Source organism: Bos indicus, chromosome 3, assembly GCF_029378745.1.
Source record: "Bos indicus isolate NIAB-ARS_2022 breed Sahiwal x Tharparkar chromosome 3, NIAB-ARS_B.indTharparkar_mat_pri_1.0, whole genome shotgun sequence".
NCBI classification, from domain to species: Eukaryota; Metazoa; Chordata; class Mammalia; order Artiodactyla; family Bovidae; genus Bos; species Bos indicus.
In genome coordinates, this window is record NC_091762.1 from 92,566,015 (window position 1) to 92,710,193 (window position 144,179).

At 42.2% G+C, this 144,179-nt stretch overlaps 3 protein-coding genes and 1 non-coding gene across 12 annotated transcripts in view; 3 read left to right on the forward strand and 1 right to left on the reverse strand.

Annotated features, from left to right (window-relative positions):
• Positions 1-2,320: 2,320 nt before the first annotated feature.
• DIO1 (iodothyronine deiodinase 1) lies at positions 2,321-22,778 on the reverse strand. 2 transcript variants are annotated; one of them, XM_019957430.2, is made up of 4 exons: positions 22,353-22,758; positions 9,847-9,990; positions 5,590-5,789; positions 2,321-3,359 (listed from the first exon to the last, which is right to left on the reverse strand). In XM_019957430.2, exons 1-4 carry the CDS (start codon positions 22,687-22,689, stop codon positions 3,291-3,293), a joined length of 750 nt encoding a protein of 249 aa, XP_019812989.1. In that variant the 5' UTR covers positions 22,690-22,758; the 3' UTR covers positions 2,321-3,290. The 2 variants fall into 2 exon arrangements, with proteins under 2 accessions (XP_019812989.1, XP_070642611.1); XM_070786510.1 differs by lacking the exons at positions 2,321-3,359; positions 5,590-5,789; positions 9,847-9,990 and adding an exon at positions 17,828-18,245 and having other exon boundaries at positions 22,353-22,778.
• Positions 22,779-29,845: 7,067 nt separating this feature from the next.
• YIPF1 (Yip1 domain family member 1) lies at positions 29,846-74,123 on the forward strand. 7 transcript variants are annotated; one of them, XM_070786509.1, is made up of 10 exons: positions 29,846-29,957; positions 38,347-38,426; positions 44,043-44,206; positions 47,859-47,939; positions 48,209-48,296; positions 54,154-54,270; positions 57,583-57,749; positions 58,091-58,273; positions 62,542-62,672; positions 73,292-74,123. In XM_070786509.1, the coding sequence occupies exons 2-9, from the start codon at positions 38,396-38,398 to the stop codon at positions 62,629-62,631; spliced, it is 921 nt and encodes a 306-aa protein (XP_070642610.1). In that variant the 5' UTR covers positions 29,846-29,957; positions 38,347-38,395; the 3' UTR covers positions 62,632-62,672; positions 73,292-74,123. The 7 variants fall into 7 exon arrangements, with proteins under 7 accessions (XP_070642610.1, XP_070642608.1, XP_070642607.1 ...); XM_070786507.1 differs by lacking the exons at positions 29,846-29,957; positions 73,292-74,123 and adding exons at positions 37,015-37,170; positions 68,702-69,227; XM_070786506.1 differs by lacking the exons at positions 29,846-29,957; positions 73,292-74,123 and adding exons at positions 37,015-37,170; positions 66,522-68,152.
• On the forward strand, positions 69,081-69,152 carry TRNAE-UUC (transfer RNA glutamic acid (anticodon UUC)). Its single transcript has one exon. It is a non-coding gene; the product is annotated as a tRNA-Glu (tRNA).
• Positions 74,124-86,812: 12,689 nt separating the features above from the next.
• Positions 86,813-144,179, forward strand: part of NDC1 (NDC1 transmembrane nucleoporin) — a 60,012-nt gene continuing 2,645 nt past the window's right edge. The window contains exons 1-17 of one of the 2 annotated variants that reach the window (XM_070786515.1): positions 86,813-87,034; positions 91,290-91,410; positions 93,672-93,773; positions 97,416-97,590; positions 98,902-99,040; positions 103,674-103,782; positions 108,121-108,172; positions 110,208-110,343; positions 111,197-111,289; positions 112,791-112,872; positions 115,232-115,390; positions 119,643-119,888; positions 119,989-120,104; positions 123,040-123,090; positions 125,478-125,541; positions 126,262-126,362; positions 140,472-140,632. In XM_070786515.1, the coding sequence (XP_070642616.1) occupies positions 86,828-87,034; positions 91,290-91,410; positions 93,672-93,773; positions 97,416-97,590; positions 98,902-99,040; positions 103,674-103,782; positions 108,121-108,172; positions 110,208-110,343; positions 111,197-111,289; positions 112,791-112,872; positions 115,232-115,390; positions 119,643-119,888; positions 119,989-120,104; positions 123,040-123,090; positions 125,478-125,541; positions 126,262-126,362; positions 140,472-140,632 (2,114 nt within the window). In that variant the 5' untranslated portion in view covers positions 86,813-86,827. The other variant, XM_019957434.2, reaches the window with a different exon arrangement.

Sequence of the window (144,179 nt, forward strand, 5' to 3'; positions counted from 1 at the left end):
GGAAAAACTGTCTTCCATGAAACTGGTCTCCAGTGCCAAAAAGGCTGGGGACCGCTAGGGGGCTTAGAGAACAGTGGACTAAAGGTGAATCTTCCCCTTGAAAGCAGACAAATAGGTGGTTTTGAAAAATCTTCTTCAAATCTGTTGATATTCTGAATGCAACCTGTACTTGGAGTGAAACAGGATATACTAACAAGCTTCTTTTACTTTACTCGTACTTTCCAACGCTAGTCAAGCAGAGACAGTTCATTCTTGGTATCCAGACCCAGAGAGGTCACCTTCTAAGAGAAAAGACCTTTCTTCATCATAAATTAAAACTGAGCTCAAACCTTTTGCAGTCTCCTGGGCAGGTTTTTTCCCCACCTTTGCCCACATTGTTTTGTCCGCTTTAATGCTATTCTCCCTTCTCATGTTCTTTGGGCTCACATCCCAGATTATAGACTTCCTGGGCATCTTTGAAGACCAAGCTCAAAGGTCACCACTTCCACAAAGCTTTCCTAGAGGCACCCAGCTCAGACAGACTGCTTTCTCCTCTGTGCTCTCTGAGCTTTAGCCTTTCCCTCAGCTCTAACCTGGGCTTTCCTGGTAGCTGGTAAAGAATCTGCCTGCAATGCAGGAGATCCCGGTTCAATTCCTGAATTGGGAAGATCTGCTAGAGAAGGAATAGGCAACCCACTCCAGTATTCTTGGGTCCCTGGCAGCTCAGATGGTAAAGAATCTGCCTGCAATTCGGGAGGCCTGGGTTTGATCCCTGGGTTGGGAAATGCCCTGGAGGAGAGCATGGAAACCTGCTCCAGTATTCTAGCCTGGAGAATCCCCATGGACAGAGGGGTTGCAAAGAGTCGGACACGACTAAGCAACTAAGCACAACTCAGTACAACTCTAACCCGTCATATTTGACCTTGAATTATGGTTATTGCAGTGTATGTCCACCCCCGTCCCCCCTGCCCTCTTTGTCATCTTTGCATTGTCTCTCAGCACTCAGAGAAGAAATCAGGGCTCAATTAATGTCTGAAGCCTTATATCGAGGAAAATTTAATTGGATTGTTTGGGATCTATTTTAGCTTTCTGTAAACTCCTCTGTTCCAGCTACTATTATTTGTTTAAAACTGAGAGATTTCTAGGCGTTTATAGGTGTGAGTTGAAGGACCACCTGAAAAGTGATTCAGAGGAGCACAGCTTTATACTCTGCCTCTTTTTGTGGAATTTAGTGCTTAGGAAGGGCTTCCCTGATGGTTCAGCATTAACGAATCTGCCTGCAATGCAGGAGCCTTGGGTTTGATCCCTGGGTCAGGAAGATTCCCTGGAGGAGGAATGGCAACCCACTCCAGTATTCTTGCCTGGAAGAAAACCCCATGGACAGAGGAGGCTGGCAGGCTACAGTCCTTGGGGTCACACAGAATCAAATACCACTGAGAGACTAAGCAACACTGCTTACAAAAAAGGACAGTGCTCAGCTGTGCTTTATACCCACTGTTTCACAGCTACCTGTCCTCTGTATCCTCTTACAAACTCACACCAGTATCGGTCAGTTGCTTTGGCAGGAGGAAGAGTTTCATTCAGTGTCTCTACTATCCTGTATTTTTTTCCATCTCCCAGCACCTAAAAAGGGAGCCCAGGGAGGCAGTTGTAGAGCAGTAATGATGGTAACAATAGTAGCGAGTAGCCTGGCATTTTCTCCAAGCCAGGCACAGTTCTGAGTGCTTTACTCATGAGTCCTCTGTAGGGTAGTCACTGTTGATACCCTGTTTTGTAGTTCAAGATACCAAAGCAGCTTTAAACAAAATCACACAGCCAGCAGGGAGCAGAGCTGGGATTCTGGTTTGAAGTTAGAGATAAGGTTTGAATCTCAGCTTGTTGCTTACTGAATCTGAGGCCTTCCATAAATTACTTAATTCTGAGCCTTGGTTTCCTCATCTGTAAAATGGGTCTAATAATCTCCTCTTTGACCTGTATAGAGATTAAATAAGACTGCAAATCTGAAAGTGCCTGTGCCTGATAAATGATTAACAACTATTTTTAAAAGTTCCTTGGCAGGTAAGACAGAGACAAGAAAAATGTTTTCATGTTAGAAAAATGCCTCCCAAGTCTTTTCTATCATGTCATGTTGTGAAGATAATTTGATTTCAATGTGGACATTCTCTGGCAAGGAGTTTATGAGAAAGGTAACACATAGAGACTGAGTGTTCTTCCCACCAAAGGAGGGCCTTCCAGCATATGGTATTTTTTGGTCATCGGATTACATTCGTCTAGAATAAAAAATAGAACAAGCTGACACGCATTAGGAAAGACAATGTAAAGATCACACTGAAGCCATCCAGAAGAGCCTGATAGTTTTTAATCATTCTATGTTAGCTTGCTGCATCTTAAAACATTTTCTTTCAAATCAAGTCACAGCCGTGTGTACTTTAGGCTGTGGCCGTCATGAACAAATATGAAAAGAGGCAGAGTTAAAACAGTACCAATGGTTATCCATTAGTCTGAGGTAATCTAATGCAAATGACCTTTTAGGAGACTTGTGAAGAAATCAGAGAAACAGGATTTCAGATATGAGTTTCTGTATAACTGAATGACAGCTCTGCAGTATTCGTTGTCTAGTTTGGTCAAGGTCATAGTGGTTTTAGGAAGCCAGTCCTCCCACCAAGCAGCTTGTTATAATTGAAAATAAAAGAAGATTCCCAGGTACGGAGAGCAAGACGTCTATGAAATATATTCAAAGGTGGTGAAGTGAGCACCTCCTCTTCTACTGTAGAACTGAAAATATATTACTGTGAAAACTCACCCATCACTGCCACCATCCTTTGTTTTAAGTGTTTTGGCAAGAAAAGGATTACCGTCTGTACTGTCTGCTCCCATTCTCTTTGAATTCCTTTGAAAACCTGGAGTTATCCCCATGCTTAGTTCTAAAAGCCAATTTAGTGTCTTAAATGATCAATTCTTTAAATGGCAAATTTGGTACAGTGAACTTACTTCATTTAAAGAATGCCATATTAGAGTGGCTGAATACTCAGAAGGAAATGCAGCGTGTACCTGCTCTCATTCTTAGAATGCTGTGCAATGAACACAGTCTCCATGGTAGGAGCAGTACGGAATTATACCTTCTTTAATACTCAGCTTACTTGTGGCTTCATTTTCTCATTGCAACAATTGTTTGCTTGGATCAGAAAAATCCAGGCTAGTGATTCAACTGGGAACACAGGTCAAGAGGTAAATGTCAGCTGGGATGGGGGTCAAACCAAGCCTTAAGGGGCCCTCAGGTTGGGCACCTAGAACTGGGCAATCCGTCCAGATTAACTGTGGAGCTTTTCCAGAACAGCACGAACTTCCTCTGGATGGTAGTTCCAAGGACCAGGTTTACCCTGCAAGAGAAATGAGTCAGCATTTCCAGATTTCCAACTTGCGGGAATATGTAGGTCTGGAGCTGAGCTGAGCTGAGAGATTTGAGCTGGTGACACCTTTGTGGAAGTCGTCAGGATGGTGCAGTCAAGGGCAGATGTCCTTGAGATAGATGAGAGCACCCAGGGAAAGCATGTGGAATGGCACCAACATGTAATGGGAAGACTGGACAAAGAAGCAGGAGGAAAAGCAGAGCAGGTAAAGAAGATTTCAAAAGGAGAAAGGGATGTAGACAAATAAGCTTCTCTTCCACAACTGGACCTTCAGACCAGCCACCTCTCACATCAAGTTCTGCTCACTCTGCAGCAAACCACCTCTGCCTGTCTAACCCCACGGCCTCAGTTCAGCCCTCTTCACCTCCTGTTTAGGCAACTACGACCCCAGCTCCTTCAGTCCATTCTTTTTTTTTTTTAAGTTGGAGTATGTTTGCTTTACAATGTTGTGTTTGTTTCGTCCAGTCCGTTCTTCACCTAGTAGTCCATGATCTTTCTAAAGTAGAGGTCTGACTTGTGCTTCTCCCTGGCTCACAACTCTTCAGTGCCTCTTTGCTCTCATATGTAGGCTGAACTCCTTGGTCCAGAAAGAGCCTTTTATAATGGAAACGTCCCAACCCTCCACACCCTGCCCTAACATACCTCAGTGCTTCTGTCTCTCCTTCCTGTATTTGCAATGGTTTTTACTCACCATGTTCACGTGGCAGCCTCCTTATCCTAAGCAGGTGTCACCTCCTCTGAAAAGCCTGCCCTTCCTCAGGGTTCAGGAAATTTACTGTCTGAGAGCCAAATCTATCCTGATGTCTCACACCCTTTCCTTTACGTATTGTCTATGCCGGTTTTGTGCTACAATAGCAAAACTGAAGCGTTTCAGTGGGGATTATTTGGCCCCCACGGAGTCACATTTCCTATCTGGCCCTTTGCAGAACAGCTTTGATAAACCCTGCCCTGGAGCCTCACAGCACCCAGGAAGCTGTAACACTCTATTTATGCCTTCTTATTCCCTGCTCCTCCAGTTGTGAGTACTTCGAAGTAAGTTGTGTCTCCTTTTAAACTTGCGCTTGTGTTTCCAGTACTTGCTCAGAGCCTAACCCCAGGTAGGGACTCAGTACCCAGCTTGCCTCAACCAGGCCACCTCGGTACTGTGTCACAGGGGACGGGAAGGGAAGAAGGACTCGAACCCTCGTGCTGTGACCCTTAGCATTCTGAGAATTTATGTGAAGGTTGTTGCTTGTTTCGCCGGCATGAATAAGGCCCGCCTGACCCATGGGCAGAGAGGCACCCCAGAGCTGGGTTTCATGTGCTCCCCCAGGTTTGAATCCCTTCAGCAGATGTAAAACTAATTTCTATCCCCTCAGGGGAGGCTATCGATTCCCAGGTGGCACTAGTGGTAAAGAATCTGCCTGCCAACGCAGAAACCACAGGAGACACAGTTTCGATCCCTAGGTTGGGAAGATCCGCTGGAGAAGAAAATGGCAACCCACTCCAGTATTCTTGCTTGGAAAATCCCATGGACCGAGGAGCCTGGTGGGCTACACTCCATGGGGCTGCAGAGAGTCAGACAAGACTGATGACTGAGCACCGCACAACACACAACAGAGGAGGCTCACAGTGCCCCCAGGATCAGAAGCTGTGCTCCCTTCCTTCACCCTCACCAAGCTGGAAGCATTAAAGGGGTACATGGTCCCCAGAAAAGCAGACTGGGCTCAGCAGCATTTGCCGCTCCAAACTATAGAGGAGGTGTTCTTCTGGCCTCTATACCTGTTTCCAGGTTCAGGCCTGTCTCAGGGATTAGCAGCTTCAGACCCTCCCACTCCCATCCCATCCCAGACGATTTAGAATTGAAATAGGAGCCTTGAGCAACTTGGCCTTAGGCAAGTCCAGTTCCTCCTCTGAGCACTATTCCTGAAATGGAAACATTGTCTCTCAAAGCAAACCAGGGCTGGGCCAGTCTTCTGCATTCAGAAGGCTCCCGGGAAGCTGCAACACCAGTCCAAATGCTATGGCCTTTCTTGTGCATTATTTCATCCCCTGTGAGGTGGGGGTCCATGTTTCCATTTTAGAAAAGAAGAAACTGAAGCTCCAAGAGGGTAAAGGACTTGCCTGTGGTCACGTGGCTGGTAAATGACCAGGCAACGATTTGAAACGTGGTCCTCTCTATGCCCTTGCCCTGCCCTCCCTGGGTCCCACAAGTCCCCACCTTGTACAGGACCCTGCCCTCCTGGAGCACATAGAGCCGCTCTGGCAGTGCTGCGTAGCACGAGCTGCTCTGGTTCGTCATTGTGTCTACCACCACGGGGCACGGGGGGCTCCTGTCCAGCAGCAGGTGGGCTGCCCGCAGGCGGTCCTGGAGATTCCGGTGATTCTTGATGTCCACATTGTTCTTAAAAGCCCAGCCATCTGTAACAGAAAGACCTGTGGGTCAGATACTGCCCCCACTTTTAACTGAGGGTCCCAGATGGAGGACTTCTCAACTTTGGCACTACTTACAGTTTGGGCTAGATAATTCTTGTTGTGGGGGCTGTTTTGTGTGTTGTAAGCTGTTAAGCAGCGTCTTTGGCCACTACACACTAGATGTCAGTGGTGTCACCTTGCCTTCAGCTTGTGACAACCGAAAATGTCTCAGACATTGCCAAATGCCCTCTGCAGGACAAAAATTACCCTTGGTTGAGAACCACTGCTGTCACACCATCTCCTCCAGGAAGCCTTCCTTGATACACTCAGCTGTGTGATATTGGGCAGGCTCTTTAAATCTTTTTAAATTCTCAGTTTTCCCATCTGCTAAATGAATTAAAAGAACCCACATTTCAGTTAGCTGTAAGGCTTACCTGAGATAATTCTGTAGAATTCCCAGTATTCTACCTGGTTCATTGTAGCTGCTTAAAAACTATTGACTTATATTGCCTGACTGCCCCAAAATAGCAGACAAGTAGAGAAGAAGCCAGTTTTCATTCTTTTTTTTTTCTTTTCAGTTTTCATTCTCTACTACTGGTATTCTACTATTTTTCTCCGGAGATGCCCCACCCCCACCCCGAACCAACTCTATTTAAGCTTGCTTCACTTTAAATCAGTGGCCCCCAGCAATTTTGGCTCTAGGGACCGGTTTTGGGAAGACAGGTTTTCCATGGACTGGGTGGTGGGTGGGGGGATGATTTGGGGATGATTCAAGTGCGTAACATTAATTGTGCACTTTATTTCTATTATTATTATATCAGCTGCAACTCAGATCATCAGGCATTAGACCCTAGAGGTTGGGGACCCCTGCTTTAAAGGGAAGGGGATTTTCAATTGGCTTCATTGGCCGAGATGCCCATCTGCCAACCTAAAGGAGCTGGTCCTCATTAGTGAATGGGCCCACAGGTTGAAAAAATGTCCATAAATTTTTATGGACCTGGTACTGGCCTTGCCCTTCTACTTGCCCCATATCTGGGGAGATTGGAACCCAGATAAAGTGGTGTGGGTTCTTTCAGAAGCCATGGGGCCTGCATTTATAATAGTTGCCTCCCAGGGTAATGTAAGCAGCAGAACTGGCTCTTCCTTCTTGTGCTTCAAAGTCCTCTCAAAGTACTTCTCCCCTAGGAAAACCCAGGGTCAGAAGAAATTCACATCCAGTTAAAACAGCCTGGACTCAGTTTAAAGTATTTATTAACTGCCCCAAGACAGCTAAACCTTGTGGATGACAGTAACACCAACTTATACGTGTGTCATGTCTAGGCGGGCAGTCTTTTCCATCCATTAGCTCCCCGGCGCTTCACAGGATGTCCTTCTCATCCCCACCCTGCAGCTGGGAATGTGGAGGCCCAGAGAGCAACCTTTAACTGTGAGTTCTTTAGAGACAGGCGCTGCATGTACCTTTCATCTCCATGTATCCCTTGGCCCAGCACAGGGCTGGACACCTAGTAGGTATTCAGTAAATTCTGTTAAGTGGGTTATTCTGGGAGACATGTGTTTGCATGCTCAGTCATATCTGACTCTTTGCGAACCTATGGACCATAGGCTGCCAGGCTCCTCTGTCCATGGGATTCTCCAGGGAAGAATAATGGAGTAGGTTGCCATCCTCCAGGGGATCTTCCCAACCCAGGGATTGAACCCGTGTCTCTTATGTCTCCTGCATTGGCAGGTGGGTTCTTAACCGCTAGTGCCACGTGGGAAGACTTGTTCTGGAAGATAGGTGCTATTATTCAATTTTAGTGACACAAAAGTGGGCATGGAAGGTAAGCTGTCCAGGTCACGTGGCCAGCACATGATGCAGCTAGGGCGATCTTCCTACCACAATGCATGCCTTCCTGTAATTTACCTGGACAGACACGTGGTATGTGGGGGAAAAGGAAGTCAACTGATTGGCTTAGACCTCCTAGGATTGGTGGACACTGGCTCTGTGCATTTTAGTTCTGGGATTCAGGCCTTACCTACTTCTGACTGATGGAGTGAGTACCCTGGGGAAAGAGTTGGGGTGGAAGAAGAAATGCTTGAACTAGGAGTGGCACAGCACAGAGGGTACACAGCACAGCGGGTACACAGCACAGCCACCAGTGTGGGTCAGGGCTGGAAGAGGAAGCCTTTCCCTCAGTGGCTTGAGATGGACAGCCCTGGGTCCAGGAAAGGGTTAAACCTGCTCAGTCGGATTCCAGGAGAAAGCAGGGGAGGAGACAGGTATCAGGAAATTTCTGTGATGATCCAACTGCTCTTGTTGCACTTTGCAACTTGTTCTATTAGAGATTAAAGCTGGATTCTCTACAACCTTGTGACTCCAAGCATGGTCCCTGGACCAGCAGGCTCAACACTACCTGGGGGCATGGCTTAAAGTGCCAAGTCTCAGGCCCCCCCTCTGCTGCCCTGTGATCCAGAACCTGCATCTTAACAAGATTACCCGGTAACTCGAGCGCACTTTAAAGACTGAGCAGCGCTGCCCCCAGAGTTAAATCCGCTTTGGCAGAGCTTCCACCATCAACTGTGTGAACATCAAGGCATCGCCTCCTCTCAGCCATGGAGACCCTGACACCTGTAGGTGTCCAAGTTCTCTTTTCTTTCATTGATGGCTGCTGCTCTCCCAAAGGGTATTTAACAAAGAAACACATTGTTCTTGACTTTGCTCTACTGTTGCCTGTGCTGTTTGTTTTGAATTTTATTTTGGAAATGTTCAAATATACATAAAAGTAGAGAGAACAGCTTCATCAACCTCCATGTAACTGTTACCCTATGCTAATATTTTTAATTGCCCCAAAGTCTTCAATGAAGATAGAAGCTGCCAGTTAAATGAGCACAGTGTCAGGCTGAAAGCAGTTCTCCAACCTCTGGGTGCATATAAGTTAAGATGCAATGGGCCTAGGGTGGCCCTGGAACATGCATTTCAACAGGCAACCCACAGGGCTCAGACACGAGGGATCTAGGGACTACTCTGGGGAAAGGGCTGATGGAGCAGCTTTGCTGATAATTAATAACAATCTCTAAACACATGGATGAGCCAGCAAGGCTAATACTGGTCTAAACGCTCACTTACTCACCCAACTTTCACTGAGCTCTGACTATAACATGGACTCTGCCAGGTGCTGAGTGACAGATGACTGAAACAGCTTCTTGTGGGGTGATGGGGTGAATAAATAATCCTCGTTTTACTCAGCCACATGAGCCTTCTTGCCTTCTCCAACCTCTGAGTTTGAGGCTTGGGCTAAACTCTTGGGTTCCGTTCCCATAAAAATCAGGAAGACAGGGATGTGTCTGATTATCCTGTAAAGTTCAAGAAGCTTCGACCAAGCTGTAGAAGTTTCAGGGAGGGACATGTCTGCCCGTGGTACGGCAGGACTTTCTCACAGAGCTGTTCAGCAAAGGAACAAGATTTCCCATTAAATAATAAAGATGAGCCGTCACCTATTAGGAGCTGAAACAAGGATTGCAGCCTCAGGTAAAAGCTGGCCCAGAGCAGGGGTTCTCAAAGTGTGGTCCCCCAATCCACAGCTTCAGCATCACTCAGAGATGGTTAGAAATGTAAATTATTAGGCCCCACACCAGGTTTAACTCCAACTCTGGGGTGGGGTCCAGCAGTCTGCTTTCACAAGCCCTGGTGCTTCTGGTGCTCACGATGCTTGGGAACCATGGACGGAGATGAACCAGGGAGAAGCTCCCCTGGAGCTTGGAGAGCCTTAGGATGGATCTCACACATTGCTAGAGCCGCCGTTTCACTCGTGACCTTTCATGAGGTCTAAATTCCTTGTGATTGTGCTCAGATGAGCTCCTCCCCTTGATTCCCCGACTTACCCACTCAGAATGATATAAGCACTCCAGGTTTCTGCTCTGTGTGACTAGCGGAGAGCACAGACTATGGAGTTAGCGAGTAGGGGGTAGACCTAGCAGTGACTGAGTTAGGTCCTCAACAAACAGTGACTCTTTCCTTCTCTCTTCCTCTTCTTCCCACCCCAAACCATGAGCGAAGGGGAGAGGGAAGGATATCTTTTTTTACCTGATGCATGTGCTTCTTCGATGTAAATGATGAGAAAATCTGCTACGGAACCAAAATCTTCAATAAGTCTCTTGAACTGGTCAAATTTGAAAATAAATGAAGGTCAGGTGCAACTTCCAAAATTCAGCACCAAGGGTCTGTTGCCTAAAACAAATGGAACCATCATCAACCAGTAACTGACACATAGCATTTCTTTTGCGAGCACCGTCTTCACTCCTGCTTTCATTGTTACCTTTATTTCCTCTCTAAGATGGAGACGGGGCACAGTGCAGGGGCAAGGGGAGGGCAGAAGCTTAGAACACACGATTTAGCAGAGGCTAGAGCCAGTTGACTCCTCTCCAGAATGAAGGGATTCTATCAGGCAGTCTCAGTGGATCACCTGCACTCACTGGGAAGTAAATAATGACAAAAAGAGTCCCTTTCATGCAGTGATACGGCAGGCACCCATCTGTTCTCTCACTGATGTGATTAGTGTACTACAAGGTGGGTGATTTTTTACCCTCTGGCTTATAGGCTTATTCCATGTCACACAGCAGGTCAATGGTGGTGTTAAACCCAACATTCTGGCTTCTGGATTCTCAATCTGGTGCTCTTCCTATTCAAAGTACCTCAGTTCCCTCACTCACAAATGGACATAATAACAATATTTACCTGATAGGATTGTTCTAAGGATTAGGTAAATTAAAGCAGAAAAGGGCTTAGAATGGTGCCTACCCATAGTAGGTACCCAATAAGTGTAATATTGCTCAAACTACCACACAATTGTACTCATCTCACACACTAGTAAAATAATGCTCAAAATTCTCCAAGCCAGGCTTCAGCAATATGTGAACCGTGAACTTCCAGATGTTCAAACTGGTTTTAGAAAAGGCAGAGGAACCAGAGATCAAATTGCCAACATCTGCTGGATCATAGAAAAAGCAAGAGAGTTCCAGAAAAACATCTATTTCTGCTTTATTGACTATGCCAAAGCCTTTGACTGTGTGGATCACAATAAGCTGTGGAAAATTCTGAAAGAGATGGGAATACCAGACCACCTAACCTGCCTCTTGAGAAATTGGTATGCAGGTCAGAAAGCAACAGTTAGAAGTGGACATGGAACAACAGACTGGTTCCAAATAGGAAAAGGAGTACATCAAGGCTGTATATTGTCACCCTGCTTATTTAACTTACATGCAGAGTACATTATGAGGAACGCTGGGCTAGAGGAAGCACAAGCTGGAATCAAGATTTCCGGGAGAAATATCAATAACCTCAGATATGCAGGTGACACCACCCTTATGGCAGAAAGTGAAGAAGAACTAAAGAGCCTCTTGATGAAAGTAAAAGAGGAGAGTGAAAAAGTTGGCTTAAAGCTCAACATTCAGAAAACGAAGATCAAGGCATCTGGTCCCATCACTTCATGGCAAATAGATGGGGAAACAGTGGAAACAGTGTCAGACTATTTTTGGGGGCTCCAAAATCACTTTAGATGGTGATTGCAGCCATGAAACTAAAAGACGCTTACTCCTTAGAAGGAAAGTTATGACCAACCTAGATAGCGTATTCAAAAGCAGAGACATTACTTTGCCAACAAAGGTCCATCTAGTCCAGGCTATGGCTTTTCCAGTGGTCATGTATGGATGTGAGAGTTGGACTGTGAAGAAAGCTGAGCACCGAAGAATTGATGCTTTTGAGCTGTGGTGTTGGAGAAGACTCTTGAGAGTCCCTTGGACTGCAAGGAGATCCAACCAGTCCATTCTAAAGGAGATCAACCCTGAATATTCATTGAAAGGACTGATGCTGAAGCTGAAACTCCAATACTTTGGCCACCTGATGTGAAGAGCTGATTCATTTGAAAAGATCCTGATGCTGGGAAAGATTGAGGGCAGGAGGAGAAGGGGACGACAGAGGATGAGATGGTTGGATGGCATCACTGACTCGATAGACATGGGTTTGGGTGGTCTCTGGGAGTTGGTGCTAGACAGGGAGGCCTGGCGTGCTGCGGTTCATGGGGTCGCAAAGAATCAGACATGACTGAGTGACTGAACTGAACTGAACTGAGTAAGTGTAAGCTCTCATCTCTTCTCTGAGCTGTGAAGTGGGAACAGTGGAGAAGGCTCCAGAAAGAGTGAAATGTGGGGCTTGGTCACATAATTGGCTGGGCCAGGGCAAAATGAAAATTCAAGGCCTTTCATTCAAAAAGTAGGGGAAAGTGCCAATAAATACATTAAAATAGTTTTCTGGTTCAGTATCTCTCTTGCCCTGGCATGCTGCTTTTTAGTTGCTATTTAATATCAGGTTCCCTTGGGCACAGAGATATTCATAGGGTGAATGTAGACTCTCACAGTCACCCAGGAGCCCCCGGATTCTGCATACATGTCTGTATATTTGTGGCTGCTGGCAACCAGCTTTCCTTTCCCTCCAGCCACCAGACCAGTGTCCCATGCCCCGGCCAGGAGCGCAGAAACTGAGCCAGACATGTCATCTTCACACCTGCCATCTCCCACACCCACAGGGTATAGCAACTTCCATGCAGGGACATGCTCGGTACCTCGAGGAAAGGAGTGGCGGCAAAAGCCTTCTCCCATTAAGTCACCCGAGTCACTTGCCAAATGGATTCGTGGCACTGTCAGCTCAGGCTGGGGATGCCCACCTCCATGCCCTCCTGTGAGACGCTGCAGGATGCCCACACCTGACCCTAACCTTTCCTATTCCTGGGTCCAGACCCTCTCTGGGCCTGCAGGTGGCAGCAGCCACTGGGTGGGAGCAAGGAGGTTGGACGGGCTGGGGCCCTGGCAGTGGCGGGGTGGTCCTGGGAGAACTGTTAGGGGTGGGGGAGAGGGAGGGGGGAGGCTGTAGGAAACAGGAACCTGTGTGAGCCAAGGCTCCAAGTCCCTGAGGCATGTCCAATTGTCCAAAAAGTCTTCTCTCGCAAAATACAAATTAAGGATAAAACTATCAAGAATTTCAAGACAGTTCTAGCGGAGCGCTCAGTTCAGTCGCTCAGTCATGTCCGACTCTTTGTGACCCCAGGAATCGCAGAACACCAGGCCTCCCTGTCCATTACCAACTGTCGGAGTCCACCTAAACCCGTGTCCATTGAGTTGGTGATGCCATCCAACCAGCTCATCCTCTGTCGTCCTCTTCTTCTCCTGCCCTCAATCTTTCCCAGCATCAGGATCTTTTCAGATGAGTTAGCTGTTTGCATCAGGTGGCCAAAGTACTGGAGTTTCAGCTTCAGCATCAGTCCTTCCAAAGAGCGCTCAGCCCCTTCTGAATAAGCACCCTTCATGATTCACTGGTCCCATACCCAGGAAGACAGCCCTGGGTGAGAGCCTTCTGTAACTCCTCCAGTAGGTCCTGCACTGTGACATGGCCAGTTTAAGTGTCTGCATCCCACAGGCTACTCACTGTCCCTGAGGGCAGGGCCTATTCCTCATTCTTCCTCACATCCCCAACACTGAGTATACCCTCATCGCAATACAAGCATTCACAGTGCTAATAAGGTGCACAGTTCTCTACCACACACGGGATTCAGCACAGAGCAGAAGCAGCAGGTCTCTGCCTGTGTGCAATTAGAATGTGAAAATGTTAGTTGCTCAGAAGCGTCAGACTCTTTGCGACGCCATGGACTGTAGCCCACAAGGCTGCTCTGACCATGGAATTCTCCAGGCAAGAATACTGGAGTGGGCTGCCATTTCCTTCTCCAGGGGATCTTCTCGACCCAGGGATTGAACCTGGGTCTCCCGCATTGCAGCCAGATTCTTTACCATCTGAGCCACCAGGGAAGCCCCTGTGCAACTGAAGATCTGTTTAATGGGGAGACAGGCAGGAAACAAGAAAATCATAAAAGAAGTCATTTCAAGTTGTGATAAGTATCAGAAAAGAGACTATAAAGGAGTGACATGACATTGTGGGTCAGGGGAGGCCTCTAAGGAGATGCCGTTTACCCTGAGAAATAGGAAAGAGCCAACCATGGGCAAAGGGAGGGGGGTCATTCCAGGCAAAGGGGCGCCACATCCAAAGGCCCAAGAGGGACAGAGCTTGGTGTATTGAGAGACCTGCAAGGCCACTGTGACTGGAACCAGGCCAAGGGCAATGAGAGAGGTGACTGGAGAGGTAGGTAGGGCAAAAGCAGGCAGGCTCTCCTATGCCATGGCATAGAATGTGGATTTTCTTCCAGGTCCAGGGGGACATCATGGAGATAAAGCAAGGATGGTGGACATTTGCTGCAATTTTGGCTGCCCAGCCTGTAGCCCTCCTTCCTGCTTGGAATTCCCTATTTTTTGTACTATTGATAGGGGATTGTGCCCAGCCTTGCTCTGTGGAAGAGAGACGGGCCAGGTCCATTCTCCTTCCCAGCAGCCAGGGCACAGGCTGGGCTGGTTGGACCCTCCCATGTAGTTCTTTGATTCTGGAGTGATTGAGATGGTAGAACCCATCCACGCCCCAGTGGTAGAGCCCCAAGGGGATGGTGAAGTCCCTACAGTGGAGAGGGATTTCCCATGGCAACCACAGTGTCAGCAGCTTCCAGGCCCAACTGCTGAAACTAAAAGATTGTTCAGGCCCAGTGCTCCTGCTGTGATTGATTCTGGGGAGCCTGTAACATTTTTCTAACACACTTGGCATTTATACATGTGGAAATGGGTGTGACTAAGAAAACCCAAGTGAGTTTCTGTTGCTTACAAGCCAAAACTCTGATTGCTACTGTAGGCTATGAGATGAAAAATGATCAGTTGACCCTTTAAAATGGGCCTGGCTGCTCAGTGGAGAAAGGATTGAGAGTGAAAACAGAAGAGGGGCAGAAGCAGTTAGAGGTAGTTGGGGAAATCCACAATGGAGTTAATGGGAGTCTAGGCTAGTGTGCAGTACTCTTGCCTGGAAAATCCCATGGACGGAGGAGCCTGGTGCACTGCAGTCCATGGGGTCGCTAGGAGTCTGACACGACTAAGCGACTTCACTTTCACTTTTCACTTTCATGCATTGGAGAAGGAAATGGCAACCCACTCCAGTGTTCTTGCCTGGAGAATCCCAGGGACAGGGGAGCCTGGTGGGCTGCCGTCTATGGGGTCACACAGAGTCGGACACGACTTGATGAGACTTAGCAGCAGCAGCAGGCTAGTGTGTGTGTACAGGGGGAAGGGTCAAAGGTAGAACTGATGGGACTTGTTGATGGATGGGGAGTGGAGGACATTTTAACTTGCTTGTGGTTTCTTTGGTTAGTTATTTCTTTAACTTGTTCCACAAAGGATTTAAAGGAGCTTACACATATAATAAAATATGAAATAAAAGAATTTGAAAGCCATGGCCCTCCAGGAGGCTCAGATCTCATGCATTCGTTGTACTGCTGCTGCTGTGCTAAGTCGTGGCTGACTCTTCTCGACCCCATGGTCCGGCAGGCTCCTCTGTCCATGTGATTTCCCAGGCAAGAATACTTCAGTGGGTTGCTATTTCCTTCTCCAGGGAATCTTCCTGACCCAGGAACTGAACTAGAATCTCCTGCATTGGCAGATGAATTCTTTACCACTGAGCCACCTGGGGAGCCCACGCATTCATTATAACTGAGCTAATATTGACTCTGAGTTTCCAGATGGCCAAGGAAAAGGAGAAACATGATTGCTTATATATTCCTCATTTTTCAGTACTTGAGGAGAAAGCAAGCCTGTTCCACTGGAGATACAAAGTTCTTGTCATCCTTGCCTCGAAGATGATCTCACAGGAGGCCCTAGGGGGCACTGGGAGGGCCTCAGCTGGTTGCCTCCTCACCGCATGTGACAGGTTTGCTCAGGTCACAGCAGGGGAGGCTCAGAGGCCAGTCATAACTCAGTGGCTAGCTACTGGCCTCCAATGACCCCAGGGAGTCACCCTTCAGATAAGAACTGAGGAGATTTAAGGTCAGGACCAGAGCCAACTATGGGCTGTCTGGAAATTTGTTTTTAATGGGATAAAAAATTTCAACATCCACTGATTAGGACGTGAAGAAACACAGTCATTTGTTTAATTATTTATAGTGTGGCTGGGTGCAGTGATCAGTACTGAGGGCAAAGTTTCAGCTTAGATCCCTGCTTTTCTGGTAGCAGACAGAAAATGGATGGAGGCGAGGGGGTGGCCGGACTGGGGACTGGCCCCCTGCACATGTCCACAGGCCACACTGCAGAGGACACCAGTTCAGGAACATCAAGCAAGAACTGACTGTCAAGTCCAGCTTGTTTGTGTAAGTGGGGAAACGGCTCTGTGGTAGCACTAGACTCAAACCCATCATTGGTTAACTTACTGGTCAGCCCCCAAACCAGTAAATTAATCCCCACACCAGGCTCTCTTAGCAGAGAAAACCAGCCTGTTTATAGTCACTAGATGACCCCTTATAAGTATATTTGGAGAGATTTTAGAAGATTTTAAATGGGGGATGAAATAAATCTAGTTTCAGAGCAATGGCCAGGTTCCAGGACAAGCGGTCATCCAGATTTGCCTTCCACCCCAACACGCAGTCAGTGCTGCGTGGCCTGTGTGTGTCTCGCGTGTGCGGGTGCAGGTACCTGCAGAGGATAAGAGGCGGCTGAGTTTCTCTGAGCTTCTGTTTTTTTATCCAACATTAGAAAGCACACCAGCTGAGAGTCAGAAGTCTCAAGTTCTTGTTCGGACTCTACAAGAACTCTCTGTGTGACTCTGAGCAAGTCCTTTACCTCTGCATAGAAGTTAAATAAGCAGGGTGACAATATACAGCCTTGACGTACTCCTTTTCCTATTTGGAACCAGTCTGTTGTTCCATGCCCAGTTCTAACTGTTGCTTTCTGACCTGCATATAGGTTTCTCAAGAGGCAGATCAGGTGGTCTGGTATTCCCATCTCTTTCAGAATTTTCCACAGTTTATTGTGATCCACACAGTCAAAGGCTTTGGCATAGTCAATAAAGCAGAAGTAGATGTTTTTCTGGAACTGGGCCTTTGCATCTGAAAAAATGAAAGGGTTGCTTTATATGATCTGTAAAGAGTCTTCCCTGGAGAAGGCACTGGCGACCCATTCCAATACTCTTGCCTGGAAAATCCCGTGGATGGAGGAGCCTGGTGGGCTGCAGTCCATGGGGTCACTAGGAGTCGGATACGACTGAGCAGCTTCATTTTCACTTTTCACTTTCACGCATGGGAGAAGGAAATGGCAACCCACTCCAGTGTTCTTGCCTGGAGAGTCCCAGTGACAGCAGAGCCTGGTGGGCTGCCGTCTATGGGGTCGCACAGAGTCAGACACGACTGAAGCGACTTAGCAGCAGCAGCAGCAAAGAGTCTTCCCAAATCCCAAAGAAAGGCAATGCCAAAGAATGCTCAAACTACCACACAACTGCACTCATCTCACACGCTAGTAAAGTAATGCTCAAAATTCTCCAAGCCAGGCTTCCACAATACATGAACCATGAACTTCCAGGTGTTCAAGCTGGTTTTAGAAAAGGCAGAGGAACCAGAGATCAAATTGCCAACATCCACTGGATCATGGAAAAAGCAAGAGAGTTCCAGAAAAACATCTACTTCTGCTTTATTGACTATGCCAAAGCCTTTGACTGTGTGGATCACAATAAACTGTGGAAAATTCTGAAAGAGATGGGAATACCAGACCACCTGATCTGCCTCTTGAGAAACCTATATGCAGGTCAGAAAGCAACAGTTAGAACTGGACATGGAACAACAGACTGGTTCCAAATAGGAAAAGGAGTACGTCAAGGCTGTATATTGTCACCCTGCTTATTTAACTTCTATGCAGAGTACATCACGAGAAATGCTGGGCTGGAAGAAGCACAAGCTGGAATCAAGATTGCTGGGAGAAATATCAATAACCTCAAACATGCAGATGACACCACCCTTATGGCAGAAAGCGAAGAGGAACTAAAAAGCCTCTTGATGAAAGTGAAAGTGGAGAGTCAAAAAGTTGGCTTAAAGCTCAACATTCAAAAAACGAAGATCATGGCATCTGGTCCCATCACTTCATGGGAAATAGATGGAGAAACAGTGGAAACAGTGGCTGACTTTATTTTTCTGGGCTTCAAAATCACTGCAGATGGTGCTTGCAGCCATGAAATTAAAAGACGCTTACTTCTTGGAAGGAAAGGTTATGACCAACCTAGTTCAGTTCAGTTCAGTCGCTCAGTCATGTCCCACTCTTTGTGACCCCATGAATCGCAGCACGCCAGGCCTCTCTGTCCATCACCAACTCCGGGAGTTCACTCAGACTCACGTCCATCGAGTCAGTAATGCCATCCAGCCATCTTATCCTCTGTCGTCCCCTTCTCCTCCTGCCCCCAATCCCTCCCAGCATCAGAGTCTTTTCCAATGAGTCAACTCTTCACATGAGGTGGCCAAAGTACTGGAATTTCAGCTTTAGCATCATTCCTTCCAAAGAAATCCCAGGGCTGATATCCTTCAGACATACCTAGACAGCATATTAAAAAGCAGAGATATTACTTTGCCAGCAAAGGTCCATCTAGTCAAGGCTATGGTTTTTCCAGTGGTCATGTATGGATGTGAGAGTTGGACTGTGAAGAAAGCTGAGCGCCAAAGAATTGATGCTTTTGAACTGTGGTGTTGGAGAAGACTCTTGAGAGTCCCCCTGGACTGCAAGGAGATACAACCAGTCCATCCTAAAGGAGATCAGTCCTGGGTGTTCGTTGGAAGGACTAATGCTGAAGCTGAAATTCCAGTACTTTGGCCACCTCATGCAAAGAGTTGACTCATTGGAAAAGACCCTGATGGTGGGAGGGACTGGGGGCAGGAGGAGAAGGGGACGACAGAGGATGAGATGGCTGGATGGCATCACTGACTCGATGGACATGAGTTTGAGTGAACTCCGGGAGTTGTTGATGGACAGGGAGGCCTGGCGTGCTGCGATTCATGGGGTCGCAAAGAGTCGGACACGACTGAGCGACTGAACTGAACTGAACTGAAAAAGTCTTCCAGAACTTCCATCCTGGGGCTCCAAAATGAGTTTGGATTTATACTTAAAGCATACAGCAGAGCTCTTTAGTGGATTGATGGGTTTCCAAAGCTCTTACAGACTGTCTTTCTTATTTTTTTCCTTTTTAAAATTTTAATTTATTTTTTAATTGAAGGATAATTGTTTTACGAATTGTGTGGTTTCTGCCAAACATCAACACAGAATGTCTTTCTAATAAGCAGAACTGATCATGTTAACTCTGCTTGAAGATCCTTCTAAGAACTCACCAACACATTCAGAGTAAGGGCTCTTTGCTAAGACACAGAGGCCTTGGAAGCTCTGATCCCTGATGACACCTCCAGCCTCCTTCTTCACTCCTTCATGCCTCTCACACCCTGCTTCTACCAAACTGACTGATGCCCCTCCATGTATCAGACCTCTGCTGGCCCTCCCCTCCACCCTGCTCTGTTCACCACTCTCCTCTTCCTCACCCATCCCGAGGCTTCAGTCCTTACACCATCAGCTCACTGTTCTCTTCTCCAGGAAGCCCTCCCCTGACCATCTTCCCACCTGACCCTTCTCCTTCCTGAACTCCTTGGTTCCCTCTACCCCTCCATCATCTCCTTCCTTGAGTAATGAGATCTTCCAGTTGTGTTGATTTCTGTATCATCAGTACCTATTACTTCAGGGGACTCTGGACCAATGTGCTGAAATTCTATTTTATAAAAGTTTTTTTTCATTGCTCAGACTCCTCTCTCCATCATCAATTTCAGGTGCAGCAGCGGGGAGCAGAGACAAATAGAACAGTATCGAAAACGTACACTGAGGACTTCCCTGGTGATTCAGTGGCTAAGACTGCACTCCCAATGCAGGGGACCTGGGTTCGATCCCTAGTCAGGAAACTAGATTGCATGTGCCTCAACTAAGCATTCACATGCTGCAACAAAGACTGGTGAAGCCAAATAAATATTTTTAAAAATAAAATGTACACTGGCCCACTGGAAAGTAAGCAGTTAACATAAGCAAGTAAATGCTGTGAATTGGCCATGAGGCACGTTGGCTTTCATGGAGCTGATCACTAGATCATCAAAAGTCAGCAAATTGGCATGGTTCTGTCACAGGAGTTGGCATGAGGTAGACTCACAGTAAACATGAGCTGATTCTCATTGCTTTTATCATCAGTGGTCACTTAGTGAATGTTTGCTGAATAAACCAAGGTCATTTCTGCACTGCAGTTTAAGATCATGAACAAAAAAACTCTTACCCTTCCCTCTGATTGAAACACTCTTCCCTTTTCAAGCTACCAAAATCTTACTTATTTTTCAAGGCTTAACTCCAATGCCACCTCCTCCAGGAAACCTTCCAAGCCCTGCAGGTGAAGTTCATACCTTTTTAGTCTCCCCTCAGCCTCACGGAACTGTATGGACTTGTTATTACTTCTGTCTGTACCATGAAACCATAAATTCCTCAGACAAAAGAGCAAGCTCTTATCTAGCCCTGAGGAGCCCCTGGCGTCTAGCTGAGGATCTAGCTCAAGGGAAGTGCTCGTGAATGTCTGTTGAGGTACACTGGGAAAACAGGATGAAGAAGCCGGATCCTGGGTCTGACTTGGTCACTCCCTGGCTCCATCACCTTTGCTCTCAGTTTCCTCCACTTCCCTTTTAAAATGAGAGCACTGGATCAGGCCCACATCCCCCAGAGTGTGTTCTTTGGAACTAATATGACGATGATAGGCTATCCTTCCGGTGGACAATGGGAAGTTGTATGTGTGTGTTAGGAAAATTAGTCAGTGCTGTGTTAAAGTTTTTCAAGTTTTTTTTTTTTTTTTTTTTTAAGCTTCAGGGCCTCTCAGAGACTCTTATGTTCATGCACATGATGAATTTCCAGGGGGAGAGGATGTACTGTGCTTAGTCGCTCAGTCGTGTCTGACTCTTTGCTACCACATGGACTGTAGCCCGCCAAGCTCCTCTGTCCATGGCGGCTCTTCAGGCAAGAGTACTGGAGTAGGTTGCCATTTCCTTCTCCAGGGGATCTTCCCAACCCAGGGATCGAACCTGGGTCTCCCGCATTGCAGCCAGATTCTTTACCATCTGAGCCACCAGGGAAACCCAAGAATACTGGAGTGGGTAGCTTATCTCTTCTCCAGGGGATCTTTTGGGGCCAGGAATCAAACTGGGATCTCTTGCAGTGCAGGTGGATTCTTAACCAGATGAGCTACCAGGGAAGCCCAGAGGAGAGTATAGTATGCAGATTTCCCAAACTATTTTGACCAGGGAACATTATCTAGTAAAGCATATCTATGGGATTTGGTTCCCAAAGAACACACTTTGAAAAACAGTAGATTAGTCAATAACCTCAGGGACCTTCTCTCCTCTGTTTGCCGTGTTCATGCCCTGGGATTTCCACAGCCGTGTCCCAAGGTGCCCCCGCCTGGGCAGGAGGAAAACACTTGTGCTTGAGTAGCCAAGTGCTGGATAGGAAGGATCAGTGCCCAGGAGAGGTCCAGGCAGAGATCTAGGAGTTCAGAAGGGAGGGAGAGCAGGAGAGCTGTAGGGATCTGAGCTGGTGTCACAGGAGAGGCTTGAGAGCAGAGAGGAATGGTGGCGATGGAGGGGAAGGGCATCAGCACAGAGAAGGGAAAGCACAAAGGATGTACAAAAACCAGCAGTCCATCTGGAGGCAGTGTGCTGAGGGGAAGCCTGCAGGTGAAGTTGGGAAGAAAAGCTGGAGTCAGTCCACAGAGGACATGGAGAACAAGGCTGAGCCTGGGCTTCATCCCAGATGCAGACGGGGCTGCTGAAGGTTGGTGAGCTGGGGTACCAGTCAGCCAGGGATATGTTTGTGGAAGGGTCATCTGGTGACCATCCTCAAGTTAGGTGGGAAGAGAGGGCAAGATGGGGAGGAGGAAGACCTGGCAGGAAGAGCAGCTGTGAGGAAAAAAGAGAAACCTGACCAGAGAGGCCTTTAAGAGCCCAAACAGATAGAGCTGGTTTGTCTGGGAGAGGGAGAGAGAGAGATCTGCAACAAATATTTACTGGGCAACTGGCATGAGCCAGCAGCAGCCAGGGGGACCCAACAGTGGGTTAGAGCACAGCCTCCACTTGCATAGAGCTTGCAGGCTAGTGAAGAGGACAGACAATAATCAAACACCCACACATATTAACAATTACAAACCATGACAGGTGTGTAAAGAGAAATTTAGGGTATGAAGCATAGAAGAGGGGATTAAGTGAGATCAGGGGACTGGGATCAGGGGGTGCCACTGAGCAAGAGTCTGAAGGATGAGCCAGAGTGGACCAGATGGGGGCAGGGAGGTGGGGAGGGGATGGTGAAGACATCCCAGGCAGAGCAACTGTGCAATAAGAGCAGTGCTCAAGGAGCTGATGGCTAGTGTGACTGGTTTGCCATTTGATTGCCTGGGAAGGTGGTGATGTCACTCAGAAGAACAGAACCCAGGAGAAGTCCTTGTTTTCAGGAAGTGGGACGAGGACAGGAAGCCAGAAAAGGAGCAGCTGGAGCAGTGGCATTCAAGCTTCCATCCCACCCGCCCACCCCCCTCAAACACCCCCATCCAAGCACCTCTCGAGCTTGGACCAGCCGTCTGACCTTGCATGAAGTCCCAGATGCTGCACCTCTCTCCTGACAGGCGGACTACAGGACAGTTTGGGGCCAGACCCCCTTGTTCAGTCATGTCCTCCAGTCTCTGCCAACGGACCTTCAGGATAAACCAGAAATACTGGGTACTGAAGAAGGTAGGGATCCAGTTTTCATGGGAGAAGTGTGGGTTCCTGGTCATGCCAGTCTTCTCGCCCATGGCCAGGATGTTCTGCTTGACCCTCCTGGGAAACAGCGTCAGGAGCACTTTGCCTATGGCCACATGCAGGGCCACCTGAAAGAGGACCCAGAGCCTCTTCAGCCATAGCCCTGGCGAGGGCAGCCCCATCACAACACAGCCAGAGCTGGCTCTGAGGCCGGTGCACAGAGGAAACCTCCCGGCCACACAGGGCGGAGCTGGACAAAGGTGACGGATGGCGGCAGCCAACCCAGACAGAAGGAAGGTGCCAGGACAGAAGGGGTTTGCCTTCCGGTCAATAGAATGGAAAATTTCAAGCCAAGGGCTAAAGGTCTGTTGTAATGACCATTTCAGACTTTTTGCCTTACTTAACCTTTGAGAGACCCACTTCAGTGTTCTTGCCTGGAGAATCCCAGGGACGGGGAAGCCTGGTGGGCTGCTGTCTATGGGGTCGCACAGAGTCGGACACGACTGAAGCGACTTAGCAGCAGCAGCAAACTTTGAGAGATACCTGGATTGGAAGATTTCAGGTCCTAAATTCTCCCTCTGATAAAGTTAAAAAGCAAAAGCTTTAAACCGGCACGCTTAAAGGGACTCTGTGGTTCTTTAGAAAGGCTCTGTTGCAGTAAGTTCTACTGTTAATTATTTGTTTAATAATGTAAATTGTCCTTTTGCTGCTGAAGGATGTTTTCTCACTCACAGCTTCTAGCTAGTGGTTGTGAATTTCTGGAGGCCTAGCCCTCCCCAGAGCATTTGAGTCTGGAAGCTCTCCAGGTCGAGACTGAGCTGGGGACATCCCCAAGGAAACCTGGGCCTGCTCCTTCCCTCAGCACTCAGGGTAGAGTAATAAACACAATGCTGCTCTCAGCTGGGGGCGGTGTCCAGTGGGAAGGGTCAAGTGGACAGAAGAGTATCCTCCGTGTATTAAGTACAGCGAGGAAGGTTAAATGGGGCGCTGGGAGCATGGCGAGGGGGCAGCTAATTCAGTTTAGAGAGGTCAAGAGGAATTCCCCAAGCAAGCGAAGTCTATGCTGAAACCAGAAATACAGAACAGCAAGCAGTAAACCAGCCCAGTGGGGTCAGTGGTCCTGGTGGAAAGAACCACGCATCCAGAGAACTTCAAGCCAGAGAGTGCATGGCTTATGAGAGAGAGAAGAATCACAGAAGCTCAGAACTGTGACGTGTTTTAGAAAACGTCTGAAACCACTTTCTTTTTTAAGCAGGGAAACTGAGACCCAGGGAAGGGAAGTGGCCTCAGGTCCATTCTGCTGTTAGTAATCTCGAAGGAGTTAATTCACAAAGCTTAAGTTTACGCCTCCTGAGGCATTTATGTACCTGTGTGTTAGGATAGAAGGGAGAGCGACATGAAAGTGATTGTCACCTTCAAAAAGTGTCAACCTTGGCCAGCAGCCCATTAACTTTATTTAGAGAAAGAAAAACCAGCTCAAAAAGATGTTCTCTTTCTGAGCATGTCAGTGCAAATATCACATGCTGTGCCCACAAAGTGCAAACACTTGCCTCTTCAAGCCCTGATAACCCTCCTGTGTATGTAGCATTTTGCCAGGCACAAAGCAATCTTTATCCCTGGTGTCAGTTGTTTTTTCTTATTGTTGTTTGTTTTAAATGGGCTATTTTGGGAGCAGTATTAGATTCACAGTAAAATTAAACAGAAAGTACAGTGATTTCCCATATACCTCCTGCTCCCACACATTCACAGCCTTCTGCAATAGCCATATCCCACCAGAGTGGTACATCTGTTACATGGATGAACCTATATTAACAAATCCTTATCACCCAAAGTCCATGGCTTACATTAGAGTTCAATCTTGGTGCCGTACACTCTATGGGTTTTGACAAATATGTGATGTATGTATCCACCATTATGGTATCATAAAGAATAGTTTTGCTGTCCTAAAATCTTCTGTGCTCCACCTGTTCATTTCTCTCTCTCCACTGGCAACCATTCATCTTTTGAGTATTTCCATAATTTTGCCTTTTCTAGAACATCATATAGTTCTAGAATCATACAGTATGTAGTCTTTTCAGATGGATTTCTTTCACTTAGGAATATGCACATAAGAAACCTTCATGTCTTTTCGAGACTTGATAGCGCATTTCTTTTTAGCATTAGATAGTATTCCATCATCTGGATATATACCACAGTTTATTTATCTGTTCACCTAGTAAAGGACATCTTGGTTGCTTCCAAATTTTGGCAGTTATGAATAAATAACTGAATGTTTGTATCCCCACAAAGTTCATATGATGAAACCTAATCCCTAATGATGGTATTTGGAGGTGGTGTTGTTGTGAGGTGATTAGGTAATTATAATAGGGCCCTTTGGAAAATCAGATGACTATATTTGTGTGGATCTGTTTCTGGACTTTCTCTTCTTTTTATTGATCTATTTGTCTGTTCTTTTGTCAATATCATATTCTTTCGATTACTATGTCTCTATAAAATCTTGAAGTCCGATAGTATCAGTCCTTCAACTTTTTTCTCCTTCAATATTGGGCTGGCTATTCTGGGCCTTTTGCCTCTTTGTATAAACTTTGAAATCAGTTTGTCAACATCTACAAAATACCTTGCTGGGATTTCGGTTGATATTGTGTTGAATCTGCAGATTAAATTAGGAAGTATCGGCATCTTGACAACATTGAATTTTCCTATTCATGAACATGGAATATCTCTCTATTTAGCTCTTCCTTGATTTCTTTCCATCAGAGTTTTATAGGTTTCCTTGTATAAATCTTCCACATATTTTATTATTTTTATACCTATGTATTTCATTTTGGGGAGTGCTAATGTAAACGGTATTATGATTTTAATTTCAGATTTCAATTGTTCATTCATTGCTGGTATCAGTTCAGTTCAGTCACTCAGTTGTGTCTGACTCTTTGTGACCCCATGGACTGCAGCATGCCAGGCCTCCCTGTCCATCACCAACTCCCAGAGTTTACTCAAACTCATGCCCACTGAGTCAGTGAGGCCATCCAACCTTATCTCACCCTCTGTCGTCCCCTTCTCCTCCCGCCCTCAATCTTTCCCAGCATCAGAATCTTTTCAAATGAGTCAGCTCTTCACATCAGGTGGCCAAAGTATTGGAGTTTCAGCTTCAACATCAGTCCTTCTGATGAATATTCAGGACTGATTTCCTTTAGGATGGACTGGTTGGATCTCCTTGCAGTCCAAGGGACTCTCAAGAGTCTTCAACACCACAGTTCAAAAGCATCGATTCTTCAGTGCTCAGCTTTCTTTATAGTCCAACTCTCACATCCATACATGACTACTGGAAAAACCACAGCTTTGATTATAAGAACCTTTGTCAGCAAAGTAATGTCTCTGCTTTTAAATATGCTGTCTAGGTTGGTCATAACTTTTCTTCCAAGGAGCAAGTGTCTTTTAATTTCATGGCTGCAGTCACCATCTGCAGTGATTTTGGAGCCCCTCCCCTCCCACCAAATAAAGTCAGCCACTGTTCTCACTGTTTCCCCATCTATTTGCCATGAAGTAATGGGACCAGATGCCATGATCTTTGTTTTCTGAATGTTAAGCTTTAAGCCAACTTTTTCAATCTCTTTCACAAAAGTGAAAGACTTTTATCAAGAGGATTTCTCTTCACTTTCTGCCATAAGGGTGGTGTCATCTGCATATCCGAGGTTATTGATAGTCCTCCCGGCAATCTTGATTCCAGCTTGTGCTTCATCCAGCCCAGCGTTTCTCATGATGTACTCTGCGTATAAGTTAAATAAGCAGGGGGACAATATACAGCCTTGACGTACTCCTTTTCCTATTTGGAACCAGTCTGTTGTTCCATGTCCTGTTCTAACTGTTGCTTCCTGACCTGCATACAAATTTCTCAAGAGGCAGGTCAGGTGGTCTGGTATACCCATCTCTTTCAGAATTTTCCACAGTTTGTTGTGATCCACACAGTCAAAGGCTTTGGCATAGTCAATAAAGCAGAAGTAGATGTTTTTCTGGAACTCTCTTGCTTTTTCGATGATCCAGCAGATTTTGGCAATTGCTGGTATATAGGAAAGCAATTGATTTTTGTGTAGTAACCTTGTATCTTACAAACTTGCCATAATCATTTGTTAGTTCCAGTAGTTTTTTGGTCAGTTCATTCAGATCGTCTACATAAACAACTGTGTAACCTACAAACAAAGACAGCTCTATTTATTTTTCCCTATATGTATACACTTATTTCCTGTTCTTTTATTGCATTAGCCAGAACTTTTGGTATGATGTTGAAAGAGTGGTGAGAGGGGATATTGCAGAAGATCACTGAGAGGGCATGACTACTGGTTAACCTGTAAGCTGGACTTGGGCAATCAGATTTTTACTCACCTTCTCCCCTGTCCTTGGAGTCTGTGCTCTGCTTGCCTTCCCCATGCTAGAATCTACCCTAGTACGTAGCCTGAGATACTAATATGGTGTTGAGACCATCCAGATGGTCCCTACGTCACACAGCAAATTCCCACTGGCTATCTGTTTTACATATAGTAATGTTCATGTTTCAATGCTACTCTCTCAATTTGTCCCACCCTTCTCTTGAGTTTTCTTATTTAGCCTTGTGTTATTTAGAAGTGTTTTGTTTAACCTACAGGCAGCAGCAGCAGCAGCAGCCTGGAGTTTTCCAAGTATTTTTCTGTTTGATTCCACTGTGGTCTCAAAGCATATATGACTTTTTAAAATATTTTTTAATGTATGTTATATGACCCCAGATGTTGTCTATCTTGGTGAATATTCCATATAAGTTGACAAGAATATATATTCCACTGCTGTTAGGTAAAGTGGTCTACAGATGTCAATTACATCCAGTTGACCAATGGTGCTATTGAGTTCTCCTACGTCCTTCTGGTTTTCTGCCTGCGAGATCCATCCATTTCTGATAGTCTCCAACTATGAGAGTGGATTTATCTGTTTCTCCTTTCAGTTATATCAGTTTTTGCCTCATGTATGTTGATGTTCTATTGTTAGGCACATACACGTAAAGCCTTCTTGGAAATTGACCCTTTTATTGTTATGAAATGCCTTTATCCCTGGTAATTTTCCATACTCTGAGGTTTGCTCTATCTGAAATTAATATAGCCATTCCAGCTTTCTTTTGATTAATATTAGCGTAATATGTCTTTTTCCTATTCCTTTACTTTTTTTTTTTGGAAAGAGTTTTTATTTAAACAGTTAATAGAATTACATGATCTACATCTACAATCACTGGTCCTATTACTTTTTTCTTTTTTTATTGTAATAAATTACACAAAACAAAATTTACCATTATAACCATTTTAAGTGTATAATCCAGTGGCATTAATTTACCTTCACGTTGTTATCCTACCAGTCATTGGCATAACTCTTCATCTTGTGAAACTGAAACAATACTCATTAAACAATATCTCTCAATTCCCCTCTCTTGCTAGCTCCTAGCAACCACCATTACATTTTCCGTCTTTATGATTTTGACGTCTCTAAGTGCTTCATGTAAGTGTAACCATTATAGCATTTTTCTCTTTATGACTGTCTTATTTCACTTAGCATAGTCCTCAAGTTTCTTCCATGTTGTAGTGTGTTATGGGATTTCCTTCTTTTTTTGGATGAACAATATTCCATTGTATGTATATAACACATTTTGCTTATCCCTTCATCTGTTAATGCACACTCGGTTTCCTTCCACATTTTAGGTATTTTGAAAAACCCGCTTTCCTTTTGGGAATCCGAAATTTAGGTACATGCTAGACAACCTCCATTAGAAACCTTGGGCATTAATCTCTGACAGATGATATTTCACAAGTGTTGCTACAACTTGTTGCTGGGAGAGTTAAGTGTGTCCTGTGTGACTCCACTGGGAGAGGACCCTGGGAAGTTTTTCCTGTTTTTCTCTGGACTTTGACCTCATGTACCTTTTCCCTTTACTGATTTTGTCTTGTATACTTTCACTGTTATAGCACAGCTATATGAAGATGGCTATATGATAAGTTCTCTGAGACTTCCTACAAATCGCTGAACCTTGGGGTGGATCGCCAATACACCATATTACAGTGGCCTATAGAAGTTTCAAACCTTTAGCAATTCTGTTATTTTCAGTGGTATATTATATCAACCAACACTTTGGAAGCCAACAATCGTTTATACCTACAAAGTAGGTATGTGCTTAGTTACTCAGTCTTGTCCAACTCTTTGCCTGTAAGTCCAACCAACTTACATACATGGTATGTAGCCTGCCAGGCTGCTCTGTCCATGGGCTTCTCCAGGCAAGAATACTAGAATGGGTTGCCATGCCATCTTCCAGGGGATCTTCCCAACTCAAGGATCAAACCCAGGTCTCCCGCACTGCAGGTGGATTCTTTACCAGCTGAGCTACCAGGGAAGCCCAGAGGAGAGTATAGTATGCAGATTTCCTAAACTATTTTGACCAGGGAACACTATCTAGTAAAGCATATCTATGGGATTTGGTTCCCAAAGAACACACTTTGAAAAACAGTAGATTAGTCAATAACCTCAGGGACCTTCTCTCCTCTGTTTGCCGTGTTCATGCCCTGGGATTTCCACAGCCGTGTCCCAAGGTGCCCCCACCTGGACAGGAGGATAATACTTGTGCTTGGGCAGCCAAGTGCTGGGTAGGAAGGATCAGTGCCCAGGAGAGGTCCAGGCAGGGATCCAGGAGTTCAGAAGGGAGGGAGAGCAGGAGAGCTGTAGGGATCTGAGCTGGTGTCACAGGGGAGGCCTGAGAGCAGACCCTGCTGATGAGGAATGGTGGTGATGGAGGGGAAGGGCATCAGCACAGAGAAGGGAAAGCACAAGGGATGTACCAGAACCAGCAGTTCATCTGGAGGCAGATTATACTATACTAAAGATATAAATTTATACTAAAGGTATAAATATGTATAACTGAAATCTAGAAAGTGGTTAAGTATGTTTTGTCCTTCCTTTCCAATTGCAGATATGTGTTAGGAATTGGGATTCTTGGTGCTATAACATCAACACCAGAAGATAGAATCATAGGGAGGCCTGGTATGCTGTGATTCATGGGGTCGCAAAGAGTCGGACATGACTGAGCGACTGAACTGAACTGAACTGAATCCTTGTTTTAAATGAACAGCAATGAGTCTGATATATCTTCATTACTGATTGATCGCAAGTTGTTCCTTTATCCTCACTGGAAAACTTCCAGATATGTATTTGTATAAATCAATTCATTATTAATTTTATATCTTATTGTTTATTTCTTAAGTTTTAATAACTTTGATTTTCATTTTATTATCATAGTTACATTCTATTACTGGCAAGAGATCATGGTTTTCCATTCCATGGAGTCAATGAAAGTTTCTCTTCAAAACAAATGTGTTTAAGTTTTAAAAGTGACCTCACAAAATCATAAAAAGAAAGAAGAAAAGAGGGGATCAATGGAAAAATTGCAGTAAGTAAATATGGGTGATGGTATGTGGGATTTCATCATATTGTTCTTATTTTGTGTGGGCATACTTGGAATTTTGAATAATAGAAAAGTTAGTTGAGAATCTAATTTCTGGCAGCATGTCAGACTTTTGCTCACTAAATAATTAGCTATTCCATGAAATAACTATTTTAATGTACTGCTTTCATAAGAGTTGGGGCTTCCCTGGTGGCTCAAACGGTAAAGCGTCTGCCTGCAATGTGGGAGACCCAGGTTCAATTCCTGGGTTGGGAAGATCCCCGGAGAAGGAAATGGCAATCCACTCCAGTACTCTTGCCTGGAAAATCCCATGGATGGAGGAGCCTGATAGGCTACAGTCTATGGGGTCTGAAAGAGTCGGACACGACTGAGTGACTTCACTTCACTTTCATAAGAATTAGAGGAAAATCCCCAAGCATTTACACATATGTATATACATGCATATAATTAATATCACTGGGTAAAAGCAAAACAGGGAACTGGGTAAAACAGTCCTGGGCAAATAGTTTAACAAAAGTTAGAGAAGCCCTGAGGGGAAGCGCTATTGTAAACTCTGTGTTGGTAAATCTATGCTCTGAACCAGCTGTAGAATAGGGCAGCTGATTCTGAGATTCCTATTAAGATGGAGACTCCTAAAAGGATATCAAAGTGATCCCTTATCAGCAGTGACTCCGGAAGATTTTCTTGCTTCTGGAAGATGCAAGAGCAATGCATCTCTGAAGTATCCTCTGTATCTTGGTGTCAAAAATGGCCATGTACTTTTGATAAAAGAGCCAGAACTTCACTGGCAGTCCAGTGGTTAAGACTCCATGCTTCCAATGCAGAGGGCATAGTTCCATTCCTGGTTGGGGAACTAACATACCCTGAAGCACAGCCAAAAAAAGTATTTTAAAATAGAGTCAAGTGGAACTTTTTAGAAAAGACAACATATTTAGATGCTGAGAATTTACACAGATGAGGATGAAACTAATATGAGCTCACAAAAATTATCAACACACAAAAAAACCACGATGAGTGAGAATCAACAGAAACAGCAATATTTAGATCCTCAGGAATTTCAGACATTAAAATTATCAATAAAAACTATTTAAATAACTACAACTATGTATTAAAGGTAAAGCATTCATGGGCTTCCCTGGTGGCTCAGATGATAAAGAATCCACCTACAGTGCGGGAGACCTGGGTTTGATCCCTGGGTTGGGAAGATCCTCTGAAGAAGGAAATGCCAACCCACTCCAGTAATTCTGCCTGGATAATCCCCATGGACAGAGAAGCCTGTTGGGCTACAGTCCACTGGGTCTCAAAGAGTCAGACATGACTGAATAGCTAAGCACAGGCACCCTGGTATACCTTGACAGAAAAGATCAGCTTCCACTAGCAAGTTATTAAATCATTTGCCTTCCTGGATTAAAAAAAAAAAAAAGCATTAACAGGCTATCCAGAATGATTTTTTAAAGAGTCAAATAGAAGTTTTAGGAAACAAATACACAATTGTTGAATTAAAGACTGGGGGAATATGTAAAACAGCAGACCAGGAGCTACTTGTTCAATAGGGTGGTGTGTATATGTATAATAAGCTTAAAAAGCTGATAAGAAAAAATAAAATGAGTTAAAAGCAACAACCAAAATAAAATTAAATGAATGTATAACTTTGAACTAGCAAGAAAAAGTAGCTAGTGAAAGAACAGAAAGAAGATATAAAAGAGTCATGGAAGTAATTAAAATGAAAAAAGATGACTGAAGTGTCTACATATAAAAAAATAAATGCATTTAATATAAACGAGTTAGAAGCCCTTCTGAACTAGAAGAGTAAGAATCTCTGAAAATCCACTTCAAAAAGCATGAGAACACTGGCAGAAATTGTCAAACTCAACTTCTTTCAGTGTTCTGTAAATTAACCAAAGAAAGGTTTTTTGATAACCAGAGAAGTGTCTATTTAATAAGAACTGCTGAATCTTGGTAAGAACAGTGAGCTTTGTGGTGTTTTAATTTGCTCTAGTCTTATTCCCCTTTCCCAGCTCCAAGGCAGCCTTGAAAAATTTAGCTTTGCAACCATGGTTGTTGTGAAAATTAAGAATTTAGTAACCACTGGAAGGGGAAGAATAGGTTTGGAGCCCTTCACAAAGTCACAGTTCCAGAGAACTGTCATTATGTGACTAGTCTGATATCTCCTTTGGAAAGCTCCATTCTCAGGTCTTGGTTTTATTTGACCTGACTCAGCTCACTCTACAAAAACGGTGCATTTGCCAAAATAATGTGTGGCAATTCTGTAACATTGCATCATCCTGAGATAATAATGCAAGGGCCAGCAGCTTTTTCCCTGGGATGGATGTCACTCAGGGGTGTTGGAGGCACTTTCAGAGCATGGCTTAGTTGTGTGGTTGCCAGCTTTCCTCTTTGTGGAAAATCAGTGGACTCTGTCAGGAGGAGAAGGGGTCAACTGAGGATGAGATGGTTGGATGGATCACCAAATCTATGGACATGAATTTGAGCAAGTTTCCAGAGTTGGCACTCCACTCCAGTACTCTTGCCTGGAAAATCCCACGGATGGAGGAGCCTGGTAGGCTGCAGTCCATGGGGTCTCGAAGAGTTGGACATGACTGAGTGACTTCATTTTCACTTTCATGCATTGGAGAAGGAAATGGCAACCCACTCCAGTGTTCTTGCCTGGAGAATCCCAGGGACGGGGGAGCCTGGTGGGCTTCCGTCTATGGGGTCACACAGAGTCGGACACGACTGAAGCGACTTAGCAGCAGCAGCAGGGAAGGAAGTGCTGCAGTCCATGGGGTTGCAAAGAGTCGGACATGACTGAGCGACTGAACTGAACGGACTCTGTTGGGATCATGTGCAGCATCTAACAAGGCTCATACTTTTCAGACTGTCCCTCCACCCCAAACCCTGTCCATCAAAGCAAGGCTTTCTCCTCAGTTTCCCTTCTTCCCTCGTTCTTCCTCCATTCTATCTAGGTGATGGTGGGGTGGGTTCTGTCTCTCACTGGTTCATTCCCCGCTCAGAGCAGTGTGTACATCCATTGCTCAGTTGTGTTTGACTCTTTGCAACCCCATGGACTGTAGCCCACCAGTCTCCTCTGTCCGTGGGATTTCCCAGGCAAGAATACTGGAATGGGTTGCCATTTCCTTCTCCGGGGGATCTTCTCCGCCCAGGGATGAAACCCTAGTCTCTTGAGTCTCCTGCATTGGCAGGCAGGTTCTTTACCACTAGCGCCACCTAGGGAGCAGTAGCGGTCTAAATAGTATCCGATGGGCTCACCTTCCTTACCATATGTATTTGGACCAATGAGCTAAGGAAATATGAACATTTTGAGCTCAGATTTTTTCAACCTTGAGACCACTGACGTTTTGATAATTCTTTGCTGTGAGGGGCTATCCTGTGCACTGTAGGATGTTTAGAAGCACACTGGCCAGTAACACTCCACAAGTGGTGACAGTCGAAAATGTCTTCCTGGGACCTCCCTGGTAGTCCAGCGGCTAAGGCTCTGCACTGCCACCGCAGCGGGCACGGCTCCATCCCTGCTCAGGGAACTAAGATCTCACGTGTTGTGAGGTGTGGCCAAGTAACAATAAGAATAATAAAATAACTTTAAAAATTTTTTTCATAAGTCAGGCAGAGAACGACAAATATCGTATGACATCACTCACACAGAATCTTAAAAAAAATGATATAAATGAAGTTATTTACAAAACAGAAGCAGACTCATAGATTTTGAAAACAAATTTATGGTCACCAAAGGGGAAATGTGGTGAGGGGGATAAATTAGGAGCTTGGGATTAACATACACACACTGCTGCTGCTGCTGCTTCGGTCACTCCAGTCGTGTCCGACTCTGTGTACCCCATAGATGGCAGCCCACCAGGCTCCCCCGTCCCTGGGATTCTCCAGGCAAGAACACTGGAGTGGGTTGCCACTGCCTTCTCCAATGCATGAAAGTGAAAAGTGAAAGTGAAGTCACTCAGTCGTGTCCGATTCGTAGCGACCCCATGGACTGCAGCCTACCAGGCTCCTCCATCCGTGGGATTTTCCAGGCAATAGTACTGGAGTGGGGTGCCATTATACACACACTACTATATATAAAATAGGTAACCAACAAGGGTCTACTGTTTAGCACAGGGAACTCTACTCAGTATTCTGTAATAACCTATATGGGAAAAGAATCTGATAAAGAATGAGTATATGTATATGTATAACTGAATAACTTTGCTGTACACCTGAAACAAACACAACACTGTAAATCAACTGTACCTAATAAAATTATTTTTTAAATGTCTTCAGACATAGCCAAATACACCTAGGAGCAAAATACTCCCCAGTTGAGAATTGCTGTTTTAGTTAAACCAGTACAGTTACATTCGATGCTTGTTTCATTTTTAGCCAAAACTTACATATCATTATAATTAATATATCACTGCAACTTTTATTTCTATTTCCACGAGAAGAAATATATAGTCTATGTATTATCACCTCTTTCCAACATAGCTGTGGCGTTGTTGTTGCCATTTGACTGGTGAGCAGTCTGGTTCCAAAACTCTATCCTGAGGGCTGCTTTCTGGGACCACTCTTGGTACCGACAGGCCTCAGTGTGGGTTCCTTATCTCATGGGAGTACTTTGTTGGCAAGTGTGAGTCCAAGGACCAGGAGTGAAGGACGAGAGTTATAGAACAAGGTGGGAAGGAGAGCTATTGCATTATCAAACTGGCCACTGCCAAAGGCATTTGGTTGTTTGATTCTGCAAGCCAGTTTGAAAACTGTATGAAATACCTGAGGAGAGTCCATCTGAGAGGAAAAAGAGAAACATGTACTCAGTTACTGATTCCATTGGTCTGAGATTTGTCCCATGAGGTATAGACCGCTCCCCACTTATGCACTTCCAGGCTGCACTATCCCAGTGCTGAACCATTCCCACAGTCCCATGACCCCATGACACGAGCCTTGATGCTGGAAGTGACAAGCCTGTGATATGGACTTGAGGTGATGCCCACTTAGGTTATACCTGCTGAAGCTGGAATAAGGCCTGTGGTGGTGAAATTAGCAGCAGGTGCAGCCAAGAGGGTTGGACATGGGGCATAAGAGGTGTTTGAAACACTTGCACATATGAATTTGTGTGTCGTAATGCGTTCCTGGTACCTATTCAACCAAAGTAACCTACACATACATACATGACCTCAGTTTTCTCTTTAGAAAATGAGGATAGTCTCCTTGAGCTTGCTGGATTGTTCAGAGAATTAAAGAGCTGCATGTATAAAGCCTGATCACAAGGTTACTCCAGTAAATACACTGTGTGTGTGTGTGTGTGTATAATTATTTCATTAGTCAGAATCTTCCTGACCCAGGGATCGAACCTGTGTCTCTCAGGTCTCCTGCATTGGTAGGCATGTTCTTTACAACGAGTGACACCTGAGAAGCCCATTAGTCAGATGTAAGTCATTCTAATGGATTGTGAAGGCCCAGTGTAGTGAGGCCAAAGTCACAGCTTCCACCTTGTGTGGGCAGTGATGTTGGCTTATGCTGCTAAGACAGTCAGAACTCGATCACTCTACAATTAACCTTTGGTGAGCAAATATCGTGTCCCTGGTTTTGGGCTGCCCTGAGGACCCAGAGACCAGAATCATTCCTGATCCTTCCCTGCAAATCACTCACAGGCCAGCAAAGATGGGCAAATAATAGCAACTGCTGCGGTTTAGGCAAATACAGGGCACTATGACTGCAGCCATGAAATTAAAAGACGCTTACTCCTTGGAAGGAAAGTTATGACCAACCTAGATAGCATATTCAAAAGCAGAGACATTACTTTGCTAACAAAGGTCTGTCTAGTCAAGGCTATGGTTTTTCCTGTGGTCATGTATGGATGTGAGAGTTGGACTGTGCAGAAGGCTGAGCGCCGAAGAATTGATGCTTTTGAACTGTGGTGTTGGAGAAGACTCTTGAGAGTCCCTTGGACTGCAAGGAGATCCAACCAGTCCATTCTGAAGGAGATCTGCCCTGGGATTTCTTTGGAAGGAATGATGCTAAGGCTGAAACTCCAGTACTTTGGCCACCTGAAGCGAAGAGTTGACTCATTGGAAAAGACTCTGATGCTGGGAGGGATTGGGGGCACGAGGAGAAGGGGATGACAGAGGATGAGATGGCTGGATGGCATCACTGACTCTATGGACGTGAGTCTGGGTGAACTCCTGGAGTTGGTGATGGACAGGGAGGCCTGGCGTGCTGTGATTCATGGGGTCGCAAAGAGTCGGACACGACTGAGCGACTGATCTGATCTGATCTGATGAGAGCAAAATAAATCCTGGGAGGAGAAGGAGGGCTTTCCCTAGGAGGAACAAAGTGTACCCACATCTGAGGGACGTGTAGGTCTTAACCAAGCAAACACTGGCAGCAGGGGCAAAACGTTTCTCACCAGGGCACTCAGCGCAACTTCATTGCTTACTGGGCTCCTGTGGTAGTCAAGGCATTGATCAGATGCTGTGCGGGGGACACAGGGGTAACAGATGCCAATCCCTACCCACCTCTCACTGCCCAGAGACCATAAGACAGACCGTTGCAGGAGTGAAGAAACAAATTACACACATACGGAGGTGTCTTCATGAACAGACATCCTCCTGACGCAGATCATGGGCATTCAACCACTCAAAAAGCAATTGACTTGCATCTCCCTCCATGGTTAATTAGACTTTTAAAATAAGTAAATTAATAATTTTCTTTTAAAAATGGCCAAGAGTGGGAGGATTGATGGCATTTTTTTCCTTTTTACAGTTGTCTTTCCTTAAGCTGTTCCATATTTCAATAAGAAAAGAGATATAACCAAATATAAAGTAAACCCCACTCTAGAGAATTCTCTGCTTCCCGTACCCCTGACCCCGGGTAACGAGGTGAACCAAAGCAAACCCTCTCGGCATCCCCATCGTTCCGCCCCGGGCCACCTGCCTCTTTAAGAAACCGATCTTCGCCCTTAGATGGGTGGCGGAGGGAGTGAGCTGTGGATGGTGTTGCTTGTTGAGGTCTCGGGAAGTGATATCTCCGGGAGCTGCTGTCTCTTTAAGGGGGCGGAGCTCTGCCCGGAGGAGGTGGAGAAGTTTTGCCCCCCGGATCTCCGGTTTCCGGCAACTCGGTGGGACCAGAACTTGCGCGGAGAATCTGAGGCCCCAGGCTTACCCAGACAGGTTGGACTCCGAGCGCCCACGAGGTGAGGCAGCGGGGTCTGCGGGGCCGGCCCGGGACTGAAAGACCCTGGGATCTATCCACCTGTGTCGCTGCGGCCCAGCTCCTCCTCCAAAAACACTACCCGTACGTCTTGGGCAGCTCTTTCCCAAACCATCCTGGGCTCAGGGGGACCCAGGCTGCAGGGTTCCCATTACTCCAGCGCCTACTATTTCTTCGCTGTGCACTAAGCGCCTCACACTCACTTGTCTCAGTTAATGGCACCCAACATCGTGTGGGTTCAGTTCAGTTCAGTCGCTCAGTCGTGTCCGACTCTTTGCGACCCCATGAATCGCAGCACGCCAGGCCTCCCTGTCCATCACCATCTCCCAGAGTTCACTCAAACTCACGTCCATCGAGTCGGTGATGCCATCCAGCCATCTCATCCTCTGTCGTCCCCTTTTCTTCCTGCCCCCAATCCCTCCCAGCATCAGAGTCTTTTCCAGTGAGTCAACTCTTCACCTGAGGTGGCCAAAGTACTGGAGTTTCAGCCTTAGCATCATTCCTTCCAAAGAACTCCCAGGGCTGATCTCCTTCAGAATGGACTGGTTGGATCTCCTTGCAGTCCAAGGGACTCTCAAGAGTCTTCTCCAACACCACAGTTCAAAAGCATCAATTTTTCGGTGCTCAGCTTTCTTCACAGTCCAGCTCTCTCCTCCATACATGACCACTGGAAAAACCATAGCTGGTACAATTATAAACCCATTTTACAGATGAGGAAATAGGTGCTGAGGAGCCCATAGTCAAAATAGCCAGAAGCAGCAGAGTTGGGACTCAAACCCAAGTCCGTCCAACCCCAGAGCCTGTGCCCTTAACCATGGGCTAGGCTGACGGCCTTTGCTCTTCACTGCCCTCAGAGCCATTTCTATCAAATCCCTGCCTCCCCTTTCTCATCCTTCCATCTCCAGGCTGCACTCGGCCCTTAACCCCCACATTGTAAGTGAGATTGGATGGAACCAATGGGCCCCTGTTCGCCACCCCCTTAGTTTCTTTATAACATTTTTGATAGTATCTGATGCTAAATGGTTATCTTTGTATAAACCGGTCAAATCCCGCTAAAAAAGGACACAAGGGAAAGCAACACCATGTATAACCCTAAAATATTTGTTTGCAGATATTTTATTATGGTATCCTATGAAGTGTATTTATTTTTTCCTTTTAGACCTCTGCAAATTATCTTCCTAATAATTGGGAGACGACCCGCTGACTGAATGGCAACGGTAGATGACTTGCAGTTTGAAGGTACATCATTTGAGTGTCCATCTTTTATGATTAGCATTTCTGTAGTAAAACCAATGGATTTTGGTTGGTATACTGGCACATATATAAATAAGAAGATTATTTCAGACATCTTCATAAAAGAATGTTTGCCACAACAGGTTATTCCATTTGTCCATATTAGCTGTTCTTTTTTGCCAAATAGCCCTTTAGGTTGGAAATATCATAAATTTAGTGCAGATTACAGAAATTGTTTATAGAGTTCCTTCTGTAGTTAAACATGCATTTATTGAGCACCTGTTTGTGCTTAGAACTCTACTAGATACAGAAGATCAAAAGATAAAGGGGATTTTTTTTTTTACACTGATGAGTAGATGAAAGTATAAAATGATTATTATGATGAAACGTAATCAGGTCATTCATTCATTAAATAAATAAGTCTTTCATGAGTGTGACCGTTGTTCTCATTATCAGGGTAGAAGAGTGAATAGTCAGTGTCTTCCTTTATAAAGCCCTCAGTCTAGTGAGGGAGACATTCTTTTGTTAAATGATCTTTTAAGTACATATCTACAAACTATTAGGGCTTCCCTTGTGGCTCAGTTGGTAAAGACTCGGCCTGCAATGCAGGAGACCCTGGTTCAATTCCTGAGTCGGGAAGATCCCCTGGAGAAGGAAATGGCAACCCACTTCAGTACTCTTGCCTGGAATATCCCATGGACAGAGGAACCTGGCAGGCTACAGTCCATGGGGTTGCAAGGGTCGGACATGACTTAGCTACTAAACCACCAAACTATTAAAGTAGTGAAAGAAAAGTTCATAACTCAACCCAGAGCCTGACATAAGCTAGGGATTGATGAATGCTCATTTTGTCTTGTAATCACTTGCACGCACACGCGTGTGTGTGTGTGTGTGCACTCAGTTGTGTCTGACACTGTGTCCGCATGGACTGTAGCCCTCCAGGCGCCTCTGTCTATAGAATTCTCCAGGCAAGAATACTGGAGTGGGTTGCTCTTCCCTTCTCCAAGGAATCTTCCTGACACAGGGATTGAACTTGAATCTTCCACATCGCAGGTCTGAGCCTCCAGGGAAGCCCATAGTATTTCCTAAATGGCAGATACTGTTCTAAGTGCTTTACAAGTAAATCCTTTCATCCTTATGCAACTTTATGAAGTAGTTATTTTACTCTCCCAATTTTTCCAACAGGGAAATTAAGGTACAGAAAAATTAGGTCATTTGCCTAAAGGTTATAGTAAGTGGTAAAGAAGAATTTGAACCCAGGCATCACAACCTATGCTATTCCTACCTAAGGAAAAGAAAAGATGTTTGAAGCAAAATCCACTTTATCAGCTAATACTGTCAACACCGTCTTCAAAATACATCCAGCACCTGACCATTGCTTACCACCTCTACCATTCTCCTACCATGCTCAAGGTCACCATCACCTCATGTCTGGATTATAGCCCTTTCCTTCCTTCACATCTTCCCGTATCTTCCCTTACCTTTCTGCAGTCTGTGTTTTGCATCCAGAGTAGTCCTTTAAAACCAAGTCAGATCATGCCATTCCTCCAAAACCTTTCAGTGGCTCCATCTCACTGGGAGTGGAAGGCGGAGCCCTTTCTGTGCTTAGGAGGCCCTCATGATCCAGGCCTCCAATTTCATTTTGTACTACTCTAGCCCTTTCTTTCTGCCTCCCCACATGCGCCTCATCACTGTCCCTCCTAGACATCAGGTACACTTAGGGCTTTTGTGCCATCTTCCTGGTTAGGACATTCTTACCGGAGATAGCCATGTGACTCGTTCCCTTGCTCTGCTCAAATCTCACGTCATTCCAGAGGCCTTCCTTGATCATCCTATCTGGGAGTACAGGGCATGAAAGTTCAAGTCTAAAGAACAGCATGTGCAGAGTACTTGAGAAGAGTGGGAGTTTGTTTCATATTTTTCCCCAAGGAATTAAAAGAAGGCCAATGTACCAGAGCACAGATGGTGGGGGAGGCTGTCATAAGGTCAGATTTGAGGGGAGGCAGAAACTAAGTCACACAGGACTGAATTGCTGTTTGGAAGAGAACATAAGATGCTGTGGGGGTCATGGAAGGCTTCTCCGAGGAAGAATGGTGTTAAGTGAAAAAGTGGAGGTCAGGGTCCTGCAGGTGGGAGACGTATCAGGAAAGGAGCAGAGGCAAAACACAGCGGAAAACGTAGAAGCAGGTGGCGCTGGTGGCAGAAATGAGAAGCCACCTGTCTTGCCCTCAAGGGGCTGAGACGGACAAGAATGACTGCTACAGAGCAGAATGTGTGAACGGTCATCGTGTGCGAGGTACACACATCCTACGTTCAAATCGAGCTAGGCCGTCTGCTGTTCTTCACACACGGGACACGTTTTCCATCTTCTGAGTCTTGCTCATCCTGTACTCCTTGGCGTCAGGTGCTGTCCCCACCGCTCCTGGCCATCCTTCTCATAGGGCAGCTCGAGGAGTTATCTCCCTCCCCTGAACCTCTTTGGACTTGGTACCTCTAAAGTTACAGTCTCCATTCCTCCTTCTGGCATGTTGTTCCTCTGGTAAACTACTGCTTTTTAAATATGAGACTTAAATATATCTTCCTTGGTCTGATTCTCTCAGGCAAAGTTATAACCATTTTTTAAAATGTCAGTGCCCTGCCCAGTCAATAAATGATAGCTATGAAAATATTTATTGTTATCTCATATCATCCTCAAAATCTCTGTGAGATAAGTATTATCTACATTTTATAGTTGAAGAAACCGAGACTCAAGAGATATGGAGTAATTTGCCCAAGGTCATGGAGTGCTAGTTTATCTTACACAAAGGACCGTCTCACTTCAGAGCCTCATGCGGCCAAAACACTGGAGACCGAAACTCGAGTAATTGTTAGATATCAGCCACCTCATTAATTTCAGTCACTTTATTTCTCTCCACAAAACTATTTGCATAGCTGAAAGCCAATAAGATTGGGCTCAGTTATACAAGCACCCCATCCCACTGCCATGCTTGCAGTGTTGATACCCTGTTGATACCCTTCCTTTTATTGTTGTTGCTATTTAGTTGCTAAGGTTTATGACTCTTTTGCAACCTCACGGACTGTAGCCTGCCAGTCTCCTCTGTCCAAGGGATTTCTCAGGCAAGAATACTGGGATGGGTTGTCATTTCCTTCTCCAGGGGTCTTCCTGACTTTTCCTTCTCCAGGGGTCTTCCTGACTTCTCCTTAGACCTGTCAGATTCCACAGCTATCCTGAATTTTATCTGAGTGGCTAAATAAAGTTTGTTAGGATGCCCGGAGATAGGAAGTCATGATCATTGCTGGTGGACATGAATGGGCAAGGTTCTTTTGGAGAGCGGTTTAGCAATATGGCTCAAGAGCCTTAAAAATGATTTGTACCCTTTGACCTAGTGATCACGCCGATAATGTTCATTGTTGTTCTTCAGTCACTCAGTTGTGTCTGACTCTTTGCGACCCCACAGACTGCAGCACACCAGGCTTTCCTGTCCTTCATCATCTCCCGGAGCTTGCTCAAACTCATGACCATTGAATCGGTGATGCCATCCAACCATCTCATCCTCTGTTGTCCCCTTCTCCTCCTGCCTTCAGTCTTTGCCAGCATCTAGGTCTTTTCTAACGAGTCAGCCCTTCGCATCAGGTGGCCAAAGTATTGGAGCTGCAGGTTTAGCCTTCTAATGAATATACAGGATTAATTTCCTTTAGGATTGACTGGTTTGATCTCCTTGCAGTCCAAGGGACTCTCAAGAGTCTTCTCCAGGACCACAGTTCAAAAGCATCAAATCTGCGGCTTTCAACCTTCTTTATGGTCCAACTCTCACATCTGTACATGACTACTGGAAAAACCATGGCCTTGACTAGATGGACCTTTGTTAACAAAGTAATGTCCCTGCTTTTTAATATGCTGTCTAGGTTTGTCGTAGCTTTTCTTCCAAGGAGCAAGTGTCTTTTAATTTTGTGGCTGCAGTCACCATCTGCAGTGATTTTTGGAGCCCAGGAAAATAAAGTCTGTCACTGTTTCCATTGTTTCCCCATCTGTTTGCCACATGATGGGACCAGATGCCATGATCTTAGTTTTTTGAATGTTGAGTTTTAAGCCAGCTTTTTCACTCTCTTCTTTCACCTTCGTCAAGTGGCTCTTTAATTCCTCTTCACTTTCTGCCATAAGGGTGGTGTCATCAGCATATCTGAAATTATTGATATTTCTTCTGGAAATCTTGATTCCAGCTTGTGGTTCATCCAGCCCAGCATTTCTTGTGAATGTACTCTGCCTGTAAGTTAAATAAGCAGGGTGACAATATACAGCCTTGGCGTACTCCTTTCCCAATTTGGAACCAGTCTGTTGCTCCATGTCTGATTCTAACTGTTGCTTCTTGACCTGCATACAGGTTGCACAGGAGGCAGCGGAGGCAGGTAAGGTGGTTCGGTATTCCCATCTCTTTAAGATAGTGTTCATACTAAGGCAATAAGCCCTAAAACTTTGTCTGCACAGATACTCTTAACAGTGTTATTTGTTCTAATAAAAGTGGGAAGCAACCTAAACATCCAATAGCAGTGGAATAGTTGTATAACTTGTGGTGTCTCTCTCCTAATCTTCCCACCTCCAGCTCAATGACTACTATGTAGACACATACATGTTCATTGTAAAGACTGATATAACATGAAAAAGTCATTTTTGTATAATCCCCAGTAGACGGAGCAGCATACAAAATTGTTTACATAGTATGCTATCACATCCTAAGTCAGTACTTGGCAGTTGTAGGCATATAGTAAATATTTGCTGAATGAATGATCATCACTGGTACGAATCTACTGTACAGAGAAAAGGAAGTATACCAAAAGTTAATAGTGTTAGTTTTATATGGGTGGGACTAAGAGTGATTTTGGGGGGCTTCCTGGGTGGCTCAGTGGTAAAAAAAAAAAAAATCTGGCTGCAATGCAGAAGACACAGGAGTCGCCAGGAGTTTGATCCCTGGGTCAGGAAGATCCCCTGGAGGAAGGCATGGCAACCCACTCCAGTATTCTTGCCTTGGAGAACCCTGTGGACAGAGGAGCCTGGCAGGCTACAGTCCATAGCATTGCACAGAGGCGGGCACAGCTGAAGCGACAAAGCACGCACACGCAAGAGTGGTTTTTATTCTGTCGTTTCTACTTTCATTTTTATCTCCATGTTTCCTGTAGGGATCACATGGGATTTATTGGAAAAAAATAACTTCCATTAAATTTTTTTTGAATTTGAATCAAAGAAGAGAGGGTTAGGTTGGTTACTTGATATGGGCTAGGCAGTCTCCTGAGGACTTTACTTATGGTAATACTCCTAACTTTCCCCCAATTCCTTATATATTATTCTCCCTATGGAAGAGATGGGAACACTGAAGCTTATCAAGGTTAAGTTACTTACTCAGGCTTGAATACTTAGTAATTTAACCAGGACTACAATTCAGGTCTGACTTCAAATTCTGTTGTCTTTATAATCATTTTTCTGTGTCAGTTTGTTTTCTATGAGTTTTTTTCAGAGCCTTTTGCCATTTGTCTCAGCTAGGGTCTATAGCAAAGCTGAGGTTGTAACAGATCGACTTGAAGTTAATAGTAAGGTCTCTGATACCCTTGTGCTCTAATTGATTTCAGAATTTGGTGATACAACCACTTCCCTAGCAGCAAACCCAGATGCCACCACAATCAGCATCGAGGATCCTGGTGAAACCCCAAAGCATAAGCCAGGACCCCTAAGAGGCTTGGGGAGAGAAGAAGATGATGAGTTACTAGGAAACGATGACTCTGACAAAACTGAGGTTTGGACTTGTGTTTGAAATTTTTTTTTTCTTTGAAGTTTTAAAAACCTCATGCATGCATTTATTGCAGTTTCCTGTGTGCCAGGAACTTTTTGGCCAGCCGAGTAGTATTTCTAGTAATATTTTATAAATGGATCATGCTTGTGATTCACTAGAGGGGTACTCGATTTGTAGCAGTGTGTTCACAGGCTTGTGAAATAGTGGAGAGCTGGGTGTGCTTTGTGGAACTCCATGAAATATGAAAAGAAGTACCAAAGTTTATACCAAATTAAATACCAGTATATACTAGACATCACAGCAAGAGCTCAGACTTAGGAGCCTGAGTTTGAGTCCTGGTCTGGCCAGTAGTAATAGCTCTGTGGTCTTGGGTAAGATATTTTAATTTCCCTAAGCCTGGATTTCCTCATCTGAAAGTAATATATTGACTCTTCTCATCATTATAATCACAATAGCTGACATTTATTCAGTGTTTACAGAGAAGGCGATGGCAGCCCACTCCAGTGTTCTTGCCTGGAGAATCCCAGGGACAGGGGAGCCTGGTGGGCTGCCGTCTGTGGGGTCACACAGAGTCGGACATGACTGAAGTGATGCAGCAGCAGCAGCATTCAGTGTTTAATAGCTGCCAAATACCATTTAAAGTTCTTCACTTGGATCATCTCATGTAATCCTCAAAACAACCCAATATGCAAGGAACTGTTCTTATACTCATTTTATACTTGATCTTAGCCAAAAGGCCAGGAAGCAGTCATATGCTCATTTTACAAAAGAGAAACCGGAGGCAGAGTTTAAGTGACTTGCCCCAGGACATGCAACTGGCAGGTGCAGATGGAACTTTAAACTGAGGCCATCTGAGTCCTTCTGTACTAGAGTTGTTTAGCTGCTAAGTCATGTCTAACTCTTTGTGACTCCATGGACTGTAGCCTGCCAGGCTCCTCTGTCTATGGGATTTCCCACTCAAGAGTACCAGCGTGGGTTGCCCTTTCCTCCTCCAGGGGATCTTCCCAACCCAGGGATCAAATTTACATTTTCTGCATTGGCAGGTGGATTCTTTACCAACTGAGCCACTGGGGAAGCCCCAATAATTAATCTAATCCTCCCTGTAACCCTATAAGGCAGATCTGTTAGCTATACTTTTTAGATTAGGAAGACTGAGATGAGTCTAGTGATTTGATGAAGCTGCCCCCTAGTGGAGGGACCAGGATTTAAAACCTTTTAATAAGCAAACACCCTCTTTCAACAACACAAGAGAAGACTCTACACATGGACATCACCAGATGGTCAACACCGAAATCAGATTGATTGTATTCTTTGCAGCCAAAGATGGAGAAGCTCTATACAGTCAGCAAAAACAAGACCAGGAGCTGACTGTGGCTCAGATCATGAGCTCCTTATTGCCAAATTCAGACTTAAAGAAAGTAGGGAAAACCACTAGACCATTCAGGTATGACCTAAATCAAATCCCTAGTGATTATACAGTGGAAGTGAGAAATAGATTTAAGGGACTAGATCTGATAGATAGAGTGCCTGATGAACTGTGGACTGAGGTTTGTGACACTGTACGGGAGACAGGGATCAAGACCATCCCCATAGAAAAGAAATGCAAAAAAGCAAAATGGCTGTCTGAGGAGGCCTTACAAATAGCTGTGAAAAGAAGAGAAGAGAAAAGCAAAGGAGAAAAGGAAAGATATAAGCATCTGAATGCAGAGTTCCAAAGAATAGCAAGAGGAGATAAGAAAGCCTTCCTCAGTGATCAATGCAAAGAAATAGAGGAAAACAACAGAATATGAAAGACTAGAGATCTCTTCAAGAAAATTAGAGATACCAAGGGAACATTTCATGCAAAGATGGGCTCAATAAAGGATAGAAATGGTATGGACCTAACAGAAGCAGAAGATATTAAAAGAGATGGCAAGAATACACAGAAGAACTGTACAAAAAAGATCTTCATGACCAAGATAATCATGATGGTATGATCACTCACCTAGAGCCAGACATCCTAGAATGTGAAGTCAAGTGGGCCTTAGAAAGCATCACTACAAACAAAGCTAGTGGAGGTGATGGAATTCCAATTGAGCTATTTCAAATCCTGAAAGATGATGCTGTGAAAGTGCTGTACTCTATATGCCAGCAAATTTGGAAAACTCAGCAGTGGCCACAGGACTGGAGAAGGTCCGTTTTCATTCCAATCCCAAAGAAAGGCAATGCCAAAGAATGCTCAAACTACCGCACAGTTGCACTCATCTCACGCACTAGTAAAGTAATGCTCAAAATTCTCCAAGCCAGGCTTCAGCAATACGTGAACTGTGAACTTCCAGATGTTCAAGCTGGTTTTAGAAAAGGCAGAGGAACCAGAGATCAAAGTGCCAACATCCACTGGATCATCAAAAAAGCAAGAGAGTTCCAGAAAAACATCTATTTCTGCTTTATTGACTATGCCAAAGCCTTTGACTGTGTGGATCACAATAAACTGTGGAAAATTCTCAAAGAGATGGGAATACCAGACCACCTGATCTGCCTCTTGAGAAGCCTGTATGCAGGTCAGGAAGCAACAGTTAGAACTGGACATAGAACAACACACTGGTTCCAAATAGGAAAAGGAGTACTTCAAGGCTGTATATCGTCACCCTGCTTATTTAACTTATATGCAGAGTACATCATGAGAAACGCTGGGCTGGAGGAAGCACAAGCTGGAATCAAGATTGCCAGGAGAAATATCAGTAACCTCAGATATGCAGATGACACCACCCTTATGGCAGAAAGTGAAGAGGAACTAAAAAGCCTCTTGATGAGAGTGAAAGTGGAGAGTGAAAAAGTTGGCTTAAAGCTCAACATTCAGAAAACGAAGATCAAGGCATCTGGTCCCATCACTTCATGAGAAATAGATGGGGAAACAGTGAAAACAGTGTCAGACTTTATTTTTCTGGGCTCCAAAATCACTGCAGATGGTGACTGTAGCCATGAAATTAATAGACGCTTACTCCTTGGAAGGAAAGTTATGACCAACCTAGATAGCATATTCAAAAGCAGAGACATTACTTTGCCAACAAAGGTCCATCTAGTCAAGGCTATGGTTTTTCCTGTGGTCATGTATGGATGTGAGAGTTGGACTGTGAAGAAAGCTGAGCACCGAAGAATTGATGCTTTTGAACTCTGGTGTTGGAGAAGACTCTTGAGAGTCCCTTGGACTGCAAGGAGATCCAACCAGTCCATTCTGAAGGAGATCAGCCCTGGGATTTCTTTGGAAGGAATGATGCTAAAGCTGAAACTCCAGTACTTTGGCCACCTCATGCGAAGAGTTGACTCATTGGAAAAGACTGATGCTGGGAGGGATTGGGGGCAGGAGGAGAAGGGGACGACAGAGGATGAGATGGCTGGATGGCATCACCGACTTGATGGACGTGAGTCTGAGTGAACTCCGGGAGTTGGTGATGGACAGGGAGGCCTGGCGTGCTGTGATTCATGGGGTTGCAAAGAATCGGACACGACTGAGCAACTGAACTGAACTGAACTGATGGTAAAAGTGATAGATGAATATAGAAGAGTTTGGTCTTTTGTATTTCTTGAGTTTCTCTTCGATCCTCTGTCTTTCTCTGTCTGGGTAGCTAGAATAAGGAAATTCTGTGTTCATTATGTTTTATTTTACCTCTGACAGTTACTTGCTGGACAGAAGAAAAGCTCCCCCTTCTGGACATTTGAATACTATCAGACGTTCTTTGATGTAGACACTCACCAGGTCTGTAAACCAGTTTCACCTTTCTTTTGATGTATAATGCAGACTTATTTCTTCTGCTGTTAAACAGTCAAGTAATGTGACAGGTATTGCATACTGGATATGGTCTGCAAAAGGAAAGGGTTATTGGCACTTGAAAATACTAAATGAAATAATAAAACAATAATAAATAATAAAAGCCCTAATAACCGTTTCAATTTTGCAGTAGTTAAACTTTACTAAACTTTAAGAAAGAAAATCATCTGTAGACTTACTGCTATGCTGTTTTGCAGGTCTTTGACAGAATAAAGGGGTCTCTTTTGCCAATACCAGGAAAAAACTTTGTAAGATTGTATATCCGCAGCAATCCAGATCTCTATGGTACGTGTAGCGCCGTTTTGGTTCTTTTTCATGTACCGGCTAAATGCAGATGAGGGTGTGGGTTGCCTCGAAAGCTGGCGAAGCACACTGTTGGGGCACGAGCGTTATGTGTCTCTTCTGAGCTTCAGTAGCAGCTCTTGCAAAGAATTTTGGAGAAAAGGCAGTTACGTGTTTGATTAATGCCATGATGACGACAATAGTGTGTCCTTTGAAAGTCTTTAAATGACATCACAAACTTGAGACCAATTAAGTCACTTCATATAGAGGAGATTATTGATGTTAATTTTAGAGGATTTGGTGGTTGGGGTGAGTGTGGAGGAGGCTCTCTTACACTTACTCATTGATATGCTGAGTTCCAGCTCTGCCCCTCAGGCAGGCTGGCTTCCCCGTGGGAGTTTGTAAGGGGATGAGCCTGGGGATTGGTGTCATCCCAACCTCCCTGCTGTCTGAGGAGGGGCCAGAGGTCCATCCAGTGCCTCTGAGGGAAAGGGTTCCAGCACTGTTGACCTCTGTGTTTGAGGGGAGAAGAGAGCCAGAGACTCTGAGTGCTTCTGTGTGCAGATGCTGTACGCAAGACGTGGTGTACCTGGGCATAGCTAATTCTTTCAACGACCTTTGAGGCAGGTGCTATTATCCCCATTTCTCTAATGAAGGACCTGATGCTCAGTGTTCAATAATTTATATGTTCAACCCTAAACAGTAAGTATTAGAGCAGTTATACATGTTGATTATAAGAGGAAAAGGAATTCATGCGAATCTGTTGTGTACCAATCAGTACATACACTCTTTAATCCTTTCAAGAGGGCAACGTATTAAGTGCTATTATCTCTGTTTTCCATGTGAGAAAACTAAGGTTAGAAGTTGTCAAACCAAGAACTCCCATTCTTATGGGACAACATTATGGATGAACTGGGAGGGTATTATACTTTAGTTCAATAAGTCAGACAGAAAAAGACATCTGTGTGATTTCACTTATATGTGGAATATGAGAACTAAAACTGGTGAATCTAACAGAAAAGAAACAAAGGCACAGACACAGAGAACAAGCTAGTAGTTACCAGAGGGGAGAGGGGAGGGAGGAGGGGCAGGATAGGGTAGAGGGTTAGGAGGTACAAACTGCTTATGTATAGAATAAATAAGCTAGAAGGATGCAGCACAGGAAATATAGCTAACATTTTATAATAACTAAAAATGGAATATAATTTTTAAACATTTGACTCCCTATGTACACTTGAAATATGTAATATTATATAATCAATCGACTATTTATTATAAATAGTTGACGTAGAACTGGCCCCTGGTTTGGGCTTCCTAAGTGGTGCCAGTGCAGGAGACATAAGAGATGTGGGTTTGATCCCTGGGTAAGGACAATCCCCCGGAGGAGGACTTGGTGACCCACTCCAGTATTCTTGCCTGGAGAATTCCTTGGACAGAAGAGCCTCGTGGGCTAGAGTCCACGAGGTCTCAAGGAGTCGGACAGAACTGAAGCGACTACACACTCTCAGCACCCGGTTTAGTGTTAATATAAAGCCCCTACTTATTCTGTAAAACTGGTGTTTTTAAGCTCCAGAAACTTTTCATCAAATGTTATGGATGTTGTCCAATATTTAGAACCAGTTAAAGTGGAACTGCTCTAATGGACGCTGAGGAAAGTCTCCTTTCCACTCACCTTTGATCCTGAAACATTCTTCTTTACACAGCACTGTTAACCTCATGAGTTCATGTTGTTGTTCTAGTTTCTGAGTCTTGTCTGACACCTTGCGACCCTACAGACTGTAGCTCAGCAGGCTCATCTCTCCACAGGATTCTCCAGGCGAGAATACTGGAGTGGGTTGTCATTTCCTTCTCCAGGGGATCTTCTGGACCCAGGAATCGAACCTGCATCTCCTGCATTGTCAGGCAGGTTCTTTACCACCTGAGCCACTGGGGAAGCCCTCATGAGCTCATAGACATGCTTAAAAAAAGAAAGTACAGGATTTCTCTGGCAGTCCAGTGGTTAAAACTCTGCACTCCCAATGCAGGCGACATAGGTTTGATCCCTGATCAGGGAAGACCCCCCCATGCCACATAGTGCAACCAAAAAAAAAAAAAGTACAACTAGAAAAAATAAAATTTTTTAGTAGAGAGGGCTGACCTTGTGGGGTGGGTTGGAGGAAGGTGGTCAGGACAAGATAACAGAAGAGCCAGTCTGCGGGATCTAAGGGAAAGATGAACGAATTTGACTACATTTACACCAAAATTTAAAATTTCTACACCACAAAATAAACCATAAACAAGGTAAAATAAATAAATAAACCACAGACCAAAGATAATATTTCAGAGCACATAACCCACAAAAGATAAAAACAAGAATACATGTAGAGTGCCTACTGATTATAAGAGTAAAACCAATTATAAGTTCTAGCAAAAAATAAGCAATTCACAGAAAAGGAAACCCAAATGGCCAATAAATACATGAAAAAATGCTTATCCACACCTGTAATAGGGCTTCCCAGGTGGCACTAGTGGTAAAGAACCCACCTGTGAGTGCAGGAGACCTAAGACATGCCGATTCGATCCCTGGGTTGTGAAGGTCTGCAGGAGGGCATGGCAACTCAAGTATTCTTGCCTGGAGAATCCCACGGACAGAGGAGCCTGGCGGGCGACAGCCCATAGGGTCGCAAAGAGTCAGACACCATTGAGGTGACTTAGCACATGCCTGTAATCAGGGAAATAAAAACTAAAACGGGATATCATATATGTGTGTCAATTTAGCCATCATACAACTTGGCTTGTCTTCATTTATTCATTCAGTTAACAAATATGAAGCACTTACTATTCTAGGCACTGGAGGTACAGCAGTAATAAAAAGACGAAAGTCCCTGCCCAGAGGCAGTTTATAATCTAAGTTTAACAATAGACAAAGAAAATAGGTGAAACAGTGTGCTAGTGATAAATGCTAAGGTAAAAATTTAAAAGCGGAGAAGAGAGACAGTAGAAATTTATGTAGGTGGGTGGATTCTGAGTAAACACCGGAAGGAATTGGGAGCAATACAAGTAAGTATCTCAGAGAAGAGCATTTGAAAAAGAGAGTTCTGGGACCTCTCTGATGGTCCAGTGGCCAAGACTTTGTCCTCCCAATGCAGGGGCCCCACTTTGATCCCTGTTCAGTGAATTAGATCCCACGTCCGTAACTATGACCCAGCACAGCCAAGTAAATACATAATATGGAAGAGAGAGCTCAGCATGTACAAAGGCCTTGAGGCAGGAACTTGCCTCGTGTGCTCAAAGAGCAGTGAAGACACTAGTGTGCCCGGGCTGGAGTGAACAGGGCCTCTAGGAGATGAGCTCAGAGGGCCAGTGTGGAGGGACACATCCTGTAGGATCTTGGAAGCAAGTAACGACTTTGGCTTTAGCTTGAATGAGATGCCATTGAAGGGTCTAAACAGAGAGGAGCGATAACTCTGAAGTCAGCTTTTCATAAACATTGGTATCAAGTGTTGCCAAGGATATGGAGCCATGGGACCTTGTGTAAAATGTGGGTGGCTATGTAACTGGTGCCACAAATTGGAGCAGTCTGAAGATGCTCCTGCCCTACAACTTAGCAGTTCTCCTCCTAGATGAATAAGAAGACATATAGAAGAGTATTATTCTTCATTGCCTCCTCATTGCTTGTAATTAGCAAATATTTTGAAATGACCAAAGTAAATATGATGTGTTCATATACAGAATTATGTAGGTTTTAGAAATGGATTTGATCTATAAGCATCAACAAGGACACATCTCAGAACAGTAGCCGATGAAAAGAAGCATGTTGGAGAAGGATATGAGTAGTACTGCAGCATTAGAAAGATTTGAAAACTAAGCATGATGAGTGCACCAGTGTTTATCATTCTTTGGGCTTTTCTTTCTGTTAGAAATATTTGATAATATAAAAATGCACAATGCAAACGAAGTTAACGCTTCCTCCCACCCCACCCCACAATTGGAGTAGGACTTTGGCAGGCATGAGCAAGAGAGCAGGCAGCGTGAAGCCTGGGGGCAGGCCTGGGAGGAGCAGGTGGTGTGTGTCTCTGGAGGCCACGCCTCCTGGGTGCCTGAGCGCAGCACACAGTGCCTGTGTCTGTCACACATCGCTGTGTCCCCAGCACCAGGGCCCAGAGCAAAGGAGGGAGGTAGTAAATGACAGTGGACGGGATAGTCTCTGCTTCCTAGTTATGGTACTAGAATATTTTGATCGCTTGTGGTCGCCTGCTTCGATGGTCTCGGCCCATCAGTAACACATGGTTAGTTTTGTTCATTTGTTCAATAAAGCTTTGGGGGATTTTTAAATTACTGTTACTGGTTGTAAGGGTTTTTTGTTTTTTTTTTTTGGTTGTTGTTACACTGTTTATGTGCTAGGCATGCAGAATACTGCAGTGAACAGGATCTGATCCTTGGCTGTAACAGAGTGCCCGCAGGCTAGTGAGTCAGCGACGCTGCTTGGGAAGCTGATGTTGGTGACTCTTTGGAGCTCCCCAGTCAAGTGCTTGTTGTGTATCCTTTCCCACCTTCAGGAACCAACTTGGCCTCAAAAAGTGCTCATCCATTTCTGCCAATCATCTCCCCCAGCGCAGTAATTTTCTTAATTTTGTGATATGTCAAGGTGCCTACAGTTATCCAAAAGAAAAAACCCTACAGAATATTACTGAAATTGAAAAATGAAATTCTTAAAATCTATTAAAATCTCTAGATTTATAAATTGTATTTGTTCATATAGTCCTTTTTCTAGATGGGGAGAAACAAGAGTGGTCATGAAATCAAGAGAAATGATGAAAGGGACTTCTAAAGCATGGTGTACTCATTCACTTAGTGGAATATTTTGTAATCATTAAAAAGAATAAGCTGAATTTTATGGGCTTCCCAGGTGGCGCTAGCAGTGAAGAATCTGCCTGCCAATGCAGAAGACATAAGAGACATCGGTTCAGTCCCTGGGTTGGGAAGGGCCCCTGGAGGAGGGCATGGCAACCCACCCCAGTATTCTTGCCTGGAGAATTCCATGGACAGAGGAGCCTGGTGGGCTACAGTCGATAGGGTCGCAGAGAGACAGACACAACTGAAGTGACTTATAAATAGCTATAGTAGAATCTCCAGGACATGATAAGGTGGAAGTACATATGCATGTTAGCATTTCTTTAAAGCACACACACAAATATGCATCTGCTTTTATGTGTATAGAAATCTCTGGCAGGGTTCACCAGAAACTGGTTATGGTGGTGAGTTCTGTGGAAGAGAATGAATAGCTAGGGAGCAGAGAGAAAGAAGGTTAATTTTCTCTGTATCCCCTTTTGAACAATGCACTGTGTGTGTGTATTACTTTTTCATTAAAAAAACACAGGAAAAAAGCAAGCCTTATATACGCACTCACATACACAGACACCCATGGTGATTTGTTAGATTAAATGAACTCTTTCCTAAAGCTTGCCCTACTCCTTTGTTTAGACAGCAAAGGACCTATATAATTTTAATTATTTTTTTCTCTGGCATTAACATTTGATACTTACGTAAAGGGAGTAACCTTTGCTTCCTGTATCCTCCACAGGTTTGTTAAACCTGTGAAGGTTTAACAAAACGTCCATGAATTTTTTTGGATGATCTTCCAACAAGAGACGTATAAACAAATCAGTGTCTTCATTCACCTAATTGAGGAAGGTGTTTTTGTTTTGTGCATTTCAATCCCCACAGTCTTTAAGGCAGCTAATTACTGAGTTGTGTATTTGACCTTTTAAAAAGAAAATTCCCACTTAACAATACTGATTCCATCTCAAGTTCATTTTCCATTGCTTCCATGAAGCTGGTTCGTCATTTTCTTGTCTGAGTTTTCTGGTTTGCTTTGCAGGCCCCTTTTGGATATGTGCCACATTGGTCTTTGCCATAGCAATCAGTGGGAATCTTTCCAACTTCTTAATCCATCTGGGAGAGAAGACATACCACTACGTGCCCGAATTCCGAAAAGGTTGGTGAATAGCTTGACTTATTTGGAATGCTGTCAGTTGGTAACTGTGAGTTCTTGGACCCCTGTCTGTAGGTCCTGCAGCCCATTTTCCTGTATAAGGGTTCAAAACTAATCATCTGTCCATATAAATCCACATAGTCTTTTTATCTTTTGTTTTGTTAAAATAATCTAAAATGTTCTATTTTAACCATTTTTAAGCATGTGATTCAGTGGCATTAAGTATATCCACAATATTGTGAATCTCTGTACTCTTCTGGTACACTGTAAGGCAAGGCCCCATAGCAATCAGAATGTCTCCAAAGAAAAATGTACAAAATAAGTAAAAAGCAGTGTGTAGAAAAGTCTCCACTGTAGCGTTATTTGTATTATCCAACTGTTAGCAGCAGTAGGGGCCTTCTTATTTAAGGCATGATGACTCAGCTAGCTATGTCTGTAGCCATTAATTATGAAGCACTTAGAACAACGTGGAGAACTCATAATCCAAACTTACGCCAGTGCTGGTAGCAGCTTTGTTAAAGAGAAGTCTGCAGACGGTCAGAGCCGAGAAGGGAGAATGCAGAGGTGAGAGTGTCCTGGTGAGGGTGGGCTTGTGGGTGACATTCTTATTTTAAAACTTCCTTTCTAGGGACTTTTCCTGGTGGTCCAGTGGTTAGGATACCGAGCTTCCACTGCTGGGGGCCTGACTTTGATTCCTGGTTGGGGAACTAAGATCCCACAAACTGTGCAGTACAGTCAAAAAAATAAATAAAACTTCCTTTCATGTGGCAGTATTGGATAGCTGGGGGCAAAAAACAGCTTTTAGGGACTTGCAGATGACAGCCACCCAAGGTAGGAGTGTTTGGCTGTGCAGGAGATCGGCCTTTGCTCCTTGCTCTGTCCTCTCCCTTCCTTGCTCTGTCCCTGACGGCCTGCTCTCCTGTTGAGAAGCTGTGTAAGAGCGTGGGCTCGGGCCCCCAGCCATCGGCTTCTGCCTCCAGCTTTACTCACCAGCTTCTACCTTGTTGGGCAAATTATTTCATCTCTCTTGACCTCAGATTCCTTGTCAGTGAAATGGGAATAAGAATGTCTATATTATAGGGCTAAGAATAAAGAAGTGGTGTCTGTAAAGAGGTTAGAATAGTGCCTTGTACAAAAAGGATTCGGTAAAATGAACTGTTGGCATATATGTATGTACCCATACCCGTGTGTCTACGGAATAATGTTTTTACCTGTCTCTGTGTCCATGTAGCCTTCCTTTCCTCCCCTCCGCTCTCCGTGCCTGTTTTCCCTTCTCTCTTCCATTATGGAGTCAGTCCCAACTCCATTTGTCAAGTGATCTTGGTTTAAATTTAACTCAATCATTGTTATCCATGAGCTATCAGTCTGCCTTCAAGTAGTTCAGTGGTTAAGTAAAGAAAAATAGGTAACTGGATATTGCTGTAATGAATGGCTTGTGTTAATTTCTGTGTCAGAGGTCTGTAGAAGTATATTGACAGAGAAGAGGAGTGAGTCACCCTACCTGGGGGTGTGGAAGCTGGGAGGGAGGGGGGAGGGCAGGGGGCGGGGGTCCTTGTCTGTTCTTATTCCTGTTGGACTGGGCATCCCAGTGTCAGGGTGTCTTGGGATATATATGCTAGTGAGGTCGTCATTGAATCAGTCAGTCAATATTTTTCCATTTTATGTAAAGAGTATAAGTGACACATCCGAGGTCAGATCCTGCTTCTCCACTTATTAATTATTTGACCCTAACCAAACCACTTAGCTCTCTGGTCTTATTTCCTCATCTCTGGAGTAAAGATATAGTTTATATGAAATAATATATTTATATATCACTTAACAGTATAAAAGCTTATTCTTGATTGGGCATTTATTATTTATCAGTCAGTGTTCTAAACATACAGTTTTTACTCATTTAATTCTAATAGTCTTATAAGGTAGTGCACTGTTATTATTCCCATTTTACAGATGAGGATACTGAGGCAGGAAAGTTAAGTAACTCACCACTCATCTATTAATATAAGTGACAGAGCTGGGCATCCGAGGTGGTTCAGTGGTAAAGAACCCACCTGCCAGGTAGGAGATCTGGGTTCAATCCCTGGGTTGGGAAGATCCCTTGAAGAAGGAAGTGGCAACCCACTCCAGCAATTCTTGCCTGGGATGTCCCCCAGACAGATCAGCCTGGCAGGCTGCAGTAGCCCATGGGGTGGCAACGAATCAGACACTACTTGGTGACTAAGCAGCAAGTGGCAGAGCTAGGATCAGCGTCTGTATATACAGTCTGTAGCTCTGATCGTTATACGGTGTCACCTCTCAGAAAAGCACCCAGTGTAACGCCTGACACCCAGTGGACAGCCATCGTCATAGCAGCAGTTTCCTGCCTCTTCCTTTCCTTATTCAAGAAAAAGGCAGTAGATCAGCAAAATTACATTTGACTTAGTGACAGAGTTACTTACATGAAAAAACTGCTCTGGGAGCTGGAGAGTGTTTTGGACAATCACATATCTTACCCAGAGCCTGGCCATAGTTGTTAGGAGTGCTTTTGTTCTTGCCAAGAGCATTTGACGGATTACCTGCTGATTTTCACGTGGGAAGGGCTGGTGTTGTGGACTGAGCCACACTTATGATCCTCCACTCCAGAAGAGTGAAGCCGAACCCTCCAGGGCATGCTGCTGCTGGGAAGGAGGAGGGTCGGAAAGTAAGTAATGCAGTGAACGCTGCTGCTCTGAGGAGTCACTCAGTAGCATTTGCACCACAGAGACAAGGATTATTTAAAGAAGAAAGTGGAACTGGAGAATATTTTAAGCAATTCATCAATGAGCTGAAACTCCCTGTTTCAGAGACAGAAGGAACTCTAAATAGCACACGGAACAAGTTAATCTGTTCCCAGGGTATTTTCATAAATTTGCTAAAGAAATCAGTGTCAGCTTTTGTTATATTAGGAAAGAGGACGTGTTCTTCCAAGGGGATAGTTGACTTTTATTTGATTGAAATGCTCCGTGTATTTAAATACTTGTAGTGTGGTCCTCGGAAGCATTTCAGTACATAATTCAGTCGTTTAATACTATTAGTCGTTAGTTATAAAGTGAATTATAGAAACCATAGGAGAGACTGCTAGTCATCATCACAAAGACAGACGCTGAAGGAACATGGATTCGGCACATTTATCGAGCATCTGCTGCTTATCGGGTACCTTGCCAGGCTCAGGGACCGAAACCAGTAAGACATCACCCGCTGACCCAGTGAGGCAGATGGACACCCCTGCAGGGAGTGAGTCCAGTGGGTCCCAGAAGTAGCGCGACAGTGGAATTGCAACTTGTGTCTTCTCGCCCTCAGTGTCCATCGCAGCCACAATCATCTACGCCTATGCCTGGCTGGTTCCTCTCGCACTCTGGGGTTTCCTTGTATGGAGAAACAGTAAAGTTATGAACATCGTTTCATATTCATTTTTGGAGATTGTATGCGTCTATGGATATTCACTCTTCATTTATATCCCCACGGCAGTAAGTACCACACTTACTCTGAGTGAGGCCACAATTATTCAGCTGGCATCATTATTTCTAACCTAACACTGATGTGCATCTAAAAAAATAACCTCAGAATTTAGAAATTTTCTGGGAATGGGGGCCAGGGAGCCTAGTTCCTTCTGTGCATCTTGGGCCCTTCATTAGGGAAGCGTTCCCCTCGGTCTGCACACGGGTGGGATTTCTGTGGGCTGTGCTCGGAAACCCAAGTGGCATCAAGGGCTCCACTGCTGATGGGCTCCCAGGCCTTTATGAGCACATGTGCCTGGAATGAACAAATGCCACTCTGACAAACCCTCCCCGCCCTCCTTTTCTTTCAGATATTGTGGATCATCCCCCAGAAAGCGGTCCGTTGGGTTCTAGTTATGATTGCCCTGGCCATCTCGGGCTCTGTCTTGGCAATGACCTTTTGGCCAGCTGTTCGTGAGGACAACCGACGCATCGCATTGGCCACAATTGTGACGATTGTGTTGCTTCACATGCTGCTTTCTGTGGGCTGCTTGGTACGGTCTCGTTCCGATGCTCTTCTGGTGTGCTTTAGATGCCACGCTAAGACCTCAAACTGTCAGACACCATGGTTCTTTAAAAGCTGGCTCCCTGGAATAAATATTGTTTTAAATAGGCTCTGCTGGATGAGAAATAACAGTCATGAGAATTTGGTTGTAATCTCTGAGTTTACCTAATTTCTTTTTTTTCTGACTTTACCTGATTTCTGAAGTTTGGTTGATATTTGGTGTCTGGCTAGAGGAAGTAGGGATGAATGAGTATCTTCACTTAAGGCTGGGGAGCAGGGGTCCGGGAGTTCCACGTCTGCATGCCTTTGCTGGGTTTTTGCACATATTTAGATGGAGAACTTGAGAATGAAGTCAAAATAGAAAAGATAAGTTATTTTTAAGATGAACAACATTTAAAACAACGTTTAATGTGTTTGGGTATCTTTTTAGGAAGAGCATGTACTTTTTGAGTTAGACACATCCAGGTTAAAGATCAGCTCTATCTCTCACCAGCTGTGTGAACTTGGGCAGGGAACCTAACTTCTCTGGATCTCTTAATCTGTAACGTGGGTATAATAGTTCTTGCCACAGAAAACCGTTCTGAGGCTAAAATAATACAGATAAAGCACTTAACCTAGAACTTGTCCTGTAAATGCCCATAAGTTAGGTCCATTTCCTTTGATCTTAACGAGATACGGTTTTTTAATTTCTATACACACTGTGTATGAAATTGGCTGCCAGTAGCCGTAACCAGGCCTGGTATAGGTTTTTTAAAAATTTTGAGTCCAAGAATGTTAAGGTCGTTGATGCCCATAGGAAGATGTCCACATAGCACATGGCCAGACCGTTGGTCAGGCTTTGCAACAGGAGTTAATATATCTTTGGCACTATCCGATCTTTAATATTTTCTCTAGACAATCATAGTCTCATTGAGTGCTTTAATAAGATCCCAATACTTTATCATTCAACAAGTCTCCTAGAAAGTACCAAGTTCTGAAACACAGGGTTGGTTGACATGCGTTTTACATGTGCCTAAGCTTTAACCCCTTGAGACAGAGGACTCGCAGCAGAGTGACACTCTTCATGTTTGGTACTTGGAACCTCCGGACTGATGCGTTCAAATGCTGTGACCCTCCTGTGTGCTGAGGAAGAATGTGCTTTTCATTGAAACTGACTCTCTCGATGTAACACCTCTCCCTGGCATCTTCCCATCTCTGTTTAGAATTTTGTGTGTGTGTTACATTCCTTGTTAAGAAGTTGGTGAAGGAAAGGAGGCAGGAGAAAGGTATTGCCATGTTCAGTTCTGTAAAGAATAGAGAGGAGCAAGGCAGACAGGGCTGCAGAGCAGGGAGGTAGTGTTGTTAACACATTTAATTTGGTACCTGCAGCCAGGATCTTTTACCTCCTGTGCCTACTACTCCCTCTTGGGGTAAACGACACTGAAGTTAGGGTTTACCTGCCCATCTTACTACTCAGCAGTTTTCTAAAAGAGAGCATCATAACCAAGTAGAAAGAACACTGGACTGGGAACTTCTTGGCATTGAGTGCCTGGGCTTCCTTTTCTGTTAGGGAGATTTATATTTCATGGGCTTTAGTGAGACTCGATGAAATGGCTGTGAAAACCCTTCACATACTGTGATAGTTTTTTCAGATGTAAAGAAGTTATTAAAAGAGGCCTGAGTTATCAGAAATTGCCAGGGCCACTCTGTGGCCTGTTCTGCCGAGTCCCCCAGTAAGAGTGGTCCCGGGTCACAAAAAAGGGCAGTGCCCTTTCATTGATGCCTCTCCCTGGCGGCTTCCCATCTTTCTCCTGAACTTCTTACCCATACACAGAGACACACACACACACACACACACACACACACACACACACACACATGCCTGGTTGAGAAGTTGGAGGGGAGAAGGAGGCAGGAGAAAAGACATTGCCCTGCCCAGTTCTGAGGGTTCTGAGGGGCAGGTTGGACGGTGGAGCAGGCAGCTAATCGCAGGTACAGGACTTCTTGGAGGGGAGGCACAGTTTTCTCTCCTGGAGGAAGGGGAACTGTCTGTTTAGCCAGGAGACCACCGTGCTTGGGGTTCTGTTGTCCACCCTGGAGTCGGCCGCCTCCGTTCTCTTCTGGGGGAGTTGCACAATGCAGGAGGGTGGAGGCAGACATTAGGAGACAGGCTTTAGTCTCAGCTCCATCACTCCTTACATTTTTGCTTATTAGCTTGCCCCTCTGGACCCTATCGGATACGACTGAGCGACTTCACTTTCACTTTTCACTTTCATGCGTTGGAGAAGGAAATGGCAACCCACTCCAGTGTTCTTGCCTGGGGAATCCCAGGGACGGGAAGCCTGGTGGGCTGCCATCTATGGGTCGCATAGAGTCGGACACGACTGAAGCTACTTAGCAGCAGCAGCAGCAGCAGCAGCAGCTGGACCCTACCTCCTCACTTAGGAGAAGTGAAGACATGGTAGCATTTTTGCTGTTGTGAGGATGCATGATGCATGCAGTCATCATCACTGTATGGGAGAAAAAGGATCAGGGGAGTTATTTGAGCTGAGGGGCACTGGGTGAACTGGACAGCTTGGCCCTCTACTCTCCAACAGGAAACATGAATTGGTGTGTTTGCCTCAGGGCAGTGAAGTATATGACAGCCCCACACCTGCCGAGGGCTCCTTGGCGCTTGTACCTGCACTTGATCTAAGTTGATCCTGGAATACGCCTGGCAGGGATGACTAAGGAGGCACTAGAGTAGAGGGTGTGTTCTTGGCTGGTATGTTTGGAGATGCCCAAACCTATGTTTGGCTCCTCTGCAGGCTACCATCTGTTGGGTCACAGAGTCAGACATTACTGAAGCGACTGAGCATGCATGCAAGCCTATGTTTGAGGTGGTTACAGCTACAGATAGAATGTCTGTGCCCTGTTGTTTGTGAAATTAATTAGGGATTATTTTTACAGCTCTTTCATTCTGCAGATAAGACTTGTCCAAAGTCATAGTGTGAGTTCCTAGCAGAGCCAGGTTTAGAACCTGGGCTTCCTGGCTTGTTCTGTCTGGTGAGGGTTTCCTCCAGGAGCCTGGAAGTGAGTTGCTATTCTTGCATCCTGGGGGCGTCTTGGCCCAGAGCACGTGCGAGATAACTGGAGGGGTCAAACGCGAGCAGTGTGGGCTGGCCTCTGCTCGGGTTAGTGCCATTCTTCTCCTTCTTCAGAAAGCAGAGCTGCTGGAAGGGGCTCTGGGGAGGAAGGCTTTCAAAACTAATAGCATTTCTCCAGGAAGGTGACAAACTAGAGGGAGTCTGCAGCTAGAAACTTTTTGAAATGGACTGTTGAAGCGCTAACTTGAAATAGAAAGTGCCTTGGGGAAACTCCAGTGCGATGTGTTGGCGCCCCCTTCTGGCTGATAGAGGGTAGAGCTGGTGAGATGGTTCCTACTGATTTTTTATCTTTTTCACCTTCCTGAGGTCCCTGCTCCAGGCAGGAATGAAGCGCAGGCGGTGGTCACGGATTTATTAATGGGTTCACCTGTCCTTCGAACAACCCTCATTCAAGGCTATGAGACTGGTATTTTCCTGGGCTCACATTAGGCTTCTCAGACACCAAAACAGGTGGGAAGATCCTCCTTAATGTTTTCCAGTCTTCCACCTCCTTCTGATTTTTGACAGTTAAATTGTAGATGGTGAGTGGAAGCACTTATCAAACCTTTCATTTCCAGGCTGAAGAATTAAGAGGTAGAGGCTGCCTAGCACTTTCTTTGAAAGGTCTTTAGAGGGAGCCGACTGGTTTAGCAGCAGCCTGTCTTGGTTCAGTTCATTAAGTATTGATTGTTTATATAGTGTGCCAGGCCCTACATGAGGGGCTGGCGATGCAGAGACAAGAAGGACATGGTCTTCGGAGGAGAGACTGTGGTGATGAACAACTTGAGCTTTGTAGTTGGAAAGACGGACCAGTGAGTCCTGCCTGCATCTCTTGCTGCCATGTGTGCCTGACCAAATGACAGCCTCCCTGAGCCTCAGTTTCTTCATCTGTCAGATGAGAGTAATGAGAACAACCCCACCAGACTGTTAGGAAGATTGAGTCATAGGTAGCAAGTGCTTAATAAATGGTAGCAAACATTTAAAAGGCGTGCAGTCGAGTACAAGACAGAAATAGAGACAGTTCAGTGATGACCAGAGTGGTGGGAGAAATGTAGGGGCCATGAGAGCCCAGAAGAGCTCTTAGCGTGGAGTCTAGGCCATTGACCTGGACCATTATTTTTTAACTCTCCTCCTGGGTCTCCCTTTCCTGCAGGCCTACTTTTTTGATGCACCAGAGATGGACCATCTCCTAACAAGCACAGCTGCCCCAAACCAAACAGTTGTAGCAGCCAAGTCCAGCTAAAGAGGAAAGCAAGAGAGTATCTTTCATCTTCTCGCTGTGAGGTACAGTAACAATGGGCAGGGATGTCAGTCCTGTTGTTAACATCAAACATCAAGAGGCCCGGACCCTTTTATCCATCAGCGTGATCCAGTGTGGTGTGTGTGCCCACGCGTGTCCATGTGTATGTCCCTCTTGCTGAGGCTTCAGTGGGAAAGTCTACTCATTTGGCTTTATCCATTTGGGAAACTTGACTGAGCGACTAACACTTTCACTTTCACTCATCTGTCTTTCTCCATTTGGGAAACACAAGCTCCCAGATTCTTCTGTAAGAGGAGTTCCTGCTTTTTGGCTCTAGCATCTTCTCTACTCCCTGTCCCCTCTCCAACAGCACAATATAGATTTATTCCATTTGATTACAGTCTGATGGTTCTCTCCAGTTTCTCTGTGACTTGTCAGGCTGGCCTCAGACCTTGAGTATGACCTCTCTTTAATTACTCATGCAGTTCTCTGAAGGTTACCAGTTCTCATGCCTGGTTTGTTTTCTGGCCTCTTTGATGATTCCACTGTCGGTGGTTAGCCTAGGGTGTCAGAGTACAGGAAGAGGACCCTGATCCTCCTCGGCTGGTCTCTCGCCTCCCCCTCCCACTCCTCAGTATTCCGAGCCTGCAGCCTTGCTGAGTTGCTGCCATCACCGGAACGCATCCTGCCTTTGCACTAGCCAACCTAGTCATCTGAAGTGTTCCTTCCCTTCCAGCAGTCATTGCTTACCTTGTGATCCCATTACGCTCTCTATTATATGTCACTTTTTAAAAAGATTTTTTGGGACCATTTTTAAAGTCTTTATTGAATTTGTTATAGTATTGCTTCTCTTCTGGATTTTTGGCCACAAGGCATGTGGAATCTTAGTTCCCCGACCAGGGATCAAACCTGCACCACCTGCATTTTGAAGGGGAAGTCTTTTTTTCTTTTTAATTGGAGTACAGTGGCTTTACAGTGTTGTGTTAATTTCTGCCATGCAGCACAGTGGGCCAGCTGTACATATACATATATCCCCTCTTCTTGGAGTCTGTCTGCCACAGGCACATACCTGCAGTGAGAGGTGTATATTGAAGCATTTACAAAGACTGTTGTCAATCCATGTAGTAACTATTAAAGCTTAATTCCTTACTTTTTAATGAAAGAGAAATATTCATAGACGTTCTATTTTCCTTCCACTACCTCAGTGGGTTGTTTTTTGGAACCCACTGCCTTAGAATGAACATGTGGTAGCTTGTTTGCATAACTATTAAGTTGTCTGCACGCTTGTCCAGCTCATCCTGCAAATGGACTCCATTAACTGTTAGCAGAGAAAGCCTCAGGGCAGGATCTGAGGTCCACGGGGAAGGAACTCTGTTTCACTCACACTCCCAGGTCTTGGCTTAATGCCCACCTGGCACAGACAGAGCAAATGCTTCATTACTGTTGAGTAGATGGAGGTGACTTTGTAGGATTCAGGCAAGAGTCAGGATATGGGCTTTTACCCAGAGGTGTCTTGGCTTGCTGAGTCCTGGATCACCATTTACACTCTCACTTGAAGTTTATTTGAGGCACTGGGGACCTAGATAATCAGCTACAGTCTGCCTCAAGGCACCTTGGTCCATGGGTAAAACAGCTCATCAGATAAGGGCCAGGCGGTGGGCTAGGCTCTGTGAGAAGTGCCATGGCCAAGCTGTTAGTTGATGGGCACTGTGGGAGCACAGAAACACTGGCTCACTTGGCCTGGGGGAAGACTTCACAGAGAGGGTCTTGCTTGAGCAGAAGCAACTGATTGCCCGTTTTTCGGAAGAGCAGTTGGCTTCCCGTGGTTTTTGGGAGAGTGAAGATGCAGGCCATTCACTGAGACACTGCCATGTGCTGTGGACTCACATCACCTCGAGCAAGGAAACCTGAGCTCAGCTGCAGAGGGACAGAGGTGGAGGACACATAGCTGTCTGGCTGTCTGCCTCGCCTCGGAACACCTGACATCGACCTGGAGAGGGGCTCTCGCAGCCTGCTCCTGGGCTGGGACTTCAGTTCCTTCATACAGTTTGGTTATGATGTCTCCAGACCAAGTGTCCCAGGCGCTGTCAACCTTAAGAGAGTCAGAAGCTGGCATCTGGGAAGAGCCTAGCCCTCAGGGCCCTTGCTGACCCCCATCCTGATTTTCACAGGTTCGATGTCTCTGGGCTTTGCTCACATCTGTGAACTTGGGTGTCAGTGTCTCCGTTTGGGTATCCAGTCTCTAATCACTTCTACAGCCCTCTGCTCTACCAGCTGAACTGTCGAAGGGTGCTGGTGTCAAGTCTCTAAATGAGATAGTGACAAACAGTTTCTTTGGAGCCTCCCTGGCAGAAGCACCAGTTGCATTGTCAATGAGAAGGGCTGCCCAGAGCCCTGAACCCTGCAGATTTATGAGCTGACTGTGCCTCCCACTGTAATCTCTGGACTCCCAGCTTTCAGGAAAAGGAATGACTTTTTATCTTGCAGATAACCTTCCTCGTGTAAATCTGTGCATCGGAGGGCTTAGCCTGAAAGGAATTGCTGGGAGAGCATTAACCCCTTCTCTCCCTGGAACCTCAGGATCATAGAGGAGCCTCCGTTACTTGTAATCAGGGACGCTACCCCTACATAAGTCATCGGGATATTTTAAAGAACATTTTACTTTCTTCTTTCCTTCCTTCCTTCCTTTGTTCTTTCCTTCCTATTTTATATTTATCAGGTGGTTCAGATGGCAAAGAATCCGCCTGCAATGCAGGAGACCTGGGTTCAATCCCTGGATTGGGAAGATCCCCTGGAGGAGGGCATGGCAACCCACTCCAGTATTTTTGCCTGGAGAGTCCTCATGGACAGGGGAGCCTGGCGGGCTGCAGTCCATGGGGTTACAAAGAGTTGGACATGACTGAGTGACTAAGCACACAGCACATCACCTTAGAGCCAGTGCCATTTCTTCTCTGAGCCAGGACCCTGGTGAACCTAGGGAATCTTACTTTGGCTTGAGGGATGGAGTGTCTGAAGGACCGAATCCAGACTGGGACTGCCTTCCCAGGGGCAATGACAAGTGGTTCTATCCAGAGGAGGGCGACTGGCATATAATTATACTGCTGTGTGATATGGGCTTTATTAAGAGATGAGCAGAGGGCTTCAGGAAACTCCTTTGTAATTAAAACCCTCCTGATTTGATACCCAGGGTTTATATGCAATTATCCTTTCACTCACTCATGTCAAGAGTTCATTTCATAAGCCAAAACTTCAAATGTTTTTACTAGGTTTATACACATCCGTTCTTTTATTCTGAAATCAGCTTTAACTCAGTGCTATAATCCCCTTTAACACAGCATCCAAACTGCATGATTTCACAGCATAGCTAACATTAGCATAGCTAATTCTTTTCCACACCACGTCTGCAGTGTCCCTTCCCAGAGAAGCCATTTTCAATTCCTGGGCTATTTCTTTCTCAGTTTTCTTCTTTGTTCCCTTTCTTTGAGGAAAGTTGGAAGAACCTGCAATGGCAAGTGGGTCAACACAATAACGTTTTATTCTTTTATTTGATTTATTTAGTGGAAAATGTGTTGTTGTTGTTCAGTCACTAAGTTGTGTCTGACTCTTTGCGACCCCATGGACTGTAGCACTCCAGGCTGTTCTGTCCTCCACTATCTCCCAGAGTTTGCCCAAATTCATGTCCATTGAGTTGGTGATGCTATCTAACCATCTCATCCTCTCCTGTCCCTTTCTTCTTTTGCCTTCAATCTTTCCCAGCATCAGGGTCTTTTCCAGTGAGTTAGCTCTTCACATCAAGTGGCCCAAGTATTAAAACTTCAGCTTCAGCATCAGTCCTTCCAGTGAATACTCCGGGTTGATTTTCTTTAAGATTGACTGGTTTGATCTTCTTGCAGCTCAAAGGACCCTCAAGAGTCTTCTCCAGCACAGCAATTCAAAAGCATCAATTCTTCAGCCCTAAGCCTTCTTTATGGACCAACTCTCACATCCATGCATGACTAATGGAAAAACCATAGCTTTGACCATATGGACCTTTGTTGGCAGTGGTGATACCTCTGCTTTTGAATCTGCTGTCTAGGTTGGTCATAGCTTTCCTTCCAAGGAGCAAGTGTCTTTTCATTTCATGGCTGCAGTCACCGTCCGCAGTGATTTTGGAGCCCAAGAAAATAAAATCTGTCACTGTTTCCTCTTTCTCCCCTTCTACTTGCCATGAAGTGATGGAACTGGATAACTGGATGCCATGATCTTGGTTTTTTTTAATGTTGAGGTTTAAGCTGGCATTTTCACTCTCCTCTTTCACTCTCATAGACTGAATTGTATAATGAATCCCTAAGTACCCTTCCCCTCTTTTACTTTCAACAGTTGTCAACTCACAGCCAGTCTTGTCTCATCCATATACCCATATATTCTCCGTCTCTTTCCCCTGTATTGTTTGGAAGCAAATCTAGAACATCCTGTTCTTTCATACATAAACATTTATATTCTGTATCTATAAAAGATACTCTTTTCAGGGACTTCCCTGGTAGTCTAGTGGTTAGGATTCTGCACTTTGAATGACATGAACCTGGGTTTGATCCCTGGTCAGGGAACTAGATCCTACAAGCCACATAGTGTGGCCAAAAATAAACATAAAAGGCTAAAACAATCTTAAAAAAAAAATATATATATATATATATATGTATGTATATATATGTGTATATATGTATGTATATGTATATATATATATACACACACACACACACACTCTTTTCAAAACCTAGCTATAGTACCATAATCACATTTTAAAAATCATAATTATTTAATATCAAATACATTCAGTGTTTGAATTTCATATTGCAATTGGGTAGTGTATCTCTCAAATGCCTTTTATTTGTTTTTAAAGTTATTTATGTATGTATCTGATGGCACTGGCTCTTCACTGCAGCAGGCAGGGCCTCTGGTCTTCTTTGTGGCACACAGGATGTTTTAGTTGCAACATGTGGGGTCTGGTTCCCTGACCAGGGATCAAACCCAAACCCCCTGCATTGGGAATGCGGAGTCTTAGCCACTAGACCACCTTAAATGGGAAGGCACCTTAAAAGCCTTTTTTTTTCCTTTTTAATTGCAGGATAATTGCCTTTAAATGCCTTTTAAATTATAGAGTTCTATTCCATCTCTCTCTTTCTCTTTGCTTTTGCCATTTATTTGTTGAAAGCTCATTTATTGTGTATTTTGCTGATTGTTTCTCCATGGTTATCATTTAACATATAACTCTGTCCTCTGTTTTCTGTGAATTGATGGTTGTATCTAAAGGTTTGATCAGATTCAGATATGATTTTTTGGCAAGACTACTTGATGTGTGCTGTAAAATTCTTCCATCCATAAACTCATAATGTCTAATTATCTCTCTGTTTGATATTAGAAGCCATTAATAAGCTATGCTTAGATTCATTGATTCAGTAGGAGTTTTAAAACAATCATATTTCAATTCTATTTTTCTTCCTTTATTAACTAGAATATTTCTTTAATAAAAATTTCCTTTCATCTGTTTGGGTGTCCATTGATACAGTTTATGTATAAGAAAAGCAAGATAAATGATTGTTTTCTTTTTTACCTGCTTTCAAAATTGTAGTTGGTTCACTAGGACTCTGCAGCAATGACCAATTAGCTTCAGGCCATTGCAAATATAATGCTTACTGATGCTCAGATTGTCCTATATTTGGACACCAGTTGGCCCCTGGGTCTTGTTGGCACACTCTAGGAGTCTCTGTTAACTGCCTTGCTGTCTGTTATAACCAAATGTTCTCGGCTCATTTGAACTTTTCCTGTTCCAGACCCAGACTGAGCCATTTCTCTAAGGACTCCTGGTTCCATTCAGTGGGGAATGGAATTTTCAGGTCACAATCTGGATGCTAGTGTTGCTCGTTGCAAATGGCTTGGTCATTGTTTTCAGGCCTTTTCAGTGTGTATGGCTGTTGTTTGCTTGATGGAACATATGTGAGTTCATACTGATACTTCCAATTCCTGTTCAGTGCTACAGAGTTCTTACTAAATTGCTTTTATCATATATTCATATCTCCTTTCTCCTGTGTTGAAGATTTCACTTCTCACTGATACCATTGGTGATAGAATTGGACTGCCACATAAGTGTGTGCTCAGATGCTCAGTAGTGTCCGACTCTGCGGCCCTATGGACTGCAGCCCACCAGGCTCTTCTGTCCATGGGATTCTCCAGGCAAGAACACTAGAGTAGGTTGCCATTTCTTCCTCCAGGGGATCTCCTGACCCAGGAAATGAACCCAAGTCTCCTGCATCTCCTGCACTGGCAGGTGGATTCTTTACCACTGCACCACTTGGGAAACCCCTCACATAAGTACTTACCTGTTTATCTACCGTGCACTCATAATAATCTAGTAATAAAAGTTCCAAACTACCTTTAATTACTGGAAATGTTACTTTAAAATCTTTGAAGGGAAATCCCTGGCAGTCCAGTGGGTAGGACTCAGTGCTTTCACTGCTGGGGCCCAGGTTCAATCCCTGGCTGGGGAACTAGGATCCCACAAACTGTGCAGCATGGCATAAAAAAGATTAAAAAATTAAAATGAAATATTTGAAGTTTTTTAAGTTCTAGAGTATGCTTTTTCCTCCCTTGTCTGCTTGGAAACTTCCTATTTATTCTTCAGGACCTACTTTAGATATTCTATCCTTGATGAAGTTTTGCTTTACTTCTCCAGATAATATTACTTACTTATTTCTCTGGGCTGTGGTAGAGCTCTTTGTATGTTTCTCTTTTATGGCCATTTTCTTATTAACTGTGATTTCATAGACTGAGAGTTCCTTGAGGTCAGAGATTTATTTACCATTATAGCCCCAGCACTCAGCAGGCATTTGGGGAAAGCTTGATTTTGAACAAGGGAGGATTATATACATACCACATGGCATTCAAAACTTGGATCATTTGCCAAGTTGCTTGGAAACTCTTGTTGTTCATTGAGGACTGGGCCACTGGTGAATAATGGAGATAGGTCTTTACCTTCCCAGATTTTACAGCCCAATGAATTCTTCTTTTTTTAATTTATTTGGCTGCTCCGAGTCTTAGTTGCAGCACACAGGCTCTTTGATCTTTGTTGTAGCATGTGGGATCCAGTTCCCTGACCAGGGATTGAATCCCCAGGCCTACCCTCTGAGTTGAGAGCAGGGAGTCTTAGCCACTGGACCACCGGGAGAGTCCCCTACAGTCCAACTTTATATGTCCTGCATCACACAGACTAGCAGGCCTTGCTAAGTTAAAGAGAGAATCATGACTTTGGGGACTTCTGATTAGAATACCTCAGATGAGGCAGTGGTCTGACATTGTCCAGCTTGGATGCAAGGATGGGGCCAGGAGGGGAGCAGGGCATGCCACAGAGGGGCTACCACAGTGGGAGCCAGAAGTGACCGGGAGTCAAGTCTTAGGCCTGAAAGTGGCGAAGGAGTCCTGGCTGATGGTGACATTGTGGACCACATCTGGCCCAAAAGGTATCTTACTTGCTATCCTCAGCCTAAGTGCCAGGAATTCCAGCCTCTGCCCCACAGGCCACCTAGTAACAGTTAGTAGTGGGAGGAGGGAATTTTCTGTCTTCATGTCATTGTCCAGTCTTGACATTAATTTGGAACAGACAGCTAGAAAGATGAGAAAAACAGAATTTTTCATGATTTTTTCATGACTTCCCTGTGGGCTGGCTTGTCCTTACCTTTACTTGGCATTTCAGAACCCAACGCTGATGTTTACCAGAAGGCCAATCAGGACTTTAGGTTCTGTCCTTCCATCACATTATACCATCCACCCTTCTCCAACCACTTTTTACAGCTATTTGGTTGGCAACTTTTCCCTTTTCTAGAGCAGGTAGATTTAGGCAGATCTGCCCTGCCTCAGCATCACCTTTGTGGTGTGCTTAAATGCTGACCCTGATTGTGACGTTTCCTCTGATGAGGTCCTCAGGGAGGCCTGGCTCATTCTCTTAGGAGGAAGGCCATGCATTAGGAACCCCTCTCTGCCACATTCCTTCATCTTTCCTGGGTTTGACCATATCTCTACCTGTCTTTCCAAGTTCCCATTTCTTGCAAATCCTCAACCAAGCGTACCAACAGATGCCACAAATTGATCATGTTCAAAACCAAACTCATCTGCCCAACTACTAAATCTTCTTACATTTTCCTGTCTTAGTGAATGGCACTACCATCCACTCCTGACTCCAGACCAGGTTTGATTCTTTATCATGCCCTTTCGTTGTACCTGGCTTCCCTGGTGGCTCAGATGGTAAAGCGTCTGCCTGCAATGCGGGAGACCTGGGTTCGATTCCCTGGGTCGGGAAGATCCCCTGGAGAAGAAAATGGCAACCCACTCCAGTACTCTTGCCTGGAAAATCCCATGGATGGAGGAGCCTACTGCTAAGTCACTTCAGTCGTGTCCGACTCTGTGCAACCCCATAGACAGCAGCCCACCAGGCTCCCCTGTCCCTGGGATTCTCCAGGCAAGAACACTGGAGTGGGTTGCCATTTCCTTCTCCAATGCATGAAAGTGAAAAGTGAAAATGAAGTCGCTCAGTCGTGTCTGACTCTTAGCAACCCCATGGACTGCAGCCTACCAGGCTCCTCCACCCTTGGGATTTTCCAGGCAAGAGTACTGGAGTGGGGTGCCATTGCCTTCTCCGAGTAGGCTACAGTCTATAGGGTCCCAAAGAGTCAGACATTACTGAGCGACTTCTCTTTTCATTGTACCTTGCATAAATTATGTTTTATATATTTGCTTATCCCATAGTTTCCCCTGCTGGACTGTAATTTTCTTCAGAGTTAGAACCATGTTTGCCTTCTTATCGTTGTATCCAGTGCCTGGCACATGAGTCCTCCATCAGTATTTGTTGGATAAATTAAGAAATCTACCAAGGAATTTCCTGGTGGTCCAAGGGTTAGGACTCTGTACTTTCACTGCTGAGGGCCCAGGTTCAATACCCAGTCAGGGAACTAAGATTCCGTAAGCCACAAAAAAGAAATCTACCTAGCCACTCAAGCTAGAAACCTCAGCATCAATGTAGATTCCTTCCTCTTATCATCCACATCTTATCTGCCAGCAGGACTTGTCTATGCTACCTTGGAAATATTTCTCAAATCTGCCCTATTAGTACCATACCCAGCATTAAGGACCTGATCATCTCACATCTAGACTATGGTAATAGCTTGATGGGTTTCTCTGTCTCATTTCTTTTCCTCCTTCTGATTTATCCTATATGTAGCTCAGTCGTGTCTGACACTTTGTGATTCCATGGACTGTAGCCATGGAATTCTCCAGTTAAGAATACTGGAGTGGGTTGCTGTTCCCTTCCAGGGGATCTTCCCGACCCAGGGATTGACCCAGGCTCCCGCATTGCAGGCAGATTCTTCACCTGCTGAGCCACCAGTGTGTGTTATGTAGCTATGAGAGTCTTTAAAATTTATAAATCTGACTGAGCCTTTGACTACATCACTCTTATACCTAAAAACTAATTTTTTTTTTTTTGGCCTCCTGTCCTCTAAATAAGAAAACCCAAACTCCCTGTATTGCCACAAACTACCCCTAATCTACTTATCCCGCCTCATATCCTGCCATTGTCCCCTGTATAGCCTTAAGCTTGTCGTTGTTCAGTTGCTTAGTCGTGTCTGACTCTTTGCAACAACATGGACTGCAGCACACCAGGCTTCCTTGTCCTTCACCGTCTCCTGGAGCTTGCTCAAACTCATGTCTATTGAGTTGGTGATGCCATCCAACCATGTCATCCTCTGTTGACCCCTCTCACCCTGCCTTCCATCTTTGCCAGCATCAGGGTCTTTTCTAATGAGTCAGCTCTTCACATCAGGTGGCCGAAGTATTGAAGCTTCAGCTTCAGCACCAGTCTTTCCAATGAATATTCAGGGTTGATTTCCTTTAGGACTGACTGGTTTGATCTCCTTGCTATCCAAGGGACTTGCAGGAGTCTTCTCCAGCACCACAGTTTGAAGGCATCAACTCTTTGGCGCTCAACCTTTTTTATTGTCCAGCTTTCACATCTGTACATGATTACTGGAAAAACCATAGCTTTGACTAGATAGACCTCTGTTGGAAAAGTAATGTCTCTGCTCTTTAATATGCTGTCTAGGTTGGTCATAGCTTTTCTTCCAAGGAGCAAGCGTCTTTTAATGTCATGGCTACAGTCACCATCTGCAGTGATTTTGGAGCCTAAGAAAATAAAGTCTGTCACTGTTTCCATTGTTTCCCCATCTATTTGCCGTGAAGTGATGGGACTGGATACCCTGATCTTAGTTTTCTGAATGTTGAGCTTTAAGCCAACTTTTTCACTCTCCTCTTTCACTTTCATCAAGAGGCTCTTCAGTTCTTCTTCACTTTCTGCCGTAAGGATGGTATCATCTGCATATCTGAGGTTATTGATATTTCTCCTGGCAATCTTGATTCCAGCTTGTGTTTAAATAAACACAGTCATCTCTCAGCTCCTAAATCTTTTTATGTCCCTCCATATTTCTTTTTATTTTCTTTTTGACTGTGTGTGCAGCATGTGGGGTCTTAGTTCCATGACCAGGGATCAAACTTGTGCACCCTGCAGTGGAAGTGTGGAGTCTTAACCACTGGACCACCAGGAAAGTCCTTTCCATATTTTCTTTTATCTTCTCTTCTCTAGCACCAAACAGAGCAGTCACAAAGAAGAATTTGAGGAGACTGGGTGAAGGTAGCTTTGGGATCTGTGTCCGAGGAAGTCACTGGGTTTCCAAAGAAATGGAGAAAAACTTTAAAATGTCATCTCTGCTCTAGCAGTAAGTCTTCCCTGTAACCTGTAAATCAGGACTCAAAGCTCTAGGCTTGGAGAGCTGGTGGCTGCAGACTGCTTTGGTGTCGAAGTTATCTCTCTGAATCCTTCCTGTATTGGGGGAACCTTTGTCTTGAGAGTGACTCTTTTTGCTCTTCAGTTCTCTTCGATGGGTTTTGGAGTGTGGCTCTTTTGGACATGGCATCCGCTGTAGAAAAGCAGAACAACCAAAGCCATCAGGAAGACGGATGGAATGGCCCCAACACCCAACATCTGGGTGGTGCCACACTGAAGCCTGATCATCTCCTATTTAACAAACAAGAGTTAGATGTGGTTGAGACTCATGTCATTCAGCTCTTCGTTATGCTGTTGGTTGTCATTGTGACTGTGCGCTGATTTGGGGAGAAATACAAGGGGGTGGGAGGCTACTTTGGCGCCTGGCATTTGCTTCTCACAGTCACGTGGTGTGCTTCACATTAGGCACGCCCTTAATCCCTAAGATGGTTCCATCCTAACTGGGGTGCTTTTCTCTGGCTTGTGTACAGATTACCCAGATGAGCCGCTGCTCGCCTTGCCATCCTCAAGTGGCTAAACAGTGTGAACTTTGCTTTGGATTCATAGTGAGTCTGAAAATTTGTCTTTGGTGACCTGACTGTGGGCAGCTGAATCTAATGGTTGCAAAATAAATACAAAATGCAAATAATAATGTCTGTGTCTGTACTTTATGACTTTGACCTCAGCTTCTTTGATGTTTTACTGTCAGCCTGCGGCGGGCTGCTGGGAGTCTTGACTTCACGTGCTAACTTTTGGGGTGTTGGGGTTAGAATGAACATCAGAATTTTTCCTCCTCTAAGTATTGAACAGTGCTTACCAGGACTTTGCTAGTGGTCCAGTGGCTAGGACTCCACGCTCTCAGTGCAGGGGGCCCGGGTTCGATAATACCTGGTCAAGGAACTAGATCCCACATGCCTCAACTTAGGGTGCGCGTGCTGCAACTGAAGATCTCATGTGCTGTGCCTAAGGCTTGGTGCAGCCAAGTAAATAGATATTAAAAAAGAAAAGAACATGTTTACCTATTACCTATTTTGACATACACATTTTGGAAAATTCTTTTAGAGCCCTCTGAGCGCCTCTTCTGGGTGGCATTGCTTCCTGTCTAGAGTTCATGAAAGGGAGAAACCAGTGACACCTCAAAGACACTTTTTTTATACTTTGTGTTCAAAATGCATACCACACACACCTGATTTCTGCCGGGTCAGGACTGCTGGCTGCCCTCTGTCTCTGTTGTCTTCTTCGGCACCGGAGTCCCCTGTGTATTTGTTTGTTGCGTCATGTGTCTGCAAGACAACTGCAAAGACGCATTTAGAGTTAAAAGGCTGAAGATGCAGGGTATCTCCTTGGATTGCAAGGAGCTCAAACCAGTCAATCCTAAAGGAAATCAACCCTGAATATTCACTGGAAGGACTGATACTGAAGCTGAAGCTCCAGTACTTTGGCCACCTGATATGAAGAGCCGACTCACTGGAAAAGACCCTGATGCTGGGAAAGATTGAAGGCAGGAGGAAAAGGGAGTGACAGAGGATGAGATGGTTGGATGGCATCACCGACTCGATGGGCATGAGTTTGGGCAAACTCTGGGAGATGGTGAAGGACAGGGAAGCCTGTTGTGCTGCAGTCCATGGAGTAGCTAAGAGTTGCATATCACTTAGCGACTGAACAACAACACAGAGATAAAGAAAGCTGTGCACAAATTCAGGCTAATTTAGCTGATTAAGGTCACTTTGGCAAACCTCCTATCAAATGCTGAATGTCACCCCCATTACCTTATTCAACAAATATACATATATTATACACCTACTGTGTGCTGATCACCTTTCTATGTACTGGGGCAGTGAACAAAACAGACAAGGTCCCTGATCTTGTGGATCTGACAGTCCAGTGATCCTTGCTCAGGGGTCACCAGCCTCAGCCTCACCAAGGCAGCCATTCCTTCTGAACTGCTCATGCTGTGAGAAGGGCCTCTTCGGTTTTCACTGGTTGGTCCTAGCACTAACCCTGGGCTCTCAAATCAAGTCTAAGCTTCCTTCCCTTTGATAACTTCAGATGTTTGCAAGCTGCTATTCTGCGCCCCCTGACTTTTCTCCAGCTAAATATTTCTTTTGTCTTCAAGTACTCTTCAAAGAACCTGGCCATCATACTCTCCAGTCACCCTCTGAACTGGTGCCCTGGTTCACTCTTTCTTGAATACTTAACTTCTGCTGCCCAAGGCAGTGATTCTTACACATGTGGATCCTGTGAATTCCCCTGTACAAGCCATCTGTCATCTCTCCTTCCTTTCTCTCACCAAACGTGACAGGATTTTTCTCTTATTGAAGACCAGAAGCATATTGTAAAATAATATTTATATATATTATATATGTAGGTTTCTGTCCCAGTTCCTGACAAAAGCCCCTAAAGCTCTTGTGAAAAGGGGTACTAGGAGAATCTTCTGTCCTGATGTTTGGTCTTTGGTACCAGTTCCTGACAGAGAGCCCCTGAGACCCTTGTTTCTTGAGCTATAGAAGTATCTGACAGAACTCCTAAATCTCTTGGAATTTCCTGGGTAGTAGAGCATTTTTGGTTCTAACTAGGAGACTTGGGGGCCCCTGGATGGGGCTGATCACAAGAAAGTAAGCCATGATCAGAAGCCTGGAGCTTTCATCCCTAACCCCCGTTCTCCATAGAGAGGAGAGGGACAAGAAACACAGTTACTAATCAATCATTGACTATCAATTCATGTCAATCTTCATCTATAAAAATACCCAAAGAACTAGGTGTGGAGAGTTTCTGGTTTGGTGAATACATCCATGTGCTGGGAGGGTGGTGTGCCCCCAAATCCAGGTGGACACAAGCTTCTGCTCCTGGGACCCTTCTAGACCTCACCCTATGTGTCTCTTTATCTGGCCGTTCATTTGCATCCTTTAAAATGTCCTTTGTGCATTAGCCAACAGTAGTAAGTGAACTGTTTTCTTGGGTTCTGTGAGCAAATTATCAAACCAAAAGAGGGGATTGTGGGAACCTCCAATTTGTAAGCTGAATCAGGCAGAAGTCATTGGTGTAGAGTCCTATTCCAAGGCCACAGGTTTGTGAGGCCTTGCATCAAGGCCTAAGAAGGGGAGCCTAGAACCAAGGTCACCTCTGAAATTGACTGAGCTCCTTCATAACTGTTGCCAAAGTTGATGTCCCCTGATCATCACCAGCAAGTTTCCTGACCTAATGTGTGTGTATAGTCACTCTGTCATGTCCAACTCTGCAACCCCATGGACTGTAGCCCACCAGCCTTCTCTGTCCTTGGAATTTTCCAGGCAAGAATACTGGAGTGGGTTGCTATTTCCTGCTCCAGGGAATCTTCCCGACCCAGGGATCAAACCTGAGTCTCGTGTCTCCTGCGTTGGCAAGTGGATTCTTTACCATCGTGCCACCTGGGAAGCTCCATATTATTAAAAAATGTCCAGCCTAGTACTCACTCTATAGCACCCTAACCAATCACCTAATGCCAACCTTCCAGCAGGAATTTTCTTTGTCTTGAGGCTAAAAAAATTGGCTACTAACCCACAAAAAGCGTTGGCTGTCCCTTGAGCCAGCCTGGTGTTCTAACAGTGTCTGGTCAACTTTCCCTGGTCTCAGGAGGTTGGCCCTCTGTGCTTGCAGTGCCCACATCATCTCTGCTGTTTGTTCTTAATAAACTCACTCTCTGCTGAAATGCTCTGTGTCTGGGAATTCTTCTCCAATCTGCCTTCAGACTGCCATGACAGTGGGTAACCTGGGGACCCACTGCTTGCAATTAGCATTAAGACCCTTAACCTGTAGGTCTGCACTAACTCCAGGCAGTTAATATAAAAATTGTTTAATATGGGAAACCCACATATATGGTCACAGAAGTATGGTAAGTGTTCAAGTAAAGAAAAACAGTGAGTTTTTTTCCAGGCACATATAAATATCCAATTTTGATGGGCAAATTAGTTACTACTAAGTATTTTTAAGTATGAATTTTTAAGTATACATTTTTCCAAAAATATATTTAGAGATTCATTATACAGTGGTCAGAATTTAATTTTTAAGTAAGGATTTTAGACATAACCAGCATCATAAATTAGCACCATCATCTCATGAAAGAGAGGACATTATAATATCAAAGGATCTGGAAGGGCATAATCTCAGTACTAAAAACTTGAATAAATTTCCTTTATGAAAAACCGACTGCTACTTATTCTTTCTCACCTACCAAGTACCAGTGAAAACTTCATGAACCAACCAGTATCACCCTTTAGGAAGCCACTGCCCTTGGGAGCCCCATGTAGCCCTGCAGAACTGCATTCAGCTGTAAAAGAACCCAGAAAAACAGTGGCTTAAACAAATTAGCAGTTTTATTTTTCTCATGTAAATAGAAGTTTGGAAACAGTCTCAGGTTAACATGGCTGCTCCATGAGGCCATCAGGGACTCTGCCTTCTATTTTCTTTCTTTTGTTCAGCAGGCTTTAGCATGAATTTGTCATCATCTGATCCCAATATGCCTGCTTCCTTTTCTAGCAAAGTGGAGGAAGTGAGGAGTCCAGCTCTAAGCTTAAAACCTATGTGTCGTATTTCAGACCCAGCCATAGGCAATTATTAATTCATAGCATTACCCACAGCTTCATGGGAAGGTACAGAGCCTGTGCACTGCACCCTCTGAGGGGATCTGCAATCAAGGGCTCTGGCCTCACTCTACCATCACCCCAGCCTTAGCCCAGGCTTCTTATGGGGGGCAGGGGGACCTAGCCATGGCCTCTCTTAGGTGCCTCTGCAGAGACCAACTTACTGGCTGTGGGGTGGTGGGGGGAGGGAAGGGGGCAAGTGTGTGGCCTTGAAATGTTTCCTCCACTCTAAATGTGTAGTACTAAAAAAAAAAAAATGTGTAGTACTTTTCCACTCTCAGCCCTTCTCTGCTCCCTTCTCCCCGCCTCTGGGTATGCAAAAAGGCAGGAGCCTTTTGTTTAGGGATCCTTCAGCAGTGAGACAATCCTGATTATCTGTACTAATCCATCTGACTCTTGCCTGGTACTGTACCAGGGAGAAAAATGGAACATTTGGGGAGCCAGCACTTTCTCCTGTTTAGTCTCTTGCTTAGACTGTCACAATAAATGAGTCAATCATTGACCGTTAGTTTCATTTTTACTACTTTACACAGATACTTGGCACCTCAGCTCTTTGCAGCTCAGCTCAGCTTTTGACAGGTGAAAAGAAGGGAAAGGGCAAAAGGGGTTGGTTGGCCAGTTGAGTTGACCTGACTTTTGGTGAGCTTTCTCCAAAGCCCCACTGCTGTCTTATGCTTGTATCTTATTGGTCAGAACTGGATTACATGGTCATCTCTAGCTGCAAGGGAGGCTGAGAGGTGCTTCTTAGCTGGGCACACTGCCACCCTAAGTGAAACCAGAATGAGTTTAGATTGATAACTATTACATCTCAGAATCTTCTACTTTTAGAAAAGATCATGGATGGTGGTTTGACATTGTCTGTCTGATTTCACTGGTTGGCATCATGTAAAGAGTTGAGAGAAAAGAATTCTGGGAAGATGGCAGTGGTATTTTTAAAGTCTCCCTGAATTCCCTCATTAAAAACAAAGCAAAACAAACAAAAAATAGAGCAACTGGGATAGCAAAACCAAAAACTTTTATGGACATCTGTAACAAAACTGGGAAACAAGATAGCACCACAAACCCCAAAATTCGTGTAGGTGGAAACTGCTGTTGGCTCAAACAGTTGCATGATATCAGCATTTTTGTGGAGAGAAGGAGGGAACCAAGAGTGTCTGAGAAATCTGAAAATCAGAGAACCCCAAAATAGTCAACAGGTACTCCCTGGAAAGTACAAAGGGCCAATAGGATACCAGCAGCTGGAACTGAGGGAGAGAGGGGTTACACAACGCAGTTCGCGGCTGACGAGAAGAAGGGGTCCAAAGTAAGGACTGAAGAAGCTGGAGTAGCTCAGGTGCTGTGGACCCTCAAAACCAGCCAAAGTGTCTTTCCAGGATACCAGACTAGAAACTTCAGGGACCAGGCTACAAATAGGGTGAAAGTGAAGTCGCTCAGTTGTGTCCGACTCTTTGCGACCCCGTGGACGGTAGCCTACCAGGCTCCACGGTCCATGGGGTTTTCCAGGCAAGAATACTGGAGTGGGCTGCCATTTCCTTCTCCAGGGGTAGGCCAGGGATATCTGGGACAAAGGAAAGGGAAGGGCCAAATGAGTGGGGGAGGGGAACAGAGCCAGAAGGTCTTAGAAAGTATGAAGCCATTCATTTGAACACTTAATGGAAACATAGACAAGGAGGCTGTAGAGCCTTGAATGTAGCAAAGCTATCCTAACTCACTCCTCCCTGCTAAATGTGCAGGAAAATTAATTTCATATAAAAAAGGAACAGAGAGACTGCAGTCAAATCTCATAAGAAAACATGAGAACATGTTTTATGCTCATGAGAACATGGGGCAGAAAAACATCCTTAATGAAATGAAAGCATTCCAGAAAGACATGCCCACAAAACCAGATAAAAATTGTAATTTCAAAATGAGCAAAGGTAAATTAAGGAAATAGTACAAGATATGAAAGACAAGCACAAGTCAGAAATAGAAAGCAAAAATTAGGTATTCAAACTCAGGAAAGAATTATAAATAAAAGGGAAAACTCATTTCACAAGTGAAGACTGAACTATAAGGAATATAAGACTAACATAGATTTTGCACAACAGATAATGCCTTAAGGGAGTAAAACTTGGAAAGAAGAAAAAAGTTTAAATTGCAGCATGAATAAGAGAAATCTGAGAATTCAGAGTCGCAAAAAGTCGCAAAGGTCGCAGAGTCGGACATGACTGAGCGATTGAACTAAACTGAACTGAGAATTCAAGAGAAAATGACAAATAGAGAATATAGGCAGACTTACTATCTAAATTTGTAGTATATTTGTCCATGTAGGGAAAAGAATAACAGGACAATGGAGGAGAAAAAATACATTTAAAAAAAGCTGTATAAAAAACACTTCCCTAAAAACAAAAAGACTCAAGACTGTGAGGGCATGCCTTGTGCCTGGGGAAATCAACCCAGATCAACACCGAGACATAGTAAATTAGTGGGTTTTTTTAAAGAAAAAATACTTGGGGCATCCAGGCTAAAAGACAGATTCACTTATAAGGGAAAGAAAATCAGGTTGTGATCAGACTTGACAACAGTGCTTTATGTCAGGAGACTATGGAGTAACAATATGTTTAAGATACCTGAAGAAAGGAAGGGTGACCTAAGGATTTTGCATTCAGCCAAACTGACTTTCAGGTGTGACGGCCAAAGACAAAACGTTATCAGCATGGAAGAACACAGGGATGATTCTCTTCACCTTGCTGAGGCATCTTCTAGGGAACATACTTCAGACAACCAGACTAGTGAGACATTGACATAACAGGAGGTGAGCACTAAATATATATTTACTTGTATAACTAATGATAAGTGATGGTTATAAGGGAGAGAATATAGTTTTTAATGCTTATGTGTCTTTAATATACAGTAAAACTAACAAAATAGAGAATGGGGAGAACATATGTAAGAGGCAGACAAAGCTTACTGATCACCTTATAGTTATTAACCAAAATATCGCTTCCAACCAGAGGCTGGAGAAGAAGTGAAGGAAGAAGAAGTTATTAGATAATATTGCTCATAAGAGGAAAAAAATCGATAATAATTGCCCTCCCCTATAAAGGGGATTAAAAATGTAACAGGAAATGGTTAGAACAAAAGTACAAAGCTTCGTAAATAGTCAAACCAAAAAAAGAGTGAGCAAGCACACAAACAAGCCACAGAGTGAAAAACTATTTGTATAACAGAGTTGAAATTTTCACATAGATGTGGGTGTGAATCCTTGCTTCACTTTCCTCTCTGCTTGGCCGCCTCAGAAAGAGTCTATATATATGTATGTAGACTTACGTGCCTGGGACCACACTGTGTGTGTCTATATATGTAAAACTGATCTTGAAGGGCGAGTGTGAGAATTAAATTTATATAGTATGATTTGCAGTATTCAGTAGGTATCAATAATAAGTGTTCAACCAGAGCAAGATCTGTAGCCTTCTCAGCAAGGGAGGGGCAAAGCTAGGACTTGAAAGTAGGATTGTCTGGCTCTAAAGTTTGCTGTTTCTCTTCTGTGCTACTCAAGGCCACACGTACTCACTGAATGCTGGAATTACAGGAATTTTTAGAAGGAGAGATTCAATAGCGAAGGCTTCATGGAAGACATGGCAATTCCATGTCCAGTTTAAGCAACTCTGACAGTAGCAACTTCACTCTGATTTTCATGCCTGGGACCCAGCACAGTCCACTCAACCTGTGCTCATTAGGTAATTGCATTTATTGGTTCACTATTTGTATCATCTGGGATGGATTAGATTATTCTACAATAATAAAGCAATTCGGACTTCCCTGATGGTCCAGTGGTTAAGAATCCACCAATGCAGGGGACATGGGTTGCATTCCTGGTCAGGGAAGATTCCACATGCCTCGGGGCGACTAAGCCCATGTGCCACAACTACTGTGCCCTGTGCTCCACAAAAAGAGAAACCACAGCAATGAGAAGCCCGAGCACCACCACGAAGAGTAGCCCCAGCTCTCCTCAACTAGAGAAAGCCCTCTCAGGGGAAGGAAGACCCAGCCAAATATAAATAAGTTAATTAAAAAAAAATAAGTTCCAAAATTTCAGCAGTTTAAAACAATGAAGGTTTATTTCTTGCTCATGTTACAAGTTCATCACAGATTGGCAGGGAAGCTGTTCATTGTAGTCACTCAGGCCCCTGGGTTGTTGGAATGAGCACTTCTCATGTAGGGTTGGTCACTGTGCCAGAGGAAAAGAGCTCTGGAAGGTCTCACAGTGACAATTAAATCTTTCACTTACAAATGACACATGCCACTTCTCATAATTCATTGGCCAGAAGTATCACATGGTCACACCTAACTTTAAAGAAGACCACCAAGTATAATCCTACTATATGCCTAAAATACAAGAGACCTGAAATGCTTGGTGAACAGTATTAATGACTATCACATTATCTGAAGGTGGGTAATGTGGGCTCCATTTAGCTAGGTAGATAGATTGAAAGAAAGGACAGTGTACACTACACTATTATCCTCCTTTTCATAGTTGAGGACACCTGTGCACTAAGAGCTTGAGTGATTTGCTCACACTAACCTATTACCAAGGTGCTAGGATTCAAATATGCATTTGTCTGACTCTAAAGCTTTTACCTGTTGCTTACCAGGAACTTATCCTGCTTTTGATCCTGTCTTTCCTCATAGGGCTTCCGTGATAGCTTGTTGGTGAAAAATCTGCCTGCAATGCAGGAGACCCTGGTTCAATTTCCAGGTCGGGAAGATCCACTGGAGAAGGGATAGGCTACCCACTTCAGTATTCTTGGGCTTCCCTTGTGGCTCAGCTGATAAAGAATCCGCCTGCAATGCGGGAGACCTCAGTTTGATCCCTGGGTTGGGAAAATCCCCTGGAGAAGGGAAAGGCTACCGACTCCAGTATTCTGGCCTGAAGAATTCCACGGACTGTATGGTCCATGGGGTTGCAAAGAGTCGGACAGAACTGAGCGACTTTCACTTTCCTCATATACTTGGAGACCAGGCACCAAGTAGCCTCACCTTCCTTCACCCACAAATTCCATTTTACTCTCTCTGTGTCACTGGTAGAAGTTAAAATCAGACTTTGCAAACAACTCAGGCCAGTTTAAAAGGAAGAAAAGGTCACGTCCGAAGCCTGGATTACGTACTTTGTATTGTGTGGATTTTCCCTCAAGGATCTGCCTCTCCCTTCTTTGTTCTTTCCTTTGAAATCGAACCCAGCAAACAGCCATCAAGACTAGCAGCCTGGCTCCAGAGAGGGGTTATCAAAGGAAGGAGGAGGAGCTTGAGCCTCATTTTAACTTGCTGAACCTTTCAAATTCTCCCTCAAGGCTTCAGTTTGGTAAAAGAAAAATAGTTTATCCTGGGGAATATGTGTTTTCCATGCCCCCTTAGGAAATATCATCCATGTGTTTCAAATTTATTTTTTGCTTGACTCATCAAAATACTGTTGCACAAGAGACTCTCGATGTCCAAAGAGCTGTCTTTTAAAATAAATGCCTTTTATTTTGTCTTTGGAAACAGCTAATCACATTTTATCAAGAGTCAGCAGCCTTCTTTCTTCAAAGGATTGAATTTAACACTAAAAAGGTTACAGATGGGGAGAAAGGAGGGTTATTTGCTACCACCAACCCCTTCCACTAACAGGCTATAAGATGCCAAGGACTATACGATGTGAAGGTTTTGAAATGAAAACCCTAGGAAAATGATAGCTCACTTAAAAATATTAGCAAAAATAATTTCCATATCCCTTACCTTGTTGGGAGTTGAGGTTAAAAATGAGAGTCCAGATTCTTCAGGAACTCCAGTTATTCATATAGTAGATCTTCTTTGCCTAACATCTCTATTTATTTCTTTTTAAAAAAATCCTTTTTTTTTTGAAAAAGTCCTTCCTTTCTTATGGCATTAATCTCCTGTTTCTTTGTTCTTGACTTCCTCCTAGTTCAACCACCATTTCTATAGTGATTGTTGCTATATTTCTATTTCTATCTGGCATTCAATGTAATAATCCTGAGTTTTTCTACTACTAATTAGTGCTATCCTTTCATATTTTATATGATTTTCTTAGTTTTCTTTCATTTTGGAAGACTAGGTTATAGTTTCATCTATTTAGTATACATGTCCTTCTGGTATGCTTTAGTTGTCTATAGGGATGCTTTTAAATCTTTTTACAAGAGCCAAGAAAGATAAAGTGACTTTCCCAAGATGAAACAGATATTAAGTGGCAGAGCAGGTGTTCACACCCATGTTTATCTGACTCCAAAGCCTGTAATCTTCTTATTAATCATACTTAGCATATATTGAAATTCTACTGTGTGGCAGATAATTTATAAACAAAATCTGATCTAATACAGCATCTTGCAACACTTTTTTATTACTGATGAAGAAACAAAGGCTTGGAAAGCAACTGCAGATGGTTCTGGGCACTTGTGGTAGTTTCAACAGCTATAGGCTACTAGCTCCTTAGTTTCAGAAAGTAAAGGCAGGTAGCCCACAAATAGTATGATTGCTCCAAGTAATCAAGTTTTCTTTTAGCTCAGTATTTAACTTTGTCTAGAGTTTGGAGAAGGAAATGGCAACCCACTCCAGTGTTCTTGCCTGGAGACTCCCAGGGACGGGGGAGCCTGGTGGGCTGCCGTCTATGGGGTCGCACAGAGTCGGACATGACTGAAGTGACTTAGCAGCAGCAGAGTCTGACCTTCTTCCTGTAGTTCAATATGGCAGGCAATACATCCAAGTTCCATGTAGCTGAATGGAGGAAGGGATTAACAAGGGGCAAAGAAGATGAACTAGCTCTTTCTTAAGCAGGGGTTTTAGGAAAGCTACTATGCAATCATGATGGTGTGATCACTCACCTAGAGCCAGACATCCTGGAATGTGAAGTCAAGTGGGCCTTAGGAAGCATCACTATGAACAAAGCTAGTGGAGGGGATGGAATTCCAGTTGAGCTATTTCAAATCATGAAAGATGACACTGTGAAAGTGCTGCACTCAATATGCCAGCAAATTTGGAAAACTCAGCAGTGGTCACAGGACTGGAAAAGGTCAGTTTTCATTCCTATCCCAAAGAAAGGCAATGTCAAAGAATGCTCAAACTACCACATAATTGCACTCATCTCACACGCTAGTAAAGTAATGCTCAAAATTCTCCAAGCCAGGCTTCAGCAATATGTGAACCGTGAACTTCCTGATGTTCAAGCTGGTTTTAGAAAAGGCAGAGGAACCAGAGATCAAATTGCCAACATCTGCTGGATCATCGAAAAAGCAAAAGAGTTCCAGAAAAACATCAATTTCTGCTTTCTTGACTATGCCAAAGCCTTTGACTGTGTGGATCACAATAAACTGTGGAAAATTCTGAAAGAGACAGGAATACCAGAACACCTGACCTGCCTCTTGAGAAATTTGTATGCAGGTCAGGAAGCAACAGTTAGAAGTGGACATGTAACAACAGACTGGTTCCAAATAGGAAAAGGAGTACGTCAAGGCTGTATATTGTCACCCTGTTTATTTAACTTATACGCAGAGTACATCATGAGAAATGCTGGGCTGGATGAAGCACAAGCTGGAATCAAGATTGCCGGGAGAAATATCAATAACCTCAGATATGCAGATGACACCACCTTTATGGCAGAAAGTGAAGAGGAACTAAAAAGCCTCTTGATGAAAGTGAAAGAGGAGAGTGAAAAAGTTGGCTTAAAGCTCAACATTCAGAAAACGAAGATCATGGCATCTGGTCCCATCACTTCATGGGAAATAGATGGGGAAACAGTGGAAACAGTGTCAGACTTTATTTTTGGGGGATCCAAATTCCCTGCAGATGGTGACTGCAGGAAGGAAAGTTATGACCAACCTAGATAGCATATTGAAAAGCAGAGATATTACTTTGCCAACAAAAGTCCGTCTAGTCAAAGCTATGGTTTTTCCAGTGGTCATGTATGGATGTGAGAGTTGGACTGTGAAGAAGGCTGAGCGCCGAAGAATTTATGCTTTTGAACTGTGGTGTTGGAGAAGACTCTTGAGAGTCCCTTGGACTGCAAGGAGATCCAACCAGTCCATCCTAAAGGAGATCAGTCCTGGGTGTTCATTGGAAGGAATGATGCTAAAGCTGAAACTCCAGTACTTTGGCCACCTCATGCATTGGAAAAGACTCTGATGCTGGGAGGGATTGGGGGCAGGAGAAGGGGACGACAAAGGATGAGATGGCTGGATGGCATCATCGACTCGCTAGACATGAATTTGAGTGAACTCCGGGAGCTGGTGATGGACCCGGAGGCCTGGCGTGCTGTGATTCATGGGGTCGCAAAGAGTCGGACACGACTGAGCGACTGAACTGAACTAAACTAAACTGAATATTTGTACAGTATTTTAGTACATCGTCACATCATCTGATGCCCTGTTTATTTTTATCCTTATTTTATAGGCTCAGGGAGAGTCAAGATATTCCTCTGAGCAAGTGGTAGAGCTGGAACTAGAAAACAGGAAACCAAAGGTTTCTCTAGGGAAAGACAGTTCTTCATTTGAGTAAAATTAGTATCTTTGTGGAGAGGGCCACGGCATCCTTTGATTTCACTGTCAGACAGCAGATAAAAGTAAGATCGAAAGAAACGAAGGCAAATCATTTTGCCAGTTCTTTGTAATCGTGGAACTCTAATCAGTCAACACTATGACTAGCGGCTTTATAAATGACTACGATTCCCAGGATGCCACAAGGTACAGCAGGCAAGACTTCGACTCCCAGCATGCTGTACTCTGGAACTTCCAGTCCCAGAATGCAACGCTCCTCCTTGCTCCCAGAGGTCCATGAAGACTACAATTCCCGGCATGCAGCGCCGCCCCCAGTTTCTGGCGCCCCGCTGGACCCTGCTTCGGAGAGACCTTTTGGACTCCAGAGGGCGGGCCCTGGAGTCCCAGCCCTCTCTGGGGGACGTGTCTGCGCTGCAGTTCTGGTCCGTTGGGCCTGTCCAGACGAAGCCTCGAAGGGATGGGTTGGGGCCTGGGCTGGGCTTCTCCCAGGCAGCGTTTGAGGCAGCCCTAATGGGGCCCTCCGGGGGCCTTCCTCCCTTTGAACTGCGGTGGCGGGCGGGCTCGCTGTATCCTGCAGCCCTCAGAGTAGGGGCCGCCATCACCATGGCCCCGGCTGCGAGTCGGCCCTGTCCCGGAGGGTCGCGGGACATCCTGTGGCGCGTGAGTGCTGCGCGCACCGTGGCAGGCGCTCGTTAGCTCGGGGGTCTGGCTGGTTTGGGGGGGTCGGTCGCGCGTGCGCGCTGGGAGGGGGAGGGGCTGGCTCTAGTAGCGTGGGGAGCGCGTGGGGAGGTGGGGAGACCCGAGTGAGTGGTTTCGGGGTTGTGCGGGGCATCCTCCGTGGAAGCTAGTTATATATAGTAGGGAGGGGCGTGCTAAGGAGAGTTGGTTACAAGGTGTATGTCTGTGCGGGACGTCCTGAGTGTAACCTTGTTACTGTGTGAGAGAGGGGTCCTCAATGGAAGCTGGTCATGGTGGGAAGGATGACCTGCATGGGAATTGGGGCGGGGAATGGGACAGAGTTGTATGTCAGGGAGGGGTACCTACTAAGTGCAAACATCTTTAATTTGTTGACTACTTGGGATAAGAACCGGGAAAGAATATCCGGAATCGGAAAGACAACAGCTGGACTTGGGGTCTGGGTAAAAGCAGGACGGGTATTTTGTCAAATTAGAGGAATGTGGACACTGTGGGCCGGAGGTGAGGAGGTACTTCCTTCTGGAAGTTTAGTCAACAGTTCTGCATCCCTTCTGTGGCGGGCAAAGAGTAACAGGAGTAAGATCCCTTTTAGAACAGTGCTTATACCCTGGCAGCACTGCCATCTACTTTGTTCAGTTCAGTTCAGTCGCTCAGTCGCGTCCGACTCTTCGGGACCCCATGGACTGCAGCATGCCAGGCCTCCCTGTCCATCACCAACTCCCGGAGTTTACTCAAACTCATGTCCATTGCGTCGGTGATGCCATCCAACCATTTCATCCTCTGTCGTCCCCTTCTCCTGCCTTTAGTCTTTCCCAGCATCAGGGTCTTTTCCAATGAGTGTGTTCTTCGCATCAGGTGGTCAAAGTACTGGAGTTTCAGCTTCAGCATCAGTCCTTCCAATGAATACTCAGGAGTTATTTCCTTTAGGATGGACTGGTTGGATCTCCTTGCAGTCCAAGGGACTCTCAAGAGTCTTCTCCAACACCACAGTTCAAAAGCATCAATTCTTTGGCACTCAGCTTTCTTTATAGTCCAACTCTCACATCCATACATGACTACTGGAAAAACCATGGCTTTGACTAGATGGACCTTTGTTGACAAAGTAATGTCTCTGCTTTTTAATATGCTGTTTAGGTTGGTCATAGCTTTTCTTCCAAGGAGTAAGCGTCTTTTAATTTCATGACTGCAGTCACCATCTGCAGTGATTTTGGAGTCCCCCCAAAAAATAAAGTCAGCTACTGTTTGCACTGTTTCCCCATCTATTTGCCATAAAGTGACGGGACCAGATGCTATGATTTTAGTTTTCTGAATGTTGAGTTTTAAGCCAGCTTTTTCACTCTTCTCTTTCACTGTCATCAAGAGGCTTTTTAGTTCTTCACTTTCTGCCATAAGGGTGGTGTCATCTGCATATCTGAGGTTATTGATACTTTTCCTGGCAATCTTGATTCCAGCTTGTGCTTGCTTCATCCAGCCCAGTATTTCTCATGATGTACTCTGCATATAAGTTAAATAAACAGGGTGACAGTATACAGCCTTGACGTACTCCTTTCCCAATTTGGAACCAGTCTGTTGTTCCACGTCCAGTTCTAACTGTTGCTTCTTGACCTGTATTCAGATTTCTCAAGAGGCAGGTCAAGTGGTCTGGTATTCACATCTCTTGAAGAATTTTCTTTGTATCCCAAGTTATTAATACTAAATCTTGCCTGTTCTTTATAACCTTTATCAGCTGTTGATGTCCTGTAGATTGTGCATCAGAATGATGGCTGCAGTTTTTCTTTTTTAAGCTTTCTTATTGCCACCGCCTTCCTTCAGACACTGACTGAAATCTTTGGCTTGGGCTGCTGGGATGTGCTGCCTCCTGTTTGTCTGCTGTCTGCCTCTTGTCCCCTCTCATCCATCTTCAATGTAGCCACCTTACAGACACAAGGGTGTTTTACCTTCCAGAGAGAAATCTGATTGTCACTTTTGCGCTTGAAATCCCTCAAGATCTTTTCTTGTATTCATGTATTCAGCAGTAAATCTTGTGTCTCTTTTGAGGTGTGTGTGTATGTGTTAAGTTGCTTCAGTCGTGTCTGACTCTTTGCCATCCTATGGACTGTAGCCCACCAGACTCCTCTGTTCATGAGATTCTCCAGGCAAGAATACTGGAGTGGATTGCCATGTCCTTCTATAGAGGATCTTCGCCACCCAGGGGTGGAACCTGTGTCTCTTATGTTTTCTGCATTGGCAGGCGGGAAGCCCATGTCTTATGAGGTAGGCACTGATAATTCAGACATGAATACAATGAAGTAGGTGCTCAGTTAGGAACCCATATCTAATAATTGTAAACACAGTCGCGGAATATACATGATTCCTGTAATATGTATCAGATCAGATCAGTCGCTCAGTCATGTCCGACTCTTTGCGACCCCATGAATCGCAGCACGCCAGGCCTCCCTGTCCATCACCAACTCCTGGAGTTCACTGAGACTCACGTCCATTGAGTCATGATGCCATCCAGCCATCTCATCCTCTGTCGTCCCCTTCTCCTCTAGCCCCCAATCCCTCCCAGCATCAGAGTCTTTTCCAATGAGTCAACTCTTCGCATGAGGTGGCCAAAGTACTGGAGTTTCAGCTTTAGCATCATTCCTTCCAAAGAAATCCTAGGGCTGATCTCCTTCAGAATGGACTGGTTGGATCTCCTTGCAGTCCAAGGGACTCTCAAGAGTCTTCTCCAACACCACAGTTCAAAAGCATCAATTCTTTGGCGCTCAGCCTTCTTCACAGTCCAACTCTCACATCCATACATGACCACAAGAAAAACCATAGCCTTGACTAGACGAACCTTTGTTGGCAAAGTAATGTCTCTGCTTTTGAATGTGCTATCTCGGTTGGTCATAACTTTCCTTCCAAGGAGTAAGCATCTTTTAATTTCATGGCTGCAGTCAGCATCTGTAGTGATTTTGGAGCCCCGAAAAATAAAGTCTGACACTGTTTCCACTGTTTCCCCATCTATTTCCCATGAAAAGTGATGGGACCAGATGCCATGATCTTCGTTTTCTGAATGTTGAGCTTTAAGCCAACTTTTTCACTCTCCACTTTCACTTTCATCAAGAGGCTTTTTAGTTCCTCTTCACTTTCTGCCATAAGGGTGGTGTCATCTGCATATCTGAGGTTATTGATATTTCTCCCGGCAATCTTGATTCCAGCTTGTGTTTCTTCCAGTCCAGCGTTTCTCATGATGTACTCTGCATATAAGTTAAATAAACAGGGTGACAGTATACAGCCTTGACGTACTCCTTTTCCTATTTGGAACCAGTCTGTTGTTCCATGTCCAGTTCTAACTGTTGCTTCCTGACCTGCATATAAATTTCTCAAGTGGCAGATCAGGTGGTCTGGTATTCCTGTCTCTTTCAGAATTTTCCACAGTTTATTGTGATCCACACAGTCAAAGGCTTTGGCATAGTCAATAAAGCAGAAATAGATGTTTTTCTGGAACTCTCTTGCTTTTTCCATGATCCAGTGTATGTTGGCAATTTGATCTCTGGTTCCTCTGCCTTTTCTAAAACCAGCTTGAACATCAAGAAGTTCACAGTTCACGTATTGCTGAAGCCTGGCTTGGAGAATTTTAGTAGTAATATGTATACACTTTCAGATATTGACATGTTTATCAAACCTAGGGAGACAACTATAAGTTGCTGTGAAATATAGTTGTAAACTAAATGAAACCTACTTCACTCCCCAAAGTGTGATATTTAATGTGACCTCTGACTCTGGACTAAAACAGCAAGCGTTCACTGATAGGAGAAGATTCTGTAGTGGTATGTAATATTGTTAATAGTAGCGGACCATTGGAGTTTATAGACAGCTGCATGGCCTGTAATCTGGGTGTAAATATTAGTGATTAACATCCTGTATGAAAAGATAAGATTTGCATAACCGAAATAACTGGAATAGTTTAACTGACTTCATGATTGAGGGATTTTGTTTATTTAATTGCAGGTGTTGGGCTGGAGGATAGTTACAAGCATTGTCTGGTCAGTGCTGCTGCTGCCCATCTGTACCACAGTATTTGTAATCTTCAGCAGCATTGATTTATTTCATCCTATACAGTGGCTGTCTGGTAAGTGATATTCAGTTTGGGGATAACAAATTTACAGGACCCACTTTTCAACATAAAAATTGCATTACGGTTTAAATTTATTTTAGTCTCTGTATTGAGAGTGGCAAAAAAAAAAAAAATTCACTCTGAGGTTCTTAAGCTTTTCCCTGCCTAACATAGGCATTTTCACTATATAATAAGATCACAAAACCCGTCAGAGACTGTTTACAGAAGCAGAAAGATCACTAGAGACCACATTAATAAAAACTTAATTTTGTTTGTCTTTTCTCTGTGACAGCTTTATTGAGGAAGTGAACCTGTGACCTTTCTTTTTAAGGAAGTGAACTAATACTTTTACATATTTAAAAATTATAGATAGAAAATATCACATATCTTTTAAAAATTTTTTTCTAATTAAGAATACTTAATTTCTTTATTGTGGCTGATAAGAAAGATGAAAAAAGAGAAAAGGAGGAGACTAAGGAACACAGAGTTAAACTGATTAATAAGAAGGAAAAAATTGTAGCAGGCTAATGTTTCTCAAAATTCTTGGTGACAGTAAAATTAATAAATTCATCAAAGTGTAACTACTTTATGTTAATAATAGCTACCAATTATTGCCACCTACTATGTGCTAGGCACCATGCTAAGTACCTTAAATATATTCTTTTTTTTTTTTTTTGTCCACTCCTCATGGCATATGTGGGTCTTACTTCCCCAACAAGGGATCGAACTTGCACCCCTTGCAGTGGAGAAGTGGAGTCTTAACCCCTGGCCCACCACGGAAATCCCAGGATGTTACTTCTTATCCTTCCTATTAATACAACCTTGTATGATAAGAATGAGGTAGTATTCCTACTTCAATGAGGGACCTGAGACTCAGGTTATAAGTCTGTGCAGAGACACAGCTAGTGAGTAACTGAACTAGGATTTGAATATTGGTCTCTGACTTCAAAGCCTATGTTTTTTCCACTCTGCCACACTAGAATTTAAAAAGAGAAATGTTCCCAAAGTAGATTTTGAAGCCTTTTAAGGTCTTGCCTAAGGCTAAAAAGCACAACTACTCTTGAAATTCTTCCTTTCCCCCCTCCACTCCAAATTGGTAACAATAGATTTCTTTTGCTTTGAAAAGTGGGAAGTATGTTGTTAATTTAATTTTTCAGAAGAAATGCCCATTTTCCAAGAGTTAAAATCTTACTTTATGGCTTTTGGAGAGAGATTGCTGCTAAAGAATTGAAGTCATTTTAAGTTTTTTATTGAGAGATATCAATCTTTTTGGGTGAATCTCACAGTCAGATTAAGTTAAGCCATAAGCTAGTACCAGGGTGGCAGGTATTTCTGTAACCACCTTGCCTGTGTCTGCGTGACTCATGCTTGTCTAGTTGCAGCTTTAGAATATTCAATATTGTAATCTAGAGCCATGACCAGTTGTTACGGATTGGTACTTCAGACAAAAACTTTTTGCCATTTCGTGGCCCATGGGTTCTTTAATTCTAGTGTCCCTTTTTCTCCAGATTGGATTTGATTTATGCCATTTTTCTCATCAAATATTACTTGTCTGCTTCAACTTTTTCTGCCTAAAGTCTTTACAGAAAAATTTAGTCCTTCCTTCCTTATTTCCAGCCACATGAATTAGTTCTTTCTCTCTTTTAGCTCAGTGTAATGCTTGAGAAATTTACTTGTGGATACTTAATAGTTTTTCAGTAATTTTGATCAATGAATTAAAATTTTAAAAATAATTGGTCGCATTTAGTCTATTTAACAAACATATGTCCATATTTTTATTTCTCTTGTTCATGTTTTTAGGCATATTATATACATATGTTAAACTGTCACATTTTTTAGATGGAATATTGATTGTTGAAACACTCTAAAATGTGAATGTATTAGTATTTCACAGGGATGTCATGAATTTTTATTTTTAATTTTGTTCATTTGGATGATTTACAGATTATTCTATTTCTGGAAATGTTACTTTTTTTAGCTATAGGGACTAATTGCATTTAAGAAGAGATCTGAAAAATATTTACATTTTAGAAAGAAACTTTGTTGATATAGTACTAAATGTGGTACTTCTCTGTTTCACATGAAATATGTTTGCATATGGTATTATTTGTCTGATGTTATCATCTGGGTCATCTAAAAGAAATTCTGGTATATATTAAAGATAAGTTTTTAAATTAGAATTAGAGTTGTGGTTCAAGCCCCCCTTTTTATTGCAGTATACTAAATGTGACAGTATGCCTGAATGAACTCACTAATTCATCTCTCTTTTGTTTTAGCTTCTTTCTATGATCTGTATAATTCCTACATTATCTTTTACCTTCTGCTGCTGTCAGTGGTAATTGTAATAATAAGTATTTTCAATGTGGAGTTCTATACAGGTGAGTTTTCAAATGTTAGCCATCTTTAAAATACCTGAATTTATTTTACTAAGAGCAGACATAATGAGTTTTGTATGTGGATGTGTACATCAGAGGCTGTATTTTGTGTCAAAGTTTTTAAATGTATACAGAATTATATGCTTTTGAGTGTCTTATGGTAAAATTTATTTGATACTTTCTCTGATTTTAAAAAATAATTAGCACTCTTAGGACAAATTGTATGATTCCACTTCCATATATGAGGTAACCAGAGTAGTCTTGAATTCATGGAGATATGAAGTAGAATGATGGTTGCCAGGGACTTGAGGGAGGAGGGAGTGGGCAATTGTTAAGTGGATACAGAGTTAATAGGCTCAGGGGAGGATGGAGAAGTTTGGAGATGGATGGTGGTGATGGTTGCACAGCAATGTGAGTGTACTTAAAACTATACACTTAAAAATGGTAATTTTTTAAATATGTGTTTTATGACATTAAAAAAATTCAGACATTTTAATAGTTCACAGCTAGTGATTAAAGTTGTGATTTAGCAGATATATGATAAAAATAACTCCTTTATAGAGTAGGAGATCAAGACCAGATGATTTCTGAGGTCCTTTTCAAATATTAAAGTTTATAATTCTGTGATTTTGGAACAACAGAATTTAAAATATCATATGTTTTGCCTTGGGAGAATCACCTGCTAGATTTTAGAGTGTTTTACTTTTTCTCAATTTCTCTCCTTGCTCTTCCTGCCTTTTCAGATTCCTTAAGTCTGTCCTTGAGGTAAAATGAGAAGCTTTTTCATATACTTCTTTTTTCCACTATAACTTCATTCCTCTTTTTAGTTCTTTAGTACTTCCTGGCTAGATATGATATATAATTTCACATTGTTCTCTGGGTTTTATAATATACCCTTTTCCTTTGCTTTTCTAATCCCTCACTACTTGCTGATGGATCTCTTTTTCTATTCAAGCCATCTGTAGAACCCCTTGACTCATAGCTAGCTTTTTTGGTGCGGGGAGAGGGGTGGCGGGCCTGTGCTACATGGCTTGCATGATCTTAGTTCTCCAACTAGGAACTGAATCTGTGCTCTCTGCAGTGGAAGCGTGAAGTCTTAACCACTGGACCACCTGGGAAGCCTTCATCTAGTCTTTCTTCAAGCCTGACTAGTCACTTTGGCTTATTCCTTCAACATTCGTTATGCAATGGATTGTGTAGGGATAAGAGATGTTTGGTCCCAGTTTTCCCCAAGAGGTCACAATTAATGTTGAGACTGGATAATAGGAGACACTGGATATCCAGTGTATCCAGGTAATACACTTGATAGTAGGAGAGTATATAGGAGCACCATTTACCCAGCACGGTGAACTTCCTGAGGAGATGACGTTTAAACCAAGCCTTGAAGGGTGAGTATATTAAGTAGACAAGGAAGAAAAATGATTTTCTAAGGGGGAAATATAGCATATAAAAAGGTTTAGTGACATCAGAAGGTTTGGTATAAGTTCAGATCAGATCAGTCGCTCAGTCGTGTCCGACTCTTTGCAACCCCATGAATCGCAGCACGCCAGGCCTCCCTGTTCATCACCAACTCCCGGAGTTCACTCAGACTCACGTCCATCGAGTCAGTGATGCCATCCAACCATCCCATCCTCTGTCGTCCCCTTCTCCTCCTGCCCCCAATCCTTCCCAGCATCAGAGTCTTTTCCAGTGAGTCAACTCTTCGCATGAGGTGGCCAAAGTACTGGAGTTTCAGCTTTAGCATCATTCCTTCCAAAGAAATCCTAGGGCTGATCTCCTTCAGAATGGACTGGTTGGATCTCCTTGCAATCCAAGGGACTCTCAAGAGTCTTCTCCAACACCACAGTTCAAAAGCATCAATTCTTCGGCACTCAGCCTTCTTCACAGTCCAACTCTCACATCCATACATGACCACAGGAAAAACCATAGCCTTGACTAGACGAACCTTTGTTGGCAAAGTAATGTCTCTGCTTTTGAATGTGCTATCTAGGTTGGTCATAACTTTGCTTCCAAGGAGTAAGCGTCTTTTAATTTCATGGCTGCAGTCACCATCTGCAGTGGTTTTGGAGCCCCGAAAAATAAAGTCTGACACTGTTTCCACTGTTTCCCCATCTATTTCCCATGAAGTGATGGGACCAGATGCCATGATCTTCGTTTTCTGAATGTTGAGCTTTAAGCCAACTTTTTCACTCTCCACTTTCACTTTCATCAAGAGGCTTTTGAGTTCCTCTTCACTTTTTGCCATAAGGGTGGTGTCATCTACATATCTGAAGTTATTGATATTTCTCCCGGCAGTCTTGATTCCAGTTTGTGTTTCTTCCAGTCCAGCGTTTCTCATGATGTACTCTGCATATAAGTTAAATAAACAGGGTGACAATATACAGCCTTGACGAACTCCTTTTCCTATTTGGAACCAGTCTGTTGTTCCATGTCCAGTTCTACCTGTTGCTTCCTGACCTGCATACAAATTTCTCAAGAGGCAGGTCAGGTGGTCTGGTATTCCCATCTCTTTCAGAATTTTCCACAGTTTATTGTGATCCACACAGTCAAAGGCTTTGGCATAGTCACTAAAGCAGAAATAGATGTTTTTTTGGAACTCTCTTGCTTTTTCCATGATCCAGCAGATGTTGGCAATTTGATCTCTGGTTCCTCTGCCTTTTCTAAAACCAGCTTGAACATCAGGAAGTTCACGGTTCACATATTGCTGAAGCCTGGCTTGGAGAATTTTGAGCATTACTTTACTAGCGTGTGAGATGAGTGCAATTGTGCGGTAGTTTGAGCATTCTTTGACATTGCCTTTCTTTGGGATAGGAATGAAAACGGACCTTTTCCAGTCCTGTGGCCACTGCTGAGTTTTCCAAATTTGCTGGCATATTGAGTGCAGCACTTTCACAGCATCATCTTTCAGGATTTGGAATATAAGTTAATTACAGTCAATAGGCGTTGTGGGCATTTCTGGTAGGGAGGGAAAGGTGATAGCATCCTCTTCTCCGAATTGTAAAGCACCTAAGCCCTCTCCCATTGTGCTTAGTTTTCCACTATATTTGGTGTGTATTAAATACCGTCAGAATTAAAAGAAGACTGTGTACAAAGATAGGTCACGGAACCCTGTGCCAGCTGTTCTCAAAGGCCAGCATGCCTCACCTCCTACCCACTCTTGCCTACCTGAGTTCACCTTGCAAGCATTTATTTTAGTGTTCAGCGTTTTCATTATTTACCTAGTTTGTGGTTTATTTTTCCAGATGAACTATATATTGTCAATTCAGAATGCTGAAATAAGGACAACTTGCTGGAAGACAGGCAGTATCTTAAAATTATTGTTTATTCCTTTATAGGAGTAAGGGGAGTGCCAGGGTAGGCACTATTTGAGGGGTCCGGAAATCTTAATTAAAAAGAATGAAAAATGTTAATCATACTATCCTTAGGCTTCATCTCTAGATTCTTTGGTTTTTCTTTTTCTGTGTGTATCTGTATTTAGTCTTTTTTCAGGTTATTTTAACTTAGAAGGTTTCTGTACTGTGTTTTATACTGACTCAGTTTCTTCCTGCCCTTTGAAGTGTTTATGCAAGGAGGGGAGGAAAGAGTTTAGGTCCCTGCTTTATATGCCGTGGATGTTAAAGCCACAGTCTCGTGTTTTCCTTTCAGTTGTTCCTTCCATTCCCTGCTCAAGACTGGCACTGATAGGAAAGATCCTTCATCCGCAGCAGCTCATGCACTCCTTTATGCACGCTGCAATGGGAATGTTGATGGCTTGGTGTGCTACAGTGATGACCAAGGGCCAGTACAGCTTCCTTGTGGTTCCCTGCACTGGTACCGAGAGGTAATACTCCATATATTTTTTATAAGGGTCCTTGTTTAGTTATTAATCCAAAGGTGACCTGTATACATTAATAGTTTATGGACATTCTTTACTTTCCAGACTTCTGTTAAAAAGTGCTTTCTCACATACATACATCAAATGATTTTGATGTTTTATGTTTGTTGAATTCAGCAGTTTTTTTTTAAGCCATTCTGTGCAAGGTGCTATGCCAGACGCTGTTGGGTTTATTAGAATGATTTACATATATGTGGACTACAAGCTCCTTCAGAGCTGAGAACAGTAGGTGATGGAAGACATGGGTGCAAATGCATATATGAGGAGAGGAATAGAAGTGTGTGAGAAATAGGATGTAACAGGAAGAAAGTGAAATGTGCAGATATAACTTGTGGGAGTTCAGAAAGCAGGGAGGGATTCATACATGGCTTCTGGGAGGAGGTGGCATTTAGGTTGGGGTTTGAAGGAAGGATAATATGGGAAGAATGAAAACAAATGTTAAATAATTAACAACTACCTTCTTCAGTAGAGCACTTTTATAATTTTGAAACACAGTTCTTGAACAGATGACATTGATATAAATACCAAGTTGATATTCTGATTTTAAAAATAAAAAAAGATTTCTGGAGTAGTCTTTAAGTCCTCAATTAGCCATTGCTTTTATACAGTGTTCATGACTACTGAATACTTGATTTCCTTTTGTTCCCCAGTGACTATTATATAGGGCAGGCTTTTTTCCTAATGTGGTAAATGTTCTTTAGTGAAAGGGTTCCCATGAAGGATTCCCTCCTTATAAGAGACAACACAGAGAGAAGCCCAAAGTTATGGCATCTCTATCAGGTATATAGCCTTCATTTACAGTCCTTCCTAGCCCAGATACGGTTTACCAGTAACTCAAAAGCACCATTGGTTACTGTCAGGAGACATTCTTACCCTTACCAGATTTCCAAATGAGCAGAGCTAGAGTTGTGTTTTTTGTTTTGTTCTTAAAATGGGAAGATTTATTAAGGTTTTTCTGCAAAAGTAACAGCCAAGCCCATGCTTCTTAAGAGAAGTGATTAGCAGGAAATTTATGTCATGCCTTGGGTCCAGAACCACAGGATGCTTCTTAGTTTTAAGTAAAGATCAAATTCTCATGCATCAGGGGAAAGGGTTTTGTTAATCTTTTGCCCACACTTAACCTGAAACACACCCTTATGTTAGAATTCGGGGCATTTCTTAAGTAATTAAGTCAAAGCTTTGCCTTCAGTAAATATTGAGCCTAAATGGTGATGTGTCCCTGGCTATTGAACTAATAACCTAACTTTTCCCTTTCAGCTTAGATAGCCCTGCTGTACCAACCTGCTTAAATGAGTATCACCTTTTCTTCCTACTGGCTGGAGCATTTATGGGCTATAGCTATAGCCTCCTATATTTTATTAACAATATGAACTACCTTCCATTTCCCATCATACAGGTAAGCTGTCATTTGAGCATTTCCTTATGTCAAAATTTGGCTGGGTTAAAATTGCCCTGGTGATTCTTTATATAACTGGCCTCATCTGCTTAATTCATTTTTGATCAGTGAAACTTAGGACTGAGATGCTCAAAATGCCATTTGGAGAGGAGATCTTTGTCTTCATGAGACTTGAGTGTCTGGGAGCTGCAGTTACCCTTCCTGCTGCATCTCTCAGAATACCGCTTTGCTCCACTCTTTCCCTCCTTGCTAGGTAGTGGCAGCTGCTGTGACCAAGCAGGGCTGGGGGAGGGTGAAGATGACACTCAGGCAAAGTACCTCTGTGCAGCTGCCAGCTTGTTTTTGAACCTAAGAATCTCATTAGCTTGAGGATGTACAAGTAAGTATAGAACATGTTAGTTACATTCTGAATAAATAAAAGTTTGATTGGTTTGAGTGGGGTAGTTTAGACTGTCTTTCACTTAGGTTTTTACTAATTTGGTAGAAGCTGTCCCCTTCTCTGGCAGGAGAGAGAAAGGTAGGTTGGGGTTTCTCCAGTGCCATCCAGGCTCTCTGCAGCCTGCTGCCACTGTTCTTGACTGTGCTGTTATTCGCTTCATTCCTGCTCTATGGCATACTGAATCCTGGGCTTTGGAGTAAAACTGTTAGAACCAGTTCCTTCGCGCTAGGACCCAGTCTGGGAGGGAGAGTGTAGGGGAGGGATGTATAGATGAATGATGTGCCACGAGAGTGTAAATATTAGAGTGTGATGGATTAGGGTTCTCCTGGTTTAACTGAAGTTTTCACATGCCTGTTGCATTCTTGAGAACAATCTGATGAAAATACACCTACTGCAAAGAGATAGTGCTCATAGGCAAGACTGGCGCTTACCTCTCTGCTGTCTGTGAGCCTATGACAGAGAGTCCTGTTACAAGTTCTTCCCATCCTGTGAAGGTGAGTTAAAAGCAGCTTGAGTGCCATCTTTGCTACCTCAGAATTTCACAAGGAGAAAGATCCCAAAATCCTGCATAGAAATATCCATGGTGAATCATCTTTGATTGAAACATCATTAAGAATATAGAAAATGAAGAAAAGAAGGTACTAGAGAAAAATTAGATTACTCCCAAATCTCTTGCTCCTTATGGACTTCTGTTGATAGTGAAAGCCTGTTTAACATCACAGATGTGTAAGGGAGTGAACAAGGAGAGTCCAGTATTGGCAGAACTGATACATTATTGTTTATACCATGTAATGTGCATTTGTAAAATTTGACTGCTAAATTTTTTGTAATTTCTTTTGATAAAATTTTGGATTCACTCTTGTATATTTTTCCAGACCCTTCATTGACATTTATAAATATAGTGGCTGTAATATTATATATTTGATGGGTTGGGGTTTTCATAAATATTTTTATTTTGCACATATTATTCAGTAACTACTTTTTCATGTAACAATATGAAAAATTACATCTCTTTAAAAATACAGTATTTTAACCAATTTGCTGTTAGTCCATTAGATTTTTTTTTTCTTCTTTAAACTTGCTTCTGCTACAAAACTCAGTTCTATTGCCCTTATTAGATTCTTAATGACTGACTGATAGGGAAAAGCACAACACTGGCGTGGAGTAGGGTACAAAGAAATGAATAAATACCAAGATAGACTTGGTAAGTTATACACCAAGAAGACTATTTGGAAGATTATTAAATGAGATAAGATTTATAGAGCCTGACACATAGTGAATATTTGAATAGGTAAAGGATAGCTCATAGCCAAATCACAGAAGAACCCAACAAGGAATTGAAAAGCATGTCACCTTAGGAGCAAGAAGAGGGTATATTAGCTTTCTCTGTGTATCTAACTGCTGCTGTAGCCTCTCTGGACCCTTGTAAGTGATGGTTGAGGTGAGAGCTGCAGTAGTAACAGTATAGGAACTATGCCCTTCTTATTGGGAGGTGAAGGTGAGATAGTGGTAGCACCCAGTGACTGCGTGGAATAGGTGCAATTCTACATCTTGGACTTTGAAAGTATTTTAATAAACCAGGATACTTCAGGCTGTGTGGTTAGTGACCAAGTATTCATTTCACCTGGGCTGCTTTTTGTAAGATACTGTTGGAATCTGCAGATATGGTATGAAGACAAAACCTCTACCTAAGGACTTTGCTGTCCTTCTGCTTCTGAAATCCTTAAAGAAGACCAGCCCTATAAACACAAAGGAAGACCAGAATTTGGGGAGTCCGTCTTTGCTTCTTCAGGTTTCCACAGATCCTCTCCAGTAATATAAAAATATTTTTCCCATTGGCATTTTTAGGGTACACAACCCTTGTTTCACAAGAAGCATAATTTTTTCAGAAAAAACCTTTCATGTTTTTTCTTGCTTGATTCTTTACTCTTAGATTGTTAACATTGGAAGGTACCCACTGAGGAACTGTTTAGCTGGTTCAGCCTTATTCTCTTTCAGATAATTAGGTGATGAGACTTACTTAATGTTGTACAGAAAAAGGCAGTATTACAGCTCATGTCTCCTGATTCTTAGGCTTGTGTCTTCTTTATGACCTCCTGTTTTTCTCCAAAGCCCATGTGAAAAATTTTAGTGTAGAGGCATTATATACTGTCTTTAAGGTTTCAGGCTCTAAAGCCAGCCAGCCTGCATTAAAATCACAGATTTTTGTTTTGCTAACTGGTAACATTGGTTAAATTACTTAATCTCTCTGTGCCTTGTTTTTCTCAACTGTAAGATGGAAATAATAATAGGGGGTTGTTGTGAGGTTTAAATGGATTAATACATTTAAAGTGCTTGGAATAGTACCTGGTATGTGGTAAGTGTCCAAAAAGTGTTAGCTGTTAGTTATTATGTTTTTTTATACTTACTCCATCTTGACAGTCCTTATTATATTAGGTTGGTGAAAAACTAATGGCCATTTCAGACCATGAATTTTAAACCATTATAACTAGGCTGAAACACATCTTTATTCATCAAAATAGGAACCATTACAGGCGACACATTTTTGCCAATGAGAAATAAGTTTGTTTATTCCTGTACTGTAAAACTCTGTGCTTTGGGATTTAACAAATTCTTGGAAAGCATTTTCTGCCTCTTGCTGGTTGTGGAAGCATTCTCTCTGCAAAAAATTCTCGAGATGCTTTAAGAAGTGGTGGTTGATTGACGAGAGATCAGGCGAATATGACGAATGAACAAAACTTGGTAGCCTGGTTCTTTGAACTTGTGAAGCGTTGGTTGTGTGACGTGCAGTCAGATGTTTTGGGGACGAACTGGACCCATTCTGTTGACTGTTGTGTTGCAGTTTTCAGGGGGTCTCATCGGTTTGCTGAGCATACATCTCAGGTGTAATGGTTTCGCCAGGATTCAGAAAGGTGTAGTGGATCAGACAGGCAGCAAGTCGCCAAACAGTGACCATGACTTTTTTTTGGTGCAAGTTTGGCTTTGGGAAGTATCTTGAGCTACTTTGCAGTCCAACCACTGAGCTAGTCTTTGCTGGTTGTATAAAATCCCCTTTTTGTCACTCGTTGTAATCCGATTGGGAAATGGTTTGTTGTTGTGTAGAATAACAGAAGACAACACTTCAAAATGATGGTTTTTGAATTTGCAGTCAACTCACGAGGCACCCGGTTATCAAGCTTTTTGACCTTTCTGGTTTGCTTCAAATGCCAAGTGATCATAGAATGGTCGACTTTGAGTTCTTTGGCAGCTTCTTGTGTAGTTGTAAGAGGATCAGCTTCAGTGATCTTATCAATTGGTTGTTGTCAACATCTGATGGCTGGCCACTGCACTCCTCATCTTCACGGCTTTTGTCTCCTTTGCAAAACTTCTTGAACCACCTCTGCACTGTACTTCATTACCAGTTCCTGGGCCAAATGCATTGTTTATGTTTTGATTTGTCTCTGCTGCTTTATGACCCATTTTCAATAAGAAAATCGCTTAGATTTGCTTTTTGTCTAACATCATTGCCCTAGTCTAAAATAAATACAAAATAAACAGCAAGTAATGAGTCATAGGAGAAGGCAGTGGCACCCCACTCCAGTATTCTTGCCTGGAAAATCCCATGGATGGAGGAGCCTGGTAGGCTCTAGTCCACGGGGTCGCTAGGAGTCAGGCATGACTGAGCAACTTCACTTTCACTTTTCACTTTCATGCATTGGAGAAGGAAATGGCAACCCACTCCAGTGTTCTTGCCTGGAGAATCCCAGGGACGGGGGAGCCTGGTGGGCCGCAGTCTGTGGGGTCGCACGGAGTCGGACATGACTGAAGCGACTTAGCAGCAGCAGCGGCGGCAATGAGTCATAAGCAAAAAAATAAATAAATAAATAAAGCGAGAAATACACCTTAAATATAACCACATTTATTTAAGAATGTATTCCAATATCAAACAGCAAAGTTCAACAATGCAAAACCACGGTTACTTTTGCACCAACCTAATAGATTGATATTGTTAATTTTCTCATTTCTGATGTCATATAAATGAGATGTTGTATAAGAAAGTATTAAATATTTTAACATCAGAGATAGTTGATTTTTTTTTTACCTCTGGAATAAACTTTCTCTTTTTATGTGTGAACTGTTGTGTGCTTGTGTTAGAATAAAGTAGAACCTTTCTTTGAATGTGTCATTTGATTCTGGTTTTCTTTTTTTCCACAGCAATACAAGTTCTTACGCTTCAGGAGGTCTCTGCTCTTGCTAGTTAAGCATAGTTGTGTGGAATCACTGTTCCTGCTTAGAAATTTCTGCATTGTATATTATTTTCTTGGTAAGAATTTCTCCTTTTTGATACAGTGTATGTATTAGCTCACAACTCAGGAAATGTCAGTTAAAAAGCCATTCTTAATTGTATTCATATATTTCCTACTGATGCTGGGAAAGATTGAGAGCAAGAGGAGAAGAGGGTGACAGAGGATGAGATGGTTGGATGGCCTCACTGACTCAATGGAGATCAGTTTGAGCAAACTCAGGGAGATGGTGAAGGACAGGTAAGCCTGGCGTGGTGCAGTTCATGGCATCGTAGAGTTGGACACAATTTAGTGACTGAACAACAGTAACAGTAGAAGGTGTGTGATTAGCCCAACTGATTGCTTGTTTAGATTAAATGTTTATATTTAGATTGAAACGTTCAAAGACTATTTAGTTAAGAGAGAATATTGTTAAAGACATGTGGCATATACATCTAATGCAGTAATAGCCTTGAAAAAAGAAATCTTGTCACATACTACAACATGGATGAACGTTAAGGACATACTAAGTGAAATAAGACAGGCACAAAATGACTACATTATCCCACTTAACGAGGTATCTAAAGTAGTCAAACTAGTAGAAAACAGAGTGTAGAATAGTGGTTGTCAGGGGCTGGAGGGAGGGGAGAAAGGGGAGTTGTTCAGTGGATAAAGTTGTTCATTTGCTAAGCTGTGTCCAACTTTTTGCAACCCAGTGGACTGTAGCATGCCAGGCTTCCCTCTCCTTTACTGTCTCTGGGAGTTTGCTCAAATGTCCACTGAGTTGGTGATGCCATGATGCCATCCAACTGTCTCATCCAATGCCACCTTCTTCTTTTGCCTTCCGTCTTTCCCAGTATCACGGTCTTTTCCAATGAGTCAGCACTTCACATCAAGTGGCCTGAGTTTTGGAGCTTTAGCATCAGTTCTTCCAATAAATATTCAGGGTTGATTTCCTTTAGAATTGACTGGTTTGATCTCCTTACTGTCCAAGGGACTCTCCAGAGTCTTCTCCAGCACTGCAGTTCAAACGCATCAATTCTTTGGTGCTCAGCCTTCTTTCTGGTCCAACTCTCACATCTGTGCATGATTACTGGACAAACCATAGTTTTGACTACCTGGACCTTTGCTAGCAAAGTGATGTCTTTGCTTTTTAATCTAGGTTTTTCTAGGTTTGTCATAGTTTTCCTTCCAAGAAGCAAGCATCTTTTAACTTCATGGCTGCAGTCACTGTCTGCAGTGATTTTGGAATCTAAGAAAATAAAATCTGTCACTGCTTCCACTTTTTCCCCTTCTATTTGCTATGAAGTGATGGGACCGGATACTATGATCTTAGTTTTTTGAATGTTGAGTTTTAATCCAACTTTTTCATTCTCCTCTTTCACCCTCATCAAGAAGTTCTTTAGTTTCTCTTCACTTTCTGCCATTAGAGTGGTATCATCTGCATATCTGAAGTTGTTGATATTTCTCCCAGCAATCTTGATTCTACTTGTGGTTTATTCAGCCCAGCATTTTCCATGATGTACTCTGCATTGAAGTTAGATAAGCAGGGTGACAGTATATAGCTCCTTTCCCAATTTGGAACCAGTCTGTTGTTCCATGTAGGGTTCTAACTGTTGCTTCTTGACCCTCATACAGGAGGTCAGGAGACCGGTTTCTCAGGAGACAGGTAAGGTGATCTGGTATTCCTATCTCTTTAAGAATTCTCTACAGTTTGTTGTGATCCACACAGAGGCTTTAGCATAGTCAGTGAAGCAGAAGTAGATATTTTTCTGAATTTCCTTTGCTGTCTCTATGATCCAATGAATGTTGTTAACTTGATCTCTGGTTCCTCTGCCTTTTCTAAACCCAGCTTATACATCTGGAAGTTCTTGATTCATGTACTGTTGAAACCTAACTTGAAGGATTTTGAGCATAACCTTACTAGCATGTGAAATGAGTGCAACTGTGTGGTAGTTTGAACATGCTTTGGCATTGCCTTTCTTTGGGATTGGAATGAAAACTGACCTTTTCCAGTCCTGTGACCACTGCTGAGTTTTCCAAATTTGCTGGCATATTGACTGAAGCACTTTAACAGAATCATCTAGGGATTTAAAATAGCTCAGCTGGAATTCCATCACCTCTACTAGCTTTGTCAAAGTAATGCTTCCTTAGGCGCATTTGACTTTATACTCCAGGCTGTCTGGCTCTAGGTGAGTGATCACACCATCATGGTTTTGCGGGTCACACGACTGAGCGACTGAACTGAACTGAACTGAACTGAAGACCTTTTTTGTATAGTTCTTCTGTGTATTCTTGCCACCTCTTCTTAATCTCTTCTGCTTCTATCAAGTCCTTACCTTTTCTGTTCTTTATCATGCCCATTCTTGCAAGTGTTCCCTTGATATCTGCAATTTTCCTGAAAAGATCTCTAGTCTTTGCCATTCTGCTCTTTTCTTCTACTGCTTTGCATTATTCATTTAAGAAGGTTTTCTTATCTCTCCTTGCTATTCTGTGGAACTCTGCATTTGTTTGGGTATATCTTTCCCTTTCTTCCTTGTTTTTCGCTTCTCTTCAATGGATATAGAATTTCAGTTTTACAAGGTAAAACAGATCTGGAGATCTGTTGTGTCACAAGGCACCGTACAGTGTTTATAAACTTAAAAATGGTTAACGATGGTAAATTTTTTTTCTTTTTTTATGATGAGAAGTTTTATGTGTTTTTATCTCATAAAAAATGTATTCTTTAAAAAAAGAAAATATTGTATATCATTTGGTCATTATAATAACATATTCCTTTTTATAACATTTTTGTAACTTGCTACTAATAAACGAGTTCAATCCTAAAGGAAATAAACCCTGAATATTCACTGGAAGAACTGATGCTGAAGCTCCAGTACTTTGGGCCATCTGATGTGAAGAGCCAACTCATTGGGAAAGACCCTGATTCTGGGAAAGATTGAGGGCAGGGGGAGAAGGGGGCAACAGAGGATGACATGGTTGAATGGCAGTACCAACTCAATGGACATGAGTTTGAGCAAACTCCAGAGATAGTGAAGGACAGGAAAGTCTGGCGTGCCGCAGTTCATGGTTGTAAGAGTCGAACATGACTTAGTGACTGAACAACAATAACTAATATGACAGAAATCTCTTGTTGCTCAAGGAATATTATGGGGCTTCACAGGTTGTGCAGTGGTTCAGAATCCGCCTGCCAGTTCAGGAAAGCGCAAGAGATTCTGATTTGATCCCTGGGTTGGGAAGATTCCCTGGAGTAGGAAAGGACAACCCACTCTAGTATTCTTTTGCCTGGAAAATTCCATGGACAGAGGAGCCTGGTGGGCTACAGTCTGTGGGGTTGCAAAGAGTTGGACATGACTGAGCAACTGATCATACACACAAAGAAATACTATAGAATATACTAACGTGAATTTTAAGCACAAAGATGCAGCTTATTTAGTATAATGAGCAGTACAAGTTGAGTGGAAGACTTTAATGCAAATAGCAACACATTAATATAAACAAAATCCAGCATTCTAAAATAAATACTCTTTTCATACTGTTTCTGAACATTTCCTGGTCCTACTTTTTTCTGTGGAATAATTTTATAAAATTGTTCTATTTGTATATAGACCATTGTGTTGTCTGCTGTTAAAAATCTTTAGTTAATTATTAAAAGCATGTAGAAAAATGGATTGTTGTCGTTTTAATGTTAACACTTCATTGTTTTTTATTAACCTACTGCAGTCAGCTTGGCTGGTACCCTTTGGGCTGACATAGCAGCTGTTTCAGCATATCCATGGTCAGCTAATTCTTCTGTAATTCCAGTTGTGTTTCATTCAGATTTTATTTTCAGTATTAACACTTTTCCTTTCTTTGTTGCACTTTAGTCTTTTTGTCCAGTTTCCTCTTTCAGTTTTTCATTTTTGTAAAATGTCATGAGCATTTATCATGGGAGATAAGGAGGCAGCACAACTATATGCTCTGCTGTCTGTGCCAGAACTGAATAAGAGATGTGACTAATCATTAACAGACTTTGAAAAAAAGAATGTCCAGCTGTTGTCTATATGCTGATTTGTGTACTACTGAAAAACTAGAGTACTATATTCAGTTGGATACAGCTGATGCCAGTAACTGAAATTTGCATTGTGTTGTTGAGAGCTGGTGTTATTTAATTAAACTATAGTAATTAAAATATGTATATGTTGAACCTGTGAAAAGCAAGGACTGTCTAGAAATTACTCTCTTTTCCTGCCCATTCCTAATCCAACTCTAGCATTTTGACTGAGGTCTTTGTGTCTACTTGGTCATCTCATCAATCTCATATTCCAAAGCATGATGGTTTATTTTGTTAATTTTATATGATTATAGCATGGTATTTTTTTTTTTCTTCCCCCTCTCAGGTCATATTCCCAAAGCTTGGATTAGCACTGCCATGGACCTTCGGATAGATGAGTAAGTGTCACATGACAAGTCTAATTTTAATTATCTGAATTGTTTCCATCCTTTTAGTTGTTTGCTACTTTAAATTTAGCCTTTACATGAAGGAAAATTGTATTCAGAGGCTTCCCTGGCAATCCAGTGGTTATGGGTTCATGTTTCCAATGCAGAGGGCATGGGTTCGATCCCTGGTTGGGGAACTAAGATCCCACATGCAGCATGGCCAAAAAAATATTATTAAAAGAATTGTATTCATTTTTGAATGTATATTTATAGTTAACATAATTTAAAATCCCAATGGTATATAAAAGGGTATACAGTGACTCTGTTGGACCCAGTTTCTAGTCACCCAGTTCCTTTCCCCCAAAATAAGCAGTGATAATTCCTTTTTTGTTAGGTATAGCTTTTATATAAGTGGACTTGAGTTCTATAGGCATACCTCTCTTGTTTCTCTCCTCAGTAATCATTCTATGCTATGTTATAGTAGATAAGCACCATACTGTGGTTTTACTCTTAATTTTGCCTGTGAGGAAACCAGATTTGAGTTGTGTCATGTGGCCAGCTGAAGTTCCTAAGTAGCGGTGGAGTAAATAAAGCACTGGGCTTTATTGTTCCAGTTGTTTCCACGTGCACTTTGCATATAGGTAAAGCTTTAATTTTTATTTGGCAAAAAAATACAAACTTCTCTATTACTATTTGTTCTTTTAATTATTGGTTATTCCACCGTGATACTTTTTGTATGATCTTAATTACTACCACTTAAAAAAAATAACACTTTCATTGTATTTTTAAAAAATATTTCTTTACTTATTTGACTGTGCCAGGTCTTAGTTGTGGCATGTGAGATCTAGCTCCCTGACCAGGAATTGAACCTGGGCCCCCTGCATTGGGAGCATGGAATCTTAGCCACTGGATCACCAGGGAGGTCCCTTAACTACTACCACTTTTGAGAAGTGAGAATGTTAACATTTATGAATGTTTGAGATACTATGATTTCTGCACTGTAGATTTCATTTCCTAACTTGTAAATGTTTCTTGGTAAAATTTACTATGGTCGTCTGCTTAATCACTAGATATGAAACCAAATGGGCAGGTCACTTATTATGTTAGCCCAGATTTTAAACTTGGTCAAATAGAAAAAGAATGATATTTGATAGAAATTTAACATAATACTTTTTTTCTCTTTTCCCTTAAAAAATGTTCTGCTTCCATGGCAGTGTATGGTATTCTGCTCTTAACGTTGGCCAGGTCCTCAGTAATGTTTATTTAAAAGCAGAAAAAACAATTATTTCCCCCCTTCCCTCTCCCAGCCCCAAGGAGTGTCAAGTACTATGCTGGGCACTCTTAACATAAACTGTTTTAAATCTCCTAAAAGCCCTAAGAGATAGAAGGAAGAGATTATGCCACCATGTGGATGAGGAAACTGAGGGTAGGTTAGGTCAAGTGATTAACAAAATCACAGCATTTACAAACAGCAGAGTCAGAAGTTCCAGTCCTATTTGTTTGTAGAATTATGATGATGTTGCAAATTGAGCTGTTCAAGGTTTTGGTAAGATTGCCTGTGTTCTCTTTATTTAGCATTCTAACAAAGTTTCTTAAATGGTTTTAAAAGTAGAGTTTGTTATTTTTAGATAGAACTTTCTGCCCTTAACTTTTAGGAAACTGTTTATGCATATACAGATGGAGTTGAAATCTGGTCCAGGAGAGGTGCTGATCTTGTTGAACGGTTTTTAAGTATCAGGCTACAAAACAACATGACTAAATTTTACCCAGCCTCCTGGGGAGTCGTCTTCTGTCATAGAAAATGGCATTGAGGATTTGAAATGCCAGGAACTGAGAGCTAGTTTAGGTCTACTCTTTCCTCAAGGCTCCCTTGTGTTCTTTATAAGAAAGTATTAGTGAGAGAACTGTATAGAGTACCAAAGAAGACCAATTTGTCATCATTATTGTTTAGAAACAGGATTTGCTTCTCAGTTTGGGGCCCCAGGTCTCTTAAATGCTTAGATTGTAGTCTTCCCACAGGACTAAGTAGTGATTTCTGTTTTCATAGGCAGTTTCATAGGCCTCTTGACACTGTGAGGGGCCTCTTGAATCTCTCGTTGCTCTACCACGTCTGGCTGTGTGGTGTCTTTGTCCTGATGACTTGGTACGTCTCATGGCTACTCTTCAAAATCTGTGCCACAGAGGTTAGTATTGAGTCTCTGTCAGCACGTCTCTGTTCTGGACCGCAGAGTTTTATTTTTGGTAGCACGCTCAGCAGCATGTTGCTGTGCCCAAAGCCATTTTGTGAAGTTGGGTTTTGGTTTTTTCCTGCGACTTCACAAGAAATGTGTCAGTTATAACCATCATTTAATTATAGTGTTTTTTGTTTTTGTTTTTTCCTGAGGAAAAGTATTAGTATTTATTCTTAATGTTAGAAAACTAAACTGAATGAACAGTTAGTTAAACTTGCTATGAGTTATCTCTACTGTAATTCTCTTCGGAAAGTTTCCATTTCTCTATTGAGCGTATACTAGATTGGCCTGCATTTTTAATTAATTTTATATGCTATTGATATAGGTACTATTAAAATATTTAAATATGAGGCAATAAAAATACATATTCTTTGAAGGAAATTTTAGAATTTATATTGAAGAAATGATTTAAAATGAATAGGAATAGCATTGTCTTCATCATTCAAATGTTCGTCTTGGAAAATGAGTGTTTCTGTTTTATTTTACCATTTCTGTAGATTTGTATCCTTCAGTGGCTTCAGAGAATTTTTGTTTCTTAAATTTGTTTCTATTATTGGAAGCCAGGGATCCAGTAATTTTGGGAAAGTAACATTTTAGACAGTAGTGTATTTGAGTATATATAATTTTAATGCTAGCTGTTTTTGTAAGGAACACTAAAGATGTTAAATTTGGTTGTCTTGTCTTCTTTATAATGAATTCCAAATAGTACTAAACATACTGAATGTCATTAGTGCTAATATACTGAATGTAGTTTGTCATGAAAACAAGACATTGCATAGTCTTTATATTTAATTATATTTGATAGGCTCATCTGTTCCCTGTTCAACCACCATTTTCAGAAGATTCAGATGAATGCCTCCCGAAAGTTTTAAACAGCAATCCTCCCCTCATCATAAAGGTATCAGAGCTATGCATTTTGTGTATTTACACAGTCATCTCTAACTTATCTTACGGAATGATCTTTGTATTTAACACATTTATATATTTTTGAAGGTCTAGAATATTCTAATACTGTAAAAAGTATTGTAAAAATCACCTACATGCTACATTGAATGTTATTACTTTTTCCAGCTTTCATTCCAAGTGACTAAAATGCAAATATATATTGCAATGTATATGTATAAGCTAGACTATTTCTATGTTTAGGAGAGATAGAAAAATGTTTCAAGTATGACATATAATGCTATATAATGATATACATTGGTTTTTCAGAAATTCCTCATGGTAGCAAAACAAAACACTTTTTTTAGTCACTGGATTAGGGAATATTTTCATGAGTATCATTGACTATTATGATCATAGAAAGTTTGTTATGATCAAACAGAGAGTACGTAGTTAATGAACTCTCTTAAAGTTTGAATAATGATAATCTGAAACAAATTTTAATCAAAAGTCTAAAGAATTTGTAACATGTTTCTAAATCAACCTAAGTGAAAATAAATTATTTTGATTTTGAAATTTTAAAGTAGAACTATAATATATGTGATCTTGTTAAAAGTTCATAGTACTTAAAAAAGAATGAAAGTAGAACCTAGAGTTTGGATTATACTATAGAAAAGTTGTAAACTAATAAGAAAATGACCCACCGAGGTTCTAATTACCCTTAAATATCAATTATGATTAGTTTATTAGATAAACAAAAATATCAGATACTCATTTGGTTATTTAACAGATCTGTAATTATTGGGCACATGTCAGTCACTGCTAGTTGCTTAGGGTGTAATGATGAATAAGACAAAGCACAACCTACTGGATCAGGCTGATATACAAAATAAGGAAAATTTACTGTGGTAAGTACAACAGGAACCACTTACTCTGCTTGGGACCCAAACAAGAAACCTTCACAGAAGGGATGGTGTCTTGAATGATGAGTGAAGTGGTTTGTCAGGGAACAAAATGAAGATCTATCATAAAGAAGCACAGAGTATGTTGTGTATCTGCTGCATGCTGGGTACTACCTTTGGATGTGGTAGTGAGCAAGGTGTTGTCCCTGCCTCACAGCTTGGTGGCTGGTACCAGGTGAGACAAGTAAGTAGGTACTTAATATAAATTACCATGAGTACAGCGGTTGAGAGCTGTGTGAGTATGTCTTTGTCAGGGAGGCCAGGGAAGTTCCAGGAGGAAGTGACATTCTATGTTTCCCACCACAGGGTGGAAAGGAACACAGTCCTTTCTGTAGTTCCTTGTAGCTGGTGCCCATAGTGCCTGGGGTAGCCTACGGAGGGTAGAGGCAGGAGAGTGAAAGTCTTGAAGGAAAAGGTGTGGTTCTGAAAAGTCTTCCCTTCATGAAAAATCTCAGCTGATTTCCCCTTAGATGTGTAGTGTTGAGCCCCATTCATAAATAAGATTTTATATAGAGGGTAAAAAAATTAAATAATGTGTATTTTCTTTCCTTTCAGTATTTGGCCCTGCAGGACCTGATGTTGCTTTCTCAATATTCTCCTTCACGAAGACAAGAAGTGTTTAGCCTTAGCCAACCAGGTATTGCTAAAAGTAATAGACCTAATAGGAATTGAGTATGTATGTGCAGAAAGCAATCTACTTAAAATTTTTGCTGAGTGAGATGTATTTATTAAAACATCACACATCAGTGAGTCTGTTAAAGAATCGATTTGAATCTAATACAGCTAAGTGTTCACATTGTTGTGGTTAAAAATTATGTTTCTAGGGAAAGTATTTTTCAACTTTTATGTTATTTCCTTCCGCCCCCCTCTTCCCTTCACCTCAAGAAATTGGAGGTAGGCTGACAGTTTTAGAGCAGAAAGGTACAGTTTAAGAATCCCAGAAGTTTTAATGCTACAAAGGGTCTTAAAAATCAAGTGGTCTGATTCTCTTATGGAGGACCTAAGTCTCAAGAGAGATTAAGTGGCTTAATAAAGTTAATGTCAAGAGTTGGAATTAAGAAATTCTGTCGCTTGACTCTTAAGTGTGGAGCTCCCTATTCCGGCCATGCTTCTTTGCCTCCCTGTAAAAAAGCAGTGTGAAAAGGAACTAGATTTGATGGTGATCCGTCCAGGGAGGCTCTTGGCAGCTCTGGAGCATTTCTCTATTGTAACTGCCAAGCTCCTCAAGGCTGCAGCTGTGCCAGTAATGCTCTGCCTAGTTGTTAGAAGGAAAACCTTCCAGCCCAGCACCAGCAGGGACAGAACCGGGTGGCTTTCTCTCTCTCTAATAAGCTCTTCATTATTTGGCCAAACTTGTCAATTCCCACATTATAAAATAAACCTATAGTTACATGCTACGTGGTAATAAAATAAAATCCCTCTCCTTTTATGTTGTTCAGTCGCCAAGTCATATCTGACTCTCTGCTACCCCATGAACTGTAGCACATCAGGCTTGCCTGTCCTTCACTCTCTCCCTGAGTTTGCTCAAACTCATGTCCTTTGAGTTGGTGATGCCATCTAACCGTCTCATCCTCTGTTGCCCGCTTCTCCTTTTGCCCTAATCTTTCCCAGTATGAAAAACAATCCACTGCTGATGCTGTGAAAATTAACTGTAGCAATTCTTTTCTAGTAGGCTTAGGTTTACTTAAGAATTCCCTATACACTAAATGTTTTCACCAGATATTTAAGTTAACTGTAACAGGGTGGCCTGTTCTTTGCTAAAGGACATATTATTAACTGGGCAGAGAAATAGAGATCAGATTTATGGTTACCAGAGGTGAAGGGTGGAGGAGAGAGAATTAGATGAAGGCAATCAAAAAGCACAAACTCTCAGTTATAAGATAAATAAGTACTAGGGATGTATGTGTAATATGATAAATATAATTAACACTGCTGTATATTATATATGAAAGATATTGTGTAAATCCTAAGAGTTTTCATCACAAGGAAAATGGTTTTTTTCTATTTAATTTGTATCTGTCAGAGATGATTGATGTTCGCTAAACTTACTGTGATTACCATTTCATGATGTATGGAAGTCAAATCATTAGGCTGTATATACCTTAAACCTGATATAATGCTGTGTGTCAATTATATTTCAAAACTGGAAGAAAAAAATGTAATTGGACCATGAAATAGTTCCTTTGTGGTCCTAAGTTATAGCTGAATAAAACATCCTGGGGCCTATTGTTGAAATATTGTGTTTGTTTTCAGGTTAAGTGGTATTTCTCTTTTGAGCTGTGAATAGAGGGAAAGATTTAAGGAGGGACCTAAGCGAAGAGAGAATGATTTATTTGGCACCCAGGATGGATAAACCAGTTTTCAGTGGATTCCTCTGCTGTTCTGAACACACAGTGAATCACAGTTGATTTTTACATGACAACTATAGGAGATAAAAGGTTTTAGAAATCAAAAGATAGTGAGAAAGGAATTAAGAGTGTAGATCACAGTAGTAGGATAGCAGATTCATAAACCCTGTAAGTATAAAGTATGATCACTATCAAATAATGTGTCACTTCTGTAGATACAGTAGCAAATAGGGGCTCTTTTGCAAATGAAAATGTAAGGAGGCACAGTAGGTCAGCCACAGCAGTTTAAAGGTCACTGGGGGCCATGGGGTGCATCTCATTAGACAGGCTCAGTGTCTTAGTCTTTGGTCCGACCAGTATTGCTAGTGAAGTAACCTGGGTCTGTTTCACTCAAATCGTGTTCCTGTGTTTGGCTTTATTTTAGCAGTCAATTTGAGAGTTCTGTTTGTAGACTTAGGAAAATTATTTCACCCAAATATTTATCGAATTTCTGTTACTAGATGGCTTGAGTATAAATAATGGCTTAATAGTAGAAAAGTGGGCCCCACTACAAAATGTAATAAGCATTTTTCATTGATATTTCTCCCCATTTTGAGAGGATACTATAAGATTATCTTCATTTTAAAAGCTGGTATTTGGACCTCTTAGGTGGACATCCCCACAATTGGACAGCTATTTCAAGAGAGTGTTTGAATCTTTTAAATGATATGACTCAGAAACTTGTGCTCTACCAAGAAGCTGCTGCTACCAATGGGAGAGTGATGTCTTCATCGTACCCAGTGGAAGCTAAGAAATTGAATTCTCCAGGTAAATCCTTATACTACTAAGAGAGGGGAAAGCACTTACATTCTATTTCCTAAGAAGGATAACAGTAGTTAATCTAAGGATTAGATTGTATGTAAGTGTGAAGTATATATTTTTAGGCAGAATTGATCCAATATATGGGATATTGTACTGAACCAAAAAGGCCGCCTGAGTATCATTGTAGATGGTGGTAGTGTTAAAAGGTTAACGCATTTGATCTTTAAACAGCAGACTTCAGTTTAGCCTAAAACAGAGTCAAGTCAATCTTTACAAGCAGTAGTGGATGCTGTTCTGATTGCAGTATCCCAGAGGTAGCAAATTGCTGGAGTGCCAGAGAGAAGCAACTGAAGTGACTCAGTGATTTAGGGATAGGGGTGTCACATTCATTGTTTTAAGGTAGCTAAATGTTCGAAAGATGAAAGCTGAGAGGAAGAAGTAGAGGTGGAGGAACCTATGCTATTTCACAAAACAGCTTAAGTAGGTGATACTTAGGAATGTAAGACTGAGGAAAAGACTTAATGTTCTGATGCCTTGGGAGCCAGGCATTTAAAGAAAATGGGCAGAACTAGCTGGGTGAGGACCATGGTACACTTGGGGGCATAGGCTTCATCTGAAATGGAAAACTATGGGTTAGCTTTGATCCATGGTTCCCAGGTGAGAATTTGGGCCCAATATCTGAACTTCTGATACTGGAGGTTTGTAACATTGTACAGGAGGCAGTTACCAAAACCATCCCCGAGAAGAAGAAATGTAAAAATGCAAAATGATTGTCTGAGGAGGCCTTACAGATAACTGAGAAAAGAGAAGCAAAAGGCAAAGGAGAAAAGGAAAGAAATACCCTTCTGAATGCAGAGTTCCACAGAATAGCAAAGAGAGGTAAGAAAACTTTCCTAAGTCAACAGTGCAAAGAAATACAGGAAAACAGTAGAATGGGAAAGACTAGAGATCTCTTCAGGAAAATTGCAGATATCAAAGGAACATTTCATGCAAGGATGGGCATGATCAAAGACAGAAGTGGTATGGACCTAACAGAAGCAGAAGATATTAAGACAAGGTGGCAAGAATATACAGAAGAACTATAAAAAAAAAAATCTTAACAGCCCAGATAACTGTGATGGTGTAATTACTCATCTAGAGCCAAAGTCAAGTGGGCCATAGGAGGTGATGGGATTCCAGCTGAGCTATTTCAAATCATGAAAGATGATGCTGTGAAAGTGCTGCACTCAATATGCCCGCACATTTGGAAAACTCAGCAGTGGCCACAGGACTGGAAAAGGTCAGTTTTCATTCCAATCCCAAAGAAAGAATGCCAGAGAATGTTCAAACTATCACACAATTGTACTCATTTCACATGCTAGCAAGGTAATACTCAAAATCCTTCAAGCTAGGCTTCAACAGTATGTGAATCAAGAACTTCCAGATACACAAGTTGGGTTTAGAAAAGGCAGAGGAACCAGAGATCAAATTGCCAAGATCTGCTGGATCACAGAAAAAGCATGAGAATTCCAGAAAAACATCTACTTCTGCTTCATTGACTATTCTAAAGCCTTTGACTGTGTGGATCACAACAAACTGTGGAAAATTCTTAAAGAGATGGGAATACCGGACCACCTTACCTGTCTCCTGAGAAATCTGGATGTGGGTCAAGAAGCAGCAGTTAGAACCAGGAACAACAGACTGGTTCCAAATTGGGAAAGGAGTACGTCAAGGCTGTATATTGTCACCCTGCTTATTTAACTTATATGCAGAGTACATAATGTGAAAATGCCAGTCTGGATAAAGCATAAGCTGGAATCAGGATTGCCAGGAGAAATATCAATAACCTCAGATATGCTGATGACACCACCCTTATGGCAGAAAGTGAAGAGGAATTAAAGAGCCACTTGATGAAGGTGAAAGAGGAGAGTGAAAAAGCTGGCTTAAAACTCAGCATTCAAAAAACTAAGATCATGGCATCCGGTCCCATCACTTCATGGCAAATAGATGGGGAAACAATGGTAACAGTGACGGACTTTATTTTCTTGGGCTCCAGAATCACTGCAGATGGTGACTGCAGCCATGAAATTAAAAGACACTTGCTCCTTGGAAGAAAAGCTATGACAAACATAGCATATTAAAAGCAGAGACATTACTTTGCTGACAAAGGTCCTTATAGTCAAAGCTATTTTCCAGTAGTCATGTATAGATGTGAGAGTTGAACCATAAAGAAGGCTGAGCGCTGAAGAATTGATGCTTTCGAACTGTGGTGTTGGAGAAGAGTCTTGAGAGTCCTTTAGACAGCATGGAGATCAAACCAGTCAATCCTAAAGGAAATCAATCCTGAATATCCATTGGAAGGACTGATGCTGAAGCTCCAATACTTTGGCTAGCTGATTTGAAGAGCCGACTCATTGGAAAAGACGCTGATGCTGGGAAAAATTGAAGACAGGAGGAGAAGGGGACAACAGAGGATGAGATGGTTGGATGGCATCACCAACTCGATGGTCACGTGTTTGAGCAAATTCCGGGAGATGGTGATGGACTGGTGTACTGCAGTCCATGGGGTCGCAAAGAGTTAGATAGGACTGAGTGACTGAACAACAACAACAGTCTGAACTTCTGGTCTTTTTCTTTTTTTCTTTTAAAGAGACAGCTGAAGAAGTTTTGGGGGAAATCTACCACTTTTTAAACATTGACAACTAATCTTGATATGTAAAAAAATCACAATATGGGCCAAAGGAAACATATCTCTGATTTTGATTTCATTATTCTGCTGGCTTCATAGACCACAAACAAAGAGATTGCAAAAGAAAAGTGATTTAGATAAGTTCATGAATGTCAGGTTTTAAAAGATTCTACTGTGTTTCAGATGTTGTCAACATTCAGATTAGCATTTATTTATTCAACAAGTATTTATTGAATGACTGCCACGTACCAAGCACTACCAGAGAATCAAAGATGCAGAAACATTCTTGGGCCTGACCTTTCAGTGGGAGGCACACAAACGATGACAAGACAGTGTAACTATTAAAAAGAAGTCTGAATGAGCAGGATGATGCTTGATAATGGAAGGAGGAGTTTAAAGTTGGTCCTGTAAAGATGTGGAGCCATTAGAGAATTTGAATAGTTATAGTTTTATTAAATTAGCATTTTAGAAAGATCATTGTAGTTCTGAGTTGGGGGGATCCTGGGTCTGAGCAAATATGGATTAGTCATTTCTTTACATTGTTGTCATATCCCATCAGTCAGAATTTGCCTTTAGTTTGAGGAATAATTACAAAACTTGAAAGCACTGATCCTGGGACTTCCTTGGTGGTCCAGTACTAGGACTGTGCTCCCAATTCAGGGGGCCCAGGTTCAGTCCCTGGTGGGGAAGTAGATCCCACATGTTGCAATGGAGGTCAAAGATCCTGAGTGTGGGAACTGAGACTTGGCGAAGTCAAATGAATAAATAGAATTAAAAATATTAAAAAACAAAAAACCCCGCCAGTTTTAATTTTTAAATTGAATCTTTAGCTATTTCTTATTGTCGTTTACCCTTAAAAAGTCATGTAGTGAAAATTTGTTCTTATAAATGTTTAGTGTCTTATGCCAGTTTTATTAAAAAGATAGAATACTAGTATAATTTATTGTCTTTGTGCTTTGTGCTGGAGTGGCAGAAAGATATTATTTTTGTACAAGAGACTGTATAATTGGTAGAGTTATAAGATAATTTTTGAAGAAGCTGTTTACAGAACAGATGTGTAGAAATCCTAGACAAGTTAATCACTGGTGTGACTTTTGTTAACTTTAAAGAACTCTGGGGAAAATGGGATAAGGTTAGTGCTCTGTACATTTTCACACTATAGATTTGATTTTGCCAAGTAATGGTTACAGTCCAAGTAATGGTTACAGTAAGAATATACAGTAACCCAGGGCATATACTAATGCAATAAAGTTGTTGCCATTTAAAAATAAAATATAAAATATAAGTTCATTCAGTGCAGCTTAGAGTTGGAGAAATTGACCTGGAAGATGAAGATATCTGTTTAGGGTAAAAAACCAAGAGAGGCTGAACCAGTCTGACAGAAAAAGATGTATAAAGCTCCTTAAGTGGTCACCAAGTTGCAGTAGTAAAATCTAGGTGTTGAAATTGTAAACCTAGGTGGAAACAATCTACTGAGCCTTGGTTAAATGAGTTAAGCAAAGAATTGAGGTGTGTAGAATTTGAGAACCTCCACTCTGGCCTACTTCGATCAGATTGCCTCTTCTCAGCACTGGATCTGTTCTTTTACAGAAGAAACTGCGTTTCAGACCCCCAAATCTAGCCAGATGCCTCGGCCTTCAATGCCATCATTAATTAAGACATCACTGTTCTCCTCAAAATTATCTACTCCTGATGTTGCAAGTCCCCTGGGCACTCCATTTGGCTCTAGTGTAGTGAACCGGATGGCTGGAATTTTTGATGTAAACACAAGCTATGGGTCACCTCAGAGTCCTCAGCTCACAAGAAGAGGGCCAAGATTATGGACTTCAGCTTCTGGTGAGGACCGTTTATTTTCTAAAATTTGAAATGTCATAGTTGCAGAGAATCATATAGCCTAAGTTTTTGCCTTCTTGGTGTTTTGGTTTTTTTTTTGTAGATCAGCAAATGACTGAATTTTCTAATCCTTCTCCATCTACCTCTATTAGTGCTGAGGGTAAGACAGTGAGACAGCCCAACGTGATTTATTCATGGATTCAGAATAAACGTGAACAGGTAGGATGACACGGGTAGAGAGAGGGTTTGTATTTACATATAGCTGTGATTCATGGGGTCGCAAAGAGTCGGACACGACTGAGCGACTGATCTGATCTGATCTGATAGCATTGAGAACATCAAGGATCTCATATAAATAAGCCATCAGGAATAAATAAAACTTTGGGGATGCTTCATATATCAAATTGACCCATATGAAATTACTAGTATTTGGTTTTGAGTTATACAAATTACAAGTTCATACGGCTTAACCTAATGCAGTCAGTGCCTTTTATCTATGAATTCTTTCATTTAAGAGATATTTATTGATTTCTTCATATATACTGGGTGTGTTTTTAGATACTGGGAAAACAGCAAACAAAAGTCCCTGACTGTATGTTTACGTTGCTGGGAGAAATATCAATAACCTCAGATATGCAGATGACACCACCCTTATGGCAGAAAGTGAAGAGGAACTAAAAAGCCTCTTGATGAAAGTGAAGGAGGAGAGTGAAAAAGTTGGCTTAAAGCTCAGCATTCAGAAAACTAAGATCATGACATCTGGTCCCATCACTTCATGGGAAATAGATGGGGAAACAGTGGAAACAGTGTCAGACTTTAATTTTTTGGGCTCCAGAATCACTGCAGATGGTGATTGCAGCCATGAAATTAAAAGATGCTTACTCCTTGGAAGGAAAGTTATGACCAACCTAGATAGCATATTGAAAAGCAGAGATATTACTTTGCCAACAAAGGTCCACCTAGTCAAGGCTATGGTTTTTCCAGTAGTCATGTATGGATGTGAGAGTTGGACTGTGAAGAAAGCTGAGCGCCGAAGAATTGATGCTTTTGAACTGTGGTGTTGGAGAAGACTCTTGAGAGTCCCTTGGACTGCAAGCAGATCCAACCAGTCTATCCTAAAGGAGATCAGTCCTGGGTGTTCATTGGAAGGACTGATGCTGAAGCTGAAACTCCAATACTTTGGCCACCTCATGCAAAGAGTTGACTCATTGGAAAAGACTCTGATGCTGGGAGGGATTGGGGGCAGGAGGAGAAGGGGACGACAGAGGATGAGATGGCCGGATGGCATCACCAACTCAATGGACATGGGTTTGGGTAGACTCCGGGAGTTGGTGATGGACAGGGAGGCCTGGCATGCTGCGATTCATGGGGTCGCAAAGAGTCAGACACGACTGAGTGACTGAATGAACTGAACTGAGGGCAGATAGCTGAGCGAGCACGTGTATTATAGTTCTGGGTGGTGAGATGAGGTAGCAGGCACCTGGAACAGCTTGTCAGGCTCATTAGCTGTTGTAAAGACTGAAATTTTCTTTGAATGAGATGGATGACTACTGCATGGTTTTACCCGCAAGAATGACATGATGTAACCTTACATTTTGAAAGTACTGCTGTGTTGAGACTAGATCCTCAGGGGGCAGGAGTGGAAGCAGAGAGACAGTAGTAAAGCTGTTAAAGTAATCTGGTGACTTGATGACGGTATCTGGATAATGATATCTGTGACCTGAGTGATGGTGGTGGAGACTGTAAAATGTGATCAAAGTCGGGGTGTATTTTGAAGATAGGTATGATAGGATTTGCTTATGGTTTAGTTGTGGTGTGAAAGAATCAGTGTTGATTGTGAAGCTTTTGGCCCAAGGATCTGAAACAATGTAGTTGCAGTTTATTGAGTTGCAACTTTCTGATGATTCTGGAAAAGAGATTTGATAGAGATGAGGTAGGGAAATCATGAGTCTGATTTTAGACATAGCAATTTTGAGATACCAGACAATCCAGTGATATAAGATATTAGACATGTATCTGAAATCTAGGGGAAAGTCCAGGTTAGGATTGAAATTTTGGAAGTCATCAGAGCATGAAAGCCATGAGACTCCATGAAAATTATTGGAGAGTGTAGATATAGAAGAAAAGAGATGCAAGAACTGGAACCGTTTGATGACAATGTCTGGGAGATGAGGAATAGCAAAGGAGACCGAGCATCATTAAGGTGAGAAAGAACCAAGAAAAGGGTGTTTCAGACAGAAGTGTCAGATGCTGCTGAAAAGAAAACATGCTGCTATGTCTGAAAAGAAGCATGAGGTTCAAACTAAAAATGAACTGGTGTGCTAGGAATATAGAGGTCATTGAGTCCTTGACGAGAGCTATTGGGTGGAGTAGTGGCAACAAATACCTGACTGGCATGGGTCCCAGAGAGGCTGGGAGAGGAATTGGAAGACACAGAGAAGCTACATCTTTCAAGGAGATTGACTGTAAGGGGACCAGAGAAATGGGCTAATAGCTGGGGGAAGTTGAGAGGTCAGGGAAGGGTTTTATTTCTTCAGATGGGAGAAGTAAGAACATGTTTGTTGATAGAATGCTCAGTTAATAGAGAGGGCAGATCTGAAGGCATTTTACAAAACATCAGCATCACCTGTGGCTCCCTGTGTGTAAGTACTGCTGTGTCATGAATTCACTTTCAGCTCAGTTGGGTTATGTAGCTTTTAACTTAATACTAAGAAAATTATTTTCCTTGTAAGTATCAACTAGTAGAAAACTACTTCTGTCTTAAGATCTATTTCTTTTTTTTTTTTGGTAGATGAAACATGCTCTTTTTTTTGGCATTAATATTAAGAGGTTAAAGGGTAGGACAGTTGTAGAGAATTGAGAAAGAATATGGTTTTAGGAAATGTCACCAGAACTACTTTTTGATTATGACAGGGCTCTCATTTGAAGGCTAGACCTGTGTACATGGGAGTGCAGTTTAGATTAGATGGCCTGTCTTGGTTATCCAATTTATAGTACAAAGGTATTTACTTACGTGGTTTACTTTACCTTTCTTTGTAAAGTGTGATGTGTTTCATTTAAGTTAGTGTCCGGAAGAACCTGGAAATGTGTAATATTATATTTGAGTAGCATTGAACTGTTCATGTGATAATTCTTCCCTTTTTTTCCATCTCAGGTTAAGAATTTCTTATCAAAACGAGTGCTGATAATGTATTTTTTCAGTAAGGTAAGAATATGTAGTTATAACATTGGGAGTGGGGGGAGGGAAAACAAAATAAGAAATGAAGTAGCAAATAGGATTAGACTTTTCAATATTTAGTTTGATCCTAGCAAGCCAAACAGCTTGGCATCATGCTTCACTAAACCTCCCTTTAAACAGTACCTGACCTAGACAGGCATCTCCATCAGTGACTTCCCGAGGCTGGGCTCTAGTGGCCTTCTGGGTCTCTTGGCTGCAGGCAGCTTTGTGCCAAGATGTGGCCCCTTCCTGCAAAGTGAGCAAATCCGTGGCTATCCTTCATGGCTCATTGTCCTGCTGACATCATTGTGGCCAGTTTGGTGTTCAGAAGAGAGATAACTGAGTTAGACTGCAGGTGTTAAACTGGTGTTGGATTAAAGTTGTAATTTAGGCCACAAACTAAATGACTTTCCAGCTTGTCTGTCAGCTGCCCCAGCTGCTGTAGGAGAGTAAATCTCAGAGGTAAAAGCTAAAGATTCATTCCTGTTTTCACTGCTACAGCTGTTGTGTGTCAGTTAATCCTTTGATGAGGAAAACCTTTGCCCATGTGTAGGGGAAAGAATTTTTGTTTTAATTATTTTAATCTAGCTTCTCTGTTTTTGCAGATACTGCATTATTAATTAATAGTGCACTCGTATTAATGCCTTGAAGTGAAAGTCTGTATTGGCAAACATTCCTCGTTTTGTTCTTTGAGGATCCTACTCTGGTGGGGAGAGAGATCTGAGTAACTCTGGTAGAATATAGATACATACACAAAGAATCCTTTCAAGTTCTTGAAACTTTTTTCACTGTGATAGCAGGGAATATCCATGCAACTAGCAAGAATGTTTGCCAGAAATAATCTGTAGGCTCTCCATTAGAGCCCTGGGAAAACCATCAGACCCCTGAGAAAGGTGTCTCATCTTCTGCCAAGAGAAAGAGGAGTTGTCTGAAGTTTTAATTCAGAGCGTTGTTTCAGAAGGATGGGAAGAAAACTTAGCTTTTGTCTTTTGTGTGCCATGCTCCTTTCACTTGCTAAGTTGTGTCCGACTCTTTGCCACCCTCATGGATTGCAGCATGCCAGGCTTCCGTATCCTTCACTTTCTTCCGGAGTTTGCTCAAATTCATCCATTGAGTTGGTGATGCCATCCAACGATCTCATCCTCTGTCACACACTTCTCCTCCTGCCCTCAATCTTTCCCAGCATCAGGGTCTTTACCAGTGAGTTGACTCTTCGCATCAGGTGGCCAAAGTATTGGAGCTTCAACATCAGTCCTTCCAGTGAATATTCAGGGTTGATTTCCTTTAGGACTGACTGGTTTGATCTCCTTGCTATCTAAGGGACTCTCAAGAGTCTTCTCTAGTACCACAATTTCAAAAGCATCAATTCTTTGATGCTCAGCCTTCTTCATGGTCTAGCTCTGACATCTGTACACGACTACTGGGAAAACTGTCCCCTCATTTAATTCTGATAGCATTCCTGTGAGGTGTCTTTTTGGCCTCATTTTACAGAGAAGGAAGCTTGAGGCTTAGAGGGGTCAAGTAGCTAGCCTGAGGGCACATAGCAAGTAAGTGGCAGAGCAGAAGCTGAATGAGATCTCCTTTTTCCTTGGAAGTGAATGCTACTTTAGATTCTGATTTTGCAGGTGGATCTGTGTGATAAGTTGTAGACACCGCTGCTTAACTTTGGGAAATCTAACTTGCTATTGTTGTGAATGGGCTTCATTGGCTGTATTACGATAGCCACTTACACAGGCCAATTGTTCCATATCACAATACCTTGCTGTATTAAAGACTGTTGGGTGGTTTTTCTTTGTAGTGGGGTTGAAGGTAGACACTTTAGGAGAGGTAGTATGTACTTACTTAGGCAGTACTTTTTTTCTTTTTTTTTAAAGCATTCGTAACCATTCTCTTTGGGCTTCCTTGGGGGCTCAGTGGTACAGAATCTGCCTGCAATGCAGAAGAGGTGGGTTCAATCCGTTGGAGAAGGAAATGGCAACCCACTCCAGTATTCTTGCCTAGAAAATCCCATGGACAGAGGAGCCTGGTGGGCTACACTCCCTGGAGTCACAAAGAGTTGGACACGACTGAATAACTAAGCATGCATGCAACCATTCTCTTGAATGATCTCTATGTTAATCCTCTGAGGTGGGTTGAGGGAACATAACTTATTTTAAATGAGAAACTGAGGTACATAGAGATTTAGATACTTGGCCGGGGTCACACAGTAAGTTGTAGCAGAGTGCTTTATTGCAGTTAAATCAAAATGTGTAAGAATTTCAGGTCTTAGCTCTTAAGAGGCAGCTGTGAATTTTTTATTATTTTAGTCTACATGGTTGATTAGATGAAATGATAATTTCTGGGCAACTGACTTAAATGTTTTTGTCGTCTTTCAGCACCCAGAGGCCTCCATTCAGGCTGTGTTTTCAGATGCCCAAATGCATATTTGGGCATTAGAAGGTAAGTAGTCTCAGTGAGCTGCAACAATGATTTATTTATTCATTAAATATTGAGGTATTTAATGAAAGATCAGTTCTGGACTTTGATCTCAATCTTTGAATTTTCAGATACATTTTATGTGTTTGTTTTATATAGATAAACTTTTCTTATTTAGGTTTATTTCAATTTAGAGCTTTTCCTTGTATATAAGTGGAGAAACTGAGCCTGGGGTTCTTGCGTCTCTCTCTACTTCAAAAAAATTGCAATTAATAGATTGTTTTTTAACCATCGCCTTATGTTGGTGTAACTTGCTTAATATATTTAAACATATTTAGCTTAGGTTTAGTTGTTAAAAAACTATTTCTTTTCATCTTACAGATACTACCTTCTCAATGTTTAGATGATACTTCCTCAGAGGGGCCTTTCCTGACCACCCTATGAAAAGTATCCTTACTTTGTCCCCTTATCAGGCTTTGTTTTCTTAGCCTTTATCACTGCCAAACACAGTATTATTTAAAAGAACTTTTTTCTATTAGAACATAAGTCAGATTCATCTTATTTAAGACTATTGCAGTTGAGTACCTTTTCCATCCCTTTTGCCTCTTTTTCTATTCTATTACTCCCTTTTTTATTTAGACTTCTATACATTCAGAATATTAATTCATCCTCAGATAGATGTATTGCAAGTGGATTTGCCTAATTTTGATTCACTTTTAACTTGTTTCTTCTTTTCCCCTCGAGGTTTGTCTCACTTAGTAGCAGCATCGTTTACAGAAGATAGATTTGGCGTAGTCCAGACCACACTACCAGCTATTCTTAATACTTTGTTGACGCTGCAAGAGGTAGGCAATATATGGGTTGGGCGGAAGTAGAGGTCCTGTCTTCTCCCCCGCCTAGCCTTTTCTGTTTGTTTCTTACATTTCACATTGAGTAACGAAAAACATGTTGGAAGTCAAAACAATGGTACTGTTCTCACCGTCAGGTACTTACAGTCTAAGACAGACTAGGAAGACAGACTTTTAATTCATTTGTAAGTGTTAATTTTATTGTAACAGAGAAGGTATATTAAACCTGTAGGACATACCTCTGGTATTAATCAGATTATTTAGGATATTGGAATTCTGTTCATTACTATAGGTTTGCATCCTTACATAATTTGTAGCTCCTGAAAGTGACCTGTAGTTAAGTTACTTGTGTAAATAAGAAGTTACTTATCGACTAGAGGCTTAAGAAGATAGAGCTGGGACCAGTGGATTCCTGCTACGAGGCTGGGTGCATCGTTTTAAACTAACAGGTCTGTTTAGTCCTAGGCTTAAAGGAAGAAAAATAAAACATATGCTTCTTGTTTTTCATTAGGCTGCTTTTCCTGACTTCCTGTTGGGTGATATGTTTTCACTGCCTTGTATTATTAGTTCTGTGTTAGATGAGGTGTATAAACACTAAGGGCCGGGGGCATTTAAAGGTAGGGGCTTGGGTGTACAGGTTTTCTGGAGAAAGTATTTCTGAACTGGGTTTGAGGGATAACAACTGGTGCATCTTTGGGTCTTGGGAAGCAATTTAAGATATGAGAGAAAACAAGCTTCGCTCTTCCTTTCTTCAAATCTCAATTCATTTTACCTCTTAGAATGTCTTACCCTTCAGAACCAGTGATTTTTTTCCTTCACTTTGTCCTCTTTGTGCCTACTTTCTCATGTATGTTATTTGAGACATGTATATACCCGTGGATAGCTTTATTATTTGGGTTCACTTCCCAACTACCTTACTGTAAAGAAAGAATTTTCTACTATTTCCACAACTTCTACTGTTTGGCTTATCTAACCACACATTAGGGTAACCATGATTATGGGTGTATCTTTGGTATTCATAGCATAGCTTTTTTTTTTTTAATCACTCTGGTTGTATAGTTTAAAATAAAACAACAGTACAATGTTCCCTAGTCTACAGAGTGATTTCATATCATCATTTTTTTGAACTTCAAGTCTACCTTGTGAAGTAAAGTGGAGATGTTTCGGCCCTGTCTTACACATGAAAGGGGCTTGGTAGTGCAGTGGCTTACCTCAGATCTCACACACATCTTAGTGGCAGAGCTGGGACGTGATGTGATCTCACTGCAGGCATTAGCAGTGGAGTAGACCTCAGGGAAAGCTGCAGATCCAGTCTCCGAACTTGTCTACTGTCTTCTGCTGGACTTTTATTTTACATAGGGTTCTCTTCAGAGAGAATGGCTCTACTTTTAGAACTGTAACTTTCAAACTTTTTAGACTATGATATGTAGTACATTAGACTCAGAATATAGAGGTGGGATGTGTGTGTGTGTAACAAATAAAAGATGCTTACAACAGTGCTTACCTTTTATTTTGTGCTTCATTCTAATGTTTTCCATTCTATTTCATTTTTTAAAAAATGCTGGTTGAAACAGTTGATTTCACAAAGATCACAGTGCCCTAGAGGTATTCTGCACCAAAATTACTTTCTTCTCATCTCTTCACTATCAAAACTCGTAATTCTTCATAGTTGATTATGGCTAGGCATGATAAGGAAAGCAAATTTGTTTATTTGGTTGTAGTCATTCTTACTTTTGATTAGGAAGGTATGGAGCTGAATGGAAAGTACTTTTGAGGAGCAGAGGAGAAAGAGGCAAAGGTATATTTTTGAGAGTTTGGGAAGCGGTAAATGGAACAAAAACCCCTCTTTGTGCGAGGCTTGTGGCATCTCTTCTCCCCAAGACAACATCATAGTCACCCTTTCGGTCATGCTCTACAGTCATCAGATTTTGCAAACCACCTTGCAGTCTTTCTACCCCATATCCCAAGATGGAGCGTCGTGAGGGAGTCAGTGTCCACATGGATATTTATCCCACACTTTGACTTTCTCACTTTATTTACTTTTTTAGAACTTTTTACTTTGTTTGGGGAATAGCTGATTAACAATGCTGTGCTAGTTTCAGGTGAACAGCACAGGGACTCGGCCAGACATGTGCATGTATCCATTCTCCCCGACTCCCCTCCCATCCAGGCTGCCACACAACACTGAGCAGAGTTCCATGTGCTATACAGTAGGTCCTTGTTGGTTATCCATTGTAACTATAGCAGTGTGTACATGTCCACCCCAAACTCCCTAATTCTCCCTTCCCCTTCCCCTTCTCTTTGGGCAACCATAAGCTCATTTTCAAAGTCTCCTGAGTCTCTTTTGTAAGTAAGTTCATTTGTATCATTTCATTTTAGATTCCACACATAAGGGATGTCATATGGTATTTCTTCTCTTTCTGACTTATTTCACTCAATAAGTAAGTCTCTAGGTCCATCCATATTGCCACAAATGGCATTATTTCATTCTTTTTAATGGCTCAGTGATGTGTACATCATCTTTATCCATTCCTCTGTCAGTGAACATTTAGGTTGCTTCCATGTCTTGACTGTTGTAAAGAGTGCTGCAATGAACACTGGGGTGCATGTGTCTTTTCGGACCGTGTTATTCTCTGGATATGTGTCCAGGAGTGGGATTGCAGGGTCATATGGTAGTTCTAGTTTTAGTTTTTTAAGGAATCTCCATACGGTTCTCCAGAGTGGCTATACCAATTTATGTTCTCACCTACAGTTAGGAGGGTTCCCGTTTTTCCACACCCTTTCCAGCATTTAATGTTTGTGGATTTTTGATGATAGCCACTGTGACTGGTGTGAGGTGGTATCTCACTGTAGTTTTGATTTGCGTTTCTCTAATAATTAGCCGGATTGAACATCTTTTCATGTACCTCTTGCCCATCTGTATGTCTTCTTTGAAGAAATGTCTATTTAGGTCTTCTGCCCATTTTTTGAGTGGGTTGTTTGTTTTGATGCTGTTAAGCATCATGAGCTGTTTGTAAATTTTGGAGACTAATCCCTTATTGGTCTCATCATTTGGAAATGTTTTCTCCCAATCTGTGGATTGTCTTTAATTTTGTTTATTGTTTCTTTTGCTGTGCAAAAGCTTTTTAGTTTAAGTACGTCTCATTTATTTATTTTTGTTTATATTTCCATTATTCTGGGAGACAGACTGAAAAAATATTGCTGCGATTTATGTCAGAGTGTTCTGTCGCCATTCTTTCACACACTCATCAGTCTCAGCCTTTGACTGTCAGCCAGGCTTCATCGGCCTGTGTATTCTCCACTTGCAAAGCTTAAAAGTCCAGGATTCTAGCCTCTAAGCCAGAGTCCTTGAATGTTTTTGTGCCAGAGATCCCTTTAGCAGTCTGATGAGGCCCATGGACTTTTTCCCAGAATAATGGGAAAAATAAATACATAAAATATAAAGCCTTTCAGATTAGAAAGGAAATCAGTTATATTAGAAGATAATTTTGAAAGTATTAAGTTTGTGATACATTAATACATTAAACAACAAGGTCTATCAGTGGGTCTAATAGAGAAGGAAATGGCAACCCACTCCAGTATTCTTGCCTGGAGAATTCTGTGGACAGAGGAGCCTGTCAGGCTATAGTCCATGGGGTCACAAAGGGTCAGACACGACTGAGTGAGTGAGCATCAGTGGGTCTAACTCATCATTTTGAAGTAATGATAAGATGAATGGTGTTTAAAGATAATTACACTAGTGTGATGAAAATATTGATGATTTCTGTTGGTGGCAAACTTAGAGGAACTACTAATGCTATTGTGATTTACTGTTTCATAATTGAAATAATTGCTAAATTTTAATTAGAGCTTAGTAAAGATAAACATGTCATTTTTAGCCCAAAATTCATGGCCCCTGAATCCTATCCATAGATCTGTGGGCTATATAAGAGCCCCTGTCTCCCCCATGCACAGCCTTTTATGCCTTTGCTTCTTCTGTACACTCTCTTTGTCTTTGCTGATATTTTCACTTCGTTTTTCAGCTCCCCCCTAGCTACACATACGTTGTTCCTTATCCAGGTTACACCTTATAATCTTTCACTTCAGCCGTTTTGTTACCAGTTTCCTCACCTCCTAGTTGCCAGGTCCTTCAGTTGCACCCACCTGGCAAAACTCTAAGGGATCAATCCCATGTTCACCGCCTACCCTTTCTCTTGCCCATCCCTCCTACTTCAGCCTCACTTCAGGCTCTCGGCATTCTTGACCTGAATTGTTACTATGGCCTTTTGCTCCCGGGACTTAAAGGGACCCTGCATTCTGACTTCGGCCACTGTCCGGTTGTCCCCATAAGCCCTCTAGACTCATAACCACCACGGACTATTCTGTTTCCTTCACCCCTGCCCCAAGTATATTTTATTTTCTTAACCTAACTAACTCTGTACGTGATGCCTCTTCTCTCTTTCTTTGCATAGAACACATTTTTCTCGTTTTCTCTGGCTCTGCCTGTAACCCCCATTTCATCATTTTATTACACTGCATTTCCATTATCTGTTTACTTTTATCGTCTCTAGTCAGAGTAGGGGGCTTCCCCGGTGGCTCAACTGGTAAAGAATCTGCCTGCAATGCAGGAGACCGGGTTTGATTCCTGGGTCAGGACGATTCCCCTGGAGAAGGAAATGGCAACCCACTCCAGTATTTTTGCCTGGAGAATTCCATGGATAGAGGAGGCTGATGTATATATAGTCCATGGGGTTGCAACGAGTCAGACACGAGTAGAGTCACAGACCTTGTCTTATTTCTGTATTCCTAGCATCTGACCTGGTACCTGGCAAATAATAGGTACTTATTTATTAAATGCTTGTTGGATGACTGCTGGATAGCTTCATGGTAGGTTTGATGGGTGAAGGCTTCTGTTCTGGGGCCTGAATTAAATGACAGTTCTGATGTGAGTTAATTATAATAGTCACAAACCCCTTCATTTTGTAAGACAGGGATGTCATGTGACTCATATGAGTCCTGTTGTATGTTTTTGGCTTTATATTCTTTGATGTAGAGGGGATTCTTGTTCTTAATAACAAAAATAAGTTCTAAATATCTCTGTAATTTAAGGCAAGTTATAAAATACAGGCTTCTGGATCTACTGAGGAACAGTTGTGTGTGGGGCTTCCCAGTTGACTCAGTGATAAAGGATCTGCCTGCAATGCAGGAGACTCAGGTTTGATCCCTGGGTTGGGAAGATCCCCTGGAGTAGCAGATAGAAACCCACTCCAATATTCTTGCCTGGAAGATTCCCTGGACAGAGGAGCTGGGTGGGCTACAGTCCATAGGGTTGGAAAGAGTTGGACACAGCTGAGCACACACACAAACACAAGGAACAGTTATATGGAACTGTCTTGTTCTTTTGCTTTACTTTTCACTGTCAATCACTTCAGCCATTTTACTGAATCATTAAAGACAAAATATGAAAGAAAAGGGGAAGCCTTTCATTCTTCAAACCATTCAGAGGGCAAGGAGTGGAGGGATGGGTATCCTAGGACAGTTGTTCCTGATAATAGTGAGCCAAGCCATCCTGGGAGATCCAAATATTACATTGGGTTCATGAATCCATACATGCATTGCTATCATCTGAATAATTAATGTTTGTCTGACATAGTTACCACTATTTTTTAGAAGTTTCTATATACTGTTTTGGTTAATTGAAGTACATAGTCATTTAAAAGCATTATTGAGTTTATGGAATTATTTCCTACATTAGTGGATGGAGAACAGTTACTGTCCCATGGAATTCCACTAGATAGCTATCTATCTGTCTAAGTGAGTGTGTGTGTATATATAGTCTTTAAAAAGGATCCTTATATGTAAAAGGTTGGGGACCAAAATGGTAGAATGGTTTAATTAAAAAAAATTTTTTTTAATTGTGTTAAAATACACATATAAAATTTAAAATACACAACATTTTAGCTATCTTTTTGTGTATAGTTCTGTGTCATTAAGTACAATCACATTGTTTAACCGTCAGTCACTTTTTCATTTTTGAAAGTATGTTTTAAACTTTTGAGAAAGCCTTCTAGTCTTTGAAGAGTCACTGTCACCTTGATATAGGATATCAGCTCTATCTATTATATTTTTTGCCTTATCACCCTAAGGCCAAATTTCGATATACTTGGAAATTCGAAGTTGACCTTTATACTGTTCATATATTCAATAAATACTAATTATCAAACAGTTCAGCGTGTGCTGAGATACAGAATAAGAAAAGACCAACATGGTTCCTGCCCTCCAGAAGCTCGAAAAGTGAAAGTGGCAGTTGCTCAGACATGTCCAGCACTTTGTAACCTCACAGAGGAGGCCATACAAATAAGTACCAGAAAGTAAAACAGGAAGTCATACAAGTAAGTATAATTATGAGTGCCGCAATGCACAAAAATGCAGGGTGATTAAAGCACATAAAACAGGCAAGTCTAACTAGTCTTGTGAGTAGGAGATTAAAAGGAAGGGTGTGAAGTCATGAAAGGCTTCCCTTAGGAAGTGACACAGAAGTTAGACGGAAGAACGAAGAGGAGGAAAGGAATGTTCTTGAGGGCCAGAACTCTTGAGTTTGAAGATCCAGATCCAGAGACCCTTGACCAGTATTCTTCCACAAGTCACACTGTTTTTGTTTCTCTAGAATCGTATTTTTATTTCTATATTTATTTTGTATATTTTTATATATTTTATATTTATATTTATATACAGTATATTATATATTAATATATAATATATTGTATATAATGTATAATAATCATATTATTAATATATATTATTATAAATATGTATTAATATATAAATATATGTGTGTGTATATATATATAATTTATATCGGAGAAGGCAATGGCACCCCACTCCAGTACTCTTGCCTGGAAAATCCCATGGATGGAGGAGCCTGGTAGGCTGCAGTCCATGGGGTTGCTAAGAGTCGGATACAACTGAGCGACTTCACTTTTCACTTTCATGCATTGGAGAAGGAAATGGCAACCCACGCCAGTATTCTTGCCTGGAGAATCCCAGGGGCAGGAGAGCCTGGTGGGCTGTCTATGGGGTCACACAGAGTCGGACACGACTGAAGTGACTTAGCAGGATATATAATTTATATATTATATATTTTCAGTTTTTATGTTTTATTTCTGTAAAATCCACAAGAAATGTTCTTTCTTTAATTTTTGTAAAAATCCCATAAAGTTAGAATAAAGCTTATTTTGCATGATTGAATCTCTCTCAAAAAGACTATATCTATATCTGTTGGTATGACTTACTCAAGATCGTGGTCAATGAATGGTCGAGTGAATTTGTAAACCAGGCTTTCACACCCCAAGTTCTTTCCTTTCTACCATATCGGATCACCTCTGCGAGGGCTTGGCAGAACGTGTATTTCTTAACTTCCTTTCTTAATATCGACTGTAGCAGGTTAGAAGAGCCAAAGTGTGAGATCTAGGGGCAGAGCTCCCCGTGTTTAAATCCTAGCTCGTACTAAAGCACTCAGGGTGCCTAGCCCATGCTATTGCTGTGGTTGTTGTAGTCGCTGAGTTGTGTCCGACCTTTTGCGACCACATGGACTGAAGCCCTCCAGGCTTCTCTGTCTGTAGGATTTCCCAGGCGAAAATACTGGAGTGGGTTGCAATTTCCTTCTCCCGGGGATCTTCCCGACCCAGGGATCGAACCCATGTCTTCTGCATTGCTGGCGGATTCTTTACCACTGTGCCACCTGGGAAACTCTAGCTTATGTTAAGCGCTCCGCAAATGTTAGTTAGCTCTTATTACCTTGTTGTCACTGTTACCATGCTGTATGACAGAATCCTTGTACAGGAGAAAAGATTTTTAAAGATTAAAAAGAAAGTACTGCTGTCAGTACCGTAAGCAAGTAGTCTGGGTGACAGTGTCAGACAGATGCCCAAGGCTCCACTGCTCTCTGAGTGACTAGAGCAGTTTATTAAAGTTTTCTGAGAGCAGGATCTTCATTTATGAAATGAAAATAGTGTCTCGTAGGAATATTATGAGGGTTAGAAATAATATCTGTAAAGAGTTTAAAATGGTTCTTGGCAAGTATAATATATGCAATAAATAGCATATACTATTATTATAAACAATTAAATGAAACAAGTGGTTATCAGACGTGGCTTTGTTAGCAAATTATTATTTAAATGAGATGATATATATGTATACATATATATATATATCACAATTAACTGAGTTCCTGACACAAAATAACTGCAGTTGATAAATTTAGCTGTCATTATCATCATCTGATACTGCTATTATTCTGTAGCAGTGGTTCTCAACCAGGGATGATTTTGTTCCCCAGGAGGTATTTGGTAGTGTCTGCAAACAGTTTGATTGTCACAGTGGGGGATGCTACGGCATATATTGTGTGGAGGCCAGGGACGCTGCTGAACAGCCTGCACTGCACAGGTCAGGCCCCACAGGAAAGAACCGCCCAGTCCAGAATGTCAGTAGTGCTCAGTTTGAGAAACTCTGATCTATAGTCATGATTTCCAGTAACAAAGTCCACTCTTATCCTTAACATTTGTTTTGGATTCTGGCTTTAGTGGAGCAGAACCCTTTTTAACTAGGTTATAAGTAGGGTCATTGAGACCAGGGACTTTGAAGGCTCTGCATGGCAGACTTCTGTTGATGACGTTGATAGATAAATAATCAGGAAAGAGCAACTGGACTTTTCTGTTTATGTGGCCTTTGTGCATATGCTACTGCGTGTAAATATAAATGGGCAAAAAGTGCCTGTTTCCATAGTACAGCCCCTCTTTAGGCTTCTTTTAGGGCCAAAGTGAGGCCTTCATAGAATTTATTTTTCCCAGAGTGTATTTATATTGTTCAGTGGTGTATTGTACTCACCACTTACTCTTTTTATTGTTTGGGATAATTCTTAACTAAATATTTGAGATTCCAATTGTGTGATCTGAGTCTTAAGTGCAGGAACCAATGCATAAAATGAGTGCTCAATAGATACTTGTTTAATCTCATAGCTGATTAAGTGGATACTTCAGTTCTGGTAACCATGGGGCCTATCATTAAATACTATAAACCAGTGTTCTCTAGGTTCAAGTTATTCATATACTACCATCATAGTTTTTGCCTTAACTGTTGATTAGCATCCACTATTGTCATTATTTTAGTCATATACCACCTAAATCAGTCTGATTTCGGTGTTGACCATCTGGTGATGTCCATGTATAGAGTCTTCTCTTCTGTTGTTGGAAGAGGGTGTTTGCTATGACCAGTGCGTTCTCTTGGCAAAACTCTATTAGCCTTTGCCCTGCTTCATTCCGTATTCCAAGGCCAAATTTGCCTGTTACTCCAGGTGTTTCTTGACTTCCTACTTTTGCATTCCAGTCCCCTATAATGAAAAGGACATCTTTTTTGGGTGTTAGTTCTAAAAGGTCTTGTAGGTCTTCATAGAACCATTCAACTTCAGCTTCTTCAGCATTACTGGTTGGGGCATAGACTTGGATTACTGTGATATTGAATGGTTTGCCTTGGAAATGAACAGAGATCATTCTGTCGTTTTTGAGACTGCATCCAAGTCGTCCCCTTCTCCTCCTGCCCCCAATCACTCCCAGCATCAGAATTTTTTCCAATGAGTCAGCTCTTTGCATGAGGTGACCAAAGTACTGGAGTTTCAGCTTTAGCATCATTCCTTTCAAAGAACACTCAGGGTCGATCTCCTTCAGAATGGACTTGTTGGATCTCCTTGCAGTCCAAGGGACTCTCAAGAGTCTTCTCCAACACCACAGTTCAAAAGCATCAATTCTTCGGTGCTCAGCTTTCTTCACAGTCCAACTCTCACATCCATACGTGATCACTGGAAAAACCATAGCCTTGACTAGACGGACCTTTGTTGGCAAAGTAATGTCTGTGCTTTTCAATATGCTGTCTAGGTTGGTCATAACTTTTCTTCCAAGGAGTAAGTGTCTTTCAATTTCATGGCTGCAATCACCATCTGCAGTGATTTTGGAGCCCCCCCAAAAAATAAAGTCTGACACTGTTTCCACTGTTTCCCTATCTATTTCCCATGAAGTGATGGGACCAGATGCCATGATCTTCGTTTTCTGAATGTTGAGCTTTAAGCTAACTTTTTCACTCTTTTTCACTTTCATCAAGAGGCTTTTTAGTTCCTCTTCACTTTCTGCTATAAGGGTGGTGTCATCTGCATATCTGAGGTTATTGATATTTCTCCAGAGGATGAGATGGCTGGTGACTCAAATGGATCACTGACTCGATGGATGTGAGTTTGAGTGAACTCCGGGAGTTGGTGATGGACCGGGAGGCCTGGCATGTTGCGATACATGGAGTCGCAAAGAGTCGGACATGACTGAGCAACTGAACTGAACTGAACTGAACCACCTAAATGAACTATTGTTTACTTAGTATTTTAAGTTAAATTTATTTAAAAGGAAACAGTATCACTGTTGTAAAAGGGAAGCTAGTTTGACTTGCTATGGATAGATACAGGTCTACCATTCCTTATCTCAAACCCTCAAATTGTTTCAAAATTTAGGTATTTTAAGATTTTTCAAAATGTTACATGGTATACACAATCATAATTATGTAACACTGCTATTGCTATCTGAGGTAGAAGCCCCTTAATCAGATACAGTAATGCTTTTCTCCAGTGAAATATCTGAATATTCATAGCAAGTGGAATAAAGAATATAAATAACCTATGTCAGCTTAGGTTAGGTTTTATTGTCAGATTAGGGCTTTTTGGATTTCAGTATTGAGAAGACAATGAAAGAGAAAAGACAGTAATTTTAAGTAATTCTTTTTGCTGAAGTCCCTGAACCTGAAGCCTTCTTGTCCTTTTGTTGTGAAGGGAAATTAGAGAGGATTAGAAATGTGACGTTAAGGACACATCATCTCCATACTGAGACTTTCTTCCCCAATGTAACTTTTATACATTAGGGTCTGTTGGACCCAATTTAAGTTTTGGCGTTTATTTTTTTGAGCTATTCGAATTATTTGTAGGGATTGGTATTTTATGACTTTTATTCTTTCTTAGAGTTCTTTTAAAGAACAAAGAGAAAACAAAATTCATTCCTTTACAATTACCCTTTCGACCCTTTTAAAATCTGAGATGTATTATGGAATCCTAGTGATTTTACATTTCCAGTGTCTTGAAACAGTTTGCTATTTGATCATCCTAGGAATTATTTCATCATTACTCATCAGTTACTCTAATTGTGGTAAAAAGACCAGTAACAAAACAGAAGAATGATGAAATCATATAGTATTGCATCATCTTTCAAGAAAAGGTATATAAATAGTCTGAACAAACATCTTTATAGTTTTTTTTTAAGCTTTCAATGAATACAGTTGCTAATTCAGATTTAAAAGATTTTCCACCAATGATGGTAAAAAGGAGAAAATTGCCCATATGTTAAATAATTATTTAGATAAAGCGGACGATGCATGCAGAGACACAGCACTCTAGAAATTTATATGATTCTTAAATGGATGCATACTGAAGGTATACAAAGGTGTATTCAAAAGTGATTGGAAGGAAATAGTTGATGTTGAAATGAAAAAAAGTCACATGTATAAAATAATTTTATATGTGATTGACCATTTCAGTTCATCTTTATAAACCTAAGAATGAAAATGTTTTGCACAGTTGGGGTACCAAAAAAATGGCTGAACTTTGCAACAAAATTATGAACTGTCAAAAGTTTTTTAAAGTATTGTGTTTTGATGGTGCAGATGCAAGAAAAAGAACCAGAAATAATGATAAGCTAGAGTCTGTTGGAGATATATCTTCAATTTGAAATCAGTATTATAGGATGGATGTGTTCCAGGTTTGTTCATGATAGCTGATAAGCAGCTAGTTGCATTCAAAACACATTTCATACTTCAGATGTTTATATCTTTGAAACCTGAAAACTATGTTTATAATCTTATTTATATTGCTTTAAAAGTATTTTACATTATCCTGTCATTCTTATTTCTGTAAATTTTTTGTAAAAAGACTATAAAAAGGGTCCACTGAACCCAGGTGAAAATGATGATGACTATTTTGCTAGTATACCTAATTAAGGTTTATAAGAAAATTGAAAAGGAAGTAATGTTTCCATTGTGATTCAGTGTTACTTAATGTTACTTAAGTATGTCACTGAATACTATCTTCCATACTGCCTAAAAGTATCTCAAGCATGCCCCAGCCTCGGGCATCCCTCTTACAAGTTTCTGTTGAAAGAATGAATTCTTGGACTTGCAGTTATTGTGACAGACTGAACACACACATCAAATCTTGTTCCTTCCCCCTAAACTCTGCTAAACCATAGTGAAAGTCTTTTAAAAAGACATAAATCCATAAATAGGAGAGGAGACAATAGCAACAAAGTTTTCAAAGCTGGAGAGCAGATGGTTGAGATAACTAACTTAGCAGAGTCCGAGGCAACTGCGAAGGTGGCAGTGGGGTGAGCGGCAAGCACCTCTGGGGCCAAGGCCTGAGGGACAGACGCCAAAACAAAGAGGCTGTGTGAGCGCTGTTGAAACCCAGCTAGAGCCCTAGATTCTCCGAGGTGCTTCTCCCTCATTCCAGAAGTTAAGTTTCATCCTTTAGAGAGAGTGCAGCACTGGCTGTCAGGACTGGGAGAGTTCATAGTTGCAGGCACTCTACTAGAAGCTTAGCTCTGTCACCTGCTCAGCTTCCCTGAGCACTGGGAACCAGGCCTTCCAAAGAGGGTACTGGAAGACTCTTCTTTGGGAACTCTGATCAAACCAAGAAGAAAGACCTAAAGTTACTGAGTTGGCACTCACCCTCCCCGCCCCGTACACCCCCCCACTCCCCCGAGAAAAGTCCATGCACATCACCTGTTGTGAAGCCTGTTGTCGGTAATCCCCAGTCATGTACTCAAAGTTGTTATCAGTAATTTCTAGTACTCAGAGCTTTTGGTCCAGCTCTTCAGAAGGTCCTATTCTCAGTCTTGAGCCAAGGATCAGTATGTTCCAAGGGAAATCTTTAATACAGATGATAGAGACTAAGTGGAGTACAGAGGGAAAAGAAACTCTAAAGCAAAAATAAACCCCAAAATATAACAAAAACCACAAAAATCCTCAGAAATAAAAGAGGGTATTGAATCCTGGAAACAAAAATAGGATGTTGAAATAAAAAGGATCATTTAATTGACATAAAAGAACTCTTGAAATTAAAAACATGGCAAAAATCATTTTACCTAGAGTCTTAGGTACTTTTTTGGTGCTTACATCCATAACTATAGATAATAGACTTATGCTATTGCTTCTTGTCACCTTATATATTATACTTAGATATTAGATATTATACTATATTATATTATTAATATTAGATATTATACTGCAGTAGATTAACACAGTTATTCTTCTCAATCTTCTCTTCTCCCTTCTCTTAATATAGTTATAGCATTTAAAGGGGCTTCCCTGATAGCTCAGTTGGTAAAGAATCCACCTGCAATACAGGAGACCCTGGTTTGATTCCTGGGTCGGGAAGATCTGCTGGAGAAGGGATAGGCTACCCACGCCAATATTCTTGGGCTCCCCAGCATTTAAAATTATAATATTTACTTTTGGATTTTGAAAATTATACTTAAATCTTTTTCTTACATTGTCAAGTATGTAAATGAATCAGTTTCACTTGTGAGTTCTCTCTCCCTACCTATTCTTGCACATAGATGTTTTACAATCTAGAATTGAAAAGGAAGATAAGCTAGTTTTGTAAATAACCTTACTTACGTAAAGTATAAAGTTTGATCTTTTTTCGGACTGAGATTCATAATAAAGGTATTCTTACCTGTCATGCATCGTAAGCAGAGTAGGACATCTGTGTTTCACTTCCCACTTTTGAATTTTCAAGGCTGTAAAAGTATATAACTGCTTTTTAGAGGATGGTTGTAGACTTTTCCCTGGTAACTGCTGAAGTGGCAGAACCTTGACTGCACTGTTTTTCAAACTGTTTGACTGTGATCCAAAATAAATACTTTATTGTATGTCTATGTGTTATCTCTGTATCTGTCTATATGAAATGAAATCTCTTTAATCCTTGCAGTGAGTTGGCTTTTTTGATAGTCTGAACTAATGTGTTTCCTTTTTTTCTTGATATAGTCAGTTGACAAGTATTTCAAGCTTCCTCATGCTTCCAGTAAGCCACCTCGGATTTCAGGAAGCCTGGTGGACACTTCCTATAAAACATTAAGATTTGCATTTAGAGCATCACTGAAAACAGCCATCTATAGGATAACTACCACATTTGGTGAACATCTGAAGTAAGTTTACCTCTTTTATTTACTTTCAGGAGTTCCCCTGAGAAACAGGCATGAGAATTAAGGCTCATAAATTGAAAGTGTTTTTTGGGGGAACTTCTTGATTCTTACTGGGAAGTAATAGCTTAGATTTATATTTAATATTTGTGATTTAATATTAGATTTAAATCTACTAGATTTAATCTATTTAAAATAGATTTAATATTAGATTTAATATTTTAAAAATTAGCCTATTGTATAAGCTTTGGGACCTTCTTTCAGATGGATAAAAAAAAGAGGATAGAAAGTTATAAAAGCAGCAAATATAATTATATATTGTTTTCTTAAATTCCTAAAATAACCTTAAGGGAGAAAAAGGGCAAAATGAATACTCTCCAGAAAGGCATATTAAAAATAATTCTGTTATTACATCTTGGTTAGCAAACCAAGACTTGGGGTGAGCAGAGTATTCCATAAATGAGTCCTTGGTGCTTTGTGAATCATGCTGGAAAAACAGCAACAGATCATAACACCTTCAGAAACGGAACCGGAAAGAAAACCACAAATGCCAAGTCTGTGTATATTTAGTTTCATTGATGTTTACTGCTTTCTTTTCATGAAATAATCTAGCTAGGCAATGTAAGGGATACTAGTTTACTAACTACGTTTATCATAATTGTAAATAAACTTTAAAAGATATAAGATTGCTCTGTTTTTTTCTGTATGCAATTAATAGTTTAGAACTTCTTCAAACTAGCTGCTTTTAGAAACAGTAGTGTATTTCCTTTTACGTCCATAAGGCAAATACATAAAACATACTATATACATACCTAAGGTAGCCACAGCAACAAGTTTATGGAACACTTTGGTTCTGTGTGGAAATACAGAAAAGCTGTAGATAACCCTCTGTCCTTAAGAAGTTTATTCATTTGTTTAAAAACAAACCAGAAAAAAAAAATCATTGAGTGTTTTCTAGATCTGCAGTCTCTAATATGATAGCCACGTGTTGCTATTTAAATTTAAATTAAGTTAAATAAAATTGAAAATCCAATCTGTCAGTTACATTGGCCACCTTTCAAGTCCTCAATAATGACACGTGGCTACTGGCTACTATACTGGACAGCTTAGGTATAAAACATTTCCATCATTGCAGAAAGTTCTTTTGGACAGTGCTATTCTAGACAATATACTTAGCACGTTTCATTTATTCTTCTCAAAGAGCCTGTGAGGTATAGAGGTTATCATAATTGTATAATATAGAAACTGAGACTCAAAGAGCTTAAGAACATGCCTGATAGCACCGTCAAGTCAGTGTTAGAACATAAAGCTGAAATTAGGTCTGTCTTGTTCTTAAGATTACACCTTCTTACCCTATACAACACTAGACTCCCTCCAAGATGTAAACTGTAAGGTTTAAGGTATAAATGTAAGGTACAAGATGTAAGGTACTCTTAGAAAATTCTCAGTGAATTCAGACAATGAAATACAGATGATGATTGATATATATTCGTGATACAACCAAAACAGGAAGAAAAGGGGAAATAGATTTCTTCCATAAGCAAAGTAGATGATTATTAAAAAAACTGTAAGAATGAAACTCTGCCTTAGTTTCTTTTCTCTGAGTAGAGCCATATATTATATATATACTAAAATTGATGAGGCCAGTAAAGACTATTTTGTGCAAATATTGGACAGAATGGTAATAGTAGAAGCATTAGATTTGGAATTAAAACATTTGGATATATGTCTGAGTACACTACTGTCTGTTGTAGTTGTGGACAAGTTATCTATTAATTTAAGTAACTTCCAGGTAGTAACTTATGCAGGTAGTAAGTTGTAGAACCAGAAATTAGACTAAATCTTTTGGACCCTAGAATTCTATATGCAGACCTCTGAAAACCATTCTGATACTGTTTTTCCTGCCATGAAAAAGGTATATTATTCATCCCATTTTATTTCATTTGCTGTTAATAGAGATAAAATAGGATCATACATATGTAAAGCCCACATACATTATATATTATTGTGACAACAACTATTATTATTGTATGAAAGTGAAAGTCGCTCATTCATGTTCGACTCTTTGCAACCCCATGGACTGTACAGTCCATGGAATTCTCCAGGCCAGAATATTGCAGTGGGTAGCCTTTCCCTTCTCCAGGGGATCTTCCCAACCCAGGGATCGAACCCAGGTCTCCCGCATTGCAGGCGAATTCTTTACCGGCTGAGCCCCAAGGGAAGCCCAAGAATACTGGCATGGGTAGCCTATCCCTTCTCCAGTGGATCTTCTTGACCCAGGAATCAAACCAGGGTCTCCTGCATTGCAGGCGAATTCTTTACCAACTGAGCCAACAGGGAAGCCCCTATTAATACCTGGTTTATTCATTCCCCAGAGCTTCACCTCTGAGAACCAGCTATAAATGAAGTAAACACTTAAGGTGTGAAAACTAACACAGACCAGTTACACATTGGAGACCTTCATTTAATATCTGTTTACTCTTAATTTAGACAAGTTTGATTTACTGACTTTCTAACCAATAACATTAAAATTTGAGAGGAAGACTACTATTAGAGTTGAGTATTAACAACAGTGAGAGAAGTACAGTGCCTGCTGGCAGAGGGGAATCATGAGAATAAAAATCAAAAGAAAATCATGAGAGAAGACTTGGTGTTTGAAAAAATTCAGAGCCATTTAGTTAGAGATGACAGCCTCCCTGGCACGGAGAGAAAGTCTATTCTGAATAGTAAAGTATACTTGAGATGGTTCAGTTAGTGGCAGCTACATGGTTTAAGAAAGCAGATATATAAAATGTGTAAGGTGTTTTAGGATAATTTGTAGCAAAATTATTATAATAAGCCTTTTGACACTTTTAAAAGTGGCGATCTTCAGTTACTGGAATTTTATTACTCAGTGTGTGAAAGTTGCTCAGTCGTGTCTGACTCTTTGTGACCCCATGGACTATACAGCCCATGGAATTCTCTGGCCAGAATACTGGAGTGGGTTGCCATTCTCTTCTCCATTATTATTCAGTCAGTATACAGTTTTATCAACAACTAGAAAACTGGAATCTTTCATTGTATTTAATTTCTGCCTAAAAGTTTAAAATAAAGCTTCATACTAGTTTCAGTGTATATTTGCCCCACTTTCGTCAAGGTAATGTATTTTTGTAGGGGTGAGGGTGGGAAGAGAACTCAGTTTCTCCATCCAAGACATAACTTATGTTCAAAGGGAAAGTAAATCTAAACCACCAAGCTGTTACCTTTGAAAACGATTAGTGGAGTCTATTGTGTTTTATCCAAACATCTTTGTTTAAAGGATTTTATATTGAAAGCAATTTATATACTCCACAACTCAAAGATAATGTTGGAATCTGGTTTAAATAAAATAATAAAATCCAGAAAAATCTACTGCACAGCCTGAAACTCTGCACAGCAGGTTCCACAGCAGAGCAGGTTACAGTTGATGCCTTCAGTTGTCAGCCTTAATTTTCTCTGGGCTTTTAAAGGTAGAAGCTGTTGCTCCATGCACGCCCTCCTCTCAGTAGATTAAGGAGGGTTTTCATCCAGCTTT

What these genes read in the sequence shown, in the direction of transcription:
- DIO1 (XM_070786510.1), bottom strand. Translation starts at nt 22,689, where the DNA reads ATGGGGCTGCCCTCGCCAGGGCTATGGCTGAAGAGGCTCTGGGTCCTC. An exon ending in CATCTGGGACTTCATGCAAG is followed by an intron (nt 18,246 to 22,352) that starts GTCAGACGGCTG and finishes TATGCTGTCTAG; the next exon opens with GTATGTCTGAAGGATATCAG.
- YIPF1 (XM_070786509.1), top strand. Translation starts at nt 38,396, where the DNA reads ATGGCAACGGTAGATGACTTGCAGTTTGAAG. An exon ending in TCATTTATATCCCCACGGCA is followed by an intron (nt 57,750 to 58,090) that starts GTAAGTACCACA and finishes CTTTTCTTTCAG; the next exon opens with ATATTGTGGATCATCCCCCA. An exon ending in TGCTTTCTGTGGGCTGCTTG is followed by an intron (nt 58,274 to 62,541) that starts GTACGGTCTCGT and finishes CCTTTCCTGCAG; the next exon opens with GCCTACTTTTTTGATGCACC.